Here is a 144,179-nt window from a genome sequence, read left to right as displayed (position 1 = left end):
AAAAAAACCAAAACCATACCCAATCTGTCAGGGTGCCAGAAATCAGACTGAGACGAGAAGTGCAAAAAAAATCAGGAACAAGGAGAACAGCAGAGTCAGGAACAAGCCAGGGATCAGGAACCAGGAGGGACAGCCAGGTAATACACAGGAGCTCTCACAAACAGGTCTGAGACAACGCAAGGGCAAAGCATACTGAACAGAGGCCCTTTAAATAATAAGTGATGACATCACAATTCTGAGACTGCATCCTGTCTCACACGGATAATGTAAACCAGTCTGGCCATAAAAGGAAGTGCAGGAAATGAGCAGCATCACACAGTATTCACCAGAGTCAAGCAAGAGAGGTGAGTAAAATGGCTGCCAGCAGCACATGGCAAACAAAACAGGGAAAAAAACCTGACAGTACCCTCCCCTCAACGACCCCTCCCCCACAGGAGGACAAGAGGCTTATTGGGGAAACGGGCATGGAAGGCACAGAGGAGGGCGGGAGCATGAACATCAGAGGAGGGAACCCATGAACGCTCCTCCAGACCGTAGCCCCTCCAGTGAACCAAATACTGTATGCGGCCCCTGGACATATGAGAGTCAATAATGCTCCTGACCTCAAACTCCTCATGGTTGTCAACAAGGATAGGACGGGGACGAGGCAACACAGTGGTAAACCGATTACAAACCAATGGTTTCAAGAGGGAGACATGAAAAACATTGGAGATGCGCATTGCAGGAGGAAGGTCAAGAGCGTAGGCCACAGGATTGACCCGTCGGAGTATTCGAAAAGGACCAACATAACGGGAGCCAGTTTATTGGAAGGCACATGAAGATTCAAGTTGCGGGAGGACAGCCAAACTCTCTCACCAACCTGGTAGGAAGGCGCTGGCAGACGCCTACGATCAGCCTGGAACTTTTGGCGCTGCATAGAACGATGAAGGCAATCCTTAATCTGCACCCACGAGGAACGGAGTTGCCAGAGATGCTCCTCCAAAGCCGGGATACCCTGAGACATGAATAAATCGGGCAACAAGGATGGTTGAAACCCATAATGCGCCATGAACGGGGATAACTTAGAGGAAGCATTAATAGCACTATTACGAGCAAACTCTGCCCAAGGTAACAGTTCAGACCAATTATTGTGGTGATCTGAGACATAGCAATGGAGGAACTGTTCCAGAGCTTGATTAGACCGTTCCGCAGCCCCATTGGATTAAGGGTGATATGCCGAGGAGAAGGAAAGCTGGATCCCCATTTGAGCACAAAAGGAACGCCAAAATCTGGAGACAAACTGGCTACCCCGGTCCGACACTATCTCCTTGGGTAACCCATGTAAATGGAAGACCTCCTGGGCAAAAATTGAAGCAAGCTCCTGAGAGGTAGGCAGCTTCTTCAAGGGAATGCAATGTGACATTTTAGAAAAATGGTCAACCACCATAAAGATAACAGTATTGCCATTGGAAACAGGGAGCTCAACAATGAAGTCCATGGAAAGATGTGTCCAAGGACGCTCACCATTAGCAATAGGTTGAAGAAGACCCACAGGAAGACGTTGAGGAGTCTTATTCTATGCACAAACTGAGCAGGAGGCAACATCAGAATGAATACCTGGCCACCAGAATTGTCGAGTGACAGACCAAATCATTTGGTTCTTGCCTGGGTGACCTGCGGCTTTAGGATAGTGGTAAGTTTGCAAAAGTTTAGTTTGAAGATTCTCAGGAACAAAACACTTACCACTAGGTTTCTCAGGAGGTGCATTGGTTTGTACAGACAGGATCTCCTCCCCCAAGGGAGAAGTCAAATTAGTACTATGGTAGCGAAGATATGGTCAGGAGGTATAACTGGAGTAGGTACAGACTCCTCCTTGGACAGAGGGGAAAATTGTCGAGAGAGGGCATCAGCCCTAACATTCTTACTACCAGGCAGGTAGGAGACCACATAATTAAACCGAGACAAAAATAGCACCCATCTGGCCTGTCGGGGCGACAAACCTTTTGCTTCAGATAGATAAGTTAAATTCTTGTGGTCAGTAAGAATGAGCACTGGCGTGCTAGTACCCTCGAGATGATGCCTCCATTCCTTGAGTGCCAAAATTATGGCCAGTAATTCCCTGTCGCCAATTTCATAATTGCACTCCGCTGGAAACAATTTCTTAGAGAAGAAACCACACGGATGCAAGGAACCGTCAGGCGTAGGATGTTGAGACAAGAGGGCACCTACTCCAGTCTCAGACGCATTGACCTCAAGAACGAAAGGCAGGACAGGGTTAGGATGAGCCAGAACTGGAGCGGCAGCAAAGGCAGTCTTAAGACTATCAAAGGCCTTAATGACAGTAGGTGACCAATGGAGTGGATAATTCTCTTTACGGGTCATGTCTGTGATAGGTTTGACCAAGGAAGAAAAGTTTTTAGGCGAACCCCAAAAAATGTTGAATAGACCAAAGACCAACTGGGCATGGCCACTGCAGAACTGCAGATAACTTGTCAGGATCCATGGAGAACCCTGCAACGGAGATAACATAACCTAGGAAGGTTACTTGAGTCTGATGGAACTCACATTTCTCGAGTTTACAAAACAGGCCGTTCTCATGTAGTCTCTGAAGAACCCGTGTAACATCAGAACGATGAGTCTCAAGTGTGGGTGAGTGTATGAGGATGTCGTCAAAGTACACCACAACACATTGTTGCAACATATCTCGTAGGACATCATTAATAAATTCTTTGAAAAACAGCAGGAGCATTACATAGGCCAAAGGGCATTACAAGATACTCATAATGCCCGCTCCTGGTGTTAAATGCTGTTTTCCATTCGTGGCCCTCCTTGATCCTAACGAGATTGTACGCTTCTCTCAAATCAAGTTTAGTAAAGACTGTAGCTCCCTTGAGGCGGTCAAAGAGTTCCGTAATGAGCGGAATAGGGTAAGCATTCTTAATGGTAAGATGATTAAGACCCTTATAATCGATGCATGGTCTTAACTCGCCACCCTTTTTCTTTACAAAGAAGAAGCCAGCCCCTGCAGGAGAGCAGGATTTGCGGATGATCCCCCGTGACAGAGCATCGGCAACATACTCCTCCATAGCATAATTCTCTGCAACAGACAGAGGGTAAACCCGGCCCCGAGGAGGAATGGCTATAGGTTGCAGGTCTAGGGCACAATCGTAAGACCGGTGAGGAGGCAACGTACCGGCATGCACCTTGTCAAAAACATCTAGAAACTCTTGGTACTCCTCTGGCAATTGAGATACCGAAGAAGTGCACAAGACTTTAACTGGTTTTCGAAGACAAGTGGAAATACATTGCGGAGACCACGACAACATTTCAAACCTGCGCCAATCGAGACTGGGATTGTGCTTTTGGAGCCAGGGATAACCCAGAACAACAGGAAAATGCGGAGAGTTTATTATCTGAAACTGGAGGGTTTCAAAATGGAGAGCCCCAACAGCCATGGACAACGGAGCAGTTTCGTGAGTAACGATTGCGGGCTGAAGGGGCCTGCCATCAATGGCCTCAATAGCAAGTGGAATGGACCGAGGCAAAACAGGAATGGAGTGCTTTGATACAAAAGCACTTTCAATGAAATAGCCCACAGCACCGGAGTCAACAAGAGCCTGGGTGACTATGGAGGAGTCCACCCAGGAAAATACAACTGTGAACAAAGGTTTCTCCTTTAGCAGTTCTGGGGACAAGGATAAATCACCCAAGGTCTGCACCCGACAGGACCTTAGGTGTGAGCGTTTCCCGGCTGTGTAGGACAAGACTTCAAAAGGTGGCCCTGTAACCCACAATAGAGGCAGAGACCCTCCCTCCTCTTAAAGGCCCTCTCCACCGCGGAGAGACACGTGAATCCCAACTGCATTGGCTCAGCAGTACCTGGTGACTCGGGACCAGGAGGCATGGGAGGAGAGGGAGGCATGGGTGGGAACGAACACGTAAGAGACAATGGAACAGGAGGCTTCCGCAAGCGCTCCTTGAAAGAGGACCTCTCACTTAGTCTGATGTCAATTAGGATCAAAAAAGACACCAATGCCTCAAGATCTTCTGGTAAATCTCTGGCAGCAACTTCGTCTTTAATCACATCAGAGAGCACATGAAAGAAGGTGGCAACCAGGGCTTCATTGTTCCAACCTTCCTCTGCAGCAAGCATACAGAACTCAATGGCATACTGAGCAACAGATCTTGTACCTTGCTGAATGGACATGTGTCATTTAGCAGCAGAGCAGGAGCGAGCCAGAACATAAAATACCCTTCAAAAGGAGGCCACAAATTCAGGGTAATTAGAAATCACAGGTTTATTAGTCTCCCACAAGGGATTAGCCCAAGCAAGAGCTGTGTCAGAGTGTAACGAGATGAGAAATCCCACCATAGCTCTGTCAGAGGGAAACGCCTGAGGTAATATCTCAAAGTAAATGCCCACTTGGTTCAAAAACCCTCTGCACTTATTAGGATCGCCTCCATAATGCTGAGGTAGAGGTGCAGAACCGGACATGCTCCTGGTAGGACTAGGTGCAGCAGCAGAAACAGGAGCAGCCATAACTTGCGGGACACTTAGGTCTAAATGTGCAGTGCGAGTCAGCAGGGTTTGCAGGGCTAGTGCAAATTGATCCAAGCAGTGATCCTGTTCATCCATCCTGGAAATTATGGCAGGTAAAGGTGGATTGTTAGCACCATCAGGATTCATGGCCCTTGCATAATGTCAGGGTGCCAGGAATCAGACTGAGACAAGAAGTGCAAAAATAATCACACCTTTATTAATAGCAAAAAATAATAAAAAGTCCACAAGACAAATAACAAGCCAGGAATCAAAACCAGAGCTGGTAGTCAGACGAGCCGAGTCAGGAGCCAAAGCGAGTAGTCAGACGAACCAGAATCAGGAACAAGGAGAACAGCAGAGTCAGCAACAAGCCAGGGATCAGGAACCAGGTGGGACGTCAGACAGCCAGGTAATATACTGGAGCTCTCACAAACAGGTCTGAGACAATGCAAGGGCAAAGCATACTGAACAGAGGCCCTTTAAATAATAAGTGATGACATCACAATTCTGAGACTGTATCCTGTCTCACACGGATGATGTACACCAGTCTGGCCATAAAAGGAAGTGCAGGAAATGAGCAGCATTACACAGTATGCACCAGAGTCAGCAAGAGAGGTGAGTAAAATGACTGCCAGTAGCACATGGCAAACAAAACAGGGAAAAAATCCTGACACAATCAGCATCAGCAGAGCTGAGGTCATGCATTGCTGTACTGTGATCTCATGAGATTTCACGAAATTCTCGCAAGATTTCATAGTAAACTCCCTTAAACTGAATATGGAAATAACATGACAGAGCCTGCACGTGCCAGATGCACTCTCCCTTGCAAGTCCTGGGACTAGTATTCTGATTGGCTGTTTAAAGTCCCTTTACAATGGGATGTGACTACTGAGAACATTTTGAGGCAAAATATCTTCCTTTTTTGCATATTGATGCTCAGGTAATATTTTTAGTCAACTTTTTATCACTATGCTGCATCGCTTTCAAGTGCTTCAACATTTGGGTAACATGCCCTTTTAACCACAACCTATTCTGAAAGAGGAATGGGACATCTGCAATGTCAAAAATTTGCTTTAGTAATTAGAAATCAGGAATGGATTTTATACATGACTACAAGTAAGTCATTTGTTATTTAGACAGACATTAACATAATTTTTATAATGTATATTATGCATAACCATATTGCAAAGATGTGCATATTTAAAAAAAACAACAACCTTTTGTTAGTAAAATATGCAGAGTTTTGCTGCCATGGATACACCCCTTGAACAGTCTCTTGAAAAGCTTCTTGAGCATGTTTAACATATCTCATTTGCTGTGGCCAATTATGGCTAGAAAAAAACGTCTGCATTCATATGATTAATCATTGTGTAGCATGTTGCTGTAGAATTCCGATTATCCTAGCTTTAGTGTAGCTATAATATAGATTTTATTAAAGACACAGAGACACCTCTTCTTCTTTGGGATAAACTTATATCCTATTCACATTTCACTTTCTATAGTTAGTTACACAAGTAAAGTCAACATAAGACTAATATAATAAGTGTTCAACGCACACACAAAAAAAAAAAAAAAAAAAGTTTGTTATATTTTGGTACATTTGGAAGAACACAATATATCTTCTTATTTCTCACGGCCATATTACATGGTTGTTGTTTGTTACACAAAAAACATAAGTGTATTATCACAGTTTGATTGTATTTCAATTTTTATTTGCACTTTCTTTTCCATTTGCTTATGGAAAAATACTTTACTCAGGTTAACCAACACCCTTTGAAAATGCCTGCTAAATCCAGAGAGAAAAAAAATAAGGGGGCAGATGTGAGTTCTGATTTTCCTGAAACTCCTTCTATTACCACTAATAACCAGACCCTAGTACTACAACTTAGTAATTTATTTTCACCTCAGTTTGAAATAATTAAAAAAAGAGTTAAATGGTATATAATTAGAACTTAATACTCTCAACACAGAAGTGAAACAATTTGCCACTAGAATGACAGAGGCAGAAGACAGGATATCCGATTTAGAGGATATAATTAATAAGCAAGAAAGTTTGCTAACTAAACAACAAGCTAAAATCCAAAATATTGAGGCACGTCTAGAAGAACAGGAGGATCGTTCTAGACGTAACAATATTAGAGTAGTAGGTATCCCTGAAACCTCAGAATATGATAATCTGATTGAGTTTACTTCACTAACTCTGCCTGAAGCTTTAGGATTTCCTCCGCAAACTTTACCCTTATCTATTGAGAGAGCACACAGATTAGGACCTAAGAGATATTCTGAAAATGGTACAGTTAGAGACAGGGTTTGTATATTCAAACTTTTGAGATTCCAAGATAAAGTTGAAATGTTGAGATTATATAGGAAATCTGAAACGTTTACTATTAATGGAAATTTTTTTATTTTGTTTCAAGATTTCTCTAACGAGACAGTACAAAAAAGGAAAGTTATGTCACCTGTATGCACATTAATGATAAACAAAGGTATGAAAGCACGTTTGATCTACCCCGCTAAGATTATAGTAGATTTTCTGAAGCTTCTAAAGCACGAGAATACATGGATTCTAGAGAGGGATAGAGGATACTAACTGGCAGTAGTCCATGATATCCAGGATAGAACAAGCTCCATTATATAGCAGATATGTATAATGAAACAGGAACGGTTAAACTGTTATTTCTTTTTCTCTCCAGTATGTTCTTTTCCCCTCTTTTTTTTTTCTCTCTCTCTTCCCCTCTCCGACTCCTCTCCCCCGCTTCTGTTAGGCCTGGGGATGAGGGTGAAATATTGCTTCCCATATCCCATATTGTGGTTGGGGTTTAATGACGGATTTCCTTTTAGGCTTTGCCCTTTTAAATAATCTGGTCCATGATAGAGATACAAGAGTGTATGTTTTGGACTATATGGTTAAGCATGAAACCGAATGTTTTTGTCTTTTTAGGTTTTTGGGATTTGATTAAAATTTTATTTTTCTTTTAAACATGACTGATTCAATAGGGAATTTAAAGATCCTCTCGTGGAATGTGGGGGGTATTACTAACCCTGCAAAACGAAAACTTGTTATTAAAAAACTAGGTTCCCAAAAACCAAGTATTGTATTTTTACAAGAAACTCACCTAAAAAATGTTGAGATCTTGAAGTTGCGATCTAGATGGGTAGGAGAGGTATTAGCGACTTCTTGTAAAAATAGGAAAGCTGGGGTGGCCTTCTTGATAAATAAGAATTTAACATATCAAATTATACAGAGCGATTTAGACCCAGAGGCAAGATTTATGATAGTACAAATTTTAATTAATGGGTCCAGGCTGGTCTTATGTAATATATATGCACCGAATATATTCTCTAAAGTATTCTGGGAAAAGTTAAAGATTAAACTATTTCCTTATGTAGCAGATAAAATGATAATAGGAGGGGATTTTAATCTTTCACTCTGCCCTGCGATTGATAGATTTTCCAAAAAAAATATGGCCTTATACAATAAACAAGCTAAATTTATGGAAAAGTTCTGTTATCAACTAAAATTAATTGACATCTGGAGACTTTATAACCCTGATCAACGCATATTTACATGTGAATCTAAAACATTCAGGACATTTTCTAGAATCGACTTTATTTTAGTAACAGAATCTTTATCATTGCAAAAAATGCAGGGTGAAATCGGTGATATAGCCATCTCAGATTATACAATTGTCTCACTGTCATTTCACTCACCCTCAAATCTAGCAAAAGGTAATTTAAAGTTTGTCTTTCCACGGTATATCTATAAAAATATGAAATTTATTTTATGGTTAAAACAGAAATGGAAAGATTGTTGCACGTATATTTTCATAAAATCAAAACTTTTTGGGAAGCCTCAAAGGCATTCTTAAGGGGTGAAATAAAGGCCTATATGTGCAAAAAGAAAAAGAAAGACAGCATGAGAGAAGTTCAATTGGCCAATCAAGTCAGAAATAGTTACAAGAAATATGTTATGGATCCAAATCGCCTTCATTGGGAGAGCTATTCTAGTGCCAGAGTAGAAAGGGATATATTTTTTAAACAAAAATCTTTAGAGGAGGAGACCAAACTTAATTTACGCTATAAGGGTTACTATGGGTGTTCTGCCAAACATTTGGCGAACCTAACTAGAAGTAGGGAAAAAAATTAATTATATTCTATCAATTAAAGACCAAGGTAATAGATATACTGAAGTGACAGACATCAATAAGGTTTTTTATTCATATTATAAGAATCTATATACCCAAACTAGTAACCATAGACAGAATCAAGAGAAATTCTGGGCCCAAATAAAAATCCCTCAAGTAGCAGATGATTTCCTTGAGAATTTGAATGCCCCCATTTCACTGGAAGAGATAGGGGATGCAATTGATAAATCCAGGTTAAACAAAGCACCCGGCCCAGACTCTCTCCCCGCAGAATATTATAAAATATTAGCGGAAGAGATTAAGCCTACTCTGGAAAAACTTTTTAATAATTACTTTATGTGTGGTAACCCATTTTCAGAATATTTTTTGGCCGCTTATATTTCACTAATTCCCAAAAAAGATAAAGACCTAGAAGATCCAGCTTCATACAGACCTATATCTGTACTTAACGCTGATTATAAGATATTAACTTCCATCCTAGCGTCCAGATTAATGAAATGCCTTGATAAAATTATACACCAAGACCAAACTGGATTTATGGTTTCAGGAAATTCATCGAAAAATATACGGAAAATTGTCACCCTTATAGACTATATATGGAATTTAGACAAAGATATTAGTAAATATTTTAAACATGATATTGCGCTCCTAATGTTGGATGCGGTCAAGGCATTCGATTCAATAGAATGGGATTACTTATTTCAGACACTTGAAAGATTTGGTTTTAAAAATCGTTTTTTTCAATTTGTCCATAATCTATATCAATTTCCCATCTCTTATCTCTTGATTAATGACACCTTAACTCCTGGTATAAGATTGTGAAAAGGTACTAGGCAAGGCTGCCCTCTCTCTCCCCTTCTTTTAAATTTAGCACTATAACCTCTTGCTATATGGTTAAGGGAAGTGATGGAAGGGGTTAATTTTGGTAAAACTTCTTTGAAGACCTTACTGTATGCTGACAATTTGTTAATTTTTCTTTATAATACATCTATATCTATCCCACAATCCTGGATTCTCTGAAGCTCTTCAGTTCATTTTCCGGTTATAAAGTAAACTTTCATAAAAGTGAATTGATGTGGATTTATAAATCTAAGAATAGGATAATCTATACTCAAAGAAGTTGAGACATTAAAATATTTAGGGATCTTTTTACATAGAAATCCAGAAAAATGGTATGGACTTAATTTTTATCCATTACTACAGAAAATCCAATCAGATCTGAAATTGTGGGCCGCATTTTCTTTATCAATCTCAGCTAAGGTCAATCTTATTAAGACAATATTTTTTTCCGTTTGCTTTTCCCTTTGCAAAATTTACCTTTATTACTGACCAAAACTGACTTACGGAAATTATTTGCAGAATTTTCTCAATTTATTTGGCACGGTAAGAAAAAATCGCGAATTGCGTTGGGAAAGTTGATGTATTCACAGGAAGCGGCTGGCTTAGCATTACCCAATATTAAGTTTTATAATGTTGCCGCTCTAGGGAAAATTGCGGTAGATTTGCTTGCAGAAACAAACTGGTTTTCATCTAAAGAAATTGAAAGCTTTATGGTTTCTGCTTTTTCTCTTAAAGCTTTATTGCATATAAATCTGAAAGAATTTCCCAGTAATATTAAGAGTTTAATTTCAGTTAAAAATATAATTTCTGCTTGGCAAAATTTATGTATCTTAATAGGTGCAGATTATTCTTTTTCGGAATATCTGCCTCTACTGGGTAATCCCGAGTTTTCCCCTGGGACCAATCAGAATGTATTTAGAAGTTGGATTAATAAGGGTCTCAAGGCAGTCCACCAACTTTTTACAGAAGATGGTCAAATAAAAGCTTTTGATAATCTAAGATGTCAGTTTGATCTACCAAGTAATAACTTTTATGCTTATTTGCAAACTTATCATTTCATAAAAACTAAGAACTGGAATGGCAGTGAGACAGTTGCATGGTCTGTGTTAAGCTCTAGCATTATCATCTCTAAAATTAAATCACCTTTAATTTCACTATTGTATAGTATTACTTTGGCTAAACAAAGTGATTCCCTGTTAGAAAGTCTTAATGTAAAATGGAGACTAGTGACCCCAAGGGCTGATCAAGAAAAAATAAGAAATAGCTGTAAATTAGTCAATAAACTTCAAATACCAATAAGTTGGAAAGAGAGTCATATGAAACTATTGCATAAATTTTATTATACACCTTTGAAAATGTCTAAAATATATAGTAATCACATTTTCTCATGTCCACGTTGTCTCTACATTAATGCAGACATTTTACATATGTTTGTTTCTTGCCCTAGGATTGACCAGTTCTGGAAAAAGGTATCTTTTTGGTTTAATAGGTTGTATGGAACAAATATTTATTTTGATGTAGATACTATTTTTTTTCTTGATCATCCCTGCTGTGAGAATTCTCTACAAAGAAAAAGTCTAAATATAATAATCCTTCTTGTTAGACATCTTATATTAAAGGGACAGTCTACACCAGAATTTTTATTGTTTTAAAAGATAGATAATCCCTTTATTACCCATTCCCTAGTTTTGCATAACTAACACAGTTATATTAATATACTTTTAACCTCTGTGATTATCTTGTATTTAAGCCTCTGCAAACTGCCCCTTTTTTCAGTTCTTTTGACAGACTTACAGTCTAGCCAATCAGTGCCTGCTCCCAGATTACTTCACGTGCACGAGCACAGTGTTATCTATATGAAATATGTGAACTAACACCCTCTAGTGGTGAAAAACTGTTAAAATGCAATCTGAAAGAGGTGGTCTTCAAGGTCTAAGAAATTAGCATATGAACCTCCTAGGTTAAGCTTTCAACTAAGAATACCAAGAGAACAAAGCAAAATTGGTGATAAAAGTAAATTGGAAAATTGTTTAAAATGACATGCTCTATCTGAATCATGAAAGTTTATTTTGGCCTAGACTGTCCCTTTAATGAATTGGAAATCCAAAAAGATGCCGGGTTTCTCAGTATTTATTAAAGAAATCCAGATGCAAATAATTTTTGAATCCTTCCATCTGAGAGAAGCAGGTGAAAGGGAAGTTAGGAAGTTCTTATCAAAATGGCTACCGATAATTAAGATATATCCGGAAGCAGTTCAAAAAACCATTCTATACCCATTTTTAAGTTCAGATAGTTTTTATGATTTGGTATTATAAGGTGATTTTTCTGGATTAGGGGCTATAGAGACCCATAATAATATTACGATACTGAACTGAAACAATGAGGATATATTCTTGACACTCGACGAGGGGAAGAGGAGAATGGGAGGGGGGGGGGGAGTTTTTTTTTTTCTTCTCTTTTTTCCCCCCCAATACTTAGTTTTTAGGTTAATAATAAAATATGCCATAGGTGTTAAAAGCTGAATTTGCTACGATTATTTTTTAAGTTATAAGGTCAAGAGAAAGTGGATAAAACCAGTATATTCAGTTAACGTATTTTTGTATAATGTCTGTGTCTTCATTATGGATTTTTTTCTTCTTGTTCTTTTGTATCCACTAAAGACGACGCCCTGTGTGGTGTTTGAATTATTGTAATATGTACAGTATACCTCTTTACACTGTTGGCTTGTATAAATAAATATTTTTTTTAAAAAGACACAGAGACAAATAGTTTGCATTACTTTCAATTTACTGCTCTGACAGCTTTTAAAAGTATACAGTGTTAACATAAGTAAACATAAAACAAGTGAAACAACAGAGAAAACAAAAGAACAAATAAGGACAAAGCCATGGATGTATTAGATGATATCAGCCAATCAGCATACTCATAATGTCCATAAACAGTCCAGAGAGCACCAATACCTCCTCTTTCTTGGTTGATGCGAATAGGTAACAAGGACATTAACGAAGGTAGGAACAGATTACAACACCATAATTGGAAAATGAACAACCATTAACAGAAATCAAAATATTTCTGAAAACAGGATGGAGAAACTTGACGTTGAGGCAGGATGGAATCCTTCTAGGAATCCATCTAGGCTGGAGAAGGATTTCAAACAGATGGCATAGATTTTGAGGAGTGATAGAGGAATCCAAATCGTTTTGAGAGGTGGTTGCTGAAAATAAAAAATATATTAATAAACCAATCAAATATAATACAAAATATTGGGAGGGAACAGAAAAAATCCCAGGGTGGGAAAATATTTGTCTCTGTGTCTTTAATAAAATCTAGATTATAGCTACACTAAAGCTAGGATAAAGCAAAATGGATCATGAAATTAAGGAAAAAGCAGCGTTATTGATAGGTTTAAAATAAAATTGTCTAAAAGTAGAGTCCGAAGACCAGTCTGCTGCATTTAAAATATCTTGGAGGGAAGAGGATTTTAAAAAAGGCTTTAGAGGCAGAAGTTCCACGAATGGAGTGAGCCGAAAAGGATTCTTCCACACCCACCCACCTGGCAATAGAAGTAGAGGAGACAGGTTTAAAAGGAGAAACAAAGGAGATGAGAAGTTGGGAAGATGAAGAAAGACGTAAGGGTTGAGTACGAGACAAATACTCTTTAAGACAAAGGACAACACATAAATTAGGTTTATCAGAGAAATAAGGATAGAAAATAGATTGCGAAAGACACTTACGCCTAGATTACGAGTCTTGCGTTAGCCTTAAAAAGCAGCGTTGAGAGGTCCCAGCGCTGCTTTTTAACGCCCGCTGGTATTACGAGTCTGGCAGGTACAGGTGTACAATTACCTATTGGCTGATTAGAACAGCCAATTAGATTGAGCTTGCATACTATTGGCTGATTGGAACAGTCAATAGAATGCAAGCTTAATTCTATTGGCTGATTGGATCAGCCAATAGGATTTTTTCTACGTTAATTCCGATTGGCTGATAGAATTCTGTCAGCCAATCGGAATTGAAGGGACGCCATCTTGGATAACGTCATTTAAAGGACCCTTCATTGTTCCAGTCACCGTCGAACGAAGAGGATGCTCCGCGTCGGATGTCTTGAAGATGGACCCGCTTCGCTCCGGATGGATGCCACCTGGATGAAGGCTTCGGCCCGTCTGGAGGACGTCTTCTGCCCAGATAGGATGAAGACTTCGGACTGTCTGGAGGACCACTTCTGCCCAGTTGGGTGAAGACGTCTCAAGGTAGGGTGATCTTCAAGGGGGTAGTGTTAGGTTTTATTAAGGGGGGATTGGGTGGGATTTTGTTATGACTGCTTTAAGATTGACTTATTCAACAAACAAGAGAATTTAACAATTGGTTTTGTTGCTATTCATGTACTTCAACTCACACAGAATTTATGAGTGAAACAGGACTCAAATAGCAATTTATGTAATATATAGTAAAGCAAATATTCTGCAACATACACTAGATACAAAGTAGAGATGAGAATAACTTTGCTGATAGTGCTTGGTTTTGCTCACGCCCTCTTAAAAAACACTATGTTACTGGTGCTAAAGTTGGTGTTTGAATTTGTAAGTATTCAGCAAATATAACAAACTCAGTTCATATAGTCAAGTAAGTGTTCATAGGTATGGAAGACGATGAGATCAAATATGCATAGGTATTAATACTTTGATATAAGCACATAACAGTTTGCAGAGATTGGTGCTTGTATTGTAAGCAGAGAAAAGTAAGTAACAGGTTATACTTGCGAGTGTTATGTGACCACTGTGCTGAAGGCGGAGACCGCAGAGTTCCTCACAGAGCGGGTGTGACGAGTCAAGCAGGGAGCGGATGTTATCAGATCAGCGTCTCAGGAGAATATACATTCAGTTTGGTAAAAGTCTGTTTAAAGTGTTTAGACAACAATTATACTTGCGGTTTTAGTGGTGAACACAAGATCTTTTCCTAGAAGCTTGACTGGCAGCGAGAGAAGTAATCATATGCAGAGCGTGAATGTTTGCAGCGGGTCAGCTGAAACGGTAATATTCAGAGATTGTTGGAGGTTTAGCTTTAGATTATTACAGCGAAGTGCTGAATTGACAAAGATTAGATTCATCAAAGGTATTCCACAGAAGGTAATAGATTTATCCCACGAACATGGATGATAGAAGCAAATAATCCTTTCAGCTTGTCAGAGATTCAGAGGTTAGGTGTAGAAAGCATACAAACTTCAATAAACAAGCAAGGTTCAGGTGTAACAGTCACACCTTTATGGGGCAGTGCTAGTAGGCGGGATCTGAGTAGTTAAAGGTACAGAGAGTCTTGACAGATCCCCCTTCTCAAGAAACCCCTCACTGGAGTGTTGGTCCAGGCTTGGACGGAAATTTTATATGAAAATTAGCTAGCAGTTGAGGAGCTTGTATATCCCGGAGGGGTATCCAAGAATCTTCTTCCAGTCCATATCCTGTCCAATGGACCAGATATTAGAGAATCGAGAAAAGAATCCACCTTATAATCAAGAGAATCATCAACCATAGAATGAGAGGAATCAAAGTGTGGTGAATCAGGATTAGCAGTGCCAAGATAAGGCTTCAACAGGGAGACGTGAAATGATGGATGAATACGAAGAGTAGGGGGCAAATGTAAAACCACTGCATTAGGATTGATAATTTTCTTAATCTTGAAGGGTCCTATAAATTGGTTAGCCAATTTTTTACTGGGAACCTTGAGTTTGAGGTTTCTGGTGGAAAGCCAAACTAGGTCATCAACCTTGCAAGCGGGAGAAGGCATATGCTTTTTATCATAGTACAACTTTTGTTTCGTCTTTTAGGTGTTCAGAGAGACCCAAACGAAACTGGTTTCGTAATGCAACTGGGTTCCATTGTGATTCGGTGGCCCATAGTTGAAATTCTGCGACATAGTCTTCAACTGGTCTTTTTCCCTGTTTTAGGGTCCTTAAATTGTTCTCTGCAACAATTTGAGTATTGGTATCTTCATATAGTAAGCCCATGGTTTTAAGAAAAAATTCTACGGAATAGAGTATGGGGTCCCCAGTTTCAATAAACCTATCTGCCCATGACCTTGGTTCCCCTCCAAGGTAAGAAATGGCTGTGCAAACTTTAATTCGATCAGAATAGTAGGTTTTGGGCCTAATAGTAAATAGCAATAGACAGGCTTTGCGAAATTCACAGAATTTTGCACGCACACCAGAGAAAACAGTAGGTGGATTGATATGGGGTTCAGGGTGTTCGGCTTGTTATTGAGCAATTATATCATTCAGAAGTCTCCTTAAAGTATTATTTTCGTTTTGTACTTCTGTTAATCCTTGTGCAAGGATATCAACTTTTGGTTTAGAGAGGTTATCTCATTTGTCAATGTAGCAGGATCCATTTATGTTTGTAATAAATGGGTTTATTCTTTTTAGGCTTGTTTATTCTATTATGATTATGACTGCTTTAAGATTGACTTATTCAATGTACTTCAACTCACACAGAATTTATGAGTGAAACAGGACTCAAATAGCAATTTATGTAATATATAGTAAAGCAAATATTCTGCGACATGAACTAGATACAAAGTAGAGATGAGAATAACTTTGCTGATAGTGCTTGGTTTTGCTCACGTCCTCTTAATAAACACTATGTTACTGGTGCTAAAGTTAGTGTTTGAATTTGTAAGTATTCAGCAAATATAACAAACTCAGTTCATATAGTCAAGTAAGTGTTCATAGGTATGGAAGACGATGAGATCAAATATGCATAGGTATTAATACTTTGATATAAGCACATAACAGTTTGCAGAGATTGGTGCTTGTATTGTAAGCAGAGAAAAGTAAGTAACAGGTTATACTTGCGAGTGTTATGTGACCACTGTGCTGGAGACGGAGACCGCAGAGTTCCTCACAGAGCGGGTGTGACGAGTCAAGCAGGGAGCGGATGTTATCAGATCAGCGTCTCAGGAGAATATACATTCAGTTTGGTAAAAGTCTGTTTAAAGTGTTTAGACAACAATTATACTTGCGGTTTTAGTGGTGAACACAAGATCTTTTCCTAGAAGCTTGACTGGCAGCGAGAGAAGTAATCATATGCAGAGCGTGAATGTTTGCAGCGGGTCAGTTGAAACGGTAATATTCAGAGATTGTTGGAGGTTTAGCTTTAGATTATTACAGCGAAGTGCTGAAATGACAAAGATTAGATTCATCAAAGGTATTCCACAGAAGGTAATAGATTTATCTCACGAACATGGATGATAGAAGCAAATAATCCTTTCAGCTTGTCAGAGATTCAGAGGTTAGGTGTAGAAAGCATACAAACTTCAATAAACAAGCAAGGTTCAGGTGTAACAGTCACACCTTTATGGGGCAGTGCTAGTAGGCGGGATCTGAGTAGTTAAAGGTACAGAGAGTCTTGACAGTTTTAGAGTAGGGTTGGGTGTGTGGGTGGTGGGTTTTCTACCTAGTTAAAATAAATACAAAGTTGCCTGTAAAATAAAAATAAACCCTAAGATAGCTACAATGTAACTATTAGTTATATTGTAGCTAGCTTAGGGTTTATTTTATAGGTAAGTATTTAGTTTTAAATAGGAATAATTTATTTAATAATAGTATTTTTATTTAGATTTATTTAAATTATATTTAAGTTAGGGTTAGGGTTAGACTTAGGTTTAGGGGTTAATAACTTTATTATAGTGGCGGCGACGTTGGGGGTGGCAGATTAGGGGTTAATAATTGTAGGTAGGTTGCGATGACATTGGGGGTGGCAGATTAGGGGTTAATAAATATAATGTAGGTGTCGGCGATGTTGGGGCGACAGATTGGGGGTTCATAAGTATAATGTAGGTGGCGGCGGTGTCCGGAGCGGCAGATTAGGGGTTAATAATATAATGTAGGTTGCGGCGATGTCGGGGGCGGCAGATTAGGGGTTAATAAGTCTAATATTAGGGGTGTTTAGACTCGGGGTTCATGTTAGGGTGTTAGGTGTAGACATAAATAGTATTTACACATAGGAATCAATGGGGCTGCGTTAGGAGCTGAACGCGGCTTTTTTGCAGGTATTAGACTTTTTTTCAGCCAAATCAGCCCCATTGATTCCTATGGGGAAATCGTGCACAAGCACGTTTAGCCAGCTCACCGCTACCGTAAGCAGCGCTGGTATTACAGTGAGATGTGGAGCTAAATTTTGCTCTCCGCACACTTTTTTGCGGCTAACCCCGGGTTTAAAAAAACCTTTAATACCAGCGTTGTTTATAGGTGAGCGGCGAGTATTTACTGCGCGTTAGCACCACAAGCCTTACCGACAAAAACTCGTAATCTAGCCGTTAGTTTTTTTTAGAAAGGATAAAGGTGACACCAAAAGGAGAAAACATTTGAGAATTAATATCGATGGCATGAACATCAGAAACTCTGCAAAAAGAGAGAAGAGAGAGAAGAGTGGCAAGTTTAGCTGACAGCTGTTTAAGAGAAAGAAGATCATTAGAAGGCCAATTTGTAAGAAAAGAAAGAACCAGATCTACGTCCCAAAAGAATGAGTATTTAGAAGTTGGAGGTTTTTGGATGCGAATCACTTTGAGAAGCCTGCAGACCTGATACATTTTCTCAACAGGGGTATTATTAATAAGAACGTGACCAGCAGAGATAGCAGAGTGAGCTATATTGATGGATCGATAGGCAAGACCTGAGTCAAAAAGGAAAGAAAAATAATCTAAAATAAAATTCAAAGTAGCAGAAAAGGGATCCAAGTTTCTTTGGACACACCAGCTAGACCACTTGGACCAAGCTGAAATATAACATCTCTTGCTTCTAGGAGCCCAAAAGTCTTGTAATAAAGCCCAAGCTTGTTCCAAAAGTCCATCGAGAGACCAAGATCCCCTGAAATCATCCAAGCTACCAGAGAAAGCCTGAAAGCAGCAGCGGATGACGGGAGCCCAGAGGATCCAGAAGAAGATGAGGGAGGGAAGGAAGAAAGAAGCAGGGGAGGAAGGAAAGAGTGTTCCAGAAGAGACGGATACCAGGGTTGAGATGGCCAAAGGGGGGTGATCAGGAGAAGAGATATCTGGTTCCTGCGGAGATAAGCCACAGTCCGAGCAATCATTGAAAAGGGGGAGAAGGCGTAAGCTCCTGAGGGGGGCCACACTTGTTAAGGTCTAATAGAGTTTTTTATTTTGTGCCTCTAAACGATTTAGATATCAAACTGCCATATGATATCCATACGAAGGAGAACTGAAGTAGAAAGGTTGGACTTGAGAAAACTTTGAATTGCAAAGGATTCCACCAGAAGTTGAAGATTGGATTCAAGAAGGGTCCATTTGCCATCTGTCATTGTGGAACCGCAATGGGCTCCCCAGCCTGAATTGCTTGCATTCAATTTTATGACAAAATCTGGAACAGAACCAAAGACTGCTTTGCCGTTCCATGCCACTATTTTGAATCCACCAGATGAGTTCTTCTTTGGCTTCTTGGGATAAGGAGATCCGATGTTGGTAACAAAAGCCTCTTTGAAGGTGAGATATTTCCAGGCTTTGAAGATCCCGATAATGTAGAGGGGCAGGAAAGATGGCTTGAATGGAAGAGGAGACCGATGATACGGGCTAATAAGCGAAGGGGAAATAAAGTTTTCTTCAAAAGAGAGGAAATCTCCTTCTTGATGTTCTTCAATTTCTCTAATGGGAGACTTGAAGTGGAGCCTATGGTGTTGATCTGAAATCCCAAGAAAACAATGTATTGAGACGGGAGAAGAGAGGATTTTTCTTGTTGATTATGAATCCCAAAAAGTCTAAAATTACAAAAAATTAAAAATACCACATTACGAAAAATAACAAACGAAATTATAAAAAATAAAAACAATTACACCTAATCTAATAGCCCTATAAAAATAAAAAGGCCCCCCAAAATAAAAAACCCTAGCCTACAATAAACTACCAATAGCCCTTAAAATGGCATTTTATAGGGCAATGCCCTAAAGAAATCAGCTCTTTTACCTGGAATAAAATACAAAGACCCCCCAAACAGTAAAATCTACCACCCAACCAACCCCTCAAAATAAAAAAACCTAACTCTAACAAAAACCTAAGCTACCCATTGCCCTGAAAAGGGCATTTGTATGGGCATTGCCCTTTAAAGTGCATTCAGCTCTTTTACATTGCCCTGAAATGGACATTCAGCTCTTTTATCTAAAGCCCAAACCCTAATCTAAAAAAAAAGAACACCCAAAAAGATTTTTAAAAAAAAACTAACACTAACTCCCGAAGATCCACTCACAGTTTCTGAAGTCCGGACATCCATCCTCATCCAGACGGCGCGAAGTCTTCATCCAGGCGGTGTCTTCTAATAAAATAACAAAGCCCCCCAAAATAAAAAAATGCCCTACCCTATTCTAAATTAAAAAAGTTCAAAGCTCTTTTACCTTACCAGCCCTGAACAGGGCCCTTTGCGGGCCCCAAGAAATTCAGCTCTTTTGCCTGTAAAAAAACACATACAATACCCCCCCAACATTACAACCCACCACCCACATACCCCTAATCTAACCCAACCCCCCCCTTAAATAAACCTAACACTAAGCCCCTGAAGATCTTCCTACCTTATCTTCACCACACCAGGTTCACCGATCCGTCCTCGGAAGTCTTGATCCAAGCCTCGGAAGTGTTGATCCAAGCCCAAGCGGGGGGGCTGAAGAGTGACGTCCATCCTCGGGCTGAAGTCTGGATCCAAGCGGCGACTGAAGAAATCCATCCTCGGGCTGAAGTCGGAAGTCCATCATCTGGATGAAGTCTTCTATCAAGCCGCATCTTCAATCTTCTTTCTTCTGGAGCGGAGCGGAACCATCTTCTTCCAAGCCGACGCGGAACATCCTCTTCAACCGACGACTAGACGACGAATGATGGTTCCTTTAAATGACGTCATCCAAGATGGGGTCCCTCGAATTCCGATTGGCTGATAGGATTCTATCAGCCAATCGGAATTAAGGTAGGAATATTCTGATTGGCTGATGGAATCAGCCAGTCAGAATCAAGTTCAATCCGATTGGCTGATTCAATCAGCCAATCAGATTGAGCTCGCATTCTATTGGCTGTTCCGAACACCGCTATTCCGATCAGCCAATAGAATGCGAGCTCAATCTGATTGGCTGATTGGATCAGCCAATCGGATTGAACTTGATTCTGATTGGCTGATTCAATCAGCCAATCAGAATGTTCCTACCTTAATTCCGATTGGCTGATAGAATCCTATCAGCCAATCGGAATTCGAGGGACGCCATCTTGGATGACGTCATTTAAAGGAACCGTCATTCGTCGTCTAGTCGTCGGAGAAGAAGGATGGATCCGCGATGGAGGTCTTCAAGATGGAGCCGGTCCTCATCGGATGATGATAGAAGATGGCGCTTGGAAGAAGATGGTTGCCGGTCCGGATCTACTCTTCTTCCCGGATAGGATGAAGACTTTGGACCCTCTTCTGGACTTCTTCAGCCGTCGGATGATGGATGTCTAGCCCCCGCTTGGGCTTGGATGAAGATTTTGGAGCCAGGACGGATCGGTGATACCTGGTGAGGTGAAGATAAGGTAGGAAGATCTTCAGGGGCTTAGTGTTAGGTTTATTTAAGGGGGGTTTGGGTTAGATTAGGGGTATGTGGGTGGTGGGTTTTAATGTTGGGGGGGGTATTGTATGTGTTTTTTTACAGGCAAAAGAGCTGAATTTCTTGGGGCATGCCCCGCAAAGGGCCCTGTTCAGGGCTGGTAAGGTAAAAGAGCTTTGAACTTTTGTAATTTAGAATAGGGTAGGGCATTTTTTTATTTTGGGGGGCTTTGTTATTTTATTAGGGGGCTTAGAGTAGGTGTAATTAGTTTAAAATTGTTGCAATATTTTTCTAATGTTTGTAGATATTTTTTTATTTTTTGTAACTTAGTTCTTTTTTATTTTTTGTACTTTAGTTAGTTTATTTAATTGTATTTATTTGTAGATATTGTATTTAATTAATTTATTGATAGTGTAGTGTTAGGTTTAATTGTAGGTAATTGTAGGTATTTTATTTAATTAATTTATTGATAGTGTAGTGTTAGGTTTAATTGTAACTTAGGTTAGGATTTATTTTACAGGTAATTTTGTAATTATTTTAACTATTTTAGCTATTAAATAGTTCTTAACTATTTAATAGCTATTGTACCTGGTTAAAATAAATACAAAGTTACCTGTAAAATAAATATAAATCCTAAAATAGCTATAATATAATTATAATTTATATTGTAGCTATATTAGGATTTATTTTACAGGTAAGTATTTAGCTTTAAATAGGAATAATTTATTTAATAAGAGTTAATTAATTTCGTTAGATTTAAATTATATTTAACTTAGGGGGGTGTTAGTGTTAGGGTTAGACTTAGCTTTAGGGGTTAATACATTTATTAGAATAGCGGTGAGCTCCAGATTATGGGTTAATGTTTGAAGTTAGGTGTTGGCGATGTTAGGGAGGGCAGATTAGGGGTTAATACTATTTATTATAGGGTTAATGAGGCGGATTAGGGGTTAATAACTTTATTATAATAGCGGTGCGGTCCGCTCGGCAGATTAGGGGTTAATAAGTGTAGGCAGGTGGAGGCGACGTTGAGGGGGGCAGATTAGGGGTTAATAAATATAATATAGGGGTCGGCGGTGTTAGGGGCAGTAGATTAGGGGTACATAGCTATAATGTAGGTGGCGGCTCTTTGCGGTCGGCAGATTAGGGGTTAATTATTGTAGGTAGCTGGCGGCGACGTTGTGGGGGGCAGGTTAGGGGTTAATAAATATAATATAGGGGTCGGCGGTGTTAGGGGCAGCAGATTAGGGGTACATAAGTATAACGTAGGTGGCGGTCGGCAGATTAGGGGTTAAAAAAATTTAATCGAATGTCGCCGATGTGGGGGGGCCTCGGTTTAGGGGTGCATAGGTAGTTTATGGGTGTTAGTGTACTTTAGAGCACAGTAGTTAAGAGCTTTATGAACCGGAGTTAGCACAGAAAGCTCTTAACTACTGACTTTTTTCTGCGGCTGGAGTTTTGTCGTTAGAATTCTAACGCTCACTTCAGCCACGACTCTAAATACCGGAGTTAGAAAGATCCCATTGAAAAGATAGGATACGCAATTGACGTCAGGGGATCTGCGGTATGGAAAAGTCGCGGCTGCAAAGTGAGCGTTAGACCCTTTTTTGAGTGACTCCAAATACCGGCGGTAGCCTAAAACCAGCGTTAGGAGCCTCTAACGCTGGTTTTCACGGCTACCGCCAAACTCCAAATCTAGGCCTTAGCTTTTTTAATGTGCAATTAAGTTTTTTTAATTGGTAGTTATTTTCATTTTAGTATAATAGTTTAGTATAATAGTTATGTTAGGTTAATTGTTTAAACTTAGGTTTTTTTTAATTTTACAGGTAAGTTTTATTTATTTTAAGATAGGGATATTGTCATTTCAATTTAAAGTTAGGGGGTAATATGTTTAGGGGTTAATAGTTTAATTTATTAGTAGCGATGTGGTGGGCTGGCGGTTTAGGGGTTAATAGGTTTAGTTAGTTGCGGCGGTGTCAGGGAGCGGCGGAATAGGGGTTAATAACTTTATTACAGTGGCAGGGATGTGGGCGGGCGGCAGATTAGGGGTTAATAGGTTTAATATAGTGTTTGCGATGCGGGGGGGCCTCGGTTTAGGGGTTAATAGGTAGTTTATGGGTGTTAGTGTAACTACTGCTCTCAGATGGCGGTATGGATCATGTCGGTATAGGCTGTAACGCAAGCATTTTAGACTCACTGCACAACCTGTAATACCGGTGCTATGGAAATCCCACGCAAAAACATATTTTTTTTTAGTGCAGGATTGACGTTGCGTTACAGGATAAAATGCTTGCGGTACAGCTATACCGACATGACTCGTAATGGCTGCATTACTGTTTTTACACTGAAATTGCCATTTTTTAAGCGTTAAAACCGTAACGCAAAACTCGTAATCTAGCCGATAATGATTTTGAGTTTTTAGTTGATGACTGGTCAAAATGGCCATTTTTCTTTTTTACTAAGAAAATATTGCTTATGTAGCTGTCCTTGTCTACAAGAACGGGTTCTCCAGAGACAGTCTGAAGAATCTAGTGGTCTGATCTCATTAGAGACCAATTTGGAAGAAAATTAGCCAGTCGACCACCCATCTATTTTAGGGAAAAAAGAGAAAAGGGAGGAAGAAGAGAAATTACCTGAAAGTGTTCTAAAGCGACCTCTTGATCTTGCACCACTGGGCCAGAAGCAGGCTCTTGTGGGGAAGAAGAGGGAGACAAATTGTTGTTGCTGCTGATGATAAAATTGGGGTCAAGAGATGAAGGGTTGGATGCTGGGAAAACAACCCCTTCTTTTTCCGGCCCTATCAAAAAGGGGACAAGGGATTTGGTAGAGGGTCTTCCTTACAACGGCTTTGGTTTTGGACAAACTAGAAAATGTTTTCGTATAGTCACTGAGTTTTTTGAGATATATTTTTCCAAAGAGAAGGACATTGGGGTCTGTAGATGTCTCAATGTTGGCGAAATCTAACAATTTAGGGTCAAGCCTGCAAAGAATGGACCTTCTGCATTCGCAAGCTATAGCAGTATTGGCATTGCCTAATAAAACAAAGGCTCTTTGTATATACTCTATGATGATTTGAGGATCAATTGTAGAATTATTTATAACAGAATCCTCAGCCAGTTCAAATATCTTTGACAAGGGGCCAGAAATATCTAAAAGTTTGTCTTGTCAGATCCTCGTTTAATGCTAGACCCAGGAGTACCCAGGAATTTTAAAATTTGGGGGTCAATGTCAGGAGTGACAGAGGAGTTACCTGGGAGGGAGGGACAAGGACATTCGGCACAAAGTTTACTAAGAACTTCTTGCATTAAGGGGTGCCTTAAATAAAAATCAATAAATTCTGCAACACCTGAGGAGGGAAACCACTCCGAGGATCAAATAAAAGTGCTTCAAAAACATCAGGAAAAAAACTTTAACTTACAATGTTGCAAAAGAAGAATTGAGTAAACTATGGGCGTGATTTACAAATCCTGAGAGAAAACCAGATAATATTTTAACTCCGCCTAGTAGAAGAAAGGCTCAACCTCACTGCTGAACGACGTCAGGCTATGAGGAAGGAGGCGGGAAGAAAGGGGCGGAACAAAATGGCGACGTAGGACGCGCCCAGTTTAACAGAAGAGAGAATGGAAACTGGCTTAAAACAGAGATACCCGGTTCTAATGGAAACGGTTAACCAACGAATAGAAGGGACAGGTAAAAGGGACTGAACCAAAGGTAAAACATAATTCCCACAGAAAAAGAAGAACGAACAGTATGATAGGAAATAATAAATAACACATAAGAGTAAAAATGAAATGAAAGAAAAAATGGAATGCTGTGGTGTAAGGTAAGATGGACATTCATTGTATATATTAATTAAAAATGAAAGAAAAAAATAAACTATTGTATTTTCACAATTTTTTGCTAAGCACAGCCATTTCATCACCTTGTTTTACTTAGATTACAAGTGGAGCACAAAAATATAAGCGTTATCGTGTTAAAATCTCTAAAGTGTAATCAATAGCGCTTTTATTTTTGCACTCATATTGGAAGTCCAAAGTTATATTTTATAGCACAGTTGCTAGTCTAGGGCGCTCTAACATCTGCATGTCTGATAACGTCACATTATAGACTTCTATAGGAGCACACTAAGCCAATGGTGCTCAAGTTGTTCATGTAGCTTTGTGCTCGAGTATTAAAGGGACATAAAACCCAAATTATTTATTTCATGATTCAGATAGAAAATGCAGTTTTAAACAATTTTACAATGTACTTCTATTATCATTTTTTTAAAAAAAATATTTGTATACTGGAAGGTAATATTAGGAGTGTGCACATGTTTGCAGCAGTATATGGCAGCAGTTTAGCAAGAATATTATACATTAGCAAGAGCACAAGATGGCTTCACTATTTACTGTCATGTAGTGCTCCAGACACAAGCAAGCTACCTATCTACATATCACTTCAACATATAATAAAATAAGAACAAAGCACATTTGATAATGGAAGTAAATTACTTCTTGGATTCTTTCTGAATCATAAAAGAAAAAATTTGGGATTCATGTCCCTTTAATAATAATAGTTTAGGGGCCGCAGTGCACATGAACGGTTGCATACTCATACTGCTCCAGTTGTAACTCCTTTAAAATTGGCTCTGGATGCCATCTATAATTGCATTAAGCCTTTAGAAATCCTTTGAGGACCTTTATGACTCCTATTCTGCACCCTGTGATGGCAAAACTTAGCTGCTGATGCGACAGCTTCAAGTCAAGACCGGGGGTCCTCTGGACTCCAACTCATACTTAAGGCTGGGGCCTTCAACTTAACCCCCTGGCAGGAGGCCCTAGTGGGCCTGTCGTTATGCAGCAGTGCTTTCTTGTCTGTCATTGCAAATAAGCCTGTACTTTCTTGCAAGAACTGAGATAACTTTATTCTGCATACCCGACTAATCTTTTCTGCAGAAGAGTAATATGGAGAGTGCTATTGGTATCTTTGAGGAGCTGTGCTGCTTACTTGATGGCCAGCATTTTGCTCTTGAGGAAACGCTGTATACGGCATTTAACCACAGCAGTGTTTACACCTCTCCGCAACCCATCCAACCTGAGTACGTTCCAGCAGAATGTGGGAGTGGTGGTGCTTTGAGGCTCCAGTGCTCACTAACTACCCCTAGCAGATTTTTGAGGAATTTAACGTTTGCTACTGTGGAGCCTGCAGCATGGAAGAGCGAACTTGCGGCTAAGCGATCAGAGAGTGATAAGGAGAGTTATGTTGTTTTACTGTGAAGTGAGGAGTGTGCTCTCGCTTTGATCTGGCCAGCCTTGGTATTTTATGAGGAGGCTAAGAAATCTGTAAGGAATTTAGCTGGAATTTTCGCTCGAGATTCTGGAGAAACATGGCCGCAAGCAACATACTCCCTACCAGTCCAATTGCTTCTTATTGCCTTCTATTACACAGATTGGCTACAATTAAAGTGGGATCCTGGTGGTTCGTCTAAGCAGGACATATCAGATAACTATTGGTCTCTTCGGAAAACTGGCGTGGGGTAATTGTATCTTACACTTCATCATACACTTATGCTCCCCATCCTCCCACTTGAAGGCTACTATGCTTAATTTTATAAAATCTCCAGTTGTGTTTCGAAGAACATGTTACTGCTTAACTGTGTATCTATGTAATTTAAGTTGTTATATATGTTTTTTGTTACAGCACAGGATATGTAAACCTCAAGTGTGGAGAATTCAGTTTCCTCTTGTGTTTTGAATCGCCGTTTAACCTTTTTCTAACAGATTGCTCGGTTAAAATGCTAATATTTGCCTGTAAGTTATTTATCCTTGTGGTTTTAAAAAAGTTATTTTATATCTAGAATAAGATAGTACTGGGCTAAGTTTTCTTATTTACATCCTAGTAAATTAAGCAACAAGTTTAGGCCATTACTTACAATGGTTATCTCTAAAGCATTGTTTATAGCCGTAAATTATTTTATCTAGGTTTAGCACTTATTTCTGTTAGCTTAGCCCTGAATACCTAGACACCAATATTCAAAGCATTGACAACTAAAAAGGGGCGTGTTCGAGCAATGCCAGTGAGCGGCTATGTCTCTCCCATAGAAGTCAATGGGAGCGTGATGTCACCATCCACATTGCTGACATCGCCGATCGTCTGCATTTTTCTGCGGCCGGGGGGGGATTATTGCCAACACACTTCAAATATTGCTGTGGGGACCTAAGTTTTAATAAACCTATACTAACTATCTCAGGCTATGTAGTCTCCACAGATGATAGCTAGCGAGACAAGCATGGCCAATACCCTCCTCGCAAACTGCACTTTGCTGCTTCGAACATATTGATCTTTTGTCAATGTGTCGGAGGCAAAGTGCAGGCTACTGCCACTAGCACACCCCGCTAACTCCCTTTGAATGCCTTTAACTAAGACTAAGTTATGCCTAACCTACACTCCCCCTGCACTGCCCAGCTAACTCCCCCTGACCGCCTACACCTACATCACACCTAACCTACACACCCACGGAATGTCCAGCTAAGTCCCTAATACTGTCTACACTGACGTAATGACTAAACTACACTCCCCTGGAATGCCCAGCTAACTGCCTACTTTTGAAAAGTAACTATAATAAACTATTCTATAAATAATAAACCTCTACATTATAATTATGAAGCTATGTCGCTGAAGTTATAAATGTTTAAATAATGTGTCACAGAGATGCGCTAAAACGCTGACGGCTGACCACCGGAGGGCTGGCAAAACCTTTCCGGCATATCTGGGCTCCTGGAAGCGCGAGACTGGAATTGAGCCCCGGTATGCTGCTTCTTAAAAGTGGTGTCAAACGAGTAGGGTGCAGGGGATCAAGTCACCCTTTTAGTATGTTGTCAGCAAATTTATAAATGCACCTAAGAATACCACTTGTTTGGGGGGCTACCTTCTGGGAGAATAGGGGACACTTCAAATCCGGTCCCCTATTCCTCCTAGAAGGTAGCACCCCCAAACAAGTGGTATCCCTAGGCGCCGTCTCTGCTCCAAAATCCTCATCAATGACGGGGCCCTCTTTATCCCGGTTCCTGGCACCGGGGGCCTATCTTTGCGGAAGCAGACTTCAGCAGCCTCCTCTGCTGCCTCCACTCCACATATTCTTTTCTTTGCCCTTCTTCCGGGGAACCCTCCTCTTCATGCGATTGCCGTCGCACACTGAAATTCTGGAAGCGTGGAACCTCAATATATAGTGGTAGCATTTAATCCTGATTGGCTGATTTTAAATCAGTCAATCAAGGTCTCCAGCACTTTATCAAATAGACTTTATTTAAACACAAACAGCGACGTTTCGGTGTCACAGCACCTTATTCATGCTTGGTAATTGTACACTGGCCATATTACATCTTTAAATACCCAAATTTTGGCGCCTTCTCAGATTGTTGTATGGAGAGGGCTCCCTCTAGTGGCCTAATGCTATACATACACACACATAACTTATATACAAATTGAATTAGTTAATATAAATATATTACTAAGTCCCATTTTACTAAAAAAATGCATGATACTCTATAAGCAAATTTCATTAAACTACAGTTTATATATTGCCTAATTAGATTTAATGAACCATTTCATCGACATTTTATAGAAAATTTCATAGAAAATTAAAATGCATAATTTTTTTTATAAATATATACAAAAGTTTGTGAACAAATTAAAAGCAAGGGAAGGGCCTAAAAATACAGCAAAGATTCTTAGTATTTAATCGGGCTAAAGGTACTTTAAGGAGATACAGTAAAGATTAAGAAAAAGCTCAGAAAAAACAGCTTAAATCAAATTCCCTGTTAAGACCCTTGGGATGCATACTATCCAATTTATGCACCCACCACATCTCTCTTTGCTTTAATAGACGCTCCCTATTCATGCCTCTTCTGTTTGGGGGGATATGGTCTATTACTTGCCACCTGAGCTGGCTAATGTGGTGGCCTTTCTCCAAAAAATGGTTGGAGACAGGGGCATCCCTGTTATTGCATCTAATATTGGACCTATGTTGACCAATACGGTCTTTCACCTTGCGGGTGGTCTCACCTATATAGATGCAAGAACAGGGACACTTGATCAAATATACCACATAAGTGGTCTCACAGGTATAGTACCCCTTAATAGAAAACTTTTTTCCACTTTGGGGATGATGAAAGAATGCTCCTTTTATTACTGAATGGCAACTCATACAGCCAAGACAGGGAAAAGTTCCCATATTTTTCTTGCCCAACAACTGTTGTCTGGTTTGTCTGGTAGGGCCTATGTCTGTTCTCACCAGGTGATCCCTAAGGCTTTTTACTCTATTGTGAGCCATTATGGGAGGCTCCTGGAACTGAGCTATATTAGAATTGCATTCCTTAAGAATGTACCAGTTCTTTCGAATTAACCTAGCAATTTTGTCACTCAGTGGGTTGTACTGGCTGACAAACACCAGCCTGTTTTCTTTGGATGTTCTTTCTTTACTTTTATCCAAAGAGCCTATAGTATCATCAAGGAGTTTTTTGGGGTATCCTCTGTCAATTAACTTTTTGGACATTTCATTAAACCTTATCCTCCTTGTCTCCCCATCATCAACAATCCTGTTAACCCTTAATAGTTGGCTCCTGGGAAGAGAATTTACCAATGGCCTAGGGTGGAAGCTGTTAAATTGCAATATACTGTTTCTGTCTGTCTCTTTTCTGTACAGATCAAATTCCAGGTGATGGCCCTTCTTGAGAACTAACGTATCAAGAAAGGGCACAGATTCCTCACTGACACTCACTGTGAAGAAAAGGTCCCTTACTTCAGAATTTAAATCCTGTACAAATTGCGTAAGGGACTCAACGTCACCCCACCATACGCCAAAATATTGTCTATATATCTCCACCATACGGCTCCAAATTGTTTAAATAACTGATTTTTATAGACGATACTCTCCTCAAACTCACACATGAAGAGGTTGGCGTATGATGGGGCGACGTTAGAGCCCATAGCTGTACCCCTCACCTGGACATACCAGCTGTCCTGAAAGATAAAGTAATTCCAATACAGGACAATACGTAACAAGTCTTCCAAAAATGTATATGTATGTATATGTATTGGAATTACTTTATCTTTCAGGACAGCTGGTATGTGATTGTCTGATTCAAAATCAGTTGATCAGGATTAAGTGGTACCCCTATATAATGGGGTTCTGTGCTTCCGGAATTTCAGTGTGTGGCGGTGACCGCATGAAGAGTAGGGCTCCCCAAAGAGAGCCGAAGAAAAGAAGATACGGAGCGGATGTGAAGATGGGCCCCCGGCGCCGGGAACCGGGATGAAGAGGGCCCAACATCGGATCAAGAGGAGCTGGATTACCCAACGGGGAGTACCACTTTTGGGGTTAGTTAGGGCTTTTTTTGGGTGGGTTTTTATTTTTTTAAGAATAGGGTTTTTTATTTTAAAGGGATATTAAACCCAATTTTTTTCTTTCATTATTCAGATAGAGCATGAGATTTTAAGCAACTTTCTAATTTACTCCTATTATCAATTTTTCTTTGTTCTCATGCTATCTTGATTTGAAAAAGCAGTACTGTAAGCTTTAGAGACAGCCCATTTTTTGTTCAGCACCTGGGTAGCAATTGCTGATTTGTTGCTAAATGTAGCAAACCAATTAGCAAGCGCTACCCAGGTGCTGAACTAAAAATGGGCCGGCTCCTAACCATTCATTACTGCTTTTTCAAATCAAGATAACATAAGAATAAAAAAAAATTGATAATAGGAGTAAATTAGAAAGTTGCTTAAAATTGCATGCTCTATCTAATTCATGAAAGAAAAAATTTGGGCTTAGTATCCCTTTAACTTGTATTTTCTAGGCTAGGGTTTTTTTAGTTAGATTTTGTTATTTTGGAGGTAAGGGTTTACTGTAGAGGGGGGTTTTGTAATTTTTTTTTTTTTTTTCAAAAGAGCTGATCACTTTAGGGTAATGCCCTATAAAAGGCCCTTTTAAGGGCTATTGATTTTTTTTTTAGTGTTAGGGTTTAGGTTTTTTTGTTTGTTTTGGGTGTTTTTTTTTATTTTATGGTCCATGTAGTTAAGTGTTAGGTATAATGGTATTTTTTTTTTTAAATTTTGGATACTGTATTTTTTGTAACTTAGCTTTTTATTTATTTTTCTGTAACTTAGAGGGGTTTGTTTAGAGGGGGGGGGGGTTAGTTGTTAGGTAGAGTAGGGTTAGATTGCATTTGGGGTTTGGCAGTTTAGTTTTGATACAATTTTTTTTAGGTGTTAGGTTAGTTTGCGTTTGGGGTATATGGCGGCATAGGGGTTAATTGTTAGATACTTGCGGTGGGTATATGGCGACATTGGGGTTTATAATTAGAGACTTGCGGTGGGTATGTGGTAGTGATGGGCGAATGTGTTTATATTCAAATTCGAATGTTAGAACGAATGTTATTGTAGAAATTCGATTTACATAATAGAATGTTGATAAGAACGAATATTCTTAAAAATTCGATTTTCAAATGTTATTTACAGTTTTCGAATGTCACATTCGAATATTAAATTTATAAAACACAATTGTAGACTAGAAACACTATTTCGAATTCGAATGTCGCATTCGAATCGAATATCACATTCGAATTTGAATATTACATTTAAAACACAGTATTAGACTAGAAATACTATTTCAAATTTGAATGTGACATTCGAATTTGAATGTAGCATTCAAATTCGAATATTACATTTATTAAACACAGTTGTAGACTAGAAATACTATTTCGAATTTGAATATCACATTCGAATATTACATTTCGAAATTGAATGAATACATAGCTAAACATTCTATTATTCGAATGAATATTTTCAAATTTTATTCAAAAATTCGAAAACGAAAATATGAAAATAGAATGTTAGAATGTTATATAAACATTCGAAATTCGATTTGAATGAACGAAAGTATCAAAATTCGTTTTAAATTTAGAATTTTTAGAAACATTCGCCCATCCCTAGTATGTGACAGAATAGGGTTTGTAGTTAGAGACTTGCGGTGAGTATATGGCAGCATAGGGGTTTATAGTTAGAGACATAGGGGTTAATAGTTAGCGACTTGCAGTGGGAATATGGCAGCATAGGGGTTAAAAGTATAGTACTTGCTGTGGGTATGTGGCGGTATAGGGGTTAATAGTTAGATACTTGTCGTGTGGCAATTTAGATCTTTATTAGTGTAGTGTCAGTTTACAATCATACTTCGGTTTAGGGGTATTAGGATTAGTGGTTAGGCACACAATAGTTATATTCCAGGGATCCCTTTTTTATACATTGCCAATATGGCCTGTGTCAGCCGTATAGGAATCAGTCCAGAGTTTAACCCAACTGCTAGCGTGAAAAGTAAAACACACGCTAGAACACTGAGAAATAACCAGGACGCGACCCACTCAGGAAACAAATAAAGCAGGATACAAAATAATAAATGTTCTTTAAAGCAGGTTTGCAACAAATAAGAGATAGCGTCCCTTAAAGTAGATTTGAATCCAACAGATAAACAAAGTTCCTTTAAGCAGGTTTGAAATAAATGAAAGGAAATGTCCCTTTAAGCAGGTTTGCGACAACAAATGATAATGTTCTCTTTAGCAAATTTGTAAAAGGAAATGTCCCTTTAAGCAGGTTTGCATCAAGCAAATGATAAATGTTCTCTTTAGCAGATTTGTAAAAGTAAATGTCCCTTTAAGCAGGTTTGCAACAAACAAATGATAAGTGTTCTCTTTAGCAGATTTGTAAAAGTAAATGTCCCTTTAAGCAGGTTTGCAACAAACAAATGATAAATGTTCTCTTTAGCAGATTAGTAGAAGTAAATATCCCTTTAAGCAGGTTTACAACAAACAAATGATAAATGTTCTCTTTAGCAGATTTTTAAAAGTAAATGTCCCTTTAAGCAGGTTTTTGGCAAGATTTAAGTCAAAAGCAGATTCAGACAGGCAAAGGTTAATATATATATCCAGGAGACAGTTTGAGGGTCAAGGCATAAGCAAGGTCAGGCAGGCAATGGTCGGTATCCAGGAGACAGTTTGAGGGTCTAGACATAAGCAAGGTCAGGCAGGCAATAGTCGGTTATCCAGGAGACAGAATAGGGGTCTAGGTGAGCAAAGTCAGGCATATTCAGATAGAGTACTCACGACACCGGGGTGAATCCAACAAACGGGCCCAGAGTAAGATCTCCCGCCGTGGTTTAAAGGCAGGAGCGGTGACGTCATCAGAGGGAGTGTCAGAGGACGCGTCACGTTGCTAGGCTACGTGACGTAATCCACACAGAGAAGATCCGGGAGCTGCGGCGACACGGCAATGAATGGAAGAATCATGACAGCCTGTTATGCTGGGTGTTGTATATAGCAGGGTTCTTCAAACTTTTTTCAGGTCTTTAAAAGAACTAAACTTTAAAGCTTAATCTCAACACTTTACCTACCACAGTGTTAAGGTGCTTTGTTTCAAATATTTAACCATCCTCTTGTAATAACAGATTGTGTTTTATTATTTGCTCAAGGTTACATAAAGATAATGCACCCTGCGCTATCATTTGCGCTCCACTAGCCCAATATGTACTAAGACGGTTTAATATCCATTTAAGTAAATACTGCAATAGTTCAGTGGTAAAAAGGGAAGTCATATTTCAAAGAATCAAGTAGTTAAAATAAACTATTTAAGACATTATGAGGAAGAAGAAAGTAGACAGATCAGTTGTTAGAAAGATGCAATGTCTCTAAATTATATATATATATATATATATGTGTCGTGGCAAGGGTAGTAGCACTCCTGCTTCTTATAGGCTTTAAACAGCCCTCCTTGCCCTGGGTGCACTTCAAATGAGTGTATAGTCAAATAATGCTTATTTTTGAAAACTGGTTCATTCCCGAAACGTTAAATAAATAATCACTTATATATATATATATATATATATATAGTTTTTTACTATTATACATATACAGTATATATTTATACATAAACTTTAAATAAACAATATATTACCATGATATATATATATATATATATATATATATATATATATATATATATATATATATATATATATATATATATATATATATATAAAATCAATGTAAATATTTGCATAGGAAATTAGTACATCTAGGCAAGTATCCCCGCTTACTTTTCCACAGAAATTCTTAATATACAATGTTTCCAATGCACAAGAGAATTGTGGGTAAGATATGCAAATTAGATATGCAAATTCTCAGTTTTTTTGCTTCAAAAATACTGTTTTGACACAGCGATCCTTTTAAACAGGATTATGACAGCAAACCAGAAATCACTCACTAGACAAGCCTGTTTAATTATTTTTGGAACTCATCAGCAGAAGATAGATTTCTGGTTGCTGCATTGGAAAAGCTATTTTCATGGTTAAACCAAAATTCATTAAAATTATGGGGGGAGATAAAAAACTGAAATTAAAATCCTCCATGTCTCAAAATGAAATCAATGTAAATATTTGCATAGGAAATTAGTACATCTAGGCAAGTATCCCCGCTTGCTTTTCCCCAGAAATTCTTAATATACAATGTTTCCAATGCACAAGAGAATTGTGGGTAAGATATGCAAATTTGATATGCAAATTCTCAGTTTTTTTGCTTCAAAAATACTGTTTTGACAAAGCGATCCTTTTAAACAGGATTATGACAGCAAACCAGATATCACTCACTAGACAAGCCTGTTTCGTTCTTTTTGGAACTCATCAGTAGGAGATAGATTTCTGGTTGCTGCATTGGAAAAGCTATTTTCATGGTTAAACCAAAATTCATTAAAATTATGGGGGGAGATAAAAAACTGAAATTAAAATCCTCCATGTCTCAAAATTAAATCAATGTAAATATTTGCATAGGAAATTAGTACATCTAGGCAAGTATCCCCACTTGCTTTTCCCCAGAAATTCTTAATATACAATGTTTCCAATGCACAAGAGAATTGTGGGTAAGATATGCAAATTACTGATGAGTTCCAAAAAGAACGAAACAGGCTTGTCTAGTGAGTGATTTCTGGTTTGCTGTCATAATCCTGTTTAAAAGGATCGCTGTGTCAACACAGTATTTTTGAAGCAAAAAAACTGAGAATTTGCATATCTAATTTGCATATCTTACCCACAATTCTCTTGTGCATTGGAAACATTGTATATTAAGAATTTCTGGGGAAAAGCAAGCGGGGATACTTGCCTAGATGTACTAATTTCCTATGCAAATATTTACATTAATTTAATTTTGAGACATGGAGGATTTTAATTTCAGTTTTTTATCTCCCCCCATAATTTTAATGAATTTTGGTTTAACCATGAAAATAGCTTTTCCAATGCAGCAACCAGAAATCTATCTCCTACTGATGAGCTCCAAAAAGAACGAAACAGGCTTGTCTAGTGAGTGATTTCTGGTTTGCTGTCATAATCCTGTTTAAAAGGATCGCTGTGTCAAAACAGTATTTTTGAAGCAAAAAAACTGAGAATTTGCATATCTAATTTGCATAACTTACCCACAATTCTCTTGTGCATTGGAAACATTGTATATTAAGAATTTCTGGGGAAAAGCAAGCGGGGATACTTGCCTAGATGTACAAATTTCCTATGCAAATATTTACATTGATTTAATTTTGAGACATGGAGGATTTTAATTTCAGTTTTTTATCTCCCCCCATAATTTTAATGAATATATATATATATATATATATATATATATATATATATTTGGCTGGGAAAACCATGAATTAATATTGTTAATGCACTTACATGTTCTCCTTTCTTTTTCCACTCTGTCAAAAAATATTTGTTGCTTAAAAGTTATAAATATTTATCAAAAAACTTCTTGTTACGTGCAAATGGAAATTGCAATGATAAGCGAACAAATGTCCTGTCGCAGAACTGTCACTTTATTTATTAATCACCTGTTATACACTAGTTGTGTAACAGTAAATTGTAATAATAATTCATCCTATTAAAAGAGATTAATGTTATCACGTGATGTCAGTGTGGGAATAAAATTAATAAAGTTTATTTTATTCAACCCGTTTATTTGCCCATTATTTGAGAAAATGGTTGTTTTTTTGTGTTGGATGATTATTTTCTGCCCTTTTCAAGTTGATTTTTCTTTCTTTGTGATCTTTTATTGTTCCTCATATTTTAGTGAAGGGCTACATAAAATGCACTGGACATACCTTAATTTGGACATACCTCAATTATGGCAATTTTAGAGGGTAGATGATGATGATTGTGTTAGGTTAGGTTAGTCTTGCAGAGCAGAGGTGATAGTGGTTTGGGGGTTAATTAGATCTGATTTAAATCAGTGAAGGGGGGGTTTGCTGATGGCGAAATGAAAGCCACCTGAATATTAAAGTGACAATTTACCATGGATTTTTCTCCCCTATAATTTGTTCCCGATGATTAATTTTACCTGCTGGAGTGTATTAAATTGTTTAAAAATAGTTTTTTTTGGCTATATATCAGCCTTTAAAATTGCTGACTTTAAAATAAAATATAATATATATATATATATATATATATATGTATATATATATACACATACAGGTATGTATATATATATATATATATATATATATATTATAATAAATTAGCAGTTTTTCCTGATTCTCTGTCTGCATCTTTGGTTTGGTTCTGCACAATGCAAATGATTGTCTATATGTATTTGAAACAACTTTTACCTTTCTGATTACAGTACAGTATAGGGTTGCTACCCTTAAGTGCTACCCATTAAGTGCAGCTCGCTACCTGCTGTGTCTGACAGCAGGAGCGAGCTGCACTTAATGTTATGGCGCGGTCGGGCCGGGCTGCGACTATACAGCTGGCCCGATGCGCTGTGTAAAAAAAACAGACCCGCTCAGCAGAGAGCGGGTCTGTAAAACGGGCATATTTTAAAAAAATGAAAAGGTAAAAAAAGGGTTTATAACGATAGCACTAAAATAATGTTATATAATTCTGCACTATGTGCAGAATTATATAACATTATTTTTTAGGTTTACTGTCCCTTTAATGTGTATTTGATCATTGTATATATCGTCTTTTGTATTTTAAATTAAACTATTTTTATTCATATCCAGTTACACCTTTATAGATCCCACCTTTAGCTACTTATCCCCCTTCAGGGGCTATTTTAGCGCTCCTCCATTGCTAACTTTATTGTTTAATACTTTTATTTAGTTGCGGCAGGGTCCGGGAGCAGCGGGATAGGGGCTAAACATTTTAGTATAATGGCGGTGTTTAGTGACGGTATAAATAAAGTTGGTAAAAAGCCGAATAGCAGCGAGATCGATGACTGCTAATTAACAACAGTCCACTGCTCATCGCCCCGTACTTGGTGCGTGGCTTTTTTTAATAAATATGGAGATCGTATTCAGGTCCGCGGCCGCGATGTTAGGCAAGCGTATTGGTGCCATCAAATGCAAGAAAGTTGACGGCTTGATAGATAGGCCTCTTAGTCCTGTTTTACAGATGCAAATATTCTGAAATCCAAACTATTCCAAAATCCAAACCTTTTCCGGTCCCAATCAGTTTAAATAAAGGGTTTTGTGTCTGTATGTGCAGCCACTAATCAACAGCTAGCTCCCAGCTCCTGACCCTATCTAGGTATACTTTTAAACAAAGAATATGAAGAGAACAAAGCAAATTAGATAATAGAAGTAAATTGGAAAGCTGTTTAAAACTGAATGCTATATCTGAATACTGATAGGAAAATGTTGGGTTTCATGTCCCTTTAAATGGAAATGAAATCCATTTTTTTCTTCCATGGTTCATATAGAGCATGCAATTTTAAACAACTTTTTAATTTCCTTATTTTATCAAATTGTATTTGCTTTATTTGTATATTTTGTTGAAAAGCATGGAAGTAAGCTCGAGAGCACTATATTGCAGCAGTTTTGGAAGAATGTTATCCATTTGCAAGAACACTAGATGGCAGCACTATTTCCTGCCATATAGTGCTCCAGACACCTACCTAGGTATATTGGAAGTTTGGAACAAATCAAATTTGATAGTAGAAGCAAACTGGAAGCTTTTATAAAATGGTTTGCTCTGACTGAATCACAAAATAAAATGTTGGGGATTCATATCCCTTTAAGGTGCCCCTCGGGAATTATAGTAGGGGGATGAAGGTCCTAAGGGCATGTTGTGTTTGGAGGGACATTATGAGCAGATCACTTGGGATCTAGGCATTGAATTGGGGGGATTCAGCAGACAGCAGGTAATCTAATGTATGTGCCTTGGTTGTTGTCTATAGGGGGTAATTAAGGATAAATGCATGTAAATGTTCAGAGGATAGAGTTAATACTGGTGACCCAGGGCCAGTGCTTATGGGTCAATAGCGGTAAAGGAGTTAATGTCTTAAAGGTTGGTAGGTCCGGAGAGGAAGTGGGGAAAATGAAGTAAAAACATTGTAGTCAGTATTATATAGGAACCAGTTTTTTTGTTTGTTTTTTTAACTATTTTTATGAAGAGATTACATGAACACGTAAAATGTGCTGGATACCTTACCTGTCATTGTCAGCAAGTCTGACAGTATAAGAAACCAAACTGCCAGATGTGCAAGACCCTCTGACGTTTATTGCCTTGCTAAAAGCACATTATAATTCAGTGTTTCCAAAGCGAGCATTATTAGACAGAGGATATGTGTGTTTGATGGGTTATTAGGTGTACAGGTGTATTAATGGGACATGGCAGACAGGCAGAGAATACATCTCTCACTGTATATATCCTTTTTTCTGTCCTCATCAATGAACACAACTGCTTTTGTGTTCATTGTATCTCTTTGTCGCTATTGGCTGTATCTATAACTTTTCAACACAAGGAAAGAAAAGGGTTAACCACAAATCAGCTGTACTATACAATTACACACTCATGCTCACATATGTGATTTATATAAAACTGAATTACATTCAATGTGGAGCTTAAACTAATTTAAATTGATTAATAGCAACACAAAGAACTAGACAGTCTGACAGAAGAGAGAGGGGGGGGGGGGTGCACACGTTCCTTAAGACAGATGGAGTGAGGAAAAGAGGTAAGGGGGTAAACACACGAGAGAGAAAAAATGGCAGTGAGAGAAGGAGCAATGTGGAGAGTAAGAAAGGTATGAGTGACAGATAAATGAGACAGTAGGCGGAGAGAGAGCGTCTGAGAAGCCAATGAGAAAAGAGGCATTGAGAGGAGCAGTGGGGGGAAGTGACCATGGATGGAGGGAGAGATAATGAGGGGGGAGGGGGAGTTTGTGTATGAAACACAAAGGACCGAGGTTTTTGAGAAAGAGACAGAGAGACAAGAAAGACAGAGAGACAAGAAAGACAGGCGGACATAAGGAACAGGCAGACCGCACAGCCAAACGGAAAGAGGAACGACGGTAAAAAACGAAGCACTGCTAGAGAGAGAGACACACACATCTGGGAGAAAGGAAGAGACACATCTGGATGACAGCGAGGCCAGGAATGAGGTAAGAGCATATATAAACCGCTCTAAAAACAGAGGCATATCAAGCAGTATAGCAATGTGATATTGTGAGCCGTAACATAGCACATAATGCAACACTCAGATTGATATACAATGAAAGAAATATACCAGTTAGAATGATGTAGCAAATAATGCATTCTATTAACACCCAGAGCATTATGTGAAGTAATTATATAACTTACACATGAAGATTATTATTAGGACATGTAAACAATATGGTACAAGTAACAATATTAATATATTGTATAATAGTTTAAAATTAAGATATTTGATATCTAAGCTAGATATTTAACGCACAATGCCAAATGCCATAACATATAGTGATATCATGGGCAATTTTATATTATAGCGCTAAGATAAAAAAGTAACATTCAGAATAGAATGATATGCCAATAACATAACATGGGCAGTGGAATACCATAACCATTTCCAGAATCATATCATACTATAGAAAGCTGTATAGTTATTTGAGCCTTTGCTAATATATAATTAAGAAATACATAGGATTAGAAGAGGTAGTATACATATAATAAATATAATATATAAAGCAATATAACAGGATGCAGCCATCCAATAAATTGCAAAGCAAGATAAAGGAATGTCTAAATTAATGCTTTATATATATATTTATATATATATATATATATATATATATATATATATATATATATATATATATATATATATATATATATTATTTTTTTCTTTGTAAAATTCCATGTAGAGTGGTATCATACCATACAGGGTAGATGCAACAATATGAGAAATAACCTAGTATGTCTAACAATGTATAGATAATAGTAAAACATATAGAGAAATATGGTTACATATAGCAGAGAGAACAGTTATAAACCAAGACTGTTTGGATAGTTTGTATATATAACATATAGAAAGAGAATGTTTGTTTAGTAATATATATCCAATGAGGACACATATAAGCATATAAAGAGACATTCTAGCTTGAAGTGAGATATTTAAATATGTGTAGTGAGATACAGAATATTGCAGTATAGACTGTATTAACATGGCATGTTTAAATATTTTTTAAAACTATCTTATAACATGTGACTGAAGGTCATAAAATATAGCATATACTACAGAATATATTGCAGCATTTAAACAATGGGGTTGGAGTCTTTACCCTTGTATTGAACTCACAAACTTTCTGTGAAGAAGAGGGCGGAGTATAAACTTAGAATGTTTTGTAAGGTAAAATAGAGTTAAAGGGATAGTAAAGTCACAGTTAAACTTAAATGATTCAGATAGGGAATGGGATTTTAAACAACGTTCCAGTTTACTTCTATTATATGATTTGCTTTGTGTTCTTGGTATCCTTTAATGTGTGAGCAACCAATCACCAGCTAGCTTCCAGTAGTTCACTGCTGCTTTCAACAAAGGATACCAAAACAACAAAGCAAATTTGATGGTAGAAGTAATTTGAAAAGTTATTTAACATTGAATCATTTATCTGAATAATAAAACTTGACTTTGCTGTCCCTTTATGTATTTTGTGAGTAAACAAGAGGCACCCAAGGGACATAACAATGGACCTCGTAAACATTCTGTTTCAAAACACTGGGTTTGTTACAATGAACCATTAGGCTTGGCATACACACACACTACTCTTGTACCTATTACCCTTATATGCAGTGCATAGTGCCCCTCAATGCAACACATTCATTCATTAACTTTGTGCTCATCTTCTCTGTAATTGGTTCATTCCTAACATTTGTGGCTGGATCAGTGTGTAAAAGCAATACCATATCTCTTCATAAATCATTGCTAATTTAGAAATTTATTTAGAACTTTATATTTATGTTTTGATTAGAGAGTCATCAAAGTCTCTACAACAAAAGAAGGTGTTCAAACAACTGACAGTTAAAAGCAAAAGCAATTATTCGTCAAAACTTCCTCTAGGCATACTACTAGCCAATCAGAGGTCTAGATGCCCGTAATTCATGAAAGTGGGCAGTGGAAAGCACCCAAGGCAGATGTGCCTTCTGTGTTTAAAGACAGCGTCAAAGGGCCATTTTGACAGGTATTTTTTTTTTGTTTTTCTTCTGATTTCTAAACTTTGTTATCCAGCCCTGTAATTGTAAATGAAAACGTGAGACCTCTTTTGATAAGTTAGGCTAAGACCCTGATTTAGACAGGTATAATACATTATAAGTTAATGCAACAGACTTAACAAATATACTATTATGTAGAGAAATTTATAATTTAGACACAATATTGTAAAATAATATCATAATACTGAAAAATATAACAGATTGGGAACTTAGAATATTATATTTTGTGGATGGATATGATAGATATAATAAAAAAAGGATGGGCAGATTAATTTAAAATAGATATAATTAGTCTGTCTATCTACAGGGAGTGCAGAATTATTAGGCAAGTTGTATTTTTGAGGATTAATTTTATTATTGAACAACAACCATGTTCTCAATGAACCCAAAAAACTCATTAATATCAAAGCTGAATAGTTTTGGAAGTAGTTTTTAGTTTGTTTTTAGTTATAGCTATTTTAGGGGGATATCTGTGTGTGCAGGTGACTATTACTGTGCATAATTATTAGGCAACTTAACAAAAAACAAATATATACCCATTTCAATTATTTATTTTTACCAGTGAAACCAATATAACATCTCAACATTCACAAATATACATTTCTGACATTCAAAAACAAATCAGTGACCAATATAGCCACCTTTCTTTGCAAGGACACTCAAAAGCCTGCCATCCATGGATTCTGTCTGTTTTGATCTGTTCACCATCAACATTGCGTGCAGCAGCAACCACAGGCTCCCAGACACTGTTCAGAGAGGTGTACTGTTTTCCCTCCTTGTAAATCTCACATTTGATGATGGACCACAGGTTCTCAATGGGGTTCAGATCAGGTGAACAAGGAGGCCATGTCATTAGATTTTCTTCTTATATACCCTTTCTTGCCAGCCACGCTGTGGAGTACTTGGACGCGTGTGATGGAGCATTGTCCTGCATGAAAATCATGTTTTTCTTGAAGGATGCAGACTTCTTCCTGTACCACTGCTTGAAGAAGGTGTTTTCCAGAAACTGGCAGTAGGACTGGGAGTTGAGCTTGACTCCATCCTCAACCCGAAAAGGCCTCACAAGCTCATCTTTGATGATACCAGCCCAAACCAGTACTCCACCTCCACCTTGCTGGCGTCTGAGTCGGACTGGAGCTCTCTGCCCTTTACCAATCCAGCCATGGGACCATCCATCTGGCCCATCAAGACTCACTCTCATTTCATCAGTCCATAAAACCTTAGAAAAATCAGTCTTGAGATATTTCTTGGCCCAGTCTTGACGTTTCAGCTTGTGTGTCTTGTTCAGTGGTGGTCATCTTTCAGCCTTTCTTACCTTGGCCATGTCTCTGAGTATTGCACACCTTGTGCTTTTGGGCACTCCAGTGATGTTGCAGCTCTGAAATATGGCCAAACTGGTGGCAAGTGGCATCTTGGCAGCTGCACACTTGACTTTTCTCAGTTCATGGGCAGTTATTTTGCGCCTTGGTTTTTCCACACGCTTCTTGCGACCCTGTTGACTATTTTGAATGAAACGCTTGATTGTTCGATGATCACGCTTCAGAAGCTTTGCAATTTTAAGAGTGCTGCATCCCTCTGCAAGATATCTCACTATTTTTGACTTTTCTGAGCCTGTCAAGTCCATCTTTTGACCCATTTTGCCAAAGGAAAGGAAGTTGCCTAATAATTATGCACACCTGATATAGGGTGTTGATGTCATTAGACCACACCCCTTCTCATTACAGAGATGCACATCACCTAATATGCTTAATTGGTAGTAGGCTTTCGAGCCTATACAGCTTGGAGTAAGACAACATGCATAAAGAGGATGATGTGGTCAAAATACTAATTTGCCTAATAATTCTGCACTCCCTGTATCTATCTATCTATCTATCTATCTATCTATCTATCTATCTTCTGAGAACAAATATCTCCTAAGGAGATCACATATAAACATTAAATACCATCTTCTATCACACTATAGCCTCTTGTATCACAACAGTTTTTAGATCTAGTCACAACCTTTATTTGTATTGTTCTTTATCCCTAACACACCTAAATATTTATTTTTTATGAGGTATCACAATATGTATAAAGATATAATAGAACATATTTATAACGTAGAGATGGGTCATAGCATGCAAATACCGGTCATTTACCTATATATATATTTAGACAAACAAAGCAGAGATAAAATTAGATTCAAATTGTGTGAAGCCGACAACTCAGCATTCACTGCAATATACTGTAGGTATGTAGTACCAGTGCATGTGTGTGTGTATATATATATATATATATATATATATATATATATATATATATATATATAGCAATGTAACCTGTATAAGAAGTATATTAATTATATACATTAATTTATATACACATAGATCTACAAAAAAAATGTAGAAATAAACACAAACATATGAACCAATCCAGGAAGTAGCTATGCGAATGTAGTCCTTGAACATATGTACATCCTGTGTGGGCCCCAAGAGAGGCGGCATGCAAACTAACAAAAACGTTCATATCTAGCATTACAGAAACTGTTTTTTTGCATAAGCACCAGTCTTCATTACGTAATGGCTCTTTACGTGATAACAACACCATAGCAGTAAATGTCAAATTACAATGCACTCTATCACTTAAAGGGATTTGAAACGCAAAAAAATATTTTCTGATTCAGACAGAGCATACCATTTAAAAAAAAAAAAAAAAAGGTTTCCAAATTACTTGTATTATCAAATTTGCTTCATTCTTATGGTATTCTGTGTTGAAGAGATACCTAGGCAGGCATCTGGAGCACTACATTGCAGGAAAAAGTGCTGCAATCTAGTGCTCTTGAAAATGGATAACAATCTTGCAAAACTGCTACCATATAGTGCTCCAGAAATGGTCCGGCTCCTAAGCATATGTCACAGCTTTTCAACAAAAGATACCAAGAGAATGAAGAAAAATTGATAATAGAAGTAAATTAGAAAGTTGTTTAAAATCACATGCTCTAGCTGAATCATGAAATAAAAAGGTTGAGTTTCATATCCCTTTAATTATTTTTTTAAAATGCTCTATTTCACATTGAATGTCTCATCACATTTTTTTTCTGTGCCTACCAATGAATGGCTTGTCACAATGAAATCTATGTTAAAGGGACATTAAACTCTAGATTAAAACTTCAGTAACATGGTTAGTACTTACCATTCTTGTGTTTTTCCCCCCTGTACCTGTGACTCTTTAACCCTTTCCGGTACTTTAAATGCTTAATTGGTGCGGCCGGCAGGTCTTATTTAATTTCCGCGCCAATATTTTTGATATACACAGCTAAATAGCAAGTCACTGCTAGATGTTGCTATTTAGCTGTGAAATCCAAAAGCGGCAGTCGGAATATATTCGACATTTGAGCGCATGCGCTAGAACCCTTTGTCGGATATATTCCGACAAAGTACCACAAAGGGTTAAAGCCATTCTCTTATTGTAGCCCAATAAATAATCATGTTAGTAAAGCTCTGCATGTTTAGACTGGGCACCGCCATCTTGTAGCTTAGGTATTGTTGCATTCTGTGATATAAAATGAAAATGATTAGTAGTCAGCGCCTGAAGAGCAAAGCACACAAACTCACTATAAAAAACGGCCACCTAACAGGATCATACAGATGAATGAATAAATAAATAAATAGTGGGGACATAGGAGCCACCCAAAGGGGGCTTAAAGGGACACTAAACCCAAAATTTTTCTTTCGTGATTCAAGTAGAGAATACAATTTTAAACAACATTCCAATTTACTTCTATTATCTAGTTTGTTTCATTATTTTGCTATCCTTTGTTGAAGAAATAGCAGTGCACATGGGTGAGCCAATCATACGAGGCATCTATGTACAGCAACCAATCAGTAGCTACTGAGCCTATCTAGATATGCTTTTCAGCACAGTATATCAAGAGAATAAAGCAAATTAGATAATAGAAGTAAATTAGAAAGTTGCTTAAAATTGCATGCTCTTTCTAAATCATAAAAGAAAAAAATTTGGGTTTCATGCCCCTTTAAGTGTGCTGGTGGAAAAGCTGGGCCCAAAGAGATTATCAATATGGGTGTGTAATGACCATAAAACAACACATATTACTGTATTTATGGTCATTACACACCCATATTGATAATCTATTTTGGCCCAGCTTTTCCACCAGCACACTTAAGCCCCTTATGGGTGGCGCTCCTATGTCCCCACTATTTATTTATTAATTGTGTGATATAAGCAGTGTTCTTTCACAGAATAGTGATGCTACTGCCTTTTGACAGCAATACCTTGCACTTTGGGTTAGCTTACACAACATAAAACAGAAGCTTTACATATTTACTGTTGTTTTTACACAGTTTAAAAGTTACAGAACAAATATAAAAAGGCCCTCAGTAACAATAAAGAGCAAGGTACTCACTCTGTATTGTGCATTCTAAACTGAAGAGAACAATAAGGCTTGTCAAGAAGACATCGCTTATCTCCCAGTATGTGAGTATACTTAAAGGGACATGCTACCCAAATGTTGAAACATATGAAAGTGATGCAGCATAGCTGTAAAAAGCTGACTAGAAAATATCACCTGAACATCTCAATGTAAAAAAGGAAGATATTTTACCTCAAATTTCCTAAGTATTCATACCCCACTGTAAAGAGACTTTAAGCAGCCAGTCAGGAGGCTTGTTTCAGGACTTTCAAGGGAGTGTGCATCTGGCATGTGCAGGCACAGTCATGTTATTTTCCTGTTCAGTTTAAGTAAGTTTACAATGAAATCTCATAAGATCACAGCAAAGGCAAAGCATTACCTCAGCACTGCTGATGATGATTGGCTATTGTTGTTTTTTTTTTTTCAACTTGCTGCTGAAGTATAACTGTTTACACAGCACTTACACTGGTGAGCTGAAGTCATTTTGAGGTAAAATATCCTTCTTTTTTACCATGAGATACTCAGGTGATATTTTCTTGTCATCTTTTTACAGTTATGCTGCATCACATTCAAGTGATTTAGCATATGAGTATTATGTCCCTTTAAATTTCAAGAAGGGGGCGCCCAGTGTGAAGCTGCAGAGCTTTACTAACCAGCACTTGTAAAGGGTTAAACTAAGAGAATGGCTTTAAAGAGAGCTGCAAGCACAAGAGCAAAAACAACAGCACTGTGTCTAGTAACTGTTCTTCTGTAGTTATACCTAACAGTTTAATGCCCCTTTAAAGAGGCATTAAACACATACTGCAAACGACATGATTTTGAACCTTCACATATAAGAAACATTTTGCTATGAAAACTGCAGCTTTATTTCAAATGAGTATATTGTTTTATGTTTATTCTTTTCACTGATTTCCATGTCTCCTTGAACAAAAGAACCCCTGCTAACCCATCACAAACTAATATTCAGATATAGCACAAACTCTTTGCACATGTGCAGACTGGGGTAGCCTGACCTCTTGTATTCCCTTAAAGGACCACTCAATACAGTAGAAGAGCATAATACGTAAAGGCATCATAAAAAGACAATGAAAAGCACTCAGTTTGAATTTCAAATGAGTAATATATTTCTTTCTGTTAGCTCTATTCTTACTCCCACTGCACCATTTGACAGCCATCAGCCAATCACAAAATGCATATATTTATATTCAGTGAATCTTGCGCATAGTCAGTTGGTGCTGGTGCCTCAGAAAGTGTGGATAGAAAAGACTGTACACATTTAGATAATGGAAGGGAATTGGAAAGTTGTTTTTTCCTATCATGATTGTTGATGCAAAACTGATAATCCATCTTTTAAAAGCATTTTACACCATGGAAGCTTAGTTTACATAAATTGCCTAAATGTATTAACCCAAGCCTTCCTGGGAGAAAGTCAAACAAGCACAATTTTTAGATGTATTTTGCAGCAAAAGGTTGCAAAATAAATAATGAATGTTTAAATATATGTTTCATTGAACATTTTATGTATTGTTGAAATGTCAAGTTTAATGGTCCTATAAACTTAAAGGAATACTAAACCCATTTTTTTTTTCTTTCATGATTCAGATGGAGCATGCAATTTTAAGCAACTTTCTAATTTACTACTTTTGTCATTTTTTTTTGTTCTCTTGCTATCTTTTTTGAAAAAGCAGGAATCTAAGCTAAGGATCCGGCACATTTTTGGTTCAGCACCCTGGATAGCGCTTGCTGATTGATCAACATGCGCAACCCAGGTGCTGAACCAAAAATGGGCCGGCTCCTTAGCTTAGATTCTGGCTAATAAAGATAGCAAGAAAATGAAGAAAATGTGACAATAGGAGTAAATTAGAAAGTTGCTTAAAATTGCATGCTCTATCTGAATCATGAAAAAAAATGGGTTTAGTATCCCTTTAAGTAAGAAGGGAATATCTCTCTCTACAAGGCTGACTATGGGAAATATAATAATCAATTAGCAATGCTTTATTTATTCCCCAAAATTCCCATAGATTTAATGGTGAAAAAAATCTTGATAAACTAATCGGTCCGTCTGGACTATTCACTTTTATCTGTCAGAGGTTATCTCTAATAACATTTTAACTAGGTTGTGTCTCTGGCAGTGATTGACTGTCATGTTTATGTAGTCTCTTTCTTACAGGGAATGCATGTTTATTAGGTGCAGCTCCTCACATTGCAATCAATTGTTTTCCAGTACTTCCTATCTCTAATATATGTGCAGTTATATTTAGTAATGAATGTCTTGTCTATGGCATGGAATCTGAGCTTCTTTGGAAGTCACTTAGGAGGCATCCCATACAAATGCAATACCTTGTCTGAGCTTCCAGAACTAACATTTTATCTTTTTGTACTCCTACTTATTTTGATGGTATAATCTACCTTTTCTTTTGGTTCCTTTCTGTCTTAATTTGCAGATTTTGGCCATCTTGGCTGCATTGAGTGAAAACTATGGATTTTACATGGAGAGAGGAACAGTTTTAGAGGTAGCAACTATGCATTACACAGACAATCACCCATGCATCTTTTAAAGAGTGAACAGTTGACTAAAATATAATAGTGCAATTTATACAGAGTGAATAGCAGCATTTAATATTTTTGTATTTTATACAGAGAGGATCATAGTGTGAGACATCTGCTCATCTCACAGCAAAAGGAATAGAATGTTATATCGCTGCACACTTTATTCAGATCATTGTGAAGTGAGTGATAGTTATCAGTGCATCTCAGATAGCTGTGCATTGTATACAGGATGGGGATCTCGCTGAGTGTGAGCGCTAAGCTTGTTATGCTAAGGGACCAAGAGTGAGAGATTTCACAGAGAAAGGGAAGAGGAGAGCTTTCAGGAAATAACAGAAGCTGCAGGGTTACAGGAAATGACAGAGGTAACTTTGAAAACCACCTTAACCCCTCCATACCCTAAAACTATTGTCTTCTATAGCTACTAGAGCAGTGGAAAGAGAGAGATACCTGTGCATTTTGTAGAGGAAGGAACAAAGCAATTGTTATCCAGAGAAGCTAAATCATAAATAGTGGTTAAACTTGTGGACTAAGAAATAGAATGGAAAGTCTCTTCTAAAAAAGGACAGCAAAACTGAGCAGGAGTTAACTGTGACGTCATACTTCTAGAGGAGCAAGATGCTTGTGCTTCTAATAGGAAGAATAGTAGAGTGAGAGACAATTGTGCATCTTTTATGAGGAGGATGGAAAGAAATTGCTGTGCCTCATATACAGAGCGGAACTGAATTAGATATGCCAGCTGTACAGAGACCAGTGGTGGCCGTGCCTCTTATATAGAGAGCGCAATAAGCTATAGCTGTCATCCTTATAGAACAGCAGAGAGATGGCAGTGCATCTTATATAGAGAGTGCAATAAGCTATAGCTGTCATCCTTAAAGAACAGCAGAGTGATGGCAGTGCCTCTTATATAGAGAGTGCAATAAGCTATAGCTGTCACCCTTATAGAACAGCAGAGTGATGGCAGTGCATCTTATATAGAGAGTGCAATAAGCTATAGCTGTCACCCTTATAGAACAGCAGAGTGATGGCAGTGCCTCTTATATAGAGAGTGCAATAAGCTATAGCTGTCAGCTTTATAGAACAGCAGAGTGATGGCAGTGCATCTTATATAGAGAGTGCAATAAGCTATAGCTGTCAGCTTTATAGAACAGCAGTGTGATGGCAGTGCCTCTTATATAGAGAGTGCTATAAGCTATAGCTGTCACCCTTATAGAACAGCAGAGTGATGGCAGTGCCTCTTATATAGAGAGTGCAATAAGCTATAGCTGTCATCCTTATAGAACAGCAGAGTGATGGCAGTGCCTCTTATATAGAGAGTGCAATAAGCTATAGCTGTCATCCTTATAGAACAGCAGAGTGATGGCAGTGCCTCTTATATAGAGAGTGCAATAAGCTATAGCTGTCATCCTTATAGAACAGCAGAGTGATGGCAGTGCCTCTTATATAGAGAGTGCAATAAGCTATAGCTGTCACCCTTATAGAACAGCAGAGAGATGGCAGTGCATCTTATATAGAGAGTGCAATAAGCTATAGCTGTCGCCCTTATAGAACAGCAGAGTGATGGCAGTGCCTCTTATATAGAGAGTGCAATAAGCTATAGCTGTCACCCTTATAGAACGGCAGAGAGATGGCAGTGCCTCTTATATAGAGAGTGCAATAAGCTATAGCTGTCGCCCTTATAGAACAGCAGAGTGATGGCAGTGCCTCTTATATAGAGAGTGCAATAAGCTATAGCTGTCACCCTTATAGAACAGCAGAGTGATGGCAGTGCATAGTATATAGAGAGTTTTATATATATATATATATATATATATATATAATGTATATTTTAGCCTTACAGGAGAAGACCAGGGTGTTACATCGCTATGTACCTTTTTAGAATGATACGGTTACTGAGAGTAGAGTGGGCGATAACTGCATCCTATAGAAAAAAACACTCAGTGTATCTGTTGCAGGGAGTTGTGTTATCCGTCTTACTCAGACAAGAGCCGTGTCTAATAATTATACATCTTATACAAATAGAACTTAGAGACACATTTTAAACTGAGAGAACCCAGAACTGATCTAAAAATAGATGGATACTTTACCCAGAGTGGGAAATAGCTGTGAGTCATACTGAATGGAGCAGGGTAAGAGATTAATGGATAAAATAATAGACGGTTGTACATTGTGTACAGATAGAGCCACAGTGAGATTGCTGAGCATCACAGAAAGGGAAGAAGGGAGATTGCAGGAAGTAACACAGGGTTACAGGAAATGGAAATGTAATACTCACAAATGGTCTAAAACCCTCTGTGTCCTTATACCACACCCTGGTGATTAGTTGAGGTTTTTACATAAGAGAAAGGTGAGAAAGATGGAACAAAGTGACATAGTTCTACATCATACACAGACACAGGAGATTAATAGATGGGTGTCTTCAATAAAAAGGAAATAAATCAGCTCTGCATATTTTATAGAGTAAAAGGGGCATTATAGATGAGCATATTATAAATCAGAAATTAAGTATTACATTGCATATTATTTGCATACAAAATAAAAAAAATTTAAAGTCACCTTGCTAATAAAAATTGCAGCTAAGGGAAATACCTTTTGAAAAGCATCTTGAGCACGTTCATCTTAACTCCGTAGCTGTAGCTAGTAAGCTACATGTATAAAATGGACTGATTAAAGCATGAATATGTAGCATATTACAAGGCTGTAATTTTGAAGTCTGTAGGATTCATTTTTAGCCCCTCTGAGATAATAAGAAAACCTTAGTTTTCAGAATTGGATTACAGAAATAGATAAAGTATAATTTAAAGGTTTTTAATACTTATAATTAAACAGCTTATGAGAGGCAGAAGATCAGAGACTAGTGTGCAAACTTCTATGTGCATGTTAAAGGGACATTCCGGTCACAATTTAAATGCAAATAGATAAATTACATCTTTGAATAGAAACATATCTGCAATATACATGTATTGACAAAGATGCTTCTAATAAAAGTTATCACTGTTTCACTGTAAACATTTTTCTCTGCACGTTCATGTGAAGCACAGCTAGATAGTCTCAGTGCACCAGCATTTTAAATACTGTAGCTGCTCAGAGTGCCAGTGAGGCTTGTATTATATCAGCAATTAACAAATTAAGTCATTACCAGATGGTACAAGCACCTTAGGCTCTCTGAGCAAGTGCAGTGTTTAAAATGCTGGTGCACGGTGCATACTTAAATACACTTTTAAAACTGTTCTAGCTTTTATTAAGAAGCATTTTTGCTAATACATGTTTATTACAAAAATGCTTTTATTCAAAACTGAAATGGTTCCACGGGCATTCTAATTTTGGCTGGAATGTCTTTTTAAAGGCACATGAAACCCAAAATGTTTAATTCATGATTTAGGTAGAACATACAATTTTAAACAACTTTCCAATTTACTTCTATTATCAAATTTGCTTCATTCTCTTGGTATCATTTGTTGAAGGAGCAGCAATGCACTACTGGTTTCTAACTGAACAAATGGGTGAGCCAATGACAATTGGTGTGTGTGTGTGTGTGTATATATATATATATATATATATATATATATGCAGCTACCAATCAGCAGCTAGAACCTAGGTTCTTTGCTGCTCCTGAGCTTACCTAGAAAAACCTTTCAGCAAAGGATAACAAGAGAAGAAAGCAAATTAAATAATAAAAGTAAATTGAAAAGTTGTTTAAAATTGTTGCTTTGTCTAAATCGTGAATGTCTAGTTCTGACTTTACTGTCCCTTTAAGCCTCATGCATTTTTGCTTTACTTATGCCCTGTGCATCCTTTTAAAAGTGTGCACTCATACACAAACACAAGGAGTGAGAGAGCCCCAATCCTTATTAAATGTATGCGTATACAAATTATATGACCCGTGGATGCGTTCTTTTCAAGGTGTGTACTCACAGTAACAGACCGCAGTCCAAATCAGGTAAGTACAGTATATCACCAACTTTCTATAACCTGTAGTCTCTTTTGTGCATCTTGGAGATGGACTGCCTATTTTGACTCCCTTTAACACCCAAATGATAAAAGCACACAACACATAGGACAACACTTTCATTATTTTTCTGCTATGAAATATGTGTTCGTAAATAAACCAATTCCAGACTAGTAATAAATAAGGATATTCTCTTTACCATGAGATATCTAATGTGTATATGGATTTCTTTTTGGACGAGAGAGTAAAACACAATGCTTTCTACATTTATATGGTTTTATTTGCCTTCGTCAATATATCAGAGCACATTTTTGTAGATATTAAACTAATCAAAAATGTACAACATTCTAATTAGCTGAAGGGCACACCATTTTAGTATATCTGGAAGAGTGGTTAATAAAGCCACAAGTGTCCATCTTAGAGTTAAAAGGTATGCATGATATACAGAGAGGAGCAGGGATACAGTTAGCTTTCCATCTACTAAAGCATTGCAGAGAGCAGAAGGGTTACAGATCTCTTGTATAGAGTGAGAGCAGTTGTTTAATATAGTTGTGCATTCTATACATAATGACAGATCTCGGAGAACTTGCTGATTTAAGCTTTTATAGTATTTTGAAGTTCTTTATATGTTACAAGTTACTTTTTATTTGGTTCTTATGCAGCAGGTGTGTTTTTTATATCAAACTAAAGTAATAGTCTGTGTTTGTAAACTCTGGTCAACTTTGAGTAGGTTCAGATAAGTGCTGTGTACTTCCCAATTAGTGAGTGAGAATGAGATTCACTGTTCTACAATGTTAGTCCTCAAGGCTCACTAGCAAGCCAAATCTTCAGGATTACTTTAGATGAGAGCAGGTTAGTTACCATAGCTACCAAGTAGCTGATTATTTCACCTGTGCTCTAGTTCAGATAATCTTAACATCTTGCCTGTTAGTGGGTCCTAAGGACTTAAAGAATCCTGTTATTATGGAGTAGGTGGAACATTTCTGTGTCTTATAAGACAAGTGACAAATTGTAAGTGTGCATCTTATACACAATGAGGTGCTTAATAGAAGATAGTTTTGCATTTTATAAAGAGATGAGTGAGAGTGATAACTGTACTATTGCAAAATGATTGAGAGAGATGCGTGTATCTTATATAGAAGAATTGCCAATAACTGTAAACCTTATTCAGAGACACAGAATAATAGATGATTATGCTGCAAATAAAGAGGAAGGGCCAGTGGGGAAATGTGTTGTGCATCTTTTGTAGAAAGGGCAGAGTTAGAGATAGCTTTGCATCACAGGAACAGAGGGCATTCTTAGGAAATAACAGAAGCCGCAGGGTTACAGGAAGGAACTGAGGTGACTTTCACAAACAACTTTAACCCTTCCTGGTAGATAGTTGTATCTTTTTGACAGAGAGAAGCAGAGTGACAGAAGGTTGTGCATCTTTTGTGGAAAGGACTGGGCTACTAATAGCTGTGAGGCTATAAAGAGAGGGCTGGGTTACTAAAACCTTAAAGGGACACTGTACAGCAAAATTTGATAATAGAAATAAATTGGAAACATTTTTAAAATGGTATGCTCTGTTTAAATCGGGTTTCATATCCCTTTAAGGGAAAAAAAGTTTTATATTACAGTGTGTGTGTATATATATATATATATATATATATATATATATATATACACACACACACATATACACATATATATATGGGAAAAGTAAAAAAACACAACTGTACATGAGAGACCTGAGATGCTAAGTTTTACATCTTATCAGTAAAGGAAATGGATTAGGCAATACTTATTTCTATTAATTAAATAATGTATTATATGTTGCAAGGATTGCAGAATTTGTGAGGAGCACTAACTCTTCTCCTTGTTTTGTTGTAGATGAATAGTTGCTTATCCTGAGGAATCTACGTGCATACATCAAGAAACATGTTCCAGGCTAAAATGACTTCCAACCAGGCTGCAGGCCATGTAAGTATCTCATCAATCCCTGAAAGACAGCTTGTCATAAGAATACTTTGCTAATGGCTTTCATTCTCAGCACAGCCGCATTAAATGCTTCTCCAAATTGTACTTGCTGCTGGCCCTATCAGTACTTTCTCAATCCTTGACAATGTCAAACGGTGCATATAATTACTACTCCTTTCTATATGAGCACCTGAATAACTTTTTGCAAAGGTGTAAGAACCTCAGCATTTGAGACCCTTACCCGTCTTGTTTTATCTTACCACTCCCTTCTACCCTAATCCAGGTCATGTGCACTCCTCTGCTGCTAAAGCCTGAGACATATGAACATCTACGACAAGAAAAATGTACAGATAATGTAAGATCTTAAAACAAAAATCTGTTACAAATTGACAAAGAACTGATACTCTCCTTTACAATGGCAAGCTGTCTTCTTGCAGTCTCTCCCAAAGGACTGTAAAAATGTGTCTTGAGATGGTGCAGGTCATATAAGGTTCACTCCGGATATGTGAATATCTCTGATGACAAAGGAAAATAGCTTGATGTGGATATATATATATATATATGCCAAACAATAAGAGTGCAGTATACTCACTCCCTAAGATCTGTAATGTCGGCCAGTCTGGAAAGGAGCCCTTTGGTGTGTGCAGTACAGCCAAGCTGAAGGAAAGGAATACTCCAGTGATGAAATAGTAAGACGCTTTGTATGTAAAACAAGTAGTAACTTACTCCATTAAAATACAGATTTCAGTATTCCTTTCCTTCAGCTTGGCTGTACTACACACACCAAAGGGCTCCTTTCCAGACTGGCCGACATTACAGATCTTATGAAGTGAGTATACTGCACTCTTATTGTTTGGTATATATATATATATACATACATACACATCAAGCCATTTCCTTTATCATCAGAGATATTCACATATCTGGAGTGAACCTTATAGGACCTGCACCATCTATATTTCACAAGACATATGAACATCTACATTCCCTCCTACCCTAGCTCTAGCTACTCAACTTAATGTGAGCACCTCCACATTCATGTCACCATAGCTCATGTGACCTCACTATTCTCTGGCACCATAGACCAGGTAATGTGAGGACCTTCCCTGTCATCTCAGCCCATGTCGTTAGAGCACATCACCAAACTCTGACATCATGGAATTAAAAAAGAAAAATACAATAGAATTATGATAAAATGAAAGAGCAGATGAGATGAGCAAAATGCCTGTGTACATTTTTTTTAGATAACAATCCACGTCCATTCCTAATTCTAAAGATACTGGAATGTAAGTAGGAAGAAAGTGAAAAATGTGTACTATAATATATACATTCTCAATTCACAATAAATGAACTTGTTCCTACGGAAGTATGTAGAAATCCTCTGTGTTACCCCTAAATAGAAAAATACCAAATAAATGTAGGACCTATTTGTAGAGAGTGCGAGAGGATTATACTCAGTCATGATATCAGTAAACAAACCAAGCATAAGGTTTGCTTATACATTATTATGCCATTCTATTGAATATGAAGAAACGTGTTTTTTCCCTTTTCATAGTTTGATATCATCTTTCTTCTCACTAATGGATAGGTAACAATGCAAGATGTGCTCACTGCAAGATCCTAACAAATGCTGTTTGTGAAGGAGCAAACACACTGGATTAATAAAACAAATGTTTTATTACAGCAAGCCCATGATTAAATCATAGTTGTAGTAGAATAAGCCTGCAGCATAGTAAGAAGGAATTTACTTACACCTTAAAAAGAGGGAATTTCTCTTTGAGTACATGAGACTTTAAATGGAGGAACCATTCATATTGGCTAAGGAATCCATAGAATTGTAATGCATCATTATCGAACCAAAGTTACATGAATAAAAAAAACCAACAACCTGCCATCCATGCTTAGGCCAGCAGATAGCAAAGTATCAGAGTCAGTGAGCAGCTGAGCAACCAGGCAGGGAAATATAATCTGGCCTTTTATGTGTGCGTCCGGGTAGCACTGAGAAACACTGATTGCTGTGATACATGAAATATTCCCATTCACTGCATTAGGGAGATCCCTTTCCCAATGCTTCAGGTACCCCCAGAGGTACATGTTCCACAGGTTGAGTAAGAATTTGTTCCTAATTCAACTTGACAGAACTCCATAAGCATCAGTGAAGATTTATAGGATCCCATAAAGATAACAGAGACAATATTTGATTCAGGATACTTGTTAAAAAGCACACAAAAAATTGTTAATTTAAAGGGACACAACAGTCAAACAGAACTTTCAGGATTCAGATATAGCATGCAATTAAAAAAAAAAAAACACTTTCCAATTTTAATTGACTTCCTTTCTCTTGGTATCCTTAGTTGCAGACCAGTGTGCGTGTGTCTTAAAGGGACAGTATACACTCATTTTCATATAACTGCATGTAATAGACACTAATATAAAGAATAAGATGCACAGATACTGATATAAAAAAAATAAAGGAACCAGATACATACATGTGATGTCATGTAATGTAAACTGTTTTTAAGCTACTATAAAAGAGATTCAGTGAAGTAAAACTCCTGCACATGATTAGAGACTACTATGGTAGTAATAAGCCAGCAATACCACAGGGGGGTGCATGAAACCATGGGAACCCATGTAAACACAGAATAAACAGAGACACATTAGTTACAATAAATAAAACATTGTTTAAAATACACAAAATGTTCAGTAATTTGCAGATTGGGAGCTAAAGAAGAGCATCATTTTCATGGGATCCTGAGGGAGAGGTAAAAGGGAACAAGAAAGAGTAAGGTGGCCAATTTAAAGGGACAGTCTACACCAGAATTGTTATTGTTTTAAAAGATAGATAATCCCTTTTTTACCCATTCCCCAGTTTTGCATAACCAACACAGTTATATTTATATATTTTTTTACCTCTGTGATTATCTTGTATCTAAGCCTCTGCAAACTGCCCCTTTATTTCAGTTCTTTTGACAGACTTGCAGTTTAGCCAATCAGTGATGGCTCCCAGGTAACTTCACGTGCATGAGCACAGTGTTATCTATATGAAAAACATGAACTAACTCCCTCTAGTGGTGAAAAACCTGTTTAAATGCATTCTTAAGAGGCGGCCTTCAAGGTCTAAGAAATTAGAATATGAACCTCTTAGGTTAAGCTTTCAACTAAGAATACCAAGAGAACAAAGAAAAAATGGTGATAAAAGTAAATTGGAAAATTGTTTAAAATTACATGCTCTATCTGAATCATGAAAGTTTTTTTGGACTAGGCTGTCCCAGTTCAGAGAGAATCCTGGGTATGGTATATCTGCAGTGATCCTTTTCCATATTTGACACGCAAGTATCTAATGTCCGTAAGATTATTCTGCATCTTTGTAGTGCTTTCCAACAAATGCAGCTGGACGAACTTTTCCATGCAGTGTGCCAAAAAGTGTTCTTCTGACACACAAGTTTCACATTTGGCAGCAGGTCATCCCTATGTATAATTTGCCAGTGGGACATATGATAGTTGTTGTAATTTGTTTATCTCCTTGGTATTTGGGAGCATAAATGTGTCGTTCTGGATAACATAACTATACAGGTTATCATTTTTCATCTAGCCCTTCCTATTTATATGTGGGGATAAGGGGGGCAGACAACAGTGTTTGTCACTGTCGGTGTATTTTGCAAAATAAGTGGAAAGAATAGTGAACACAGTGAAGAGATTAGTAACTGATTTGCATCCCGATCTTGCAAGCTGTTAGGAGAAAATAATATTTATTTAATGAACATGAAGGCCGATGGTTTTATGCCACTGCTGTCCGACCTTAGGTGCCACAGAATGACCCTCTGGTGCTTTCTGGTTACCACCTGCAGTTGCCTATACAAAAATAACTAGTTTTCTAGCTTTCTTCATGTGCAACACACAGTTTTCCACTTTTTTGCAGTTGCTTCATGTTTTCATGCGTAGATCCACTGTAAATTTTTCAGGGCCTTTGTCTATATGCAGGTTTCTGTCATTGACATTACTGAACAATTGCTTATTTTACGTGTGTGTGTATATATATATATATATAGTGTATAGTAAACAATATAGGAAGCCAAAAAAAGGCCTAAAGGTGGCGCACTAAACCACAAATCATGCACAGTATAAAATTAGAAAGTGTAAATACAATGGTAAAGGACCCAATATAAACTAAATAGTGTGAGAATATATATACAAATATAAGACAGTGATATAGTGAAAAAGCTATAATTAATATAACAACATAATAGGCTGAAGTCGCAGAGCTGATCACTGAGCTTCAGCCTGCCTTTTAGCACTTTGTATTCACGAGTGCCACCAGAATTGTGAGTCTGATTCCTCTTTTTTTTGTCACATTTTCAATTGTGTCACAGATTTCACTATAAGGCGCCCCTTGTTTCTGCTCTAATATATAGTGTATATACATGTACTAGTGAAAGTAAATTGAGTGTTTCCCCTTCTTTTAAAATGATTAAACTATGTGTACTCTTCCGGTGACAAAACAAAGTTCCCTATGGTAACTGGTCCTGTACAAACACACTGTTTATCAGTTGTCAGAGCTTCCTCTCCTTCAACAGTAGAGCAGTACTCAATCTAGTGACTGTGCAATCACTCAGATCAGATACAATGTCTGTCTTCCCCAAATAAACTAATACGGGGACACAATAAATATAAAGCAGTTTCAACATCTGAGATCGGTGTTACAACTAAAAAAACAATGCATTGTACAAGCATTTATACAAAACAACTCATAACAATAAAAATACCAGTTTGAACACTTATTGTATACCTCATATTCACATCTGGATAACAGCTAGATTTAGAGGAAGTAGAGGTCATTCTTAACTCACTTCTGGGCCTCAGTAACTATTACCTCAGTAACAACTACTCATGGTCCATAATTAATGCAGCAGCACATTTTGAGTGATTCCAGAATCACTCAAAACCATTTGTGTTTTAAAGCAGTCTGTGTTTTTGCTCTCTACGGGCAGACGTCTACATCCTGCTGTTCATCAATGAGACACAGAAGGTTAATATCTACAAAAACCCATAAGAAACAGAAACTTTATGGATCATCACAAAAAATAGAAAAATAAATGAACAAGTAGCCAATGGGAAAAATTTATGTTATGCTCAAACTCATAAACTATTACTGATTATTGCCTTGTGTGTTTTATTGCCTTTTATTGTCTGATGCCCTTAAAATTTCTATGCATGACATGTGGGTGGATGAATTTCAATTTTAAATGTTAAGGTCTCTTTAAGTATAATGAATCTCCCCTAAATTGTCACTGTCATTTTGTTGCCTGCCTTTCCTGTAATTTTAAATCTTAAGTTTTTTTAAATGTTTTCCACTGCTCCCGAAGATACGTGCTGCACAGTGATTGCTTGATATATGCAAGAGTTTATACATATCTATATTTAAATGGACACAGCAAAGGAGATAAGAAAAACAAATCTGAGAGGTATTTTAAGTGTATTGACCTTGGATTGCAAAACAATACAAACTGTGCTAATAAAAAGGCAGCTTTAAAGTGACATTCCGGTCAAAATTTAACTGCACATAGATGAATTACATCTTTGAATAGAAGCATATTTGCAATATACATGTATTGGCAAAAATGCTTATAGTAAAAGTTATCACTGTGTTAGTGTTGTCATTGTTCTCTGCACGTGCATGTGAAGCATAGCTAGATATTCTCAGGACACCAGCATTTTAAATATTGCAGCTGCTCAGAGAGCTAGTGGGGCTTGTATCATGTCAGCAATTAACAAACTGATTCATTACCAGATGGTACAAGCATCTTAGGCCCTCTGAGCAAGTGCTGTGTTTAAAATGCTGGTGCACGGTGCATATTTAAATACACAGTTGAAACAGCTATATTCTTTTTTAGAAGCTTTTTTTTTAATACATGTATATTACAAAAATAATCTAAGAATATGAGGGTGCGCACACTATACAGGAAATATCAGAAACAGTTAAAGTGAAAGTCAATCCTAGCTTTGTACAAATGCTAGGATTGACTATTGAAACAAATAAAGGGGACTTTCATTCATTAAGTATAAGATAGTTCATGCAGAAAGCTCCTTTATTTGTTTCAACCGATCGCCGTTCTTATCTGCTACAGCAGCCCATGGCTAAAAAAATATTTTGCTAAGAGGTAACGTTTTCACCTCTTAGCCAATAGCCGTGTGGTAAATCCGGCTCCCATGGGCGCCAAGCCGGACTTACCGCACGGCTATTGGCTAAGAGGTGAAAACATCACCTCTTAGCAAACAAATTTTTTAGCCGTGGGCTGCTGTAGCAGCTAAGAACGACGATCGGTTGAAACAAATAAAGGAGCTTTCTGCATGAAGTATCTTATACTTAATGAATGAAAGTCCCCTTTATTTGTTTCAATAGTCAATCCTAGCATTTCACTAATGCTAGGGTTGACTTTCACTTTAAAATCAATCCATGCATCTACTGTATATGTATAGTCATAGAACACAAGTAGTTGAAGGATTATACAATAGGTAAAAAGTCCAATACTGTGTAATATGCACAATCTTTAAGGGATCAAATCACAAAGGCAGCTCTCCTCCTCACAGATGGATCTGGATGATACTATGAAGAAAGCATAAAACAGAGGGGCGCCTCATGTGTGTATCAGCATATTCAGATATGAGCAAATGGATATTCAAGCCAAATTTATACTCACATTTTGTGAAAGTACACTTATTTACTAGTAGGAACAAGCTAGTAACTCTGGGTGTACCAGCAAACCCTCTCCTGGCTCCAGCGAGGTATGCAAGTGCAGTCCAATCCACTACAGAAGTGGGTAACTTCATGTTGTATAATGATAGGTCAGACAAGAACAGGTGCTTCCCCTAAGCTTATAGTAAAAAAGGTTTATTTAAAACTTCCAAGAATTAAAAACATACAAGCAGTGGCTATGGGGGGCATTTGCAATGTACCCCCTATCTATGCAACGCATTTCTCAGCCTTAAAACTGTCTGTTTCCTCAGGCATAAAGCACCATGTAACAAACAATTATTTTAAAACAAAGTCTGACCAATTAGCACATTAGTAACGCCCACCATGGTTCTTGATTAATCATTAAATCCACAGCTGGCTAAATCTTATTGCACAATACACATAACAAAACAGAAAAAATATTTTCATATATATGTGTAATATACATTTAAACATCATCTCTATAGGAAACGTTTATCCTACAATGTTACATATTAAAAACAATATAGAAACAATATTACAATTTCTTAAAAACAAGACATGATTACTGATAGTCTTTATATCCCACTTAGTAGTATGTTTATACTAATTTCTAGCGGTTTAAGCCAATTTAATCTTATTCTTACTTGATCTAGATAAAATCAGTGGCTCCTATTCTTAGTGGAGCTATTGACAGTACCTTTGTAATATTCATATTCCCAATTCTATACGATCATTGTTGTGATCGCCAAAAATGCATTCCTTCCGTGATCTATTTCCGGATGTTGTGATTGCAGCATGGTCACTTGATTGAGAGTGACCTATGGTAACTCTGGTGATTAATATGGAAATAGTATACAAAGAGTGCCATGGTAATGGCGCGATCACATAGTCAGGAGTGACCTATGAAAGCTCTAATGTCAAAAATAGTCGGCAGAGAGGGGTGTATATCATGCAGACATTTATTCATATTGCCCCTTGGGATTCCTTTTTCCGTTATTTTTGTTCAGAGAGGAGTGTATATCATGTTGCTAGGGAACTATAAACTAAATATGTGTGGCGTGTGGAGTCAGTGAGCCAATCCTATTAGTCTCGACTGCACCTAGTGTGAACCTATAATAGTTTAGTGCATAGGGTGTATGACACTAATATCACTAGGAATGTGGAAGTTTATAAAATGTAACGGGTAGTGAAGTGTTACTAGACAATTAAAAAGTGACATCTTGAAAAAGTGACAAGTGTAACTCGCTAAACTAATAAGTGAACTAATATTAATGTTCAGCAATAATAATATGACCAACTGTGTAAGTATTAAACAGTGCTAATGAATAATGAGATAATCAGTTAATTATTCTTAACAAATATACAATCGAATGTATGTGTGATGGGGAAGTAATGTACAAAGGGTATAAGTGTAAAAAGACTGAACCAACTAAGTGAGATAGCATAACATATAGTGAGAGCTTTGTTTAAAGTGATGTATAAGGAGTCTAGGTGTAAAAAGATATAAACTAACTAAGTGAGATATTATAACGTGTAGTTGAAGTTATATTCAACATCCTATGTACTAGTGAGAATATTCAACATCCTATGTATTAGTGTGAATATTGGGAGTACGCAAGAACAAATGAAGATACAGATTCTTGTCATCTAAATTACAATAGGACTAAATCTGGAAGAATTAAATAGGAATGTGCAAATATTTATAGCTGTAATATTAGTAACCATATCTGTTGCCGACCTAATGGCATAAACATCTAAATCTAAAACTTTGCTTAAGCCAGAGTGAAACAAAGACTGGAATTTATATATCCAGTAAGTTTCCCTCTGGGATAGATGAGTGTACCTATTGTATCTGTTTGAACGTGGAATACTCTCCATTGGAGTGATGGAAAACATGTCATGGTTTTTATTATGTTGTAAAGTGCTGTGTCTCGATACACTATGTTTTAGTGAGTATTTTTTCAAATTTCTAAGGTGTTTGCTCCACCTCGTACGCAACTTTCTAGAGGTGCGGCCCAAATACTGCACTCCACAATTACAAGTGAGTACATATATTACATATTCGGCACTACAATCTAAATATGTTCTGATTTCGAAGGTCTCTCCTGTATTGTGACTGCTAATTAAATTTCTAATCTAAATGATCCGATCTTCCCTTTATTATTAACCACTTTATTTAAGGTGGCCGTATGTATATTTTTTTTGGAAAGAATACACATACGGCCCTGTGGTTATTTATTCATTTAAAATATCTTTACTTTCTACTAAATATAATTCTAATCTATGGTGAAACCACTAAAACCAACACAAATAAATTGTGAAATAAACTCTATGAGAGGGTCTCCATTATTTCCAAACAGTTTATTTAGGAATCAATATATGTTAATAATAAGAGAAATATTTACAGGTATATATACACATGTATTTTACAGATAAACAGTCCAAAATTTAATTAATACAGGGCAACTTTACTACAACCCCAATTTGTGCAATACTGCTACACAGAATATTATGCCAGAAATACTTAGCCAGATTCTCTGTGTCCTACATCATTCATCTTTTAGCAGGAGCAGGATAAAAAGAAGAGACAGAGGTTCTGGTGTTACAGTATTTTATACCCCAATTCAAAAGGGAGTGGCTTATCAAATGCCACTCAAAAAGGCCTTTGGGAGTGTCTTTAGTTCAGAGAGAAAGGTGTACCTGGGGGAAGGGATTTTAATAACAGCTAGGTGAATATTCCAGCGATAAAATGTCACCACAGGCCCCCTTAAATAAAGTTGTTAATAATAACATTATCGCTGAACATTAATATTAGTTCACTTATTAGTTTAGAGAGTTAGACACTTGTCACTTTTTCAAGACGTCACTTTTTAATTGTCTAGTAACACTTCACTACCGGTTACATTTTATACACCTCCACATTCCTAGTGATATTAGGGTCATACACCCTATGCACTAAACTATTATAGGTTCACACTAGGTGCAGTCAATACTAATAGGATTGGCTCACTGACTCCAAATGCCACACATATTTAGTTTATAGTTCCTTAGCAACGTGATATACACTCCTCTCTGAACAAAAAAAAACGGAAAAAGAATCCCAATGGGCAATATGAATAAATGTCTGCCTTATGTGATATACACTCCTCTCTGCCGACTATTTTCGACATTAGAGCTTTCATAGGTCACTCCTGACTATGTGATTGCACCGTTACCATGGCACTCTTTGTATACTATTTCCATGTCAATCACCAGAGTTACCATAGGTCACTCTAAATCATTGGGAATATGAATATTACAAAGGTACTGTCAATAGCTCCACTAAGAATAGGAGCCACTGATTTTATCTAGATTAAATAAGAATAAGATTAGATTGGCTTAAACCGCTAGAAATGAGTATAAACATACTACCAAGTGGGATATAAAGACTATCGGTAATCATATCTTGTGTTTGAGAAATTATAACATTGTTTCTATATTGTCTTGTTTTAAGAAATTGTAATATTGTTTCTATATTGTTTTTAATATGTAACATTGTAGGATAAACGTTTCCTATAGAGATGATGTTTAAATGTATATTACACATATATATGAAAATATTTTTCTGTTTTGTTATGTGTATTGTGCAATAGGATTTAGCCAGCTGTGGATTTAATGATTAATCAAGAACCATGGTGTGCTTACACGCCCATGGTGGGCGTTACTAATGTGCTAATTGGTCAGACTTTGTTTTAAAATAATTGTTTGTTACAAGGTGCTTTATGCCTGAGGAAACAGTTTTAAGGCTGAGAAATGCGTTGTATAGATAGGGGGTACATTGCACATGCCCCTTATAGCCACTGCTTGTATGTTTTTAATTCTTGGAAGTTTTAAATAAACTTTTTTTACTATAAGCTTAGTGGAAGCATCTGTTCTTGTCTGACCTATCATTATACAACATGAAGTTACCCACTTCTGTAGTGGATTGGACTGCACTTACATACCTCGCTGGAGCCAGGAGAGGGTTTGCTGGTACACTATCACAAGAAATAGCAATGGCACTACTTGAGATCACAAACGTTCCCCTTTATATACTCATTTGTAATAATGGTTTACTAGGGAATGGTGCTTGTACTGGTCATAAATTTAACAACAAATCAATAAAGAACTGATGAAAGAGTTGTTTTCAAAGAATGTAGCACTCATGAACGTTATGAAAAAAATATTTTTAATATTTGAGGAAAGAAGAAATATAAAACATAACTTTTACTATTATGGTTATAAAAACTAAGGGTATACAAATAACATTAAAATGTGCACATGCCTACTAAAATAGGGCTCTATCAATATATAGACCCTGTCACAATGAAAAACTCTGTTAGGGTCTCAAGAATATCTCATAGGTAGACAACTAAAAATAATAACCACTGTTGTAATATCCACCAGATCAGAATTAGGTAAATTACATAGGTGACTGATACTGGATTCCAAATATATATAGCATTCACATTGGTGGGATGCTGATAATCTATATCTGTGGTTCAATAGGTTAATGTGTTCTTACAGAGACCTATACCATTAAGTTAACTGTTAGTTATGACTTTACAGATATGTGATAAAAATATACCACACACCAAATGCTATGTGTCAATTAAATATAAAGCGTTAGCATTGAGGAGATATTGGAATTACTGTTTACTGTTACTTTACCTTCTTAATACATTCACTGTAAATACCAAGGACCTATATCATTCGATTTGCCATGTTTATAACCTGGGAATATATAATGAGAATATGTCCCACTTCAGATGCTAAATTCCAAATATATATAAAGCATATGTTAGGGGGGATACTAGATATCTATATCCATGAATTTACAATAATGTATAAAATAGAAAAGTACCACCACTTCAGATGCTGATTTCCAAATATGTGTATGGCATTCTCATTGTAGGGATACTCAATAGTTTACCATATTAATACATTCTCTGGAAATACCAGAGACCTATACCATTTAGTTTACCATTGATTACAGCTGCCAGATATAAAATAAAAAAAAATATTTGGAGTGCCCCATAAAGATACTTAGTTTAAGTTATGTATAAAGCATCCACATTGGTGGGTTACTGAGAGCCTATACCTGGTTTTCCGTATTGATGCATATTCTGGGAATACCAGAAACCTATACCTTTTAGTGTACCGTTAGTTGTAACTTATAGATATATAATGAGGAGGTACCCAACTTTAGATGTTTTGTGCCAAATGTATGGCATTCACATTAATATATTCTCTGGAAATACCAGAGACCTATACCGTTTAGTTTACCGTTAATTGTAACTTCCAAATATACCTATACCTGTGGGTTACCGTATTAATACACAGGTCTGGAAATACCAGACATCTATACCATTTAGTTTACTGTTAGTAACAACTCCAGATATGAGCCACACCCCTCAATTACGTTAACTTGGCTATTACCATTAAGTTTGCTTTGCTATAAAGGCCTGGGCCAGATTAGCGTTCTGAAACTGGGGTTAGGTAAAACCTCAGAGCGGTCTATATGACATAGAGTGTCTATCAGTTATCGTAAGTAGTTTTTGTAGACATGGCGATTAAAAACATGAAAAAACACAGTTTTCAATGACATAAGGGGAAGGAAAATATAAAATAGCAATCCTGTGGGTGTCAAAAAATGCAAAGTCAGATGTGGAGATCTGAGTCACCTAAGATGGAGTAAAATGCCAAAGCAGTAAAATGTTAAGATAAAAAAAGTTTGGAGGGCAAATCTCTATCTCATACACACACACTCTCACATACGCGCACACACACATACACACGCACACACACATATATATATATATCTATATATATATATATATATATATATATATATATATGTGTGTTTGTGTGTGTAGTATGCATAATAGGATGAGAGCAGTTTGATTTATTTTAATTGGTTATTGGGCATATTGAGAGGAACCCCCAGGAAATAAGCAGGATTAGAAACTGAATAAATTAAGAGAAGGGCCTTAGGAACAGCATATTCTTGACAGAGTCCTTGTCATAGTCCTGCATCTATAATCATAAACAAGAACAAAATGGTTAATTTATGTTACAAATGTACTTATGATATATTTGCTTTGAAAATGTGTTAAAAGTCACTATTTATTATTTTTAAATATTTAAAGGGACAGGAAAGTCAAAAATAAACTTGCGGTATTCAGATAGAGCATGTCATTTTAAGACCCTTTTAAATTCACTTCTATTTTCAAATGTGCTTCGTTCTCTTAGTATCTCTTCTGTAAAAAGAATATGCACATATCCTACACTAGTGGGAGCTGCTGCTAATTGGTGCCTGCACACATTTGTCTCTTGTGATTGGCTAACTAGATGTGTTCAGCTAGCAGCCAGTAGTGCAATGCTGTTCTTTTTAGCAGATGATAAAAGAATAAAGCAAATGTGATAATATAAGTAAATTGTTAGTTTTCTGTCTCTTTAAAGATAGAATTTCTTTGTTAGCTTTAAAGTGCAATAAGTGTTTTCATTAATAAAAAAACCTGATGAACAAATGTCTTCACTGTTCGATCTTTAAGAGAATGTTTTATGAAAAAAAAAATATATTTCTGTTCTGAATTAGCAACTTCTATTTATTTGCAACTGTTAGCCACTGAACAGTTAAAGGGACAGTAAAGTCCAAATTAAAAGTAAATCAATTGGATATAAGATGACATTTTAAGCAACTTTCCTAATTACATCTGTTAACAATTTAGCATAGTTCTCTTGGTATTGTTTGCTTAAAGGGACATAAAACCCCAAAATTTTCATTCAAGATTCAGATAGAAAATAGAATTTTAAACAACTTTCCAGTTTTCTTCTATTATAAAATTTGTATTTGCTTTCTTGTTATACTTTGTTTAAAAGCAGGGAATGTAAGCTCAGGAGTGTGCACGTGCCTGCAGCACTATATGGCAGCGTTTTTTTTAACAATGTTATACATTAGCAAGAGCACTAGATGGTAGGACTATTTCCTGTCATGTAGTTGTACTACACACGTGCACGCTACCTAGCTAGATATCTCTTTCACAAAGAATAATGTGAGGATTATGTAAATTTGATAATAGAGGTAAATTGGAATCTTTTTAAAATTGTATTCTCTCTCTGAATCATGAAAGAAATGATTTATGTCCCTTTAAGAGTAAACCTAGGTGAGCTCAGGAGTGTGCACGTGTCTTTAGCCATTTGGCAGCAGTGCTTGCAACAATGTTTTATAACAATGTTATACATCTGGATAAACAGTGCTGCCATAGAATGCTAAAGACACCTGCACACTCCTGAGCTTCTATCAGTGTTTACTCTTCAACAAAGGATACCAAGAGAACATAGCACATTTGATAATAGAGCAAACTTTCCAATTTACTTATCTCTGTCTCTCTGAATCAAATTTGATTTATTGCCACTTCAGTTGTACACAGTCACGCACTTACTGTTAGTTTCACTTTAAATATAAACGACTTTTGTATTTTCATAAAAAGAATTATTTGTAACACATGTAACTGCTGTATTCTATACATACTAGAACATGTTGAGTACTATGTCCTTTTAAAGAACCTTGTTTTTATCAAATGTCACCTACTTATGTGTGACCATTTGCACAGTGCAGTGTGATAACACTCTTCATCACACCTTTCTGCATTTTGCTCTCTGCATTTGCAAGATTTACTGATGCCAGTCGTACAGTTCCTCTTTCTGCAACCAAAGTGAAATAATGTTCTTTGCTAGCATGGCCTTATAAATCGTACACATTTTAAGTTTATCTATAACATTTATTACTGATAAATTATTAAAAAGAATCTATGATTAATGCAGTGGCGTAGCGTGGGTTGTCAGCGCCCAGGGCAAGGCAAGTATTGCGCCCCCCCCCCTAACCCATTAGCACTGACGGAGTCTCTTCCAACAGTACAGTAGGGAATGGGATTGGCAAATTTGCTTTGAATCTAGGAGCCTGCAGCTCTCCAGAGCTGGGCAAATATATACAATATTACATTTTAAGATTTATTCTAGTTTTACACATGGGGGAAAGCCCCCCTTAACCCCCATCTGGTGGTGACGCCCTGATCTGTGAAACTTCATGGTACAAATACTGCAGACCACAGGGTGCACCCACCCCCACATTGCAGCACCCCATATTGTATATGTGGTGCAATAGGTTTTTGGTAAGTCGTTAAAATGAGGAAAAGGGGACACACAGGTTGGCAGCTGTTACATAAGGTTGTCCCTGCTGGGCAGACTGTCTTTTGGGTGCCAATGACATATAAAAGTGGGGTATATATTCTACCTTAATAAATATAACAAATGTAAGTAATCAATATAAAAGGGGCATGGGACAGACAACCCAGCATTACATACATATATGGGGGGAGGGTGTATGGTATTTAGGGGGGTGCTGTTAAATTTATTTACCAACACAAATTATAGGGGTTTTTTTTACTTTAAATGCAGTAAGGGTTGGTTTAATGTAAATAAAAAAGGCAATGAGCACCCACACCCTAAAAATCGGTAAAAGTCCACACCTCAGGAGTCCAGCAAGAAATAGATTCAAGATGGTGAATTCATAGGACTCCTATGATAGGAGACAAACACAGTGAAATGCCTGGTGAGCAGCACAATCCTGGTGCCAGACAGCACACAAATCCCTAAATCTACTTCTGCCCTGGGAAGATCATGGAGGGGAAAAATCAAATACAGGAAACAAGGTCTCATTTTTGTCACAAATATACTTTTTTTTTGTGCAAGGACAAGATGGCGTAAGTTGTAAACCGGTCAAACATGAAAGTATGGTCTCTGATCCACCATCCCACATTCCCATTAACTAGGTAACTGGGGTTTAACAGAAAGGCAGAGCCCAGCCATGCTGCCACCAGTGCCACGGGTAGGTGGATTTGAAAGAGATTTATTGCAATTTTTAAGGATTCCTCCCCCTCCCCCTCCCTCTGCTTAGAGATCCTTAAAAAGTGCCCCGGGCAATGCATGGCATTCTAGCTCGCTCTGGGTCCTTTGTTGGAAGGGAACTTACTTGTTGGGTAATAATATAACCATAATTAAGCTGCATTTTGCACGTTGCTAGTATAAGGCAAAAGCAGAGCTATAAGTAAGTCTGGTTCTGATACCTTACCTTAGTCGTGGCGCGCTTGACAGTCTGACTCTGCTGCTCTTCTTCTTCTTCCCTCCTGACCTGCGCGCTAGGAATGGGATGGACAAAGTGACGTAGCAGGTAATGGTCCGGATAACACTTCAGTTCACACTTCACAGTCACTTCAAATTCCTCAGTCTCTCAAGACATCAAAATCTGCAACCCGACGGAATGTGCGACCGTGACGTGACATCACCACATTCCTGATGGGTCGCAGAACAGAGTTGGGCACCTGTCAGATTTTTTAGCCTCCCTTCTTCCCTTTGCTAAGTTGAGGGTGGAAGCGCCCCTCAGAATTATGCGCCCGGGGCAACCGCCCCTGTGGCCCCCCCCACGCTACGCCACTGGATTAATGTACTCCAAAGGAAAAAAGGTTTGTACCTAAATGATGTGCATGTATTTAGCAACTAATTGGATTTTTACATGCTATGGGACGTTGTTTCTTTTTCTTTAAAGGGACATTGTACACTAGATTGTTCTTTGCAGAAATGTTTTGAAGATGATCCATTTATATAGCCCATACAGGTACAGGTTTTTTGTTTTGTTTTTAAATTGTATAGTTGTTTTGCTTATTTTAAAATAACATTGTGCTGATTTTCAGACTCCTAACCAAGCCCACAGTTTTAGAAGTAGAATGTTGTCTACCTACTCCAGCTGTGTAAAGGGTCTTTTCATATGCAGAGGAGGGGGGAGTGTCTGCTCTTTTTGCTTTCCAGCCCATTTCAGTGGGTGTCCCAGCCTAACCTTTTTAACAGTGCTAAACTGGGAGCTTCTAAGTAAGTTTTTAAAAGGGTTTATACTGATTTTTAGCTCAGTATCTGTGCATATTCTTCTTTATTGTAGTGTCTTTTACAATTTATTTTTTGACAATCGTAACCTCACCAAAATATTTTTTGTTCAAAAATATATATATATTTGGTATGAAAAAGGTTTATATGTATAAAACATGATCTTTCACATGCATATTTTTTGGTTGATTGAACTCATAAATTGGGGTGTGATGTAAATGTCTATGAAAAATAAATGCTGGAAATATTAAATATATTAGTTATTATTTCATATTCCAGCACAACCATTATCTAATATACAAGATAAGATATCATAGTATACTAAATGATTTTGGGCAAACTGTGTTTGATATCAAATAATTGCTTAAGCATAAGCTTGATCTATTCTGCTCTTCTTTTTAGGATTCTGCATGCAGTCCTGCAAGTAACATAGTGCAGAGGTCAAAGGTAAGAGTTCATTGCCAGTCTCCCTATGCTATCTCTGTGTTTCTTTTGTGCTCTACTGGGGTATAGCGCATGCATAGAAAACAGAGCTTAAAGGGGCATTAGCCACTAAATACATTTTATAAAAATAGCATTAAGGTTATTCCCCACCTCTCTCTGGCCATGGGGGCCACCATGTTGAAACCTAGCTTTCAGTGCTTTTGAGTGCTGATGTGTTTGCGCATGTGCAGCAACTCTCCTTCAGATACCTGCAGTAAAACGTCAAATTGTTCAAAATGGTGACATTGCAAATTAAAGGGGGTTGCATGAAATGTGTTGGGGTATAATTCTATGTATCAAATAATCACAAAACTTGAGTTGTGCTTGTAGGCAGCTGCACGCGCTGCCAGGGAGGGAGGCTCGTGCCAGGCAACACATTCCGTTCAGGCAGAGTAAGAGGCAGAAGGCAGCAGTAGATTTTAATGTTTGAAAGAATCCATCTAACCGAGAGGATGAAGAAAGCTGCAGGATTTTTAGTCTGAGAAACTGAGACGTGACTGGAAGTGAATTCTGTGTTTAATGTAAAAAAGCAAAAAAGAGGCGCTGCCGATGGACTTAAAGTGAAGGTAAAGTTTGCTGTATTACTATGCACTTATCTGCAATAAAGCACAAATCAATGGTACTTTCATTCATGAAAATCTTCAATTTTAGCTCTATTATTAGTTTTATAATATTTTAACCGCAGTCTAATAAGCCTTCGATTCAACCCTTTTTTTGTTATTTTTTTAGCATGTTGGTCACGTTTTAATAACAGCCAATTGACTTACTGGCCGATAGGCAGCCGTCATTTGACGTCACCGCTATCTACAAAGCTCTGCGCATGCGTTGGCTTCCTTCCTCTCCCTGGAAATCCAAGCGCAGCCCCGTTTAGTGCATGCTTACTGACCAACAATTCTTTCAACAGCAATACGTAGCAGGCTTGTGCTGTGTAAATCAAAGACTGATCAATGTTTTGCGCGTGCGCTGTAGTTTTCTTAGCCGGGTACGAGCATTGTAGGCAAGCATAGAGCGGGTGGGAACGATCTATACGTCATCAGCTAAACAGAGAGGAAATGGATCGTGGGCAGAGCTTGTAACGGAACGGTAGGGGAGAAAAACATACATTTATTAACAAAATATGTTAGGTAAAAAAAAAAAAAAAAAGTTTGCAACTGTGGATTTTACAAGGCAATAAATTAAATAATGTTTGCAGAAAGAGAAAACTTTACCTTCACTTTAAAAACTTCATTACAGTACAGACCAAAACTGCTGCATTACGCTACAAAAGCTCACTTGGATCATTATTACAAACCACATTAGAAGATTTAGCTATTTTGTTTTTTTTGGGGACTTTTTTGGATTAGATTGTTCAGGAGGATTTTGGACACTTTTATTTACATTTTGTTCACTATTAGGATTAATTGAGATTATTTTCTAATACATATTTTTGTATTATATATGCTCTTATATCTTGTCATAGTGCATATGTATATTTTTGTTTAACCTATTTTAATATATGTGCATATATGTAGGGACATTTAGATTGTATGTTTTGTTTTTTTTATAAATTCTTTTGATCATTTGATATTTTATATTTAGAATTATATCCCAACACTCCTTAGCCATATTTGGCGCTTTATTCTCTTGCATATGATTTTGCAAATCTAGTTAGGCCTTTTATTGGGATAGCCATTGTGATTATAGATATTGGTGCAAGATTACTACTTTTTTAGGTTGCATGAAATGTGTTTAGTGTTTAATGTTTCTTTAACCTTCCCATATGGGATGGAAGGGTGAGTGTATGGCCAAGGTGTAGTTTTGTCTTTCTCCTTTACACCTAGTTTTGAGCTCTAATCCCAGGAGTTATAGATTCTCAGTATAGTTGACAAAGGGTGGGGATAATTTTCCTTCCACCTTATTATGCCTTTCCATTGCCATGGAGTGCATGATATGTATTAAAGGGACAGTCTACCATAGAATTGTTATTGTTTTAAAAGATAGATAATCCCTTTATTACCCATTCCCCAGTTTTGCATAACCAACACAGTTATATTAATATACTTTTTACCTCTGAGATTACCTTGTATCTAAGAACCTTCTTCCAGCCCCCTGATCACATGACTGTAACTGTTTATTATCTATTGTCTTAAATTTAGCATTCTTTTGTGCTAGATCTTAAATAACTCCCTGTGCCTGAACACAGTGTTATCTATATGGCCCACGTGTACTTTCTGTCTCTTTGTGTTGAAAAGAGATTTAAAAAGCCTGTGATAAGAGGCAGCCCTCAAAGGCTTAGAAATTAGCATATGAGCCTACCTAGGTTTAGTTTAAACTAAGAATACCAAGAGAAAAAAGCAAATTTGATGATAAAAGTAAATTGGAAAGTTGATTAAAATTACAAGTCCTATCTGAATAATGAAAGTTTAATTTATACTAGACTGTCCCTTTAAAAGCAGTGACTGGGAGTGACATTCCATTGATCCTTGTGCCCTCTTTCTAAGTCCACAATGATCTAAAATTCACCAGATCACATGCGATTTTTCACGCTGACCCTCGCAGGGGCTGCTCTTGTGGAATTATCTTAAAAAAGGGGCAGTTCCTGCGAGTGGCGAGATGTCTCCTATAGAAAGTAATAGAGCTCTCTGGAAAGGGGAACGTTGCTGGGTAGAGCAAAGTGATCAGGGGCGCAGTTTAAAAATGAAATCCTGCATTAAAACAAATCACAATGTGCTGCTTTCTGTGTATAGTATTTTTTAGTCACCTCTATTTTGTATGCATGTGTTTTTCTATTCGGTTATTAAGTATTTTGTCACAAACTCGCCACCTTTTAGTTTGATAATTATGCTGGGATATGAGAGACAATTTGATACACGCCCTTGAAATGTTAAAGGGACATAAAACCCCCAATTTTTATTTCATGATTCAGATAGAGCATACAATTGTAAACAGCTTACTAATTTATGTCTACTGACACATTTTCTTTGTTTTCTTACCCTTTGTTAAAAAGCATGGATGTAAGCCCAGGAGAGTGCATGTGTCTGCAGCAGTTTTGAGACAATGTTATAGATTAGCAAGAGCGGTAGATGGCAGTACTATTTCCGGTCATGTAGTGCTTCAGGCATGTGCACGCTACCTACCTAGGTATCTCTTCAACAAAGAATAACACAAGAACAAGGCACATTTGATAATAGAAGTAAATTGAAAACTTTTTTAAAATTGTATTTTCTGTCTGAATAATGAAAGACAAATGTTGGGTTTCTTGTCCCTTTAAGCCCATTTTACGATAAAACAACAGTTATGCTTTGTATTTTATACTTATAAGTACAGATTTCTATGTGTTTTTTGCACATCCAGTGTACTTATGATTTACGCTGTGCACGTTTAATACAAATTATTTCTGTGGACGTTTTAGTTTTTTTCTAAAATACAATTTTTGCTTAACAATTTTGTTATGATTTTTGATGCACCTTAATACAAAGTGTTTTTGTGTGAATGGTTCAATTATTTGTTGCGTATGATTTTTAAAATGACGATTTTCATTGTGCACTTTTGTAATGTATGCATCTTCTTCCCATGTGAAAATGCAGTATAGGGAGACACCCAGTTTTAAGGGTAAAATTCCACCAGGAAATAGAAGGACTGGGGAGCATTCTTAAAGAATCTTTAGATCATTGGTCCCTGAGTCTCATAGGTGGTGTTTTTGTATAGCCAGGGGTAGACATGGACTTAACCCAAGAAATAAGTATGATGTTTTGTCACTTCAGTCATTCAGCATGAAGACTCCACTAAGAGAAGTGTGCGCCTCTTGTCAGAAGACGGTGTACCCTATGGAGAGGTTGGTTGCAGACAAACAAATCTTCCACAGTAGCTGCTTCTGCTGTAAGCACTGCAGTGCCAAGCTGAGGTAGGTATTACTGTAAGTTAGACACTTAAAGAAACATAAACCCATCATTTAATTACCCATAAAGGATTAACTAAAATGAAAATGAAACAACATTGCAATATACACTGAAGATTTAATTTGCTTGCCTTTTCTATAAAAATGTGGCTTTTACATACTCCCTAGAGAGGCTAAAAAAATAAATAAATCTGAAACAAATGTATCCTGCAAAGTGCCTTACCCAGCTTTATATCTTATCTCCTTTTATTCTGACTGATTAACTGTAAATAATGGGGTTTTGCACTGCTCTAAGCAATCACTATGCAGTATACAAACCTGGGTTAATATACCAAATAGCAGACACTTTACTGCAAAAGCAAAACAAAATCAATATTTAGTGTATTCTGCAATATTGTTTCATTTTCAGTTATTCATTTAAGAGGGATTCAGTTTAAACAAAATATAAAATAAAATGGAAATGAATTGCTGGTACATGATATACTCCCATAGCTGGGCAGCACATGAAAGAATTATGTTTCTTTATGAGACATTATTGCAATTTGCAGATTGATGTACTTTGAATGGAGAACTATATAAACATGTAATTCCTTAAGTACTGAATTTGAATGACTACTTTTATGATTATTTATAGTCAAAACTCCCCCTCCCTTCTATGTGTAAGGACTTTCCACTTAGTTGTTAAGTTTGTCACTATGCACCATTCTACAATGCATACATTTAGTTTCATGCAAAAATAAGAGCATGAGAATATTTTAAGTACAATACTCTTTAAAGGAGAGCACATTAGAGTACAGACAGCTTCGTTTCCTTCATGGAGTCCATATATTTCATCTCCACCATGAGAAAGAACACCCTTACTTTGTAAAGCTCCACCCCATCTCCCTGCATTCCCCTGACATCCTCAGTTATACATATGGCAAAGCTGAGTAGGAAAGCTAAAATAAGATGCAAAATAGGACCTGCTACCAACTTAAGGAAATAATAAACAGGTGGTGGAAGCTCACCGTCACCGTCGTTATTTTTATTGTTCAAACTGTGTAACACACAAATTGATTTATCAGGTAAGCATACATTTTTTTTTCTCTTTAAAATGATGGTGAGAATCCATAAATAATCACATGTGGGTCTAAAAAAGAAAACATGTAGTGTCACAACCCAGTGATATATTCATAAAGAAAAAGTGAATTATAAATATAAAAAATGCGAATTAGAAATGAATTTCACCAAAAAAAAGTTCCTTGATTTATTTTTATTGTTCAAACTGTAACACACATTTTCATAGCGTAAAACTATCAAAACTGAATCCTAATTGGCAGGAGAGTGTTAATTGGTATATGAACCCCATGGCAAACAGCAACTCTTCTTATAAAATGTATTATTATAAACATAGGAGATACTCAACATCTTCAGCAGCAAACAGAAGATCCTTAAAGGAATAGGAAAATCAAAATTAAACATGCAAGAATCAGATAGAGCATGCCATTTTAAGACACTTTTAAATTCACTTTGATTTTAAAATGTGCTTTGTTCTCTTGGTATCCCTTGTTGAAAATAAATATGCACATAAAATGGCACACCCAAAATCGAAGTACATTTCAAATGATACACAGGCAATGCCTAGGCACATTAAACCGAATATACAGTGGATATAAAAAGTCTACAAACCCCTGTTAAAATGTCAGGTTTCTGTGATGTAAAAAAAATGAGCCAAAGATAAACCACCTTTAATGTGACCTATAAACTGAACAACTCAATTGAAAAACAAACTGAAATCTTTTAGGTAAAGGGAAATAAAAATAAAAAAATAAAATAATATGGTTGCATAAGTGTGAACACCCTTTTATAACTGGGGATGTAGCTGTGTTCAGAATTAAGCAATCACATTCAAAATCATGTTAAATAGGAGTCGGCATACACCTGCCATCATTTAAAGTGCCTCTGATTAACCCCAAATAAAGTTCAGCTGTTCTAGTAGGTCTTTCCTGACATTTTGTTAGTCGCATCCTACAGCAAAAGCCATGGTCCGCAGAGAGCTTCTAAAGCATCAGAGGGATCTCATTGTTAAAACGTATCAGTCAGGAGAAGTGTACAAAAGAATTTCCAAGGCATTAGATATACCATGGAACACAATGAAGACAGTCATCATCAAATGAAGAAAATATGGTGCAACAGTGACATTACCAAGAACTGGATGTCCCTCCAAAATTGATGAAAAAACGAGAAGAAAACTGGTCTGGGAGGCTGCCAAGAGGCCTACAGCAACATTAAAGGAGCTGCAGGAATATCTGGCAAGTACTGGCTGTGTGGTACATGTGACAACAATCACCTGTATTCTTCATATGTCTGGGCTATGGGGTAGAGTGGCAAGACTGAAGCCTTTTCTTACAAAAAAAAAACATCCAAGCCCGGCTAAATTTTGCAAAAACACATCTGAAGTTTTCCAAAAGCATGTTGCATAAGGTGTTCTGGTCTTATGAAACCAAAGTTGAACTTTTTGGCCATAATTCCAAAAGATATGTTTGGCGCAAAAACAACACTGCATATCACCAAAAGAACACCATACCCACAGTGGAGCATGGTGGTGGCAGCATCATGCTTTGGGGCTGTTTTTCTTCAGCTGGAACTGGGGCCTTAGTCAAGGTAGAGGGAATAATGAACAGTTCCAAATACCAGACAATATTGGCACAAAACCTTCAGGCTTCTGCTAGAAAGCTGAACATGAAGAGGAACTTCATATTTCAGCATGACAACGACCCAAAGCATACATCCAAATCAACAAAGGAATGGCTTCACCAGAAGAAGATTAAAGTTTTGGGATGGCCCAGCCAGAGTCCAGACCTGAATCCAATTCAAAATCTGTGGGGTGATCTGAAGAGGGCTGTGCACAGGAGATGCCCTTGCATTCTGACAGATTTAGAGTGTTTTTGCAAAGAAGAGTGGGCAAATCTTGCCAAATCAAGATGTGCCATGCTGAAAAACTCATACCCAAAAAGAGTTCTGTAATAAAATCAAAAGGTGCTTCAATAAAGTATTAGTTTAAGGGTGTTCACACTAATGCAACCATATTATTTTAGTTTTTTATTATTTCCCTTTACCTTAAAGATTTCAGTTTGTTTTTCAATTGAGTTGTACAGTTTATAGGCCACATTAAAGGTGGAAAAAGTTCTGAAATGATTTATCTTTGTCTCATTTTTTTACATCACAGAAACCTGACATTTTAACAGGAGTGTGTAGACTTTTTATATCCACTGTATATACAGAAAGTGCTCTAGTTGACTGCAGTTCACTAAGCCGATGAGTAGTGCGGTCCTAGCGAGCTCTGAACATGGCAAAAACAGTAAAGGTGAAACCACACTAAAGAGTAAAGCCATATCGTGCTAAGTAACACTGATATGGCAAATGCACTATTACAAGAAGCTTATCCTGAGGGAAAATCAGCAAAGGAAGCTTACAAGACAGAGCTGAAAGCTCAGACACATGGCGAGCCAAGGAAATTACTAACAGAAAATGTTATTTGGAACATTCACTCTTAACTTTTTTATTAAACAGAAAAATAACCTTCCAGTTCGTTTAAGATCTAGACCATACATAGGTTTAAACAGACGGGCCTGAAGAACCAAATTTAGATTCCAAGGTGGAGTTGCAGGTTGAATAACGGCTTTGATACAGATCAAGCATGAATTCTGTATATCAGGAATTTTGTCAATCTTCCTACTAAACAACACGTTAGGAACCTCAATCAGCTTCACTCTGTCTTGGATCTCTTCCAAGGATCCCTCTCCTGATGCAACCTCAGAAAGTTTAATACATCAAACAGACTTGGCTTCCGTGTTCAAGCTTCTGGACCATTGTGTGTTTAAAAGAGGTAGAGTCCTCAAAGGGAATAGTAGTCTGGATGGCTAAAGTGATGATAGTTCCATCCAACTTAGGGATGGTTTCCCAGATCTACATATTAGAGGCTGGCAAAAGAAAATTAGCATTAAAGGAAGGAACAAAGGGTACCCCTGGCTTGTTCCACTCTTTGACACAAGTTCAGACCCTTCTGATATAGGGAAAGTAGCAAGCTTTTATGAAAAGACTTTAAGAATATACCCATCTCCTTAGTATTATCTTTAAAAGGGCTGCTGAATTCATCCAGCTCCAAGGTGTAAAACACATTCCTTGGTGATTCATTTATATGCTCCAACCTAAAATTAAAGGGCACACCCTTACCCACTGTTGCATATCTTCCTGAGCCAATTTAACCCCATACTTCTCAGCTTGTAATATTCTAAGGGGATTCTGGGCATAAAAAAGATCAAACTAAGTGAGCCTGCAGCGTGGGTAACAATGAGTAAGGCGGCGCATACTAATGTCAATACCACAATCCCTTTAATAGACAGTACTCCAGACAGTGCTTCTCTTAGTTTTCTCTAAGTGTCTTAAAACTTGCAAAAGTGCCCAAATGTGTGTATAACCTCAGGCCATGAAAATACTATGTGTATAATGGCAGTAGAAGGTGAATTTCCTATCTACCTGCAGCACCTTCCTCCACCTTGAATAATGGCAGCTGCATACTGGATTCAGTAGAAGTCTGGGGATATGTAAGCTCAGTTCCAAGTATCTTTAAGGAGCAACACACTATAGACCTGGGGATTAGCAGATAAATCTGAATTTCATTTTGAAGACCTGTGATATCTACACACCGAGAGAAGATTTCTCACTGCCCAGCTAAACTTGTCAACCCCCCCTAGCCAGGAGTTACTTTTGAGAGGGAAAATGGGACTTAGATCAGTAAGAGAACCCCTATCAAACAACTTGTCAAACCCCCCTACCAAGGAGGTACTTTTGAGAGGGAAAATTGGTCTTAGATCAGTAAGAGAACCCGTATCAATGTGGAGACAGAGCATTTACAAATTCGATCTACTTATAAAGGATGCCAGTGGAATGCTGGAAAATGGAATGGCGCAAAGCTCTGCAATGCATTGGTGTTTTATATCCTCCTGGTGAACAGTAAAAATATCCCACATCTGCTGAATGGTGGACCCTTACCATCAATTGAAAGATCAGCTCTAATAAATACAGTAATGCTAATTGGACGCAATATCATCTTGAGATCCTGGAAATCTAAAAATAGTTCAACTATGAGAGAATTTAACAATAAAATACTTTTACAGCTTAACTTGAAGCAATGTGAGATTAATCTACCCCAGGAGAAAAGGGTTAGCTTTTTTTTTCTTCCAGAAATGGTTGAGGGTGATAGTATCACTTCCTGAAAGACTCTAAAAACAGATAATCTACCCATTTAGAAAATCTGACTTTTTTCAGCATGGCACTGTTAACAGGTAGATCTCCCAGGAAGACTGAGATGGAGAGGTGGGGGGGGGGGGGGCGAATGGGGGATAGGGGAAGGGGGAAAAGGAGGAGGATATTCTGACTCTAATTGTTCCACCCCCTTCTTTTATTTTTTATTTTTCTCCCATAATAGAGGCAAAGAGGAGAGTTCAGAGCGTATAGAAGGGAATGGGTAAAAGGAAAATTGTTAAATATTAAAACTATATAACAATACCCCATTAATATATAGGGGCCCATTTATCAAGCTCTGAGCGGAGCTTGTGGGCCCGTGTTTCTGGCGAGTCTTCAGACTCGCCAGAAACAACAGTTATGAAGCAGCAGTCTAAAGACCGCTGCTTCATAACCCTGTCTGCCTGCTCTGAGCACTATGAACGAGTACGATCGAGTTGTTTGACACCCCCCTGCTGGTGGCCGATTGGCCGCGAGTCTGCAGGGGTCGGCATTGCACCAGCAGCTCTTGTGAGCTGCTGGTGCAATGCTGAATATGGAGAGCGTATTGCTCTGCGCATTCAGCGAGATCTTGCGGACCTGATCCGCACTGTTGGATCAGGTCCGCAAGACCTTTGATAAATACAGGGAGTGCAGAATTATTAGGCAAGTTGTATTTTTGAAGATTAATTTTATTATTGAACAACAACCATGTTCTCAATGAACCCAAAAAACTCATTAATATCAAAGCTGAATAGTTTTGGAAGTAGTTTTTAGTTTGTTTTTAGTTATAGCTATTTTAGGGGGATATCTGTGTGTGCAGGTGACTATTACTGTGCATAATTATTAGGCAACTTAACAAAAAACAAATATATACCCATTTCAATTATTTATTTTTACCAGTGAAACCAATATAACATCTCAACATTCACAAATATACATTTCTGACATTCAAAAACAAAAACAAATCAGTGACCAATATAGCCACCTTTCTTTGCAAGGACACTCAAAAGCCTGCCATCCATGGATTCTGTCAGTGTTTTGATCTGTTCACCATCAACATTGCGTGCACCAGCAACCACAGCCTCCCAGACACTGTTCAGAGAGGTGTACTGTTTTCCCTCCATGTAAATCTCACATTTGATGATGGACCACAGGTTCTCAATGGGGTTCAGATCAGGTGAACAAGGAGGCCATGTCATTAGATTTTCTTCTTTTATACCCTTTCTTGCCAGCCACACTGTGGAGTACTTGGACGCGTGTGATGGAGCATTGTCCTGCATGAAAATCATGTTTTTCTTGAAGGATGCAGACTTCTTCCTGTACCACTGCTTGAAGAAGGTGTCTTCCAGAAACTGGCAGTAGGACTGGGAGTTGAGCTTGACTCCATCCTCAACCCGAAAAGGCCCCACAAGCTCATCTTTGATGATACCAGCCCAAACCAGTACTCCACCTCCACCTTGCTGGCGTCTGAGTCGGACTGGAGCTCTCTGCCCTTTACCAATCCAGCCACGGGCCCATCCATCTGGCCCATCAAGACTCACTCTCATTTCATCAGTCCATAAAACCTTGGAAAAATCAGTCTTGAGATATTTCTTGGCCCAGTCTTGACGTTTCAGCTTGTGTATCTTGTTCAGTGGTGGTCGTCTTTCAGCCTTTCTTACCTTGGCCATGTCTCTGAGTATTGCACACCTTGTGCTTTTGGGCACTCCAGTGATGTTGCAGCTCTGAAATATGGCCAAACTGGTGGCAAGTGGCATCTTGGCAGCTGCACGCTTGACTTTTCTCAGTTCATGGGCAGTTATTTTGCGCCTTGGTTTTTCCACACGCTTCTTGCGACCCTGTTGACTATTTTGAATGAAACGCTTGATTGTTTGATGATCACGCTTCAGAAGCTTTGCAATTTTAAGAGTGCTGCATCCCTCTGCAAGATATCTCACTAGTTTTGACTTTTCTGAGCCTGTCAAGTCCTTCTTTTGACCCATTTTGCCAAAGGAAAGGAAGTTGCCTAATAATTATGCACACCTGATATAGGGTGTTGATGTCATTAGACCACACCCCTTCTCATTACAGAGATGCACATCACCTAATATGCTTAATTGGTAGTAGGCTTTCGAGCCTATACAGCTTGGAGTAAGACAACATGCATAAAGAGGATGATGTGGTCAAAATACTCATTTGCCTAATAATTCTGCACTCCCTGTAGACCCCAATGTGTTGTTTTTGTTAGCATATCATAAAAATATAAAATCCCCAGCAATGTGTTGTAAAACCATAGATATATGCATGTTTATTTTCATTGTCAAACTTGAAAGCATACATGACTTTTGTGTATATTTATTGTAATTTTACAATTATTTTGCATTGCAAAGCGATAATTCTGCATCTCTTTTCTTTGACACATTGTTGGTTTTAAAATAAATTTAAAAAAAATTATTTGAAAGAAATGTAAAAAAAGAGAGGAGGTAAATAATATAAACCGATATGAGTGTTTTAAGAAATTAACATTAATAAATTTTATACATTTTACATACATTTTAAAATATCCTTAATGTAAATGTATGTCCAACATAACATAATATGTAATGTCGCCATTATTTCCCCTACTAATTAAGTACCCCTTGCCATCTCCCTTTATCAATTTCTTCCTGAATGGATTATTCTCCTTGTCTCTCCCCAATACATTTCCTCTCAATCCTTCCTCAGCCAATCACTTTTATTAATGTTCCACCATTCCTTTGCCAGTATATGTACTCTTGCTCTGTTTCATCCTTCATAGTCTTCCTCCTGTGTGTCACATGTCCATTCACTTTATTTATTTTTTCTTATTTGTCTGTTGTAAATTCCATACTTTTCCTCCCCTCATGTTCTTTGTTCTTTCTTTTCTTATAGCCTGGGTACATATGCCGCTCTCCATGGGGAATTTTACTGCAAACCTCATTTCCAACAACTTTTCAAGAGCAAAGGGAATTATGATGAAGGTTTTGGCCGCCGCCCTCACAAAGACCTGTGGACCCACAAGGAGGCAGATACTCCTGAGAACAAAGCTCCTTGAAGCATCCAGTACCCATAATGAGCTGTGGGTCCATCACCAATAATGCACTGAAGCAGTCCTTTTATATGTATATAATGCACATGGGGGTTAATCTTTATATCCATAATGCACCTGGGGTTGCCCCCTCATCCATATTACATTTTTATAAATAATACAAAGACGGAGGGATCTACTATAACACAACTTGGGTTTGTCCTCTCTGCTATAAAGATAATGTAAGGCATACATGCTGTTGAGCAGGTCCCATAATACTTATGGGATATAATTTTCATTTATTAAATTTGTATGTACTCACTTCATTGTGGGTCCCATTATCACACAACACATATCTTTTGAAGCTATGCCAGGAGTTGTGATGAATTTAACTGTACTTACAGATGCACATGCAGCTTTCCATAATGTGAAATAAATACAACTTCTGACATGGCTACAATATACAGTTCTACATCTGAATGTGTCATTTTGTTTGCAAGTAATAACAATGTATCATTCTTAAAGAGGAGTGTAGAAGATGTGTACCTTGTTATCAAAATGTCCCTGCTACAACCCTATAATAATGATTTCAGGTATCCTCACTAACCTAATGGTCCTACTATACCTCTAATGCAGATGGTTCATACATCATATAATATTTCATTTACATTGAATAATTTATGATAGCAAAGGCGACAGTGATCGGTTGCTTCTTGAGCACTGAATTTCCTAATCTGGGACCTCACCTGTCTTAAGCATCAAACTTGAATTTTCACACTATAGATACAAGTGTAATAGTCCTTAATTCTGTGCAGACATGACCTTCTTCTTTGTAGGGTGTGTTGTGGTTAAAGAGAGCTATGGGAATAGGGGAGAGCAATTTGTTGATGAAAATTATATCATCTTATAAATTGAATGTGGGTTACCCAGCTCCCCATCTTTAAATTGGTTTTTGGTTAGACTGTGTTATCAACAATATTTGGAATATAAAGAGTTTAAGAATATAAAAATGATTTTGAAGGGTAGTAGAAAGGATTGTGTAGTGGTAAAACATGGAGAATGAATAATTAGAATATAGGTAGACAAGAAGGGTAGCTTTGAACGGGCATGTAGTAGGTAAACAGAGGTGAAAAACGGAGGGATGGGTTCACGAGAGACTTTTTTGGAAGAAAAAAGATCTTTGAGGGAGAAGGATATTCAGGGATCATCACAAAAATTTTCAGTGTTTTATAAATAAGTAACAATACATGAGAGCTGAATGTAAGATGAACACCACTCGGACCCATTTGGGTCTGTGCCTTTTTCATGATTAACTGTCCCACTTACTCATTAAGGGCCCGATGATCTAAAGCTCTCCACTCAGGCGAAATGATCCTAAAAATACTTGTCTGTATGGCAAGGACCCTCAAAGAATTTTAGTGACAAATTTTACCTTGAGAGATATTTATCTCACTAAGCAGGGTTCTGTATGTGAAGAAGAGGCTCCTATATTACAATATAAGGGCAAAAAAAAAATCCCAAAGATTTTGTGTGGTTTCTCTCTACGGTGTTGAGTTTTTGATCATCAGGCTCTAAAACACATTTATACAGTGAGTATAAATTTCTGCCTCGCAACTTTAAACACATAGCAATGTAAAACGTAATACAAAAATAATATGTACAACAGCTGCCCTGGGCAGGGGAATAGTCAGAGTAAAGGGTGATAAACCATTGTTTTGAGTTTATCTGAGAGAACTACAACTAAACTTGCACTGTTGCCCCAACAATAGAGTGGACTCAGGATGTATATAAGATCAGATGCTTGTATGACCCAGAGCACATATCGATTCTAATATACACATTAGTTGTGCCTATCTCTGCCTTACCACAATGCCCTCCTGGGTATCAGGATCTCCCAGGCTTTGTGCCTTAGGTTGTATATTCAGGGTGCCCCAATGCATTTCACCTTGTTCTGTACAATTTAAGTGTAGGACTGCTATGTAAGACAGGGAAACTTTTCTGTAATACAGGGAAATACATAAATATATCTGTTCTTTAAACATTGCTTCTGTCTGTTTATTTCTTCACTTTCAAAATACACAGGTATATCCAGCATATTAACAAAGGAGAGACATACACCCCATAAAAGAGGATCCAAGTGAGGGATAGCTATTATATCTACAGATGGGCAACTGTATAGAGTTGGGTATATTACACAGAGAAGGAGCACAGTAACACTACTGAATTCTGTATGAAGATGAAATGATTGAAAGATGTATGTTTTATTCAAGAAGAGTGATACAGCTGTACAATTACACTGATAAGGAAATATATTAAACTTATGTAGAAGAGTAGCACTGTGGGAGGGTTTACCTTATATCTTTCTCTAACATCACTACTAATGACATCACATACGACATAATTATTATGTCATCATTTACAGCATTGCTGACATGACACATATATCATTGATGACATCACAGATTATGTGACATTGTACTATGATTGACATAACTGCTGACATCACACAACATATAACAATTCATATCAACATCTTTATATTATTTATAAATAATAAATAATTTTTCATAAAAATTTAAATCATGGCCTATGACAAAGACACAACTTTTTAAAGGTACATTAAACACCATGGAAAATTGCACTATAAAATGTTAAAGTTTAATTATGTGTAGTGAAACCTTTGCAATATGTTTTCATTATTTATTTTGTCCCTTTTTTCCTATCATTTAAAGGGACAGTCAACACCAGAATGTTTGTTGTTTAAAAAGAAAGATAATCCCTTTATTACCCATTCCCCAGTTTTGCATAACCTCTGTAATTACCTTGTATCTAAGCTTCTGCTGACTGCCCCCTTATTTCAGTTCTTTTGACAGACTTGTATTTTAGCCAATCAGTGCTCACTCCTAGATCACTTCACGTGCATGAGCTCAATGTTATCTATATGACACACATGAACTAACACCCTCTAGTGGTCAAAATGCCTTCAGATTAGAGGCAGTCTTCAAGGTCTAAGAAATTAGCATATGAACCTCCTAGGATTAGCTTTCAACTAAGAATACCAAGAGAACAAAGCAAAATTGGTGATAAAAGTAAACTGGGAAGTTGTTTAAAATTGCATGCCCTATTTAAATCATGAAAAAAAATTGGACTTGACTGTCCCTTTAAACTTTTAAAATTGTGAAATTTCCAATTACCATTAAAAGTTGAAAAGCAGACTTCAAGCTTAACATTGCTATATTCCTTAGCAAAGAAGGAAACCTATAGTTGCAGGAAAAAGTTGGTGAACCCATCTGGATTACTCATAAAATGTTATTTAATCTTAAAAGTTAAAATGTTCAACCATTGCTCCCTACAAATCTGTTTCAATGTATTAATATTTCTGGGTTGTCTTGTTTGCACAGCTCTTTTTAGGTCATGTCACATCATCTCAATTGGGTTAAGATCAGGACTCTGACTTGGCCATTCCAAAACATACTGTATATGTTCTTTTTTCTTTAGTCATTCTTTAGTTGATTTACTTGTGTGCTCTGGGTCATTGACTTGTTGCATCACCCAACCTATCTTTAGCTTGAGGTCATGGACTGCTGCCCTGATGTTCTCCTGTAAAATGCCTTCTTACACTTTTGCATTTACTTTTTCCTCAATGATTGCAAGGCGTCCAAGCCCTGAGGCATCAAAGCATGCCCAAACCATGATGCTCCCTCCACCATGCTTCACAGTTGGGATCAAGCTTTGATGTTGGTGGGCGGTGTCCTTTTTCCTCCAGACATAGTGCATTTTTGCCAAAAATTTAATCTTTTGTCTCATCTGTTCACATCACATTTCCAGAAGGATTGTGGAACATCCAGGTGGTCTTGGGCAAACTTAAAGGGACACTAAACCCAAAAAATTCTATCATGATTCAAGTAGAGTATACCATTTTAAACAACATTCCAGTTTACTTCTATTATCTAATTTGCTTCTCTCTTTAGATATCCTTTGTTGAAGAAATAGCAATGCACACGTGTGAGCCAATCACACAAGGCATCTATGTGCAGCAACCAATCAGCAGCTACTGAGCCTATCTAGATATGCTTTTCAGCAAAGTATATCAAGAGAATGAAGCATATTAGATAATAAAAGTAAATTAAAAAGTTTGAAATTACATGCTTTTTCTAAATCATGAAAGAAAAAAATTGGGTTTCTTGTCCCTTTAAGACATGCCACACTGTTAGCTTTTGGAGAAATTGTTAACCACAGAAGCAAGATTTCAGCCTACTCCAAAGCAATATTAGTATGAGATTATGGTGCCGATTTATCATCGGTCTGTTCGACATGATCCGCTTAATGGATCATGTCCGACAGACATAGATGAATGGCGACAGCATACGCTGTCGGCATTTATCATTGCACAAGCAGTTCTTGTGAACTGCTTGTGCAATGCCTCCCCCTGCAGATTTGCGGCCAATCAGCCGCCAGCAGGGGGTGTCAATCAGCCCGATCTTATTAGTTTTGGCGGATTGATGTCCGCAGCCTTAGAGCAGGTGGACCAGTTAAGGAGCAGCGGTCTTAAGACCACTGCTTGATAACTGCTGTTTCCGGAGAGTCTGAAGGCTCACACAGAAACAGGGGCATCAGGAGCCATTCGGCCCTTGATAAATCGGCCCCCATGTCCCCACACATCTCCAAAATGCATGGGCATATTGTTTGAAATTGTGTGAAAGCAGCCTATATTTCACTCTTTTTGGATTTATAGACTTTAATAAAAAATACCATTTTGAGTGCCAGTGTCTCCTAATTTCAAGCCGTATTTGTGATTTTCACATCTGAATAAATAGTATTGCCATTAAACTAGTCTCATTTAGGTGGTGGTGTATTTTAGGTCTCTGTACAGCCCAGCAGTACGTTTATAAATAAGAAAACTCCAGTGGTACAGTGTGTCTGATGCATCTGTGTAAAATGTATTTATAAAAATCTGAGAAGCAGATCTAAGTATGTGGAAGGGACATTAAAGGGACATTAAAACTGCAAGCTCAGATAGAGCTTGCAGTTTTAAACAACTTTAGAATTTACTTCTGTTATCAAATGTGCTTTGTTCTATTTGTATCCTTTGTTGAAGAGTATACCTAGGTAGGCTGGGGAGCAGCAATTCGCTGCTGAGATCTAGCTGGTGATTGGTGGCTGCATAGATTACAAGAGAATCAAGCAAATTTGATAACAGAGTTAAAGTGGAAAATTGTTGTTTTTTAAAATTGAATGCTTTATCTGAATCATGAAAGTTTAATTTTGACTACTGTCCCTTTAATTATTCCTTAACTGGTTCAGAGAAGGGAACTCCGATGAGAGATGTGATGATCTCAAAGTAAATCATTGTTAGAAAGGTTTAGCAGCGGTTTTCCTCTCCAAGAGACGTAAACAGTGGATACTTACACAATAAAACATAATTTCACTCTGTTTAATTTGTTCTTTCCTCATTCTCTACAAAACAAAACCAGCATGACCATGACAAATAGAAATAGTGATAACTGCGATGCAGGCCGAGATGTCCATAGTAACCACTTCTGTGGATATACTCCAGTGACTTATTTCAAGATCCACTTTTTCAGTATCATTTTTAGAAAAAAAAAAAAGTCTTTCTGAGCCAGTGGTTTATATGCTTATTTTTCTAGGTTTGGTAAAGCTATTATCATGCTTGCAGGGTGTTTGTTTGCTTGAATAGAGTCACATGAAGTAGCAATGGATTCATAAACTTTATACCATGTAATCAGATTTTGTATATATCAGCAAAAGAATCTGTTCTAGTGGCTGGATGGATGGGTCCACAATTCTTTCAGACAGCACCACATTCATCTCACATGCCATTGCTTAGTTTGTTGATGGGTTTTTACTTTGGTTCTTAAAGCTTTGTCTTTTTTTAAAATAAAAAAATTCCCCATTACACTAAAGAGAGTTTTCCTTTTGGCTGTTACATCAGTGTCGGGTCCCGAGACACAATAAGGCCATGCTATAGTTCTTGCAGGGTTAGAGGGCGAACTAGTTCAAGGATGACTGGGACAATGGAAGTCTGGGATCGCGCTAAGAAGCCCTCTGATTAGCATGGCCTACAGTGAAGGGTGCATGTTCATCTTGTTAAAGGAACATAAAACCCAAACATTTTCTTTCATGATTCAGATAGAGAATGGATTTTTTTTTTAAATGTACTTATTTTATTGTATTTGTTTCATTCTCTTGGTATCCTTTTTGAAGGAGCAGCAATGCACTTCTGGGAACTAGCTGAACACATCAGCTGAGAACAAGTATATATGTGCAGCCACCAATCAGCTGCTAGCTACCAGTAGTGCATGGCTTTTCTTCAACAATAAAATACCAAGAAAACAAAACAAATGAGATAATAGAAGTAAAGTGGAAAGTTGTTTAAAACTGCACACTATGGCCTCTATTTATCAAGCCGTCAACTTACCTGCATTCGACGGCACCAATACGCTCGGCTAAGTTTGTCTAACATCGCTGCCGCAAACCTGAATACGTTCTCCAAAGTTACCAAAAAAGCTGTCAAAAAGCCGCGCACCAATTACGGGGCGATGAGCAGCGGACTGTTGTTAACTAACAGTCATCGATCTCGCTGCTCTTCGGCTTTTTTTCAGCTTTCTTGGTACCCTGTCACTAAACACCCACACTATACTATACTGTTTACCCCCTATACCGCCGCTCCCGGACCCCGTCGCAACTCTAATAAATGTATTAACCCCTAAACCGCCGCTCACGGATCCCGCCGCTACTAAATACATTTTTAACCCCTAAACCACCGCACCCGGAGCCCACCGCAACTCTAATAAATGTATTAACCCCTAAACCTTTTACTTCTTTTACTCCAAGTCTCCCTTTTTTGGTATGTGAATTAAGGCCCTGCATTGAAATCCTGCTATTCCCTGCTTTTCTGTCATTTTACTCCAGGTCTCTCTTTTTTCGTATGTGAATTAAGGCCCTGCATTGAAATCCTGCTATTCCCTGCTTTTCTGTCATTTTACTCCAAGTCTCTCTTTTTGGCCCTGCATTGAAATCCTGCTATTCCCTGCTTTTCTGTCATTTTACTCCAAGTCTCTCTTTTTGGTATGTGAAATAAGGCCCTGCATTGAAATCCTGCTATTCCCTGCTTTTCTGTCATTTTACTCCAAGTCTCTCTTTTTGGCCCTGCTTTGAAATCCTGCTATTCCCTGCTTTTCTGTCATTTTACTTCAAGTCTCTCTGTGTATATGTATATTGAGCACATGAATTTAGGCTGTTAAAATTAAGTCCTACATTTATTGTAATGGTTTTTCCCAATGTCTCAATTCTAATGTCTAGTTAATTGCCATGTGATGCTCAATCCTTATAAATACTTGCTATAACTCTAAAATTTATAGTTGTCTTATGTCACAGTTTTAACCCCCTCCAAATTTTATTGTCTGTTTACTTAACTCATCTCACCCTGACCAGAATCTAACATTCCTATTGGCCTTACCAACTGTCTTTGATTAGCAATGGGAGGTGCCTACAGGGCAGTTTACTTTTTAACAATAGCATATGTTCACATTTTCACAGTGAACATTTTATAAGTGAGGCACTAATTTTTAAGAATTATACAAGAATTGAACAAGGATTGGGCAAGGGGCAAGACACAAGGCAAGTACTCTTGTATTGCTATGTTTTATGTATATCATTGTATCCTTTTGCAAGTGCTGCTGTAACAATGTGTCTTATGTGTTTACTTGGTTCCCACTTTCATAATAATGCTCAATATCTTCATATTCATTTTTGCTACCTCTTGTCTCTATAACAAACTACATTACTCAATTACTCCTTCTCCCTCTCCACCTGCACTGTTCATTAGCCCATCACTCTTATACTCACCTTACTTTTGTAATCACAAACTTTACCTATTCCTAAACACTCTCTCTCCCCCCTGCACTTCAGCCAAAAAACAGTCTCATTACTGCAAATCTGCTTCTCATCTCATGTCACTCTCCCTCTTGCTCATACTAGCTGCTGGCAACATCTCCCCTAATCCTGGTCCCTCACAACCTCCTAGCCTTTCACATCCTTGTGTGCCTTTCAATAGACTTCATAAACTAAACTCTGGTAACATTAATCATATTCCTCTTACATCTAAAACCACCTCCCCCTTCACTTGTGCACTCTGGAACTCTCGCTCTGTTTGCAACAAGCTCACTTCTATCCATGATCTCTTTATCTCCCACTCTCTTAACCTTCTGGCTCTTACAGAAACCTGGCTCTCTGCTTCAGACACAGCATCCACTGCTGCACTGTCACATGGGGGTCTCCATTTCAGCCACACTCCTAGGTCTGGCAATAGACAAGGAGGTGGTGTCGGTATTTTACTTTCCTCTCGTTGCACCTTCCAACAAATACAGCCCTTCTCTTCACTCACATTTTCTTCATTTGAAGCACACATGATTCGGTTATTCTCTCCCCTCTCTATACGCGTTGCAGTCATATACCGCCCCCCTGGCTCCCCAACTCAATTTTTAGATCACTTTGCTGCTTGGCTTACTTATTTTCTCTCCTCAGGCACCCCTGCCCTCATTCTTGGCAACTTTAACATCCCTTTTGACAATCCCACTGCCTCCTCTGCAAAACAACTTCTTCAACCCACTTCCTCTTTCGGCCTGTCACAATGGACTGACTCTCCCACTCACAAAGATGGTCATTCCCTTGATCTGACTTTCACCTATCGATGCACTCTTTCAAATTTTACAAACTCCCCTTTTCCTCTCTCTGACCATCATCTGCTAACTTGCAAAATCACTTCCCTACCTACAACTCCCCCTCCCTCTACCCCTCACACCAAACTTCACAGAAGCACTAAGTCACTAGATCTGCATCAGCTCACTAGCTCTCTCAAACATCTCCTCTCATCCATCACCTCCTTTTCCTGCCCTGACCAATCTATCTGCCAGTATAATTCCACCCTTACATCGGTCATTGACACTCTGGCCCCTCCAACCTTAGCTCAGAAACCACACTCTCATCCTCAGCCCTGGCATACTCCTCTGACACGATAAGAAACAGATTAAACAATGGCACTATTAAGGCGTTCCCCACTATAATCTATATCCTAAGTGTATTTAGAATTTTATACACTTCTATATGAAAGTATTGTGGGTGGGTTGGTGCTATGGAATTCAAACTAGAAATGTGGAAGTATAGACACTTACCACGGGACAGTATGCATCTCCAGCACTCTAGCCCAGACTATAGGGTGTTGCTTTGTATGAGGAATATTAAAATATAACTTTTATTCAATTTAGTTAAAAACTGAACAAATAACACGTAACACACAATGCTGTGTGTAATTGTATTTGTAACAACTCTGACACGATACCTACACAGATGCTCCCGTACTGCTGAGTGACACTGGAGGAAATCTCAGAGTTCAGCTGACTTTCTTCACTACAAGTTCATTCTGAACTCCTACTATTCTGCCCTTAATCTTTATAAGCAACAATATTTTTCCAATCTCATCTCTACTCTTTCCTCTAACCCTAAACGTCTGTTCTCCATGTTCAACACTCTTCTCCGCCCAGCCCCACCTCCTAACACAACCTCTCTCTCAGCTCAAGATTTTGCCAGCCACTTCAACAACAAAATTGACTCCATCAGAAGTGAAATCAGCTCTCAACATACTTCCAATCTCCCACCCCCTCAAAAGCTCACGATCACCCAAAACCCAAATATCCAAAAATGCAGCTCTTTTGCCTCTGTTAACGAAGATGAAGTTTCTGACCTTATACTGTCCTCCCACCTAACTACCTGTCCCCTCAACTCCATCCCCTCACAGCTACTCCCCTCCCTCTCTTCTACCCTCACCACCATACTCACACACATTTTCAACCTCTCCCTCAGCACTGGTATATTTCCCTCATCTCTAAAACGTGCACTGGTCACACCTATCTTCAAAAAAACTTCCTTCGATCCAACCTCCCCTTCCAACTACCGCCCTATTTCCCTACTCCCTCTTACCTCAAAGCTCCTTGAAAAGCTAGTTTATGCACGTCTATCCCATTTCCTTACACTAAACTCTCTTCTTGACCCACTGCAATCTGGATTTCGTTCCCATCACTCTACAGAGACAGCAATTGTCAAAGTTACCAATGACCTTCTTACAGCAAAATCCAAAGGCCACCTCTCTCTGCTTATCCTCCTTGACCTGTCTGCAGCCTTTGACACTGTTGACCACCTCTTCTGCTCCAAACCCTCCAATCCTTTGGCATCTGTGACACAGCTCTCTAGTGGTTCTCTTTCTACCTGACTAACCGTACATTTAGTGTAGCCTTCTCCGGAGCATCTTCTTCCCCGTTACCACTTTCTGTTGGGGTACTTCAAGGCTCTGTCCTTGGTCCCCTTCTCTTTTCAATCTACACATCATCACTAGGCTCCTTAATAAAGTCCCATGGGTTTCAATACCATTTGTATGCCGATGACACCCAAATCTACCTCTCTGCACCAGACCTACCTCCTTTCTTACTAACCCGTGTCACTAACTGTCTTTCTCACATCTCATATTGGATGTCCTCTCACTACCTTAAGCTAAATCTCTCCAAAACGGAACTCCTTATTTTTCCCCCTTCTTCCAATGTCTCCACCCCCAAAATTTCTATAACTGTTGATAATTCCATCATTACCCCTATGTAATCCATCATTACCCACGCCCGATGTCTTGGAGTCACACTTGACTCAGATCTTTTCTTCACTCCTCACATTCAGTCCTTGGCTAAAGCCTGCCGATTTCACCTTAAAAACATTTCCTTACACAAGATACAACCAAGATCCACTCTCTCATTCTTTCCCGTCTTGACTACTGCAACTCCGTCCTCTCTGGTCTGCCGCATAGCTCCTTTGCAATCCATTATGAATGCCTCTGCCAGGCTCATCTTCCTTACTCGTTGCTCTTCATCTGCTGCACCTCTCTGCCAATCCCTTCACTGGTTTCTTCTTTCCTCTAGGATTAAACATAAAATCCTCACCCTGACATATAAAGCTCTGAACTGCACTGCTCCCCCCTACATCTCAGAACTTGTCTTTAGATACTCTCCCTCCCGTCCCCTTCGATCTGCTCAGGATCTCCTCCTCTCTTGTTACTTCCTCACATTCCCGTTTACAGGATTTCTCCAGACTGGCCCCCATCTTGTGGAATTCCCTGCCTCGCTCCATAAGACTCTCCCCTAGTTTTAACAGCTTCAAGCACTCCCTAAAAACTCTACTATTCAGGGATGCATACAACCAACACTAACCTTTCCTAACTCCATTGCTTTCCCCTTGAACCCCTTAGAATGTAAGCCTATGGGCCCAGCTGTTTACAGATCGCTTCATAAAAGCCGACTACAACAGTGAAATTCTCAGCAGGGCCCTCTACCCACCTGACCCCTACAAAAGCTATCCTGTACACCGACTATGTTTACAGTGCTGTGGAATCTGTTGGCGCTCTACAAATACCTGATAATAATAATAATAATAAAACCGCCACTCACGGAGCCCACCGCCACCTACATTATACATATTAACCCCTAATCTTCCACCCCCTATACCGCCGCCACCTACATAAAGTTATTAACCCCTATCCTGCCGCTCCCGGACACCGCTGCGAATAAACCGCTGCTCCCTACATTATATTTATTAACCCCTAATCTGCCCCCCCTACACCGCCACTATATTAAATGTATTAACCCCTAAACCTAAGTCTAACACTAACCCTAACACCCCCTAACTTAAATATAATTTAACTAAATTGAAATAAATTATTCCTATTTAAAACTAAATACTTACCTATAAAATAAACGCTAAGATAGCTACAATATAACTAATAGTTACATTGTAGCTAGTTTAGGATTTATTTTTATTTTACAGGCAAGTTTGTATTTATTTTAACTAGGTACAATAGTTATTAAATAGTTATTAACTATTTAATAACTTCCTAGTTAAAATAAATACAAAAGTACCTGTAAAATAAAACCTAACCTAAGTTACAATTACACCTAACACTACACTACACAAAACACTAGTTTTTTTAAACTAATTACATCTAATCTAATCCCCCTAATAAAATAAAAAGCCCCCCAAAATAATAAAAAGCCCTACCCTATACTAAATTACAAATAGCCCTTAAAAGTGCCTTTTGCTGGGCGTTGCCCCAAAGTAATCAGCTCTTTTACCTGTAAAAAAAGTACAATACCCCCCACCAACATTAAAACCCACCACCCACACACCCAACCCTACTCTAAAACCCACCCAATCCCCCCTTAATAAAACCTAACACTAACCCCTTGAAGATCACCCTACCTTGAGAAGTCTTCAACCAACCGGGCCGAAGTCCTCCACGAAGCCGGGCGAAGTGGTCCTCCAGACGGGCAGAAGTCTTCATCCAAGCCGGGGAGAAGAGGTCCTCCAGACGGGCAGAAGTCTTCATCCAGGCGGCATCTTCTATCTTCATCCATCCGGCGCGGAGCGGCTCCATCTTCAAGACATCCGACGCGGAGCATCCTCTTCCAACGACATCCGACGACTGAATGACGGTTCCTTTAAATGACGTCATCCAAGATGGCGTCCCTTGAATTCTGATTGGCTGATAGAATTCTATCAGCCAATCGGAATTAAAGTAGGAAAAATCCTATTGGCTGCAATAGGAGCTCGTAATTTAGTATAGGGTAGGGCTTTTTTTTATTAATTTGGGGGGCTTTTTTATTTTTTTAGGGGGATTAGATTAGGTGTAATTAGTTTAAAAAAACTTGTAATTATTTTATTATTTTCTGTAATTTAGTGTGTTTTTTTTTACTTTAGATAATTTTATTTAATTTTACTTAATTGTAGTTAATGTAGGTAATTAATTTAATTATAGTGTAGTGTTAGGTGTAATTGTAACTTAGGTTAGGTTTTATTTTACAGGTACTTTTGTATTTATTTTAACTAGGAAGTTATTAAATAGTTAATAACTATTTAATAACTATTGTACCTAGTTAAAATAAATACAAAGTTGACTGTAAAATAAAAATAAATCCTAAAATAGCTACAATGTAACTATTAGTTATATTGTAGCTATCTTAGGGTTTATTTTATAGGTAAGTATTTAGTTTTAAATAGGAATAATTTATTTCGATTTAGTTAAATTATATTTTAGTTAGTGAGTGTTAGGGTTAGACTTAGGTTTAGGGGTTAATACATTTAATATAGTGGCCGCGGTGTAGGGGGGGGCAGATTAGGGGTTAATAAATATAATGTATGTGGCAGCGGTGTAGGGGGGGCAGATTAGGGATTAATAAATATAATGTATGTGGCGGCGGTGTAGGGGGGGCAGATTAGGGGTTAATAAATATAATGTATGTGGCGGCGGTGTGGGGGGGCAGATAAGGGGTTAATAAATATAATGTATGTGGCGGCGGTGTAGGGGGGGCAGATTAGGGGTTAATAAATATAATGTATGTGGCGGCGGTGTAGGGGGGCAGATTTGGGGTTAATAAATATAATGTAGGTGGAAGTGGGCTCCGGGAGCGGCGGTTTAGGGTTTAAACACTTTATTTGCGGCGGGGTTCGGGAGCGGCGGTTTAGGGGTTAATAAGTATAAAGTAGGTGGCGGCGGTGTAGGGGGGGCAGATTAGGGGTGTTTAGACTCGGGGTACATGTTAGGGTGTTAGGTGTAGACATTACCATAGGAATCAATGGGATATCGGGCAGCAGCGAACATACGGCTAGATTTAGAGTTCTGCGGCCAAAGGGGTGCGTTAGCTACGCATGCTTTTTCCCCCCCGCACCTTTTAAATACTGCTGGTATTTAGAGTTCACAGAATGGCTGCGTTAGGCTCCAAAAAAGGGAGCGTAGAGCATATTTACCACCACTGCAACTCTAAATACCAGTGTTGCTTACGGACGCGGCCAGCTTCAAAAACGTGCTCGTGCACGATTCCCCCATAGAAAATAATGGGGCTGTTTGAGCTGAAAAAAAACCTAACACCTGCAAAAAATCAGCGTTAAGCTCCTAACGCAGCCCCATTTTTTCCTATGGGGAAACAATTCCTAAGTCTGCACCTAACACCCTAACATGTACCCCGAGTCTAAACACCCCTAACCTTACGCTTATTAACCCCTAATCTGCCGCTCGGTACACCGCCGCAACCTATGTTATCCCTATGTACCCCTAATCTGCTGTCCCTAACACCGCCGACCCCTATATTATATTTATTAACCCCTAATCTGCCGCCCCCAACGTCGCCTCCACCTACCTACAATAATTAACCCCTAATCTGCCGACCGGATCTCACCGCTGCTCTAATAAATGTATTAACCCCTAAAGCTAAGTCTAACCCTAACACTAACACCCCCCTAAATTAAATATAATTTTTATCTAACGAAATAAATTAACTCTTATTAAATAAATTATTCCTATTTAAAGCTAAATATTTACCTGTAAAATAAACCCTAATATAGCTACAATATAAATTATAATTATATTGTAGCTATTTTAGGATTTATATTTATTTTACAGGCAACTTTGTATTTATTTTAACCAGGTACAATAGCTATTAAATAGTTATTAACTATTTAATAGCTACCTAGTTAAAATAAATACAAAATTACCTGTAAAATAAATCCTAACCTAAGTTACAATTAAACCTAACACTACACTATCAATAAATACATTAAATAAAATACCTACAATTATCTACAATTAAACCTAACACTACACTATCAATAAATTAATTAAATACAATACCTACAAATAAATACAATGAAATAAACTAACTAAAGTACAAAAAATAAAAAAGAACTAAGTTACAAAAAATAAAAAAATATTTACAAACATTAGAAAAATATTACAACAATGTTAAACTAATTACACCTACTCTAAGCCCCCTAATAAAATAAGAAAGACCCTCAAAATAAAAAAATGCCCTAAAAATAGAAAAGCTCTTTTACCTTACCAGCCCTGAAAAGGGCCCTTTGCGGGGCATGCCCCAAAGAATTCAGCTCTTTTGCCTGTAAAAAAAAACATACAATACCCCCCCCAACATTACAACCCACCACCCACATACCCCTAATCTAACCCAAACCCCCCTTAAATAAACCTAACACTAAGCCCCTGAAGATCTTCCTACCTTATCTTCACCACGCCGGGTTCACCGATCGATCCAGAAGAGCTCCTCCGATGTCTTGATCCAAGCCCAAGCGGGGGCTGAAGATGTCCATGATCCGACTGAAGTCTTCATCCAAGCGGGAGCTGAAGAGGTCCATGATCGGGCTGATCATGGACTAGAATAGGGTAGGGCATTTTTTTATTTTGGGGGTCTTTCTTATTTTATTAGGGGGCTTAGAGTAGGTGTAATTAGTTTAACATTGTTGTAATATTTTTCTAATGTTTGTAAATATTTTTTTATTTTTTGTAACTTAGTTCTTTTTTATTTTTTGTACTTTAGTTAGTTTATTTCATTGTATTTATTTGTAGGTATTGTATTTAATTAATTTATTGATAGTGTAGTGTTAGGTTTAATTGTAGATAATTGTAGGTATTTTATTTAATTTATTGATAGTGTAGTGTTAGGTTTAATTGTAACTTAGGTTAGGATTTATTTTACAGGTAATTTTGTAATTATTTTAACTAGGTAACTATTAAATAGTTATTAACTATTTAATAGCTATTGTACCTGGTTAAAATAATTACAAAGTTGCCTGTAAAATAAATATTAATCCTAAAATAGCTACAATATAATTATAATTTATATTGTAGCTATATTAGGGTTTATTTTACAGGTAAGTATTTAGCTTTAAATAGGAATAATTTATTTAATAAGAGTTAATTTATTTCGTTAGATAAAAATTATATTTAACTGGGGGGGTGTTAGTGTTAGGGTTAGAATTAGCTTTAGGGGTTAAAAAATTTATTAGAGTAGCGGTGAGATCCGGTCGGCAGATTAGGGGTTAATGCTTGAAGTTAGGTGTCGGCGATGTTAGGGAGGGCAGATTAGGGGTTAATACTATTTATTATAGGGTTATTGAGGTGGGAGTGAGGCGGATTAGGGATTAATACATTTATTATAGTAGCGGCGCGGTCCGGTCGGCAGATTAGGGGTTAATAAGTGTAGGTAGGTGGCGGCGACGTTGGGGGCGGCAGATTAGGGGTTAATAAATATTATGTAGGTGTCGGTGGTATTAGGGGCAGCAGATTAGGGGTACATAGGGATAACGTAGGTGGCGGCGGTGTACGGAGCGGCAGATTAGGGGTTAAAAAAATTTAATAGAGTGGCGGCGATGTGGGGGGGCCTCGGTTTAGGGGTACATAGGTAGTTTATGGGTGTTAGTGTATTTTAGAGCACAGTAGTTAAGAGCTTTATAAACCGGCGTTAGCCCAGAAAGCTCTTAAATACTGACTTTTTTCTGCGGCTGGAGTTTTGTCGTTAGATTTCTAAGGCTCACTTCAGCCAAGACTCTAAATACAGGCGTTAGAAAGATCCCATTGAAAAGATAGGATACGCAATTGGCGTAGGGGGATCTGCGGTATGGAAAAGTCGCGGCTGCAAAGTGAGCGTTAGACCCTTTCCTGACTGACTCCAAATACCAGCGGGCGGTAAAAACCAGCGTTAGGAGCCTCTAACGCTGGTTTTGACGGCTACCGCCAAACTCTAAATCTAGCCGATAAGCTCTCGCTGCTTTTCTACTCCAATTGATTCCTATGGCATCCGCTGCCTCCAGGGCGGCGGATTGAAAACCAGGTACGCTGGGCCGGAAAAGTGCTGAGCGTACCTGCTAGTTATTTGATAACTAGCAAAAGTAGTCAGATTGTGCCGAACTTGCGTTCGAAACATCTGGAGTGACGTAAGCATCGATCTGTGTCGGACTGAGTCTGTCGGATCGTATGTTACGTCACTAAATTCTACTTTTGCGGGTCTGTAGGGTTTGATAACTAAGGCGAATCAGGCTCGCCACAAATACGCTGCGGAATTCCAGCGTATTTGTGGTTGACAGCTTGATAAATAGAGGCCTATATCTGAGTCATGAAAGAAAAATTTGGGGTTTCATGTTACTTTAAGGAATGTCTGCAAGTGCGCTAAGGATATTGCTATATATTATTCATTATAGAAAATGACCCCTGCAGTCACCTTTGGCACCAAGTCCGATAGGGAGGTGTTAAAAGGTCACCTCTGACTCAATGTTGCTGAGTTGGTTATTATATAAGGTAAAACAGTAATTGTCTTATGGCTGGAACCACATCTGCAGGAGATGTATACTTGAGCAGGAACAGGCTAAGGTCAGCTTTGAGAAAGCCACAGCAACTGCAAGGAGTTTGGACACATTCAAAAGTGTAGTCTGTAGCTAGGCCAAAGCTCAGTAACAAGCGGTCAGAAAGCAGTTGTTGGAATAAATGGGCAAAACTGCAGAATAATCCAGAAAGCAGTTCCAAGGGTCTTTAACCAGGTTATCAGTCCCGAATAACAAAGTACATTTAAGGGCTAGCAAGGTACATAGGTCAGGAGTCCAGGGTTCGAGATCAGGAGGGCAGGCTGGGAACAGGAATGATACAGAATAACCGAGCTCTGAATGGGAGTCAGAGATTATCTTTTCACACCTCCCATTCAGGCTTGGCACCAAAGGTAACTGCATGGGTGACTTCTGATAAAGATAAATAGCGCTATCCTTCGATGTCCTTAACTTCAAAAACATGAACAATGCACCCTGCGGCACTAAGCCTTCTTAGTGTGGCCCCCATACTTCCTTTGCCCCAGCAATTCTGGAACTAGAGTGCCCTCTAGCCCTGTAGAAAAACCAGTCCAGTAAAGAACGCCTCTCAAAGTAGAATAAAAAGTCACAAATTTTATTTGATATCCAATTGCCCTCTAGCCCTGCAAGAAAGTGTAGCATGACCCTTACCGCGCCTTGGGACCCAACAATCAGCAAGATAAATGACAGAATTGCAAGCTTTTTCTGCTCTTCAATGTATCTGGTCATTGGCCAGCTCCTGAATTCCTGTCTAAAGCTGTCTTTGTGTTTAATGTCTTTTATATGCCTGACCTCTTTTTGTCCTGATAAAAGATCAGTGAGGAGATAAAGTACATGTATAAAGCATAACTGACTGCTAGTTACACTGGGTCATTCTAAACGCTATTTTCTAATAAAAACTACAGTTTCAAATATTTTATGTATCAACACTGCTTATAAGTGATAATAGCACTCATGCTAGTAGTACATTAGATGGATATGAAAGTGAAAATAAAACTTTCATGATTATGATGTAATTTGAAAACACTTAAAGGGACAGTCAACACCAAAATTGTTATTGTTTAAAAAGATAGATAATGCCTTTGCTACCCATTCCCCAGCTTTGTACAACCAACATTGTTATATTAGTATACTTTATAACATTTAATCTAAATTTCTGCCTGTTTCTACGCCACTACAGACAGCCTCTTATGACATGCTTTTTTATTTGCTTTTCACAACAGAAGACTGCTAGTTCATTTGGGCCATATAGATAACATTGTGCTCACGCCCGTGAAGTTGTGCACAACACAGCACAAATTGGCTAAAATGCAAGTCAATAAATAGTAAATAAAAAGTCATGTGATCAGGGTGCTGTCAGAAGAGGCATAGATACAAGGTAAGGTATAAAAAAGTATATTAAGATTTGTATAGGTTGAACTTGATGGACTTCTGTATTTTTTTCAACCTCATCTAGTATGTTACTAATCTAATCCATAGCTTTTTAATCCCCCCTAATGTGGGGGTCGCAAATAATTCAGGGAGGCCCATGTAAGAAGGGGCCTCCTGATTCCATATTTTATCACACATACGTGATCGCACAAAATGTCAGTGATCGCGTATGTGCTATTAAAATGCCCGTGATCTTAAGGCCGGTCTTAGGGCACACACTCCAAGCGCTGGCCAGCTGCCTGCTTCCTCCCAGCACTCCCTCTTCCCTCCTCCGCGGGAGCGATGGGAGGAAGTGATCATATGTCACTTCCTCCCAGGGCACTGTGCTGCTCAGGAGAGAAGAGGGAGCCCTGCAGCAAAGGTCCTTGCCCAGCAGGTATGGGCATACAAGAGGGGGGAGGGAGAGGAGCTGAAAGGATGGTGGGGTTAGTCTGAGCACTGAAAGATGGAGGGGGGTATAAGCAAGGGGGGTATGAATATGAAGGGGGAGTATAGAAGGGGCAGTGAGCATAGAATGGGGGAGTCAGGGCCGTTTCTTTCCTAAGATATGGAGAGTCTATGACATCATCAATTACTAGTGGGAATATCAATCCTGGCCAGCAGGAGGAGGTAAAGAGCACCACAGCAGAGCTGTTAAGTATCACTTGCCTTCCCATAATCCCCAGTCATTCTCTTTGCCTTTGTCAATGGAAGAGGTGAAGTTCTGGTGTCTGAAGAAAATTGGATTCTTTCGCTACAAGCAAGATTTTTGGGTCTATCCATAGTCCACGTTAATCTCTTCAGTAGGGTAGTGGTGGCTTTAAAGCAGTTAGGAACTTGTGAGGTGGGCCTTGCTGCGTTTTCCTAACATTTTGCTGCCCTAGTATAGAAAGCGAGAGTAGGTTTACTCTGTTCTTTCTTTTTTCTACAGGTCTCTGTAACGAGTATGTGTCCTTCAAGCCTTGTGAGCTGTCTTTCTGCTGGACAGCTAGACTGCAGGTATGTGTTTTGTCTTCTAGGTGAGGAGACTTGCACTTCACCATTTTAATATACAGAATAGCTCTCTGCATTTTATTTTTGGGACTAAAATAGGAATCCTTAGTTAAGGATTATGTTTCAGGCAGTATGTAGGCACTTTATTTTGTATGTTGCAAGAGACTTGAAGTTAACTCCCTTTATGGGCTTGAAGGGGTTAACTTCTTATTTTGGCTCATTTGTTTTTACATTAACAGTTCAAAGTACCCTGGTTGTCTTTGTATTATTCTACTCTGTGGGGCGTGGGTCCTGTGTCTGAGTTTTTTTTGCGGTCACTGTTGTTAATTTTGTGATACAGTTTCAGACAGTTGATCTCTGTTATGGCTCATATTTGTCTCAGAGTGTTTAGTTTAATTTTTGAGCCGGATTGGAAGAGCACGCTTTTCTTAATGGCGCAGCTCCTTTCCACCCGTTCATGTGACCTCCCTCCTCTGCTCCAGAGCGGTGTCGGCCACATCTGTGAGAGGATTCGGTGTACAGTACAGCAAGTAGCTTGCTGTTTAAACCGATATGTGGCTTCTGATCTAAAATTTTTATCGTTACAGACGTTTTTCTGTAAATACAAGTAGGTGAACGGTTATCCCTATGTACCCCTAATCTGCTGTCCCTAACACCGCCGACCCCTATATTATATTTATTAACCCCTAATCTGCCGCCCCCAACGTCGCCTCCACCTACCTACAATAATTAACCCCTAATCTGCCGACCGGATCTCACCGCTGCTCTAATAAATGTATTAACCCCTAAAGCTAAATCTAACCCTAACACTAACACCCCCCTAAATTAAATATAATTTTTATCTAACGAAATAAATGAACTCTTATTAAATAAATTATTCCTATTTAAAGCTAAATATTTACCTGTAAAATAAACCCTAATATAGCTACAATATAAATTATAATTATATTGTAGCTATTTTAGGATTTATATTTATTTTACAGGCAACTTTGTATTTATTTTAACCAGGTACAATAGCTATTAAATAGTTATTAAATATTTAATAGCTACCTAGTTAAAATAAATACAAAATTACCTGTAAAATAAATCCTAACCTAAGTTACAATTAAACCTAACACTACACTATCAATAAATTAAATAAAATACCTACAATTATCTACAATTAAACCTAACACTACACTATCAATAAATTAATTAAATACAATACCTACAAATAAATACAATGAAATAAACTAACTAAAGTACAAAAAATAAAAAAGAACTAAGTTACAAAAAATAAAAAAATATTTACAAACATTAGAAAAATATTACAACAATGTTAAACTAATTACACCTACTCTAAGCCCCCTAATAAAATATTTATTAACTATTTAATAGCTATTGTACCTGGTTAAAATAATTACAAAGTTGCCTGTAAAATAAATATTAATCCTAAAATAGCTACAATATAATTATAATTTATATTGTAGCTATATTAGGGTTTATTTTACAGGTAAGTATTTAGCTTTAAATAGGAATAATTTATTTAATAAGAGTTAATTTATTTCGTTAGATAAAAATTATATTTAACTGGGGGGGTGTTAGTGTTAGGGTTAGAATTAGCTTTAGGGGTTAAAAAATTTATTAGAGTAGCGGTGAGATCCGGTCGGCAGATTAGGGGTTAATGCTTGAAGTTAGGTGTCGGCGATGTTAGGGAGGGCAGATTAGGGGTTAATACTATTTATTATAGGGTTATTGAGGTGGGAGTGAGGCGGATTAGGGGTTAATACATTTATTATAGTAGCGGTGCGGTCCGGTCGGCAGATTAGGGGTTAATAAGTGTAGGTAGGTGGCGGCGACGTTGGGGGCGGCAGATTAGGGGTTAATAAATATTATGTAGGTGTCGGCGGTATTAGGGGCAGCAGATTAGGGGTACATAGGGATAACGTAGGTGACGGCAGTGTACGGAGCGGCAGATTAGGGGTTAAAAAATTTTAATAGAGTGGCGGCGATGTGGGGGGGCCTCGGTTTAGGGGTACATAGGTAGTTTATGGGTGTTAGTGTACTTTAGAGCACAGTAGTTAAGAGCTTTATAAACCGGCGTTAGCCCAGAAAGCTCTTAACTACTGACTTTTTTCTGCGGCTGGAGTTTTGTCGTTAGATTTCTAAGGCTCACTTCAGCCAAGACTCTAAATACAGGCGTTAGAAAGATCCCATTGAAAAGATAGGATACGCAATTGGCGTAGGGGGATCTGCGGTATGGAAAAGTCGCGGCTGCAAAGTGAGCGTTAGACCCTTTCCTGACTGACTCCAAATACCAGCGGGCGGTAAAAACCAGCGTTAGGAGCCTCTAACGTTGGTTTTGACGGCTAAATCTAGCCGATAAGCTCTAAATCTAGCCGATAAGCTCTCGCTGCTTTTCTACTCCAATTGATTCCTATGGCATCCGCTGCCTCCAGGGCGGCGGATTGAAAACCAGGTACGCTGGGCCGGAAAAGTGCTGAGCGTACCTGCTAGTTATTTGATAACTAGCAAAAGTAGTCAGATTGTGCCGAACTTGCGTTCGAAACATCTGGAGTGACGTAAGCATCGATCTGTGTCGGACTGAGTCTGTCGGATCGTATGTTACGTCACTAAATTCTACTTTTGCGGGTCTGTAGGGTTTGATAACTAAGGCGAATCAGGCTCGCCACAAATACGCTGCGGAATTCCAGCGTATTTGTGGTTGACAGCTTGATAAATAGAGGCCTATATCTGAGTCATGAAAGAAAAATTTGGGGTTTCATGTTACTTTAAAGAATGTCTGCAAGTGCGCTAAGGATATTGCTATATATTATTCATTATAGAAAATGACCCCTGCAGTCACCTTTGGCACCAAGTCCGATAGGGAGGTGTTAAAAGGTCACCTCTGACTCAATGTTGCTGAGTTGGTTATTATATAAGGTAAAACAGTAATTGTCTTATGGCTGGAACCACATCTGCAGGAGATGTATACTTGAGCAGGAACAGGCTAAGGTCAGCTTTGAGAAAGCCACAGCAACTGCAAGGAGTTTGGACACATTCAAAAGTGTAGTCTGTAGCTAGGCCAAAGCTCAGTAACAAGCGGTCAGAAAGCAGTTGTTGGAATAAATGGGCAAAACTGCAGAATAATCCAGAAAGCAGTTCCAAGGGTCTTTAACCAGGTTATCAGTCCCGAATAACAAAGTACATTTAAGGGCTAGCAAGGTACATAGGTCAGGAGTCCAGGGTTCGAGATCAGGAGGGCAGGCTGGGAACAGGAATGATACAGAATAACCGAGCTCTGAATGGGAGTCAGAGATTATCTTTTCACACCTCCCATTCAGGCTTGGCACCAAAGGTAACTGCATGGGTGACTTCTGATAAAGATAAATAGCGCTATCCTTCGATGTCCTTAACTTCAAAAACATGAACAATGCACCCTGCGGCACTAAGCCTTCTTAGTGTGGCCCCCATACTTCCTTTGCCCCAGCAATTCTGGAACTAGAGTGCCCTCTAGCCCTGTAGAAAAACCAGTCCAGTAAAGAACGCCTCTCAAAGTAGAATAAAAAGTCACAAATTTTATTTGATATCCAAATGCCCTCTAGCCCTGCAAGAAAGTGTAGCATGACCCTTACCGCGCCTTGGGACCCAACAATCAGCAAGATAAATGACAGAATTGCAAGCTTTTTCTGCTCTTCAATGTATCTGGTCATTGGCCAGCTCCTGAATTCCTGTCTAAAGCTGTCTTTGTGTTTAATGTCTTTTATATGCCTGACCTCTTTTTGTCCTGATAAAAGATCAGTGAGGAGATAAAGTACATGTATAAAGCATAACTGACTGCTAGTTACACTGGGTCATTCTAAACGCTATTTTCTAATAAAAACTACAGTTTCAAATATTTTATGTATCAACACTGCTTATAAGTGATAATAGCACTCATGCTAGTAGTACATTAGATGGATATGAAAGTGAAAATAAAACTTTCATGATTATGATGTAATTTGAAAACACTTAAAGGGACAGTCAACACCAAAATTGTTATTGTTTAAAAAGATAGATAATGCCTTTGCTACCCATTCCCCAGCTTTGTACAACCAACATTGTTATATTAGTATACTTTATAACATTTAATCTAAATTTCTGCCTGTTTCTAAGCCACTACAGACAGCCTCTTATGACATGCTTTTTTATTTGCTTTTCACAACAGAAGACTGCTAGTTCATTTGGGCCATATAGATAACATTGTGCTCACGCCCGTGAAGTTGTGCACAACACAGCACAAATTGGCTAAAATGCAAGTCAATAAATAGTAAATAAAAAGTCATGTGATCAGGGTGCTGTCAGAAGAGGCATAGATACAAGGTAAGGTATAAAAAAGTATATTAAGATTTGTATAGGTTGAACTTGATGGACTTCTGTATTTTTTTCAACCTCATCTAGTATGTTACTAATCTAATCCATAGCTTTTTAATCCCCCCTAATGTGGGGGTCGCAAATAATTCAGGGAGGCCCATGTAAGAAGGGGCCTCCTGATTCCATATTTTATCACACATACGTGATCGCACAAAATGTCAGTGATCGCGTATGTGCTATTAAAATGCCCGTGATCTTAAGGCCGGTCTTAGGGCACACACTCCAAGCGCTGGCCAGCTGCCTGCTTCCTCCCAGCACTCCCTCTTCCCTCCTCCACGGGAGCGATGGGAGGAAGTGATCATATGTCACTTCCTCCCAGGGCACTGTGCTGCTCAGGAGAGAAGAGGGAGCCCTGCAGCAAAGGTCCTTGCCCAGCAGGTATGGGCATACAAGAGGGGGGAGGGAGAGGAGCTGAAAGGATGGTGGGGTTAGTCTGAGCACTGAAAGATGGAGGGGGGTATAAGCAAGGGGGGTATGAATATGAAGGGGGAGTATAGAAGGGGCAGTGAGCATAGAATGGGGGAGTCAGGGCCGTTTCTTTCCTAAGATATGGAGAGTCTATGACATCATCAATTACTAGTGGGAATATCAATCCTGGCCAGCAGGAGGAGGTAAAGAGCACCACAGCAGAGCTGTTAAGTATCACTTGCCTTCCCATAATCCCCAGTCATTCTCTTTGCCTTTGTCAATGGAAGAGGTGAAGTTCTGGTGTCTGAAGAAAATTGGATTCTTTCGCTACAAGCAAGATTTTTGGGTCTATCCATAGTCCACGTTAATCTCTTCAGTAGGGTAGTGGTGGCTTTAAAGCAGTTAGGAACTTGTGAGGTGGGCCTTGCTGCGTTTTCCTAACATTTTGCTGCCCTAGTATAGAAAGCGAGAGTAGGTTTACTCTGTTCTTTCTTTTTTCTACAGGTCTCTGTAACGAGTATGTGTCCTTCAAGCCTTGTGAGCTGTCTTTCTGCTGGACAGCTAGACTGCAGGTATGTGTTTTGTCTTCTAGGTGAGGAGACTTGCACTTCACCATTTTAATATACAGAATAGCTCTCTGCATTTTATTTTTGGGACTAAAATAGGAATCCTTAGTTAAGGATTATGTTTCAGGCAGTATGTAGGCACTTTATTTTGTATGTTGCAAGAGACTTGAAGTTAACTCCCTTTATGGGCTTGAAGGGGTTAACTTCTTATTTTGGCTCATTTGTTTTTACATTAACAGTTCAAAGTACCCTGGTTGTCTTTGTATTATTCTACTCTGTGGGGCGTGGGTCCTGTGTCTGAGTTTTTTTTGCGGTCACTGTTGTTAATTTTGTGATACAGTTTCAGACAGTTGATCTCTGTTATGGCTCATATTTGTCTCAGAGTGTTTAGTTTAATTTTTGAGCCGGATTGGAAGAGCACGCTTTTCTTAATGGCGCAGCTCCTTTCCACCCGTTCATGTGACCTCCCTCCTCTGCTCCAGAGCGGTGTCGGCCACATCTGTGAGAGGATTCGGTGTACAGTACAGCAAGTAGCTTGCTGTTTAAACCGATATGTGGCTTCTGATCTAAAATTTTTATCGTTACAGACGTTTTTCTGTAAATACAAGTAGGTGAACGGTTATCCCTATGTACCCCTAATCTGCTGTCCCTAACACCGCCGACCCCTATATTATATTTATTAACCCCTAATCTGCCGCCCCCAACGTCGCCTCCACCTACCTACAATAATTAACCCCTAATCTGCCGACCGGATCTCACCGCTGCTCTAATAAATGTATTAACCCCTAAAGCTAAATCTAACCCTAACACTAACACCCCCCTAAATTAAATATAATTTTTATCTAACGAAATAAATGAACTCTTATTAAATAAATTATTCCTATTTAAAGCTAAATATTTACCTGTAAAATAAACCCTAATATAGCTACAATATAAATTATAATTATATTGTAGCTATTTTAGGATTTATATTTATTTTACAGGCAACTTTGTATTTATTTTAACCAGGTACAATAGCTATTAAATAGTTATTAAATATTTAATAGCTACCTAGTTAAAATAAATACAAAATTACCTGTAAAATAAATCCTAACCTAAGTTACAATTAAACCTAACACTACACTATCAATAAATTAAATAAAATACCTACAATTATCTACAATTAAACCTAACACTACACTATCAATAAATTAATTAAATACAATACCTACAAATAAATACAATGAAATAAACTAACTAAAGTACAAAAAATAAAAAAGAACTAAGTTACAAAAAATAAAAAAATATTTACAAACATTAGAAAAATATTACAACAATGTTAAACTAATTACACCTACTCTAAGCCCCCTAATAAAATATTTATTAACTATTTAATAGCTATTGTACCTGGTTAAAATAATTACAAAGTTGCCTGTAAAATAAATATTAATCCTAAAATAGCTACAATATAATTATAATTTATATTGTAGCTATATTAGGGTTTATTTTACAGGTAAGTATTTAGCTTTAAATAGGAATAATTTATTTAATAAGAGTTAATTTATTTCGTTAGATAAAAATTATATTTAACTGGGGGGGTGTTAGTGTTAGGGTTAGAATTAGCTTTAGGGGTTAAAAAATTTATTAGAGTAGCGGTGAGATCCGGTCGGCAGATTAGGGGTTAATGCTTGAAGTTAGGTGTCGGCGATGTTAGGGAGGGCAGATTAGGGGTTAATACTATTTATTATAGGGTTATTGAGGTGGGAGTGAGGCGGATTAGGGGTTAATACATTTATTATAGTAGCGGTGCGGTCCGGTCGGCAGATTAGGGGTTAATAAGTGTAGGTAGGTGGCGGCGACGTTGGGGGCGGCAGATTAGGGGTTAATAAATATTATGTAGGTGTCGGCGGTATTAGGGGCAGCAGATTAGGGGTACATAGGGATAACGTAGGTGACGGCAGTGTACGGAGCGGCAGATTAGGGGTTAAAAAATTTTAATAGAGTGGCGGCGATGTGGGGGGGGCCTCGGTTTAGGGGTACATAGGTAGTTTATGGGTGTTAGTGTACTTTAGAGCACAGTAGTTAAGAGCTTTATAAACCGGCGTTAGCCCAGAAAGCTCTTAACTACTGACTTTTTTCTGCGGCTGGAGTTTTGTCGTTAGATTTCTAAGGCTCACTTCAGCCAAGACTCTAAATACAGGCGTTAGAAAGATCCCATTGAAAAGATAGGATACGCAATTGGCGTAGGGGGATCTGCGGTATGGAAAAGTCGCGGCTGCAAAGTGAGCGTTAGACCCTTTCCTGACTGACTCCAAATACCAGCGGGCGGTAAAAACCAGCGTTAGGAGCCTCTAACGTTGGTTTTGACGGCTAAATCTAGCCGATAAGCTCTAAATCTAGCCGATAAGCTCTCGCTGCTTTTCTACTCCAATTGATTCCTATGGCATCCGCTGCCTCCAGGGCGGCGGATTGAAAACCAGGTACGCTGGGCCGGAAAAGTGCTGAGCGTACCTGCTAGTTATTTGATAACTAGCAAAAGTAGTCAGATTGTGCCGAACTTGCGTTCGAAACATCTGGAGTGACGTAAGCATCGATCTGTGTCGGACTGAGTCTGTCGGATCGTATGTTACGTCACTAAATTCTACTTTTGCGGGTCTGTAGGGTTTGATAACTAAGGCGAATCAGGCTCGCCACAAATACGCTGCGGAATTCCAGCGTATTTGTGGTTGACAGCTTGATAAATAGAGGCCTATATCTGAGTCATGAAAGAAAAATTTGGGGTTTCATGTTACTTTAAAGAATGTCTGCAAGTGCGCTAAGGATATTGCTATATATTATTCATTATAGAAAATGACCCCTGCAGTCACCTTTGGCACCAAGTCCGATAGGGAGGTGTTAAAAGGTCACCTCTGACTCAATGTTGCTGAGTTGGTTATTATATAAGGTAAAACAGTAATTGTCTTATGGCTGGAACCACATCTGCAGGAGATGTATACTTGAGCAGGAACAGGCTAAGGTCAGCTTTGAGAAAGCCACAGCAACTGCAAGGAGTTTGGACACATTCAAAAGTGTAGTCTGTAGCTAGGCCAAAGCTCAGTAACAAGCGGTCAGAAAGCAGTTGTTGGAATAAATGGGCAAAACTGCAGAATAATCCAGAAAGCAGTTCCAAGGGTCTTTAACCAGGTTATCAGTCCCGAATAACAAAGTACATTTAAGGGCTAGCAAGGTACATAGGTCAGGAGTCCAGGGTTCGAGATCAGGAGGGCAGGCTGGGAACAGGAATGATACAGAATAACCGAGCTCTGAATGGGAGTCAGAGATTATCTTTTCACACCTCCCATTCAGGCTTGGCACCAAAGGTAACTGCATGGGTGACTTCTGATAAAGATAAATAGCGCTATCCTTCGATGTCCTTAACTTCAAAAACATGAACAATGCACCCTGCGGCACTAAGCCTTCTTAGTGTGGCCCCCATACTTCCTTTGCCCCAGCAATTCTGGAACTAGAGTGCCCTCTAGCCCTGTAGAAAAACCAGTCCAGTAAAGAACGCCTCTCAAAGTAGAATAAAAAGTCACAAATTTTATTTGATATCCAAATGCCCTCTAGCCCTGCAAGAAAGTGTAGCATGACCCTTACCGCGCCTTGGGACCCAACAATCAGCAAGATAAATGACAGAATTGCAAGCTTTTTCTGCTCTTCAATGTATCTGGTCATTGGCCAGCTCCTGAATTCCTGTCTAAAGCTGTCTTTGTGTTTAATGTCTTTTATATGCCTGACCTCTTTTTGTCCTGATAAAAGATCAGTGAGGAGATAAAGTACATGTATAAAGCATAACTGACTGCTAGTTACACTGGGTCATTCTAAACGCTATTTTCTAATAAAAACTACAGTTTCAAATATTTTATGTATCAACACTGCTTATAAGTGATAATAGCACTCATGCTAGTAGTACATTAGATGGATATGAAAGTGAAAATAAAACTTTCATGATTATGATGTAATTTGAAAACACTTAAAGGGACAGTCAACACCAAAATTGTTATTGTTTAAAAAGATAGATAATGCCTTTGCTACCCATTCCCCAGCTTTGTACAACCAACATTGTTATATTAGTATACTTTATAACATTTAATCTAAATTTCTGCCTGTTTCTAAGCCACTACAGACAGCCTCTTATGACATGCTTTTTTATTTGCTTTTCACAACAGAAGACTGCTAGTTCATTTGGGCCATATAGATAACATTGTGCTCACGCCCGTGAAGTTGTGCACAACACAGCACAAATTGGCTAAAATGCAAGTCAATAAATAGTAAATAAAAAGTCATGTGATCAGGGTGCTGTCAGAAGAGGCATAGATACAAGGTAAGGTATAAAAAAGTATATTAAGATTTGTATAGGTTGAACTTGATGGACTTCTGTATTTTTTTCAACCTCATCTAGTATGTTACTAATCTAATCCATAGCTTTTTAATCCCCCCTAATGTGGGGGTCGCAAATAATTCAGGGAGGCCCATGTAAGAAGGGGCCTCCTGATTCCATATTTTATCACACATACGTGATCGCACAAAATGTCAGTGATCGCGTATGTGCTATTAAAATGCCCGTGATCTTAAGGCCGGTCTTAGGGCACACACTCCAAGCGCTGGCCAGCTGCCTGCTTCCTCCCAGCACTCCCTCTTCCCTCCTCCACGGGAGCGATGGGAGGAAGTGATCATATGTCACTTCCTCCCAGGGCACTGTGCTGCTCAGGAGAGAAGAGGGAGCCCTGCAGCAAAGGTCCTTGCCCAGCAGGTATGGGCATACAAGAGGGGGGAGGGAGAGGAGCTGAAAGGATGGTGGGGTTAGTCTGAGCACTGAAAGATGGAGGGGGGTATAAACAAGGGGGGTATGAATATGAAGGGGGAGTATAGAAGGGGCAGTGAGCATAGAATGGGGGAGTCAGGGCCGTTTCTTTCCTAAGATATGGAGAGTCTATGACATCATCAATTACTAGTGGGAATATCAATCCTGGCCAGCAGGAGGAGGTAAAGAGCACCACAGCAGAGCTGTTAAGTATCACTTGCCTTCCCATAATCCCCAGTCATTCTCTTTGCCTTTGTCAATGGAAGAGGTGAAGTTCTGGTGTCTGAAGAAAATTGGATTCTTTCGCTACAAGCAAGATTTTTGGGTCTATCCATAGTCCACGTTAATCTCTTCAGTAGGGTAGTGGTGGCTTTAAAGCAGTTAGGAACTTGTGAGGTGGGCCTTGCTGCGTTTTCCTAACATTTTGCTGCCCTAGTATAGAAAGCGAGAGTAGGTTTACTCTGTTCTTTCTTTTTTCTACAGGTCTCTGTAACGAGTATGTGTCCTTCAAGCCTTGTGAGCTGTCTTTCTGCCGGACAGCTAGACTGCAGGTATGTGTTTTGTCTTCTAGGTGAGGAGACTTGCACTTCACCATTTTAATATACAGAATAGCTCTCTGCATTTTATTTTTGGGACTAAAATAGGAATCCTTAGTTAAGGATTATGTTTCAGGCAGTATGTAGGCACTTTATTTTGTATGTTGCAAGAGACTTGAAGTTAACTCCCTTTATGGGCTTGAAGGGGTTAACTTCTTATTTTGGCTCATTTGTTTTTACATTAACAGTTCAAAGTACCCTGGTTGTCTTTGTATTATTCTACTCTGTGGGGCGTGGGTCCTGTGTCTGAGTTTTTTTTTGCGGTCACTGTTGTTAATTTTGTGATACAGATTCAGACAGTTGATCTCTGTTATGGCTCATATTTGTTTCAGAGTGTTTAGTTTAATTTTTGAGCCGGATTAGAAGAGCACGCTTTTCTTAATGGCGCAGCTCCTTTCCACCCGTTCATGTGACCTCCCTCCTCTGCTCCAGAGCGGTGTCGGCCACATCTGTGAGAGGATTCGGTGTACAGTACAGCAAGTAGCTTGCTGTTTAAACCGATATGTGGCTTCTGATCTAAAATTTTTATCGTTACAGACGTTTTTCTGTAAATACAAGTAGGTGAACGGTTAGTATGTTTCCTATCCATTGCTATAAAGGTTTCTTGATTTATTGCCGATTGTTTCAGAGGAGCGGTAGGCACCTCATCTAAGGCTGAGGTACAGAGGTTTCAGGATTGGCTATATCGCTCTGTTTATATCTCAGTTCAAATTTAAGTGTAAAATTTAAAGGGCCAGTAATAATTATGAATAATTTTTATTTTATTTTGTCACGGAGCAGGAGTCTCCTATGAACTATGTTTGCTGTGCCTAGAGATCCTGTTTGTATTCTTATGCAATTTTGTACTTCATGTCTATATCAATTTTAAATTGTAAAATATATTTTTTTTATTTCTGAGCCTCTCAGGAAGATGCTGTTCAGCCTATGCCACAGTTTTCTCCTTAATCATCCCAGGTCTGTTCTCCTGGTCTCTCTCCTGTGGTGGCCTTCTCAGGAGCATCTGTCCTAGGGCACATGCTTCCAGAGACCATCCTGGGTGTTTGTGCCACAGACGACAGCCTGCTGGGCTGGGGAGCAGTGGGACTCGCTAAAGGCGCAGGGACTATGGGCTCAGGAGGAGTTTGCTCTCCCCATAAATATTTTGGGGTTGAGAGTGATTTACAATGCTCTGATGGCTTGGCCTCAGTTGTCCTTAGCGGGTTTATCAGGTTCCATCGGACAATATCACCTCAGTGGCTTACATCAACCACCAGGGAGGAACTCGGAATTCCTTAACCACGAGGGAGGTGACTCGGCTTATTCAGTGGGCGGAAGCTCACGATTGTTGTCTATCTGCCTTCCACATTCCAAGAGTGGTCATCTAGGAAGCGGATTTCCTGAGCAGACAGACTTTTCATCCCGGGGAGTGGGCTCCATCCGGAGGTGTTCTCCTGGTTAACCCTCAAATGAAGGGTGCTGGAGTTGGGTCTGATGGTGTCTCGGCAGAACGTCAAGCTTTCAAAGTATGGTTCAAGGCCAAGAGATTTGCAGGCCGCCCTGATGGATGCTCTGGCAGTTCCTTGGGATTTCAGTCTTGCATACCTGTTTCCTCTTCTTCCATGAGTCATTGCTCGTACGGACAGAACATCAGTAATTCTAATAGTTCCTGCATGGCCTCGCAGGATCTGGTATGCAGACCTAGTGAAGATGTCTTGGTTGCTTCTGAGGAAGGACCTTCTAACTCAGGGTCCATTACTTCATCCAAATTTCGTTTCTCTGAAGCTGACTGCATGGAGATCAAATGCTTAGTTCTGTCTAAGCATGTTTTTTTTTAGTTGGTCATTGAGACCATGATGCAGGCTCACAAGCCTGTTACTTGAAAGATTTACCATAAGGTATGGCATATATACCTTTATTGGTGTGAATCCAAGGGCTACTCTTTGAGTAGGGTCAGGATTCCTAGGATTTTGTCCTTTCTCCACGAAGGTCTGGAGAAGGGTTTGTCAGTCAGTACTCTGAAGGGTCAGATTTCTGCATTATCTATTTTGTTACACAAAGGTCTGGCGGATGTGCCAGAGGTACAATCTTTCTGTCAGGCCCTGGTCAGAATCAGGCCTGTGTTTAGGTCTGTTGCAACTCCTTGGAGCCTTAACCTTGTTCTTAAAGTTTTGCAGCTGGCTCCGTTTGAGCCATTGCATTCCATAGATAATTATCTTGGAAGGTTTTGTTTCTTATTGCTATCTCTTCTGCTCGGAGAGTCTCGGAACTCTCTGCTTTGCAGTGTGATTCGCCTTACCTTTTCTTTCATGCTGATAAGGCAGTTCTTTGTAGTTCGTACTAAGTTGGGTTTCAGATAGAATTATTTATCAGGAAATTGTTGTTCCTTCTCTATGTCCTAATCTTTCTTCTCATAAAGAACGCTTGTTGCACAATTTGGATGTTGTGCGTGCTCTAAAATTCTTCCTGCAGGCGACTAAGGATTTTTGTCAGTCCTCTGCCCTGTTTGTTTGTTTCTCTGGAAAGCATAAAGGTCAGAATGCTTCTGCTACTTCTCTTTCTCTTTGGTTGAGAAGTATAATTCGTTTTGCTTATGAGACTGCTGGTCAGCAGTCTCCTGAGAAAATTACAGCTTACTCCACGGGGGCTGTCTCCTCTTCTTGGGCTTTCAAAAATAAAGCTTCTATGGAACAGGTTTGCAAGGCTGCAACTTGGTCCTCTCTGCATACTTTTTCCAAATTTGATACTTTTGCCTCGGCTGAGGCTTCTTTTGGTAGAAAGGTTCTTTAAGCGATGGTGCCTTCTGTTTAGATCTGCCTGTCTTGTTATCCCTCCCTAGTCATCTGTGTCCTCTACCTTGGATATTGGTTCCCACTAGTAATTGATGATGTCGTGGACTCTCCATATCTTAGGAAAGAAAACAAATTTATGCTTACCTGATAAATTGTTTCTTTCCTTATATGGAGAGTCAATGACCCCACCCTTATTTTTAGACAGTTGTTTTTGACTAAACCTCAGGCACCTCTACACCTTGTGTTATTCCTTTTTTCCATTTCCCTTCAGTCAAATGACTGGGGATTATGGGAAGGGAAGTGATACTTAACAGCTCTGCTGTGGTGCCTCCTCCTGCTGGCCAGGAGAGATATTTCCACTAGTAATTGATGACGTCGTGGACTCTACATATCCGGAAATAAATAAATTTATCAGGTAAGCATAAATTTAGTTTTTTAGGGGCGGGCAAACCGGGCAGCTGCCCGGGGCGCCACCCACACTGCTGGGCTCCTCCCAAACTTTATGACAAGACCTTTCAATCCTGTCAAAAGAAACCGATCAGTCTGTATTTACACAGTTATAGCCTACATCCGCTTCTAAACAAGATATGCTGTGAGACATGCTGCAACCCTTGTTGGTAGACACAGAGTTAACTGTAACTGCGTGCTAAAATATTTAGACACCCTGTCTAATGGAGCAGGAGGTCACCTGGGCTCCTCTGTGCCTGCTAATTTATGTGAGCTGCTGGGGAGTTATTTACAGCTCTCAGACCAGAACATCAGGTCATGAAACCAGGGTCTTTAAAGGGACAGTCAGGTCAAATTAAATTTTCATGATTCAGATACAGCATGTAAATTAAAACAACTTTCCAATTTACTTCCATTAAAAAAATGTGCACAGTCTTTTATATTTACACTTTTTGAGTCAACAGCTCCTACTGAGCATGTGCAAGAATTCACAGACTATACGTATATGCATTTGTGATTGGCTGATTGCTATCACATGGTACAGGGGGAGTGGAAATATACATAACGTTGAAATTTGTTAGAACAAGATCTACTACTCATTTGATGATGCTATTGTATTGTCTTGTTATCTTGCATTTGTTGATTATGCAAATCTACTGTGTTTACTGGTCCTTTAAGTTCACTTTGCATGCTGCCCTGGTAAGGCTGTGCTTCTTAAAGGGACAGTAAACATAGAAAATAATGTTATATAATTCTGCACATAGTGCAGAATTATATAACATTATATTAGTGCTAGAGTTATATAACCTAATATAACCAAATATTGTCAGACAGAGCAGGAGCGAGCTGCACTGAGTGTAATGGCGCGGTCGGGCCGGGCTAGACAGCTGGCCAGATGCGCTCTGTGTAAAAAACACACCCTCTCAGAAGAGCACAGAGAGCGGGTCTGGAAAACACTATTTTTTAATAAAACTTTGCACGCAATATTTTTGTTAACCAGCAATCATATTTATGATCCTTTTACTAAATCAAGAACAGTCGCAAGGTTTATTTTAAAAAAATAATTATTTATTTGGGTATTTTTCAAACTATATTTCTATTACCGTTCCCTGTTGATTCTCCTCCCATCCTCCATTTCCGGGTTTCTGTGACGTATAGAGCGGTCCCACCCGCTCTATATGTGTCTACTAAGCTCGTGCACATCGAGCATGGAACAATCGCGCATGCGCATCATTTTTTTACATTGATCTTTGAATTGATCATTGATTGTTTTAGACTTACCAATAAAAAAAGAGATGCTTGCGGTAATCGGAGCGCTACAAATGCTTCAAATTAGTTGCCGTCTGAGTTCCTATGCTGTACAAAATCTGCCCACAAACTCAAGTTTTTACTGCGCATGCGCAAAACGTGGCGCGCGCTTGGCAAATGCGAAGTAGAAGATGTCACGCATGCGCATCAAGAGCCATGTAATGATGACGTAAATTGACGGCCGCCTAACGGCCTAAGAATCAATTGGATGGCTCAACAACGTGATCGTTGTTTATAAAAAAAAAGAATTGCACGGGTTGATTTTCGGAAAGCCGAATACACGAAAATAATATCCGATATCTCAGGTAATCTAAAGATTTGTAAAAATTGATGAATGAAAGTTATATTTATTTTGCTTGATAACAGTAATTATGTAGAATAGAGCCTTTCACTTTACCTTCACTTTAAGCTTCTGAGTAGACAAGAATAAAATACACAGGGAGATCACACGGAGCTTCCCTCTAGGTTATCTACTTACAAGCTAATACCTCAATCTTAAGAGGTAAGGCAAGAGCGGAGGTATGTGTTCTTGCTTATATGCTTTCCTTTAGCATCTAACATCCATCTGCGTCTGGGTCACGCCTGCACTTTCCCTGGTTGGAAGACTTGCTTCAGCGTCTCGGATTTCACCAACCCCTCTTCTTTCCTAAAGTCAGATCCCTCACTCAGGGTCAGCAATAGTTATGGAATAAATATAAGGAGAGAGAAGCACGCAGAAATAGTGTAATTTCTGTATATTAGAGATAAAATAGCAAGGTAGATAAAGTGCACTTACAAAAAATAACCTCATTCAATAGAATGAGGTAACAATATCGCCTGATAGCTAACGAGTATAGCTGTAGCACACCATAGGAGACTGGACGTGCCGGTTGCAGTCACCGTGACTGTACTTGTGGGAACAAAGGAAGAGTCAATAATGGCAGAACAAAGCGTGTACCCCTAGTACACGATCACCTGACGTGTTTCGAAGGTAACTGTATGATCAACCTTCTTCATCAGACTCTTCCTTTGTTCCCACACGTACAGTCACAGTGACTGCAACCGGCCGGTCCTGTCTCCTATGGAGTGTATATACTGTGCATACTCTGTGTATATGAAATTTTATATCGCATAAGCCTCTATATTTTTGGCTTACATCAGCACTTGGATGCTATGAGAGGAGACACACTTATATATACATTTCTAGCTATTCCAGTGATTTGTTTACTCCAACCTATTTTATGAAGTGATTCACCTGTATAAACTTTTATGTATCATGTGTTATGTATTTTATATCTTTCATTATTGAAAACTAGTGATATCTATACTTAAGCGCTGGGTACATCCCAATTTTCTCTTTGTTCTTATGTTATTTTCTATTAGGGATCTCTAGGAAAAGGATATTCCTTCCCACTGGTTTTTGTATCCTTAGCAGACCACTCTCTCTCTGTTTTTGAGTATACACATTTGCATTCTATATATACTCTCTTTTCCCAACAATATATACAGGTAGCCCTCAGTTTACGCCGGGGTTAGGTTCCAGAAGGAATGGTTGTAAATTGAAACCATTGTAAATTGAAATCCAGTTTATAATGTAAGTCAATAGGAAGTGAGGGAGATAGGTTCCAGGCCCCTCTCAAAAATTGTCATAAGTAACACCTAATACATTATTTTTAAAGCTTTGAAATGAAGACTTTAAATGCTAAACAGCATTATAAACCTAATAAAATAATCACACAACAGACTTCACTTGCATTTTTCTGCAAACAGTTCTTTCTATGCATTCCAATCTGGACTAATTTATAGACAGGAAGATCTTGTTCCTTTGAAATCTGCTCGATAGCTCAGGTCTGGTTAAACTGATTAATTTCAGCTTGCTTGGCTTTGCTGCAACACAAGCGGACAGCTCCACCTACATGCTATTTTAATAAATGCACTGCTTCTCAATGCTTTTCAATATCAGTCACATGACTGGAAAAAAAGGTTGTTATTCTGAAACGGTGTAAATTGAACCAAGGGCCACCTGTATTCCATTAGCGGATTTAATTTATATTATTTTATTTTTTTAGGCCAGAAGTGGTCCATTTTAATTGTTTCACCCTCCGTAGTCTTGCGCACCTATAGCAAAAGCTTACACTTTTACTTGTGGAGGTGTATTCTACTTTGTTCCAATATATATATATATATATAGATAGATACAGTACACATATATATATATATATATATATAATATGCACTTTTAATTTGTGTGACAGTATTAAATTTCAACAGCGCATGCGTAGCGGCAGCAAGATCCGACACAACTTCCTTGTCAGAATCTGCTCCCTCTGAGTGTGCATGTTGCTGATTGACATAATCGCATTCCACACATTCCTATTTAACATATGTGGAGTGCAATTACGTCATACAGAGCATGCGCAGTCAAAGGGAGCAGATTCTGACAAGGGTGCAGAATCTGATAGAACACCGTCATCGTAAACAAATGAGAACATACGTCAGAATAAGCTACCTCTGTGACTGCGCATGCGAGTAAGCAAACAGTCACAGAGGCATAGCTTGAGGAATTTCTCCTTTGTCGGAATAAGCTACCCTATTACTCTGCATGTGCTCTGTTAGGTCACTGCATTCCAAACATATTTGTGATGCCAATTTGAAATACGGTGATGTCACATATCGCATGCGCTGTGCACAGGTAGCTTTTTCTGACGGGTAGCTTATTCTGACAGAACACTGGTGTTCAATCAGAATTTGCTCCTTTGTCAGAATCTTCTACCTCAGACTGCGAATGCTCTGTATTACGTAATCGCATTTAACATATGTTAAAAAGGAATGTGTGGAATGCGATAATGAAAATCAGCAGCATGCACAGTCAGGTAGCAGATTCTGACAAAGGAGTCCTGTTGGATTTTTCTACAGCCACATGCACAGTTCAAAATTCAATCTACCGATACTGTAAAACAAATAAAAATTCAATATAAAAATGATATATACAGTATATATATATATATATATATATACATACAGTATATATATATATATATATATATATATATATATATATATATACATTGTGTGTAAATATATATATGTATATGTGTGTGTTTATATATATACATATACATATATATATATACACACACACATCATCTCCTTTTTCATCTCTGTGATAAGTGATTGAACTGTATATATGTGTGTGTGTATATATATATATATATATATATATATATATATTAAGACTTCAGATATGAGGGCACTCACAAGATTATTTATTAATCAATATATAATTTCATCAAAGAGGCAAGGTCGACGTTTAGGCTTATATGCTTGTGTATATACAGTATATATATATATATATATATATATATATATATATATAATTTTTATATATAATTTTTATTTGTTTTACAGTATCAATATCGTCACATTGAATTTCAACTGTGCATTCGGCCGTAGCAAAATCTGACAGGACAACTTCCTTGTCAGAATCTGCTACCTCTGACTGCGCATGCTGCTGATTTACATAATTGCATTCAACACATTCCTTTTTAACATATGTGGAGTAAGATTACGTAATACAGAGCATGTGCAGTCAGAGGTAGCAGATTCTGACAAGATAGAAAATTCTGATGGAACACCGGTGTCTTAAAGTAATCCGTCTACCATAGGATTTTGTATACTACGCCACTTCCGGTGACGTTTAATCAGCTGGTGGAGGCTTGTGGCGCTCACTGCGCATGCGCTAGAGGCCCAAACTCCTTACAACAGCTGATGAGGAATTATGTGGCACGCGCACGTTACTGGTTACAAAATCCCAATGAACAAGCGGTCTGTCATTGGATTTTGTAACCAGAAAGGGTACTGACATTGTATTGACTAACATTGTGAGATGCGGTAGGAAAATATATTGAATACGTCTGCTACGTACTATATCCCACACCTCCTCCCTCACACTATATCTCTGGTGCTTTTCTATTCTCTGATCCTTGTTCATAATCTGTCTAAATTGGAAAAAAGTGCACAGCACGATGTAAAAAAAAAAAAAAACATTCACAGGATGTGGAAATAAAAAACGCAGTTTCTGAATTCCTCTAACCTAAGGAGCTGCGCTAAGCTCTTGACCCCTTGCTATATTTCTTCTGCTCCTCGTCGCTGTCTTGGGTGACTTTCAATGGCTCTGTGTTCTAAAAATGATTGTGTCTGCAACACAGACCCCCTAATGCCAAGAACCTCTGTCAACTTCATCTGACTGCTATAAGATAAGTACTCACACCTATTCGTTTTAATAGCTATGCTGTAATAGTTTTACACATTTCCAGACTATATGGTATCTAAAAAAATGTACAGCATCACATTATTTATTTATTTCTTAGCTACAAGGGTTTATTACTTCAGTAGTTATAATAATGTTAACCACTTGCACATTGTTTTATTATTTCTAATGTATACATTGTTCTTCTAGATATTTGGAAGAACAATGTATACATTAGAAATAATAAAAGTGTATAATAATGTGTAAGTGGTTAACATTATTATAACTACTGAAGTAATAAACCCTGTAGCTGAGAAATAAATAAATATCATGTTGTACTTTTTAATTGAGACCATATAGTCTGCCAATGTGTAAAACTATTACAGAATAACTATTAAAACTAATAGATGTGAGTACATGGAGGAGAGGGAGAGAGAGCCAGAGGGAGAGAGTGACAATGGGAGAGAGAAAATGACAATGGGAGAGAGTGCCAGAGGGAGAGAGTGACAATGGGAGAGAGTGACAATGGGAGAGAGCGCCAGAGGGAGAGAGAGAGCGCCAGAGGGAGAGAGAGAGTACCAGAGGGAGAGAGCGCCAGAGAGAGAGTGCCAAAGAGAGCGCCAGAGGGAGAGAGAGCGTCAGAGAGAGAGAACCAGAGAGAGTGCCAGAGGGAGAATGAGAGAGAGCACCAGAGGGAGAGAGTGACAATGGGAGAGAGTGACAATGGGAGAGAGTGCCAAAGGGAGAGAGAGAGCACCAGAGAGAGAGAGAGTGCCAGAGAGAGAGAGAGCGCCAGAGAGAGAGAGTGCCAGAGAGAGCGCCAGAGGGAGAGAGAGCGCCAGAGGGAGAGAGAGCCAGAGAGAGAGAGCACCAGAGAGAGTGCCAGAGGGAGAATGAGAGAGAGCACCAGAGGGAGAGAGTGACAAGAGTGACAATGGGAGAGAGTGACAATGGGAGAGAGTGACAATGGGAGAGAGTGCCAGAGGGAGAGAGAGAGCGCCAGAGAGAGTGCCAGAGAGAGAGAGTGCCAGAGAGAGCGCCAGAGAGAGAGAGCGTCAGAGAGAGAGAACCAGAGAGAGAGCACCAGAGAGAGTGCCAGAGGGAGAATGAGAGAGAGCACCAGAGGAAGAGAGTGACAATGGGAGAGAGTGACAATGGGAGAGAGTGCCAAAGGGAGAGAGAGAGCGCCAGAGAGAGAGAGTGCCAGAGAGAGAGAGCGCCAGAGAGAGAGAGTGCCAGAGAGAGCGCCAGAGGGAGAGAGAGCGCCAGAGGGAGAGAGCACCAGAGAGAGTGCCAGAGGGAGAATGAGAGAGAGCACCAGAGGGAGAGAGTGACAAGAGTGACAATGGGAGAGAGTGACAATGGGAGAGAGTGACAATGGGAGAGAGTGCCAGAGGGAGAGAGCGCCAGAGAGAGTGCCAGAGAGAGAGAGTGCCAGAGAGAGCGCCAGAGAGAGAGAGAGAGAGAGCGCCAGAGAGAGAGAGTGCCAGAGAGAGCGCCAGAGGGAGAGAAAGAGCGCCAGAGGGAGAGAGCGCCAGAGAGAGAGAGAGAGAGAGCGCCAGAGGGAGAATGAGAGAGAGCACCAGAGGGAGAGAGTGACAATGGGAGAGAGTGACAATGGGAGAGAGCGCCAGAGGGAGAGAGAGAGAGTACCAGAGAGAGATAGAGCGCCAGAGAGAGAGAGTTAACCCCTAAACCGAAGTCTAACCCTAACCCTAACACCCCCCTAAGTTAAATATAATTTAAATTAAACAACGCATGAGCCAGTGTCACTACTGTGTCATTATATAGTGCTGGGTGTTATTATACTGATGCAGATATAACACTGGCCCTATAACCAGCCCTCCTCTGGCTATACCCATGAGCCAGTGTCACTACTGTGTCATTATATAGTGCTGGGTGTTATTATACTGATGCAGATACCACTGGCCCTATAACCAGCCCTCCTCTGGCTATACCCATGAGCCAGTGTCACTACTGTGTCATTATATAGTGCTGGGTGTTATTATACTGATGCAGATATAACACTGGCCCTATAACCAGCCCTCCTCTGGCTATACCCATGAGCCAGTGTCACTACTGTGTCATTATATAGTGCTGGGTATTATTATACTGATGCAGATATAACACTGGCCCTATAACCAGCCCTCCTCTGGCTATACCCATGAGCCAGTGTCACTACTGTGTCATTATATAGTGCTGGGTGTTATTATACTGATGCAGATACCACTGACCCTATAACCAGCCCTCCTCTGGCTATACCCATGTGCCAGTGTCAGTACTGTGTCATTATATAGCGATGGGTGTTATTATACTGATGCAGATACCACTGACCCTCCTCTGGCTATACCCATGTAGTAAATAACATGTAGCATATAGTAAATAACAGTGTATTGTGAAAAAACACAAATGTGCTTGAGTTAGCCTTTGTTGGAGCTAAAACAAATATTACAGTAGTAAAAAATAAATTTAAAAAATCCCCCCCGCCAATGTCAGATCAATCTAACATAGTGGATGTCTCCTAAAAAGTCATATTTGATTTATAAAAACACTTGGAGTTCAAAATATATGACGATTTAAAAAAAAATAAAAAAATTGTGAATTTCGTGATAAGCTTAAATTTTTTGCCAGATATGGCATTGTTCCCAGCCTGAGGTAAAAATTGAAATATGGCTTATTCTCTGCTTTTCACATAAAAAGTGCATGGAATACATCTTAAATTAAATGCATTTAATACATTGTGCTGGTAAAAATACATTTTAGACCTTTTTTGATACTGGCTGAATAAAATAGTATTATTTTAATTAATAAAATATAAAACGTCTGAGCATTTCTTTGTAACAGAGGTTTTGTAAAGGTTTTATCTATTCCCTGAGAATGTGGGGTATATACTTTACACTTTAAAACACAAGAAACATTTATTGAAATACAAATATTAAAAAAAATAAAATATATATATATATTAAATATATGGTTTTGAGACAGTTGTTCATTCTTGTGACTGTGCTTCTCTCTATGTGTATTTAGTCTCCCTATGGGGAAAAGGGGCAACCAGACATAGACTTCTTGCTCAGTGTGCTTAGAGGAATATGGCTACACCTCACGGACGAGGCCTAATGAAGGCCGAAATGATTGTCTGGGGTTGCTGTGTTCCTTCTTCATAGAGGAATTGCCTGGGGGAGCCAATAACACGAGGCATCTTTGTGCAGCCACCAATCAGCAGCTACTGAGCCTATCTAGATATGAATCCTATCTTTCTTAAGAATGATTTGATATTACATTAGGAAAATATCAACTGCACAACATTTACTATAACATAAAAGCTTGAGCTACACATAAGGGACTGACAGGTATCCAACATATGCTTGATGCTCAGTAAAAGCTATCAATGAAACTGACATAACTTTTATTACAAGTAGCTTTATTAATAAAAAAACATAAGAATGCTTATTTTCAAAATGTCAATCCGTTCATGTGTATTTTGTGATTTAGCCAGGGCATAGCATTATTTTTTTTATTTTCTAACTTAATTTGAGTTGATTCAAATTTGTTTCATTCTTTGTTGAAGAGATACCTAGGTAGACTCTGGATCACTATGTTAGGAAATAGTGCGGCCATTGAGCGCTATTGCAAATGGATAACATTCTTGAAAAAGTGCTACAATATAGTTCAAGAAAAGTGCACACTACAGAGGTTTTTACTGAAGTAGATAGATAACAAGAGAATGCAGATTTGATAATAGATGAAAAAGTAAAAAAAAAATCTGAAATGTAACGCTCTATCTGTCTCAGGAAAATTTTTTTTTTTTTTAGATACCTTTTAATGTTGTCTCCTGATGAGGTCTGAAAAATGACAATTTAGCTTCTACAACGATTGCTTAAAATACATTGGTATTGACGTACTCAGCTTCCTAAACTAGCTCCCTTAACTATTTTAAAACTACATGCAGTTATAAATTTAATGGTTCATATAGTTAAGTTTTTACATTTTCGTTTTTTTTTCATGGTATCCTTTAATAAAAAGTATAGCCTGGGCAGGCTCAAGAGCAAATATAGTCTGCTGGGAGCTCGCTGTTGATTAGTGACTGCCTGAACACGTATGCATCTTGTCATTGGCTCACCTGATGTGTTCAGATACGTCCCAGTAGTGTATTGCTGCTCTGGATGTTTATGGGTGCATTTCATTTTTTAATAAGAAGAATTAGTGAAAAATTATTAAAGCATTTTTGTTTATAGAATAATCTTTCCAAAGAGGATCATTAGGAAAAACTACAATACTGATAGAATACAAGCAGAAATAGATGAAATGGAGAAGTTATCTTTATTTGTAAATTTAATAGATGTGAGCGCCTAATACTAAATACAAGCTATAGACTTAACAGTAGATACAAATACTATGTAACCCTGGGGTCCTCTGTGTGGATCCTGACCAGCATTAGGCCATAAGTTCTCATTTCAATAGTCGGTATTCTAGTATTTCAACAATATCTTTTGCTTTATGGTGTAGTAGGTTATAGTGATGCAAGAGCGGTTAACTCCACCATCCCGGCCGTAGACGGCGATAAAAAGTGAACTAGTTTTCTTCCATTTTCATTACGTTAATAGTTAGATATATCAATTTGGTCAAGCCCTCACTATTAGAATAACTTGTTTAAGGAAACATCCTAAGCTATAAACATTAGCCCATCGGGCTTCACTATAAATATTAAGAAGAGGTAGGGTCAACAATAGATAACATGAGAACATAACAGAGATAGCGCCTCTGGCATAACCAATATGCTTGGAAAGTTCAGGGAGCTATGTGTAAGAGCTATGTGTAAAGTTCCTTATGCTGCTTTCAGCCAACGCCAGTGCGATTGCAGTCGCTGTATCCCAGGTATACCCACAACAAGGGTATCTGTGCCTCTATGAGACTATGTCTCAGGTATACCTTTAACAAGGGTATCTGTGGTTCCATAAAAGTACATGTTGTTAAGCTCCACAGGCTGTGCTAACTCGGAGGATGATATGTGGCACGTGAAAGTCCAAGTGAAACTCCAGTAGCATGGCGACTTGAGTATGAAGAAGAGGTCACCACATCTGTAATATATGTTATAGCCTTAGCGGGCCATTGTGTGGGGATCAACTCGTAATGCTTGTAATCTCTGGCTGCCTGCTTGTGTTCTTGAGCCGTAGTATCCTCTGTATCACTGAGTTCTGCTGTGTAGGGCAGAGTTTTGTTCTTCAGCAAGCTGTCGCTATGCATCCATCTAAACGGAGCTCAATCACCTTGATTATCCTGGGGTATTTTGTCCGGAGCTATTTCTGGATCAACAGGACTGGATGGGTTCAAAGCAGTACTTAAAGATTCTGTAAATTGGAGCTGGTAATTCTCAAGTAGTATCTTGACTTCCTCCAGTAGGTATGCCATGTTTATCAAGTTTCTGGTAGAAGGTAGGTGTATTCAGCAATAATTGCTGCTTAACGACAAGGCCAAATAGTGCCTCGCCGAGGGGTCTAGTGAATGCCTCAACCTCACAAATGGCTCTGGGTGCTTGTAGTATTGTAGCTATCTTGAATATATTTGTCCCATCTAGTGGAGATTCTTTAGTGGGTTATAGATCTGTTTGTAAGGTACATAGATAGATTGTTCGATAGATATATTAAGAAAAATAAGTGAGACGCTGGAGCAGTGTGGAATAGTGCGACCAAGCCCGGAAGTTCCCCCAGCAAGATCAAAGTTAATACCTGTGGAATTAAAACAAGAAAAAATTATTAAATCAAAATATTGAATATTTTTTCTTATTAATGAATTATGCATGATGATGTTACTGCTTATTGTCCTATACTTCTCAAAACACAATCTCTTGTAATTCAACATGTACTAGACATAAGCAAACATCTTTTCAACATCAAGTAGCTCTTTATCTATCTATTTGGTTCTTATAAAGCGCGGCTATTCACACGTAAGGGTCTCAAGGTGCTGAGAGTTGCAGTTCATTCGAAGAGCACGGTCTTTCCTCACACTATCCAATTGATCTTGCAGGTTACCTCTTTTTAATTCAATTGACATTTATTACAATTAAAACAATTATAAAAAATGGTAAAATGTTCGTCACTTAGTACAGTATTTGTAATTTGATTGATTTTTTATTGCTTTCATAATACACACGTTTGCACTTTGATGATTGAAGATATGTCCATTATGATTACCAATACAATTTGTGCGTAAACAACTTTCATCCAGGGTGCGATATAACTGACCTTTATACTGGAGTAGAGTGCTAGCGATTTCCATTCGTGCATCCCTCACCGCTTCTGCAGAGGTCCTCACCGCACTGATTGTCCTCGTCCTCAGGAACTCCTTTGCAAACTGTAAAATAAAAATTTACTTTTTTAACTGTATTTGAAATTTATTTTTAATGGCTGAAACAATGTTCAACCCCCCAAAAAAAAAAAAATTAAAAAAAAAAAAGGATTACCATCAATATTAAAACTCCGCAGCTACTGGAATCCTGCTGGTTGCTGTGCTCCATTATCCATGTATTATATTGAGATGCTTTTTCTTCCAGTAAGTTCATACTCAAGAAGAGCCTAGTTATGGTTATATATATATATATATATATATATATATATAAAAAAAATATATGAAACTGGTGCACATTTGTTTGTTTCCATTCCATTTTTTCAATTATGCACGCTTACCTACAGTTCTCATGCAACATTGAATGATATGATTTTTCGAATTCCCAACGGGTCCATTAATACGATCACCTGCTCCGACATCATGATAATCTAAAGTATATTTTTCAAAATAAAATCAATTTAGTGAGTACTATTTGGAGCAAAATTAAAGTACATTTTCATAGATTATATTTAAATTTCTTTATAATTAACTAGTATAAAGAAATTATAATAGTGCGTGCATGATCAATACATGATTTTTTTTTTTTTTATAAAATACCACTATAATCCAGTGAGCCCTGATGTTAATCGGACATATCCAGATATCTTCAGCTGGAAACATCATCTGCAGAGTAGTTAGAAAACATGGTTAGTCTATATACACACACCTATACATACATATACAGTATATATATATATATATATATATATATATATATATATATACGCACACACATAAAAACACAAATACATACATACAAACACACATATCAATATTGGTTTGGGACAAACCTTTCCAAGCCTATGGGTTTGTCCAGTAAACAATGGCGTCGAGATAACCGAAGAAAATTGGTAAACGGGTTCCTGTAGAAAAAGATTAAAAGTTCTAATGTAAAATGTACAAACAACAAACATAACACAAGCATACACAGAAGTCACACTTGCCTGATGCTTTAAAATCAAATGGAACAGATATGCATCAATCACCTGCATTATAAAAAAAAAAAATTATTAATACATTTATAACCAAAAAAAAATAATGGTATAGTTTACAAGTGAGACAAAAATGTTTTTACGCTAGTCTAGTGTAATGTTTTTTTTGGCATTTTTATTTGTAAAATTTAGCTTTACATTTCAATCTTTAATGCAATCTCAGAGCTGTGGTTATATTTTCAAAAATATTTAACATAATTACAGCTACACTGATTTATATAAATTGAATAACATGTTTTTAAAATCGATATATTTAACAAATTGTAATGGAACAAAGATATGAGATTGCACCTTTTAGGAAAAAAAAAGATGGGAAATGGTGTTACCATAAAGACACATACATATACATCGATAAAGAAGGCAATATATGTATGTATGTCTATATATTTGTACATGTGTATGTATGTCTGTCTATAGATGTGTACATGTATATTAATGTTTTTTAAATGTGTATAATTAAAAAAGGAATATACAGTATATGTACACACACACACACACACACATATATATATATATATATATATATATATGGCCAACTGGTTAGATAACCCTTAGAGCTTTGTTTTTAAGACATTTTCAACAGTGTTATCTGTTACCTCATCAACCAACCAATCTGTTCGACGAAGCGTCTGAAATGATGAAACATACAGCTTGTATGGACCCACAACTGCTGCCACAGAGCCGTCATCTTCTTTAGTCCACAGCATTTTAACTGTAAAATTATAATAAAAGATTAATACTAGTACATTTCAATATTATTGTATGGTTAGTAGTCAAAGATAATACAGGTTGAGTAAAGCTTATCTTAAAATTAAAAATTATATAAAATAAATGGTAATCAATTTGAAGCAATCTGTAAAAAAAATGTTCTATATTTTAAGATTCAGAAATCAAAATGAGTTTTGTTCAAAGACATTTGTGATGAGGGGATAACTCAACCTGTACTTTCTTTGTTATAATAGCAACCTTGTAAGGATAATGAAATAAGAAATGTATAGAACATGATGACAAACACTGTCAAATTGTATAAATAAAGGGCCTGAATGGCCAACAAAGAAAAAAGGCCAGACCAACAGGGCACGGCCGAACAAATGACCAATGTGGTCCAACTAGTAAATGAAGAACACAATAACTACTACCTCTGTCTTCTGCTTTTTCCGTCTGTAAAGATGCTGAAGGCTTAAAAACCAAGATTTATGTTAATCATTTACATTTATCATAACTTAAAAATGAATATACTACATAACAAAAATAGGCTGAGATAACAGAACAAAGCAATCTATATACAATGCAAATGTATGCAAGCCATCCAGGTTGTGTTTTTTGTATCTCCATAGTGTTTACCTTATTTAATGTGGCAAAATTGATCACTGAGGTCCTTTGTTGTATAGGGGATAAGCTGGTCTTCATCTCCTCTAACGATTTAATTGACTGGACAGGACCTTCCTTCCTGGGGGCTGAAATATCCTTCCTCCTTATAAATGGCTTGATATGGTTCATGCTTATCTTTGTCTTCAGCGTTAGCCCATCTAAATTAGATAACTGGACTGTCTTGCCACACATCGCCTTTATGATATAAGGCCCGGAGAAGTCCTTTTCGATTTGTCCGCCTTTCCGACCACGCTTCCTCATGTTATATTTAAGGACCTCGTCGCTAACACTATAAGTTAAAGCCTTATACTTCTTTTGAACTTTTTTTTCAAACGACTTCTTCTGCTTTTCCTGTGCGTTAGTGATATTTTCACTTGTTGTCTGTCCAACCATCTCAATCAATTTCTTCTTTTCTTCCATGAATAAGTTTAGATTTTTCTCCTCCGGTAGAATGATTTCAGAAAGGTGAAAGACATATATTAATAATTATTAACAAAGAGTGATATAATTCTTGAAAAGATAAATACTATAAAAATGTTGGAACTATTGTCATACTCTTTTTATTGTTATAAAAGAGAAAATTTATTGTTACATGATAAAAAAAAAAATTATCCTTCGACACGATGAGTCCACAGATCATCTTCATTAATTATGGGATATTCACTTCCTGGTCAGCAGGAGAGGCAAAGAGCACCACAGCAGAGCTGTTAAATAGCTCCTCCCTTCCCTCCCACTCCAGTCATTCGACCAAAGTTAGGAAGAGAAAGGAAAAGCCAAGGTGCAGAGGTGAATGAAGTTTACAATAAAAAACATCCTGTCTAAAAATGACAGGGCGGGCCGTGTACTCATTGTGTCTAAGAAGAAATACATTTATCAGGTAAGCATAAATTTTCTTTTCTTCTTAAAGACACGATGAGTCCACGGACCAGTTCCCATAGCTCAAAAACCACCAGAGCTCTACTGTAGAGACTGATATGGACTACGCAGGCTACACCGCAGAACAAAGTAGCACTCTCTGGCACTACTCATAAAATTAAAAAATCTTGATTGAAGAATCTAAACTAACACCTCACTTTACCTGCTCCTATCACTAACGTAGGCAAAGAGAATGACTGGAGTGGGAGGGAAGGGAGGAGCTATTTAACTGCTCTGCTGTGGTGCTCTTTGCCTCTCCTGCTGACCAGTAAGTGAATATCCCATAAGTAATGAAGATTATCCGGGGACTCATCGTGTCTTCAAGAAGAAACACAATCGCAATATTTCATGTCAGAATTCACAATATTGATTTTACAAACATATCTCACAGCCCTAGTGCATACTAGCTTAAAATAAAGTTATAGCAGATCAACATTTCTCAACATTTCAACTACTATAAGCCAGAAATAACAATTTTATTACAAAAGGATTCTGTTTGACACAAGTAATAAAGTATGTAAAAGTTCAGGCCTTGAACTAGTAAAAGTTGACTGTATTTAGTACCCTTTCTGGTTACAAAATCCAATGACAGACCGCTTGTTCATTGTGATTTTGTAACCAGTAACGTGCGCGTGCCACATAATTCCTCGTATTGTCATCAGCTGTTGTAAGGAGTTTGGGCATCTAGAGCATGCGCATTGAGCGCCACAAACCTCCACCAGCTGATTATACGTCAACGGAAGTGACGAAGTATACACATTCCTACAGGTAGACGCATAACTTTAGAACACTGGTGTTCTAAAGTAAAGCGACTACCGCGTAGGAATGTGTATACCTCGTCATTTCCGGTCACTTCCGGTGAGGTATAATCAGCTGGTGGAGGTTTGTGGCGCTCACTGCGCATGCGCTATAGGCCCAAACTACTTCCAACAGCTGATGAGAATAATGTGGCACGCGCACGTTACTGGTTACAAAATCACAATGAACAAGCGGCCTGTCATTGGATTTTGTAACCAGAAAGGGTCGCAGAATATGTACACCAGTCAACTGTTACTAGTAAATACACACACCATGTACTAGTGACAATTTCCACATATTCACTGTTCATATATTTTATATATATATATATATATATACTATATATATATATATATATACATATATATATATATATATATATATATATATATGGAAACAGCTCAGTCACACAACACATAATTACTCATTATTACTTTGCATTGCATAAATGCTTTAAAGATTCATTGCCCAGAGCTGCAAAGAAGATCCTGTATAATATAATAAAACTTTTAAAATATATTGAAAACGTTATGTGGAGCAGTTCTTTAAATACATACATAGATAAACTACTCCACATAACGTTTTCAATATACTTTAAAAGTTTTATTATATTATACAGGATCTTCTTTGCAGCTCTGGGCAATGAATCTATAAAGCATTTATGCAATGCAAAGTAATAATGAGTAATTATGTGTTGTGTGAGTGAGCTGTTTCCATATATATCATATATATATATATATATATATATATATATATATATATATATATATATATATATATACAGGGAGTGCAGAATTATTAAGCAAATGAGTATTTTGACCACATCATCCTCTTTATGCATGTTGTCTTACTCCAAGCTGTATAGGCTCGAAAGCCTACTACCAATTAAGCATATTAGGTGATGTGCATCTCTGTAATGAGAAGGGGTGTGGTCTAATGACATCAACACCCTATATCAGGTGTGCATAATTATTAGGCAACTTCCTTTCCTTTGGCAAAATGGGTCAAAAGAAGGACTTGACAGGCTCAGAAAAGTCAAAAATAGTGAGATATCTTGCAGAGGGATGCAGCACTCTTAAAATTGCAAAGCTTCTGAAGCGTGATCATCGAACAATCAAGCGTTTCATTCAAAATAGTCAACAGGGTCGCAAGAAGCATGTGGAAAAACCAAGGCGCAAAATAACTGCCCATGAACTGAGAAAAGTCAAGCGTGCAGCTGCCAAGATGCCACTTGCCACCAGTTTGGCCATATTTCAGAGCTGCAACATCACTGGAGTGCCCAAAAGCACAAGGTGTGCAATACTCAGAGACATGGCCAAGGTAAGAAAGGCTGAAAGACGACCACCACTGAACAAGACACACAAGCTGAAACGTCAAGACTGGGCCAAGAAATATCTCAAGACTGATTTTTCTAAGGTTTTATGGACTGATGAAATGAGAGTGAGTCTTGATGGGCCAGATGGATGGGCCCGTGGCTGGATTGGTAAAGGGCAGAGAGCTCCAGTCCGACTCAGACGCCAGCAAGGTGGAGGTGGAGTACTGGTTTGGGCTGGTATCATCAAAGATGAGCTTGTGGGGCCTTTTCGGGTTGAGGATGGAGTCAAGATCAACTCCCAGTCCTACTGCCAGTTTCTGGAAGACACCTTCTTCAAGCAGTGGTACAGGAAGAAGTCTGCATCCTTTAAGAAAAACATGATTTTCATGCAGGACAATGCTCCATCACACGCGTCCAAGTACTCCACAGCGTGGCTGGCAAGAAAGGGTATAAAAGAGGAAAATCTAATGACATGGCCTCCTTGTTCACCTGATCTGAACCCCATTGAGAACCTGTGGTCCATCATCAAATGTGAGATTTACAAGGAGGGAAAACAGTACACCTCTCTGAACAGTGTCTGGGAGGCTGTGGTTGCTGCTGCACGCAATGTTGATGGTGAACAGATCAAAACACTGACAGAATCCATGGATGGCAGGCTTTTGAGTGTCCTTGCAAAGAAAGGTGGCTATATTGGTCACTGATTTGTTTTTGTTTTGTTTTTGAATGTCAGAAATGTCTATTTGTGAATGTTGAGATGATATATTGGTTTCACTGGTAAAAATAAATAATTGAAATGGGTATATATTTGTTTTTTGTTAAGTTGCCTAATAATTATGCACAGTAATAGTCACCTGCACACACAGATATCCCCCTAAAATAGCTATAACTAAAAACAAACTAAAAACTACTTCCAAAACTATTCAGCTTTGATATTAATGAGTTTTTTGGCTTCATTGAGAACATGGTTGTTGTTCAATAATAAAATTAATCCTCAAAAATACAACTTGCCTAATAATTCTGCACTCCCTGTATATATATACAGGGAGTGCAGAATTATTAGGCAAATGAGTATTTTGACCACATCATCCTCTTTATGCATGTTGTCTTACTCCAAGCTGTATAGGCTTGAAAGCCTACTACCAATTAAGCATATTAGGTGATGTGCATCTCTGTAATGAGAATGGGTGTGGTCTAATGACATCAACACCCTATATCAGGTGTGCATAATTATTAGGCAACTTCCTTTCCTTTGGCAAAATGGGTCAAAAGAAGGACTTGACAGGCTCAGAAAAGTCAAAAATAGTGAGATATCTTGCAGAGGGATGCAGCACTCTTAAAATTGCAAAGCTTCTGAAGCGTGATCATCGAACAATCAAGCGTTTCATTCAAAATAGTCAACAGGGTCGCAAGAAGCGTGTGGAAAAACCAAGGCGCAAAATAACTGCCCATGAACTGAGAAAAGTCAAGCGTGCAGCTGCCAAGATGCCACTTGCCACCAGTTTGGCCATATTTCAGAGCTGCAACATCACTGGAGTGCCCAAAAGCACAAGGTGTGCAAGACTCAGAGACATGGCCAAGGTAAGAAAGGCTGAAAGACGACCACCACTAAACAAGACACACAAGCTGAAACGTCAAGACTGGGCCAAGAAATATCTCAAGACTGATTTTTCTAAGGTTTTATGGACTGATGAAATGAGAGTGAGTCTTGATGGGCCAGATGGATGGGCCCGTGGCTGGATTGGTAAAGGGCAGAGAGCTCCAGTCCGACTCAGACGCCAGCAAGGTGGAGGTGGAGTACTGGTTTGGGCTGGTATCATCAAAGATGAGCTTGTGGGGCCTTTTCGGGTTGAGGATGGAGTCAAGATCAACTCCCAGTCCTACTGCCAGTTTCTGGAAGACACCTTCTTCAAGCAGTGGTACAGGAAGAAGTCTGCATCCTTCAAGAAAAACATGATTTTCATGCAGGACAATGCTCCATCACACGCGTCCAAGTACTCCACAGCGTGGCTGGCAAGAAAGGGTATAAAAGAAGAAAATCTAATGACATGGCCGCCTGGTTCACCTGATCTGAACCCCATTGAGAACCTGTGGTCCATCATCAAATGTGAGATTTACAAGGAGGGAAAACAGTACACCTCTCTGAACAGTGTCTGGGAGGCTGTGGTTGCTGCTGCACGCAATGTTGATGGTGAACAGATCAAAACACTGACAGAATCCATGGATGGCAGGCTTTTGAGTGTCCTTGCAAAGAAAGGTGGCTATATTGGTCACTGATTTGTTTTTGAATGTCAGAAATGTATATTTGTGAATGTTGAGATGTTATATTGGTTTCACTGGTAAAAATAAATAATTGAAATGGGTATATATTTGTTTTTTGTTAAGTTGCCTAATAATTATGCACAGTAATAGTCACCTGCACACACAGATATCCCCCTAAAATAGCTATAACTAAAAACAAACTAAAAACTACTTCCAAAACTATTCAGCTTTGATATTAATGAGTTTTTTGGGTTCATTGAGAACATGGTTGTTGTTCAATAATAAAATTAATCCTCAAAAATACAACTTGCCTAATAATTCTGCACTCCCTGTATATATATATATATATATATATTATATATAGCGTATATATATAAAATATATGAACAGTGAATATTGGGAAATTGTCACTAGTACATGGGGTTTGTATTTACAAGTAACAGTTGACCGGTGTACATATTCTGCGACCCTTTCTGGTTCCAAAATCCAATGACAGGCCGCTTGTTCATTGTGATTTTGTAACCAGTAACGTGCGCGTGCCACATTATTCTCATCAGCTGTTGGAAGTAGTTTGGGCCTCTAGCGCATGCGCAGTGAGTGCCACAAACCTCCAACAGCTGATTATACCTCACCGGAAGTGACCGGAAATGACGAGGTATACACATTCCTACACGGTAGTCGCTTTACTTTTGAAATGCTCAGACGTTTTTTTACAAAGAAATGCTCTATTCAGACAGTATCAAAAAAGGTCTAAAATGTATTTTTACCAGCACAATGTATTAAATGCATTTAATTTAAGATGTATTCCATGCACTTTTTATGTGAAAAGCAGAGAATAAGCCATATTTAAATTTTTACCTCAGGCTAAGAACAATGCCATATGTGGCAAAAAATTGAAGCTTATCACGAAATTCACAATTTTTTTATTTTTTTTTAAATCGTCATATATTTTGAACTCCAAGTGTTTTTATAAATCAAATATGACTTTTTAGGAGACATCCACTATGTTAGATTGATCTGACATTGGCGGGGGGGATTTTTTAAATTTATTTTTTACTACTATAATATTTGTTTTAGCTCCAACAAAGGCTAACTCAAGCACATTTGTGTTTTTTCACAATACACTGTTATTTACTATATGCTACATGTTATTTACTACATGGGTATAGCCAGAGGAGGGTCAGTGGTATCTGCATCAGTATAATAACACCCATCGCTATATAATGACACAGTACTGACACTGGCACATGGGTATAGCCAGAGGAGGGCTGGTTATAGGGCCAGTGTTATATCTGCATCAGTATAATAATACCCAGCGCTATATAATGACACAGTACTGACACTGACTCATGGGTATAGCCAGAGGAGGGCTGGTTATAGGGTCAGTGGTATCTGCATCAGTATAATAACACCCAGCACTATATAATGACACAGTAGTGACACTGGCTCATGGGTATAGCCAGAGGAGGGACCGTGGTATCTGCATCAGTATAATAACACCCAGCACTATATAATGACACAGTAGTGACACTGGCTCATGGGTATAGCCAGAGGAGGGCTGGTTATAGGGCCAGTGTTATATCTGCATCAGTATAATAACACCCAGCACTATATAATGACACAGTACTGACACTGGCACATGGGTATAGCCAGAGGAGGGCTGGTTATTGGATCAGTGGTATCTGCATCAGTATAATAACACCCAGCGCTATATAATGACACAGTAGTGACACTGGCACATGCGTTGTTTAATTTAAATTATATTTAACTTAGGGGGGTGTTAGGGTTAGGGTTAGACTTTGGTTTAGGGGTTAACTCTCTCTCTCTGGCGCTCTATCTCTCTCTGGTACTCTCTCTCTCTCCCTCTGGCGCTCTCTCCCATTGTCACTCTCTCCCACTGGTGCTCTCTCTCATTCTCCCTCTGGCGCTCTCTCTCTCTCTGGCGCTCTCTCTCTCCCTCTGGCGCTCTCTCTGGCACTCTCTCTCTCTGGCGCTCTCTCTCTCTCTGGTCCTCTCTCTCTCCCTCTGGCGCACTCTCTGGCACTCTCTCTCTCTGGCACTCTCTCTGGCGCTCTCTCTCTCCCTCTGGCACTCTCTCCCATTGTCACTCTCTCCCATTGTCACTCTTGTCACTCTCTCCCTCTGGTGCTCTCTCTCATTCTCCCTCTGGCACTCTCTCTGGTGCTCTCTCTCTCTGGCTCTCTCTCTCCCTCTGGCGCTCTCTCTGGCACTCTCTCTCTCTGGCGCTCTCTCTCTCTCTCTCTGGCACTCTCTCTCTCTCCCTTTGGCACTCTCTCCCATTGTCACTCTCTCCCATTGTCACTCTCTCCCTCTGTCACTCTCTCCCTCTGGTGCTCTCTCTCATTCTCCCTCTGGCACTCTCTCTGGTGCTCTCTCTCTCTGGTTCTCTCTCTCTGACGCTCTCTCTCCCTCTGGCGCTCTCTTTGGCACTCTCTCTGGCGCTCTCTCCCTCTGGTACTCTCTCTCTCCCTCTGGCGCTCTCTCTCTCCCTCTGGCGCTCTCTCCAATTGTCACTCTCTCTCTCCCATTGTCACTCTCTCCCTCTGGCACTCTCTCCCATTGTCATTTTCGAGGAATTCAGAAACTGCGTTTTTTATTTCCACGTCCTGTGAGATTTTTTTTTTTTTTTTTTACATCGTGCTGTGCACTTTTTTCCAATTTAGACAGATTATGAACAAGGATCAGAGAATAGAAAAGCACCAGAGATATAGTGTGAGGGAGGAGGCGTGGGATATAGTACGTAGCAGACGTATTCAATATATTTTCCTACCGCATCTCACAATGTTAGTCAATACAATGTCAGTACCCTTTCTGGCTACAAAATCCAATGACAGACCGCTTGTTCATTGGGATTTTGTAACCAGTAACGTGCGCGTGCCACATAATTCCTCATCAGCTGTTGTAAGGAGTTTGGGCCTCTAGCACATGCGCAGTGAGCGCAACAAACCTCCACCAGCTGACAAACGTCACCGGAAGTGACAAAGTATACACATTCCTACGGGTAGACGCATAACTTTAGAACACCGGCACTGAACACCCCTCCCCCCACCTGCATGATGCTTGCTAATCATGTGCTGGCACTGCACAGCTTACTTAAAGGGACACTGAACTCAAATGTTTTCTTTTTATGATTCGGACAGAGCAAGCAATTTTAAGCAACAATCTAATTTACTTAATCGAGTAACTGCATCAAACATATATACAATGCATTGTAATTCCCCCATCTTCACTATCTTTTTGCCTTCCCCTGTGGGGAGTTCAAGGGGGGCAAAGCTCCCCTTGTAAACTTCATTCCCCAAGGTTCACTTGGGGTGGATGCCAGAGGATCGGCCCAGGCAAAGGTAACAAAAATAGGAAAGATGAGGAAATTACAGTTCCCATCGTATATATGTGTGGTTAGCAAGCAGTTCCGTTCTAGAGATTAAGTTATGTGGTGGAGCACATGCGCAGTGATTCGATTTTTGGTCATACTTGTTCTCGGCCCTATTAGAATGCTTGACAACGGCAATTAGAATATAGTTAAGCGCTGGATAATGTGGTGGAGCGTATGCATTGTTAAGGAATTTGCAGTCAAACAGCTGATTCTACGTCACCAGAGGTGACGCGGTCCGGCATTCTTATGAGGTCGAGGAAATTTATAGAACACTGGCTTGATTATGTGTAATGCATCACAAGATCTATCTCGGTCGTGTGCTTAATATGTGTTTACGCTTAATCTAACTGATGTTAGGATTTTAGTTGTGATGATACGCAACCCAGGTGGCACTTCAGTGAGTCTGTCACTGTCATACCTGGAGACCGCTCCTGTCCTCTATCTGTCTCCTCCAAGGCTTTAAAGTGATACTGAACCAAAATGTTTTCTTTTTATAATTCAGACAGAGCATGCAATTTTAAGCAACAATCTAATTTACTCCTATTATCAATTTTTCTTCATTCTCTTGGTATCTTTATTTAAAAAATCAGGACTGTAAGCTTAGGAGCTGGCCCATTTTTGGTTCAGCACCTGGGTAGCGCTTGCTGATTGGTGGCTAAATGGGTCGAAGAAAATTATAGAACACCAGTCCATACCATTATGGTGGACGTTCCTTCACTCGACAGCATATTACGCACAGGAAGTGGGTGAGTTTGAAAATGTAAGCACATTTTACACACATTATTATGTTTAAGGAAAGGTATTCTTGAAACGCACACAAATAAAGCATAATCCTTATTAAAAATCCTGCGAATTATTTGATTTTTTAGCACCCTGTTGGCTGTCCTTACCTGATAGGCAGACTCACTAACTATTGTATATATGAATATATATACTGAACATAATCAGCAGTAAGCCAAATTAAGGAAAGAGATTAAGGAAGGTTCTCCCCCACTCTTTTACTGTACATGTGTAAAACCACAATGCACATTTATACCACATCCATATTTTATTATATGAGACAAGAAAATGTTTAAATAAATGCAGACAAAATAGTACAAAATAGCTAGTTCCTTTATTTATTGCAAAATGCTTCTCAGATTGGAAGCTGTGTGAAACAGCATCCTAATATTTGTATTTATTTTCTATTTAAAGGGACTTGAAACCCAATGTTTTTCTTTCATGATTCAGCTAGAGAACACAATTTTAAACAACATTACAATTTACTTCTATTATCTAATTAATTAGTGCTTCATTCTTTAGATATCCTTTATTAAAAAAATAGCAATGCATATGGGTGAGCCAATAACACGAGGCATAATCAGCAGCTACTTAGCCTATTTAGCTTTTCAACAAAGGATATAAAGAGAATGAAGAAAAGATAATAGAATTAAAATGACATTGGAAAGTTGTTTAAAATTTCATGCTTTCTAAATCATGAAAGAAGAAAAAAAATTGTTTCATGCCCTTTTAAGATGCTCTAGCTATAAACTAAACTGACAACAGCTTTTACATCATTAAAATACTTCAATTCTCAGTCGGCCGTGCAGGCAAATGGCCGCAAGGTAAAATAGTTCCGTGCTGAGGAAAGGACCCGGGACTGTTTTTAAATCACAACGCACCCACAAATGATATCTGCTGGCACCTGAAACTATAGGGACATTGCCCGGAACGGAAGTGCAGTCTTTTGAACCTCTGATGTGACATTTGCAGACTGTCTGATACCCGCAATAAGAAGACCACCGCCATTGGTATAGGCCTTGATATAGGCCGTTGCAGCCATGAGGCTACGCTGAGATGATCACATATCACGCTTCACCTATATAAGGGGTAAGACAGACACAGAAACCTCTAAGCTAAGACAGCTCCACATCCTGCTTGAGAAGCTCCAGGAGCAGAGTAGAATACCTTGATACATGACTGGTGATAAAAAATCTGCGTCAGTCACACTGACACCCTTATTCCCCCTGCATACATGAACGGATAACATAGAGAGAAGGAGGACTTCCGGTGGGCGGGCGCACCAGCAGGACGCACTAGAGAAGAGCTCCGTGCTGGCAGTGAACAAAAAAGGTGTAAAATACCTTAAAAAAGTGCCCCACAGCTCACATCCTAGGCAGCATCGATTGCAGGTAGCTGTCGGAGACATTAGAGTTAGGAGCGGACATCGAGCTCCACACCGGAGGGCAAACAGTAAAACGCCAGACGGCAGACCACGGAAAACTATCTTGGGGCAGCAGCATCACAGAAATACCCTGTACCGTGAGTAAAGAAGGGGCACAAAAGTTGGCAAAGTAAGGAGGGAAGGCACTATAACCCGCATTTAAGAGACTTACAAATAGGCGCGAAACTAAGCGCCATCTTTGAAACGGCCCCCTGCTGCAACAATGTCCACAATCCTCCGCTCCTAATAGACTTTTGAAAACATTGGGGCCCAAACTCTGTGTCAGTAAAGGCTACCTTCTTGCACTGACTCTGAGCAGACTTTACCGCAATCTTACCCCTCACTTAATGGGGAGAGTGAACTTACTAGGCCTTATACTGACACCCTGAGACGCAGAGAGTGACACAGATCACACAGTTTCACCTCCTTAAAAATACCACCTATACTAAAGACAGTCTATAGATTATCCTTGGGGAAATACTAGCAACCATGGCACACTGATCAGCCAGTACGCCCCCCCCCCTTCTTTGAAGACCCTCCACGCTACAACCCGCAATGATACACTGATTCCCACTCACGAATTATTGATTCCACTATTGACTCCAAGTTCAAGAGCTATTTGCATGCAAAGATACTTTCCCCCATACCAAAAAAAGACAGACAAAATGTCAGGAAGGCAAAAGCAACCTGACAGGCGACAAAAACATCAAGCAGAAAATCAAGACACTGACCAGCTGCGACCAGAGGCCCCAGACCTCACTGTGCAAGACACACACCCAATTGTTGCGCAGCTCTCAGCTCTCTTTTTGCCTAAAATTGAACAACTCCAGACGGGCATGGATACGTTATCCACTGACTTTAAAACATTTTCATCACGTCTAACTACAGTAGAGCAAAAAGTAGAGGAAGGAGAAGAAAGATTCAGAGAGACCTCCTCTTCAATCACCAACCTCCAGAAACAAAACAAGATGCTACAAACTAAATTGGAGGATCTGGAGAACAGATCAAGGAGGAACAATGTCCGCATTGTAGGAGTCCCAGAATCTATCCCATCAAGGGATCTAATAGAATTTGCAGAGACTGTCCTCCCGAACCTACTCAAGCTCCCCGCCGAGAATGTGCCGTGTACAGTTGAAAGAGCACATAGAATCGGGACCCCAGTGCAAGGAGATGTTCAAGACAGATCATGATACGGTATTTAAACTTTAAAGATAAAATGCTTCTGATCAGAGCTTACAGGCAGATGCCCTCTGTCACCTACGAGGGGAGAAAAATACACATTTTCCAGGACTATTCAGCAGACGTAGCAAAACGCAGAAGGGAGTTCTCTCCATACTGCAGGGAACTAATTACTCAAGGGGAATCTGTGGCACTCCTTTACCCAGCTAAGCTGAGACTGCAAACGACACAAGGCCCGAGGTTGTTTGAAACTCCCAAACATCTGCAAGCATTTCTGGATCAAACCAGGAGATCCCCAGTGCGCATGCAAAGAGACGATCATAGAGAAGAAAATGACATTTGAGTTGGGAAAGTTTCTGTTAACAATATAGAAATTTGTACTTTAAGTTTACCAGCCGATACCGATCATTA

The 144,179-nt window shown here is 38.5% G+C and overlaps 1 protein-coding gene and 1 long non-coding RNA gene across 4 annotated transcripts; one reads left to right on the top strand and one right to left on the bottom strand.

Annotated features, from left to right (window-relative positions):
• The first annotated feature begins 39,243 nt into the window (after nucleotides 1–39,243).
• LIMD2 (LIM domain containing 2) lies at nucleotides 39,244–85,821 on the top strand. Of its 3 annotated transcripts, XM_053699619.1 has the most exons (6): nucleotides 39,244–39,505; nucleotides 41,351–41,560; nucleotides 54,368–54,457; nucleotides 71,532–71,576; nucleotides 75,356–75,495; nucleotides 83,647–85,821. In XM_053699619.1, the coding sequence occupies exons 3-6, from the start codon at nucleotides 54,416–54,418 to the stop codon at nucleotides 83,807–83,809; spliced, it is 390 nt and encodes a 129-aa protein (XP_053555594.1). In that variant the 5' UTR covers nucleotides 39,244–39,505; nucleotides 41,351–41,560; nucleotides 54,368–54,415; the 3' UTR covers nucleotides 83,810–85,821. The 3 variants fall into 3 exon arrangements, with proteins under 3 accessions (XP_053555594.1, XP_053555591.1, XP_053555590.1); XM_053699616.1 differs by lacking the exon at nucleotides 41,351–41,560; XM_053699615.1 differs by lacking the exons at nucleotides 39,244–39,505; nucleotides 41,351–41,560; nucleotides 54,368–54,457 and adding an exon at nucleotides 54,726–54,809.
• Nucleotides 85,822–127,272: 41,451 nt separating this feature from the next.
• Nucleotides 127,273–129,310, bottom strand: LOC128641736 (uncharacterized). Its single transcript, XR_008399583.1, has 2 exons — nucleotides 129,201–129,310; nucleotides 127,273–128,684 (listed from the first exon to the last, which is right to left on the bottom strand). It is a non-coding gene; the product is annotated as an uncharacterized LOC128641736 (long non-coding RNA).
• Between the last annotated feature and the right edge of the window lie 14,869 nt (nucleotides 129,311–144,179).

Source organism: Bombina bombina, chromosome 1 (assembly GCF_027579735.1).
Source record: "Bombina bombina isolate aBomBom1 chromosome 1, aBomBom1.pri, whole genome shotgun sequence".
NCBI classification, from domain to species: Eukaryota; Metazoa; Chordata; class Amphibia; order Anura; family Bombinatoridae; genus Bombina; species Bombina bombina.
This window is presented reverse-complemented; position numbering and strand designations above follow the sequence as displayed.

Bases quoted from the DNA above. Each gene is read 5' to 3' on its own strand.
- LIMD2 (XM_053699615.1), top strand. From the start codon at position 54,741: ATGTGCACTCCTCTGCTGCTAAAGCCTGAGACATATGAACATCTACGA. The intron at 54,810-71,531 runs GTAAGATCTTAA...TCTTCTTTTTAG, and splicing joins AAGAAAAATGTACAGATAAT to GATTCTGCATGCAGTCCTGC. The intron at 71,577-75,355 runs GTAAGAGTTCAT...TTGTCACTTCAG, and splicing joins ACATAGTGCAGAGGTCAAAG to TCATTCAGCATGAAGACTCC.